The 144,179-nt window shown below is 29.9% G+C and overlaps 9 protein-coding genes across 10 annotated transcripts in view; 8 read left to right on the forward strand and 1 right to left on the reverse strand.

The window, feature by feature from the left end:
* LOC135129057 (uncharacterized) overlaps positions 1-63 on the forward strand; it is a 1,069-nt gene extending 1,006 nt beyond the window's left edge. Inside the window, exon 3 of the mRNA XM_064056138.1 lies at positions 1-63. This exon is cut by the window's left edge and continues 304 nt beyond it. The gene's annotated coding sequence lies outside the window, so the exon portion shown is untranslated.
* A 16,184-nt stretch (positions 64-16,247) lies between these two features.
* LOC135129198 (uncharacterized) lies at positions 16,248-17,683 on the forward strand. Its single transcript, XM_064056314.1, has 4 exons — positions 16,248-16,301; positions 16,760-16,970; positions 17,082-17,235; positions 17,322-17,683. The coding sequence occupies exons 1-4, from the start codon at positions 16,248-16,250 to the stop codon at positions 17,506-17,508; spliced, it is 606 nt and encodes a 201-aa protein (XP_063912384.1). The 3' UTR covers positions 17,509-17,683.
* A 12,849-nt stretch (positions 17,684-30,532) lies between these two features.
* On the forward strand, positions 30,533-37,296 carry LOC135128908 (uncharacterized). Its single transcript, XM_064055986.1, has 9 exons — positions 30,533-30,586; positions 30,650-30,860; positions 30,948-31,116; positions 31,175-31,294; positions 36,353-36,529; positions 36,582-36,715; positions 36,761-36,851; positions 36,904-37,096; positions 37,177-37,296. Exons 1-9 carry the CDS (start codon positions 30,533-30,535, stop codon positions 37,273-37,275), a joined length of 1,248 nt encoding a protein of 415 aa, XP_063912056.1. The 3' UTR covers positions 37,276-37,296.
* Positions 37,297-41,828: 4,532 nt separating this feature from the next.
* LOC135129058 (uncharacterized) lies at positions 41,829-42,845 on the forward strand. Its single transcript, XM_064056139.1, has 3 exons — positions 41,829-41,977; positions 42,031-42,395; positions 42,450-42,845. The coding sequence occupies exons 1-3, from the start codon at positions 41,927-41,929 to the stop codon at positions 42,634-42,636; spliced, it is 603 nt and encodes a 200-aa protein (XP_063912209.1). The 5' UTR covers positions 41,829-41,926; the 3' UTR covers positions 42,637-42,845.
* Positions 42,846-46,190: 3,345 nt separating this feature from the next.
* On the forward strand, positions 46,191-47,146 carry LOC135129059 (uncharacterized). Its single transcript, XM_064056141.1, has 3 exons — positions 46,191-46,425; positions 46,472-46,809; positions 46,879-47,146. The coding sequence occupies exons 1-3, from the start codon at positions 46,375-46,377 to the stop codon at positions 47,060-47,062; spliced, it is 573 nt and encodes a 190-aa protein (XP_063912211.1). The 5' UTR covers positions 46,191-46,374; the 3' UTR covers positions 47,063-47,146.
* Positions 47,147-65,701: 18,555 nt separating this feature from the next.
* On the forward strand, positions 65,702-66,461 carry LOC135129060 (uncharacterized). Its single transcript, XM_064056142.1, has 3 exons — positions 65,702-65,778; positions 65,825-66,195; positions 66,248-66,461. Exons 1-3 carry the CDS (start codon positions 65,728-65,730, stop codon positions 66,438-66,440), a joined length of 615 nt encoding a protein of 204 aa, XP_063912212.1. The 5' UTR covers positions 65,702-65,727; the 3' UTR covers positions 66,441-66,461.
* Positions 66,462-81,843: 15,382 nt separating this feature from the next.
* Positions 81,844-82,779, forward strand: LOC135129061 (uncharacterized). The gene is made up of 3 exons (XM_064056143.1): positions 81,844-81,955; positions 82,002-82,369; positions 82,517-82,779. The coding sequence occupies exons 1-3, from the start codon at positions 81,905-81,907 to the stop codon at positions 82,707-82,709; spliced, it is 612 nt and encodes a 203-aa protein (XP_063912213.1). The 5' UTR covers positions 81,844-81,904; the 3' UTR covers positions 82,710-82,779.
* Positions 82,780-97,558: 14,779 nt separating this feature from the next.
* On the forward strand, positions 97,559-98,375 carry LOC135128701 (uncharacterized). Its single transcript, XM_064055726.1, has 3 exons — positions 97,559-97,661; positions 97,711-98,060; positions 98,105-98,375. The coding sequence occupies exons 1-3, from the start codon at positions 97,611-97,613 to the stop codon at positions 98,280-98,282; spliced, it is 579 nt and encodes a 192-aa protein (XP_063911796.1). The 5' UTR covers positions 97,559-97,610; the 3' UTR covers positions 98,283-98,375.
* Positions 98,376-108,230: 9,855 nt separating this feature from the next.
* Positions 108,231-139,709, reverse strand: LOC135128700 (protein spaetzle-like). Of its 2 annotated transcripts, none has more exons than XM_064055724.1 (4): positions 139,482-139,709; positions 109,068-109,236; positions 108,709-109,015; positions 108,231-108,663 (listed from the first exon to the last, which is right to left on the reverse strand). In XM_064055724.1, the coding sequence occupies exons 1-4, from the start codon at positions 139,527-139,529 to the stop codon at positions 108,486-108,488; spliced, it is 702 nt and encodes a 233-aa protein (XP_063911794.1). In that variant the 5' UTR covers positions 139,530-139,709; the 3' UTR covers positions 108,231-108,485. The 2 variants fall into 2 exon arrangements, with proteins under 2 accessions (XP_063911794.1, XP_063911795.1); XM_064055725.1 differs by having other exon boundaries at positions 108,231-108,657; positions 139,482-139,706.
* Between the last annotated feature and the right edge of the window lie 4,470 nt (positions 139,710-144,179).

Consider the following 144,179-nt stretch of genomic DNA (forward strand, 5'->3'; position numbering starts at 1 on the left):
ATAGATTTTACGTTTTGTGTGCTTCAGACAAAAAACGTATCATTTTTACTAATTTATTGTAATCGTATGCTTTAAAATTTTAAGTGAAACTAATTAAGATTCTAACGTAATTTAATTTTTTTATGCTATTATTTTTTTGTCAATAAATTGCTTGAATTTGTTTTACATTGTTTCTTTCTCCTGTTAAACTTAGCTCGGTTTCGTCCGAAAAAAAAAAAAAATTCAAGAATTGCAATATAAAAAACAACGATGATCCAAAGATGAAAAATCGAAAACTCTAAAACTGAAAAATCGACTTTAAAAATTCGAATATCGAAAATTTGAAAATTGAACAGCCGAAAAATCGAAAAATTGAAAAACCGAGGAATCAAGAAATCGAAACATCAAAAGACCAAGAAATCAACAAACCGAAAACCTAAAATTAAAATACTGAAAATATTGAAAAATCCAGAAATGAAAATATTTCCGAAATTGAAGTGTTGAAAAGCTTTAAAAATCGAGAAATCCGAAAATTTTAAACATTGAAAATCGAGAAGTCGGGAAATGGATAAATCGAAAAATTGAAACAGTAAGAAATTCGTAAAATTGAAAAATCGAAAAATTGAAATACCAAAAAAAACCGAGAAATCGAAATAGCCCAAAATCGAAAATTAAAAAATTTGAAAATTGAAATTTCGAAAAATCGAACAATCCAAAAACCGAAATATAGAAAAAACGAAATATCCAAAGCCGAAATATGAAAAAATCGTAAACTCTAAAATCGCAAAATCGAAAATTCGAAATTTCGAAAACTGGAATGCCGAAAAATCGAAAAACCGAGAAATCAAGAAATTGAAACATCAGAAGACCAAGAAATCGACAAACCGAAAACCTAAAATGAAAATATAGAAAATATTTAAAAGTCCAGAAATAAAAATATTTCCGAAATTGAAGTGTTGAAAAACTTAAAAAATCTGGAAATCCAAAAATTTTAAATTTTGAATAACCCAGAAGTTGGGAGAAAAATCAAGAAATTGGAATATCCCAAAACTGAAATGTAGAAAAATTGGGAAATCGAAAGATTGAAAAATTGAAACATCAAAAAATTGGAAAATCGGAAAATCCAAAAACCGAGAACTCAAAAAATCGAAGCATCAAAAGATCGAGAAATCGAAAATCTGGAAGTCGAATAATTGAAATCTAAAAATGGAAAAATCGAAATAGCCTAAAATCGAAAAAATGAAAAACTTAAATAAAAAAAATAATAATAAAATATCGAAAAGTTAAATAACGAAGAAAAATTGAAGAACTGAAAATCTGAAAACCGAGGAATCGAGAAGTCTAAAAACCAAAACGTCGAAAAATCGGGAACTCGAGAAATGGAAAAATTAAAATATTGAAAAATCAAAAAATGTAATAGTCGAAAAGTCAGGAAGTAAAAAATTTCGAGTAATAGAAAAATCAAAAAATCAAAAAATCCAAAAATTGAATAGTTAGAAATGCCAAATTTATTCAAATACTGAAAAATCGAAAAATTTGAAAACCGTAAGATCGAAAAATTGAAAAATGAAAAAATCGAAGAATTGGAATATGGAAAATGCGAAACAATAATAAAATCTTCCAGAAGGTCAAAACATTGAAAATTGAAAAATCTAGAACCCGATAAACAAAAAAATCGGAAAGAAAAATAATTGGGAAATCGAAAAATCGAAGAATGGAAAAATTGAAAATCGAAAAATAAAAATTGAAAATTTGAATATCGAAAAGGGTAAAATTAAAAAATCTAAAACTAAAGAATGGAAAAACTGAGAGATAGAAAGAGAAACAAATTGAAAATTCCAATACCAAAAAACCGAAAATCGAAAAATCGAAAAATCGAAAAAAATCAAGAAATCTAAATATCAGAAAACCAAGAAATCGACAAACAGACCAACCTAAATGTAAAATGACGAAAATGTTGAAAAATCCAGAAATGGAAAAATTTTCAAAATTGAAGTAATAAAAAACGAGAAATTTTGAACATTGAAAAACCGAGAAATTTAAAAATTAAAATATCAAACAGCAAAAAATTCGTAAAATCGAAAAATCGAAAAAATAAGATTAAAAAAAAATGAAAAATCGAAAAACTGGAAAACCAAAAAAAGAGAAATCGGAAAATCGGAAATATCCCAAAACTGAAATGTAGAAAAATTGGGAAATCGGAAGATTGAAAAATCGAAACATCAAAAAATTGGAAAAAAGGAAAATCTAACATTTAAAAATCGAAGCATTAAAAGATCGGGAAATCGAAAGTCGAGAAATCGAAAAATTGAAAAAATGTAACAGTCGAAAAGTCAAAAAGTAGAAAAATCGAGGAAAAGAGAAGTCGAAAAAACAAAAAATCCAAAAATCGAATAGTTAGAAGTACTAGTGAAAAATCGAAAAATTTTAAAACCGAAAGATCGAAAAATATAAAAATTGAAAAATGAAAAAAATCCAAAAATTGGAATATCGAAAAATCGGAAAAATTGAAAAATCGAGAACTTGAGAAACCAAAAAATCTTAGGAGATCGAAAAATCGAAGAATGGAAAAATTGGAAATCGAAAAATAAAAAAATCGAAAATGGAAAAAATTTAAGAACCTAAAAAGTGAAGAATGGAAAAATTGAAAAAATCGAGAAATCGAAAGGGAAACAGATTGAAAATTCCAATACCAAAAAATCGAAAAATGGAAAAATGAACAATTTGAAAACTGAATTTTCAAAAAATCGAAATATCCAAAGTTGAAAAATCGAAAACTCTAAAATCGAAAAATTGAATTTAGAAAATTCGAATACTGAAAAATCGAAAATTCGAATTTCGAAAATTGAAAAGCCGAAAAGTCGAAAAACTGAGAAATCGAGAAATCGAAATATGAGAAGTCCAAGAAATCGACAAACCGACACCCTAAAATTAAAACGTCGAAAATATTGAAAAATCAAGAAGCCGTGAAAAGATAAATCGAAAAATTGAAATATCAAACAGTAAAAAAATTGGTAAAATTGAAAAATCGAAAAAATATTTAAAAAAGCGAAAAATTTAAAAATCGAAAAACTGAAAGACTAAAAAAAGAGAAACCGGGAAATCGAAAAATTTAAATTTAAAAAATCAAAAAATTGAAAAATCGAAACATCAAAATTTTGGAAAATCGGAAAATCGAAAAACTGAGACATCAAAAAATCGAAACATGCACCATTTGGAAATCGAAGCATCAAAACATCGAGAAGTCGAAGAAATCTGAAAATTTAAAAATTGAAGCGTTAGAAATGCCAAAAAGTTTCAAATATTGAAAAATCGAAAAATTTGAAAACTGTAAGATCGAAAAATTGAAAAATGAAAAAATCGAAGAATTGGAATATGAAAAATTCGAAACAATAATAAAATCTTTCGGAAAGTCAAAAAATCGAACATTGAAAAATCGAGAACCCCAGAAACCAAAAAATCGGAGAGAAAAATAACTGGGAAATCGAAAAATCGAAGAATGGAATAATTGAAAATCGAAAAATAAAAAAATTGAAAATTTGAATATGGAAAAATGGGAAATCGAAAAATAGAAAAATTTAAAATTTGAAAACTGAATTTTCGAAAAATCGAAATATCCAAAGTTCAAAAATTGTGAACTTTAGAATCGAAAAATTGAATTTAGAAAATTCGAAAATCGAAAAATCGAAAGTTCGAAATTTCGAAAACTAAAAAGCCGAAAAGTCCAAAAATCGACAAGCCGAGAAATCCAGAAATCGAAATATCAGAAGACCAAGAAATCGAAAAACCTACAGCCTAAAATTGAATATCGAAAATATTGGAAAATCCAGAAATGAAAAAATTTCCAAAAGGGTAGGAAAACTTAAATAAATCGAGAAAACGAAAAATTTTAACCATTGAAAAACCCAGAAGTCGGGAAATCTAAAAATGGAGAAATTGAATTAGCCCAAAATCGAAAAATCGAAGAATTAAAATTTGAATAAATGAAAAATTTAAATTGAAAAAAAATAAATAAAACAATCGAATAATTGAAAAATCGAGAACCCGAGAAACCAAAAAATCGGAAGAAAAGAATTGAAAATTTGAAAATCGAAAACCGAGAAATGGAGATGTCGAAAAATCGAACCATCGAAAAGTCGGAACCTCGATAAATGGGAAAATTAAAATTTCGAAAAACCAAAAAATGTAATAGTCGAAAAGTCAGGAAGTCAAAAAATTCGAGTAATAGAGAAATCGAAAAATCAAAAAGTCCAAAAATTGAATAGTTAGAAATGCCAAAAAAATTCAAATATTCAAAATTCGAAAAATTTGCAACCGTAAGATCGAAAAATTGAAAAATGAAAAAATCGAAGAATTGGAATATGGAAAATTCGAAACAATAAAATCTTTCGGAAAGTCAAAAAATCGAATATTGAAAAATTGAGAACCCGAGAAACCAAAAAATCGGAAAGAAAAATAATTGGGAAATCGAAAAATCGAAGAATGGAAAAATTGAAAATCGAAAAATAAATAAATTGAAAATTTGAATATCGAAATATCGAACAGGGAAAAAATTAAAAAATCTAAAACTGAAGCATGTAAAAACTGAAAGATTGAGAAATAGAAAAGGAAACAAATTGAAAATTCCGATACCAAAAAACCGAAAATCGAAAAATTGAAAATTCAAAAGCCGAAAGGTCCAAAAATCCAGAAACCGAAAAATCAAGAAATCGAAATATCGGAAGACCAAGAAATCGACACACAACCTAAAATTAAAATGTCGAAAATGTTGAAAAATCCGGAAATGAAACATTTTCAAAATTGAAGTGTCAAAAACTTAAACAGCGAAAAATTCGTAAAATCGAAAAATCGAAAAACCCTAAAAAAGTCGAATAATTGAAGAATAGAAAAACTGAAAAATCGAGAAATGAAATATCTCAAAACTGAAATGTAAAAAAAATTAAGAAAACCGAAGATTGAAAAATCAAAAAATCAAAAAATTGGAAAAAAAGAAAATCTAACATTTGAAAATCGAAGCATTAAAAGATCGGGAAATCGAAAGTCGAGAAATTGAAAAATTGAAAAATCTAGAAATCTAAAAATGGAGAAATCGAAATAACGAAAATCGAAAAATTAAAATTTGAAAAAATGAAAAATTTAAATTAAAAAATAATAGTAAAATAATCGAAAAATTGAAAAATCGAAGAAAAATTGAAGAACTGAAAATCTGAAAATCGAAAACCGAGAAATTGAGAAGTCCAAAAACTGAAACATCGAAAAATCTGCAACTCGAGAAATGAGAAAATTAAAATATTGAAAAAGCAACAAATATAATAGTCGAAAAGTCGGAAAGTCGAAAAATCGAGTAATAGAAAAGTCGAAAAAATCAAAAAATCCAAAAATCGAAAAGCTAGAAATGCCAAAAATTGATATATTAAAAATGAGAAAAATTTTAAAATCCGAGAGATGAAGAGTCGAAAAATTGAAAAATCAAAAAATCGAAACATCCCCCATTGAAAATCGGAGCATCAAAGATCGGAAAATCAAAATAGCCCAAAATCGAAAAATCAAAAATTAAAAAAAGAGAAATGGGAAAATTACGTTAATGTTATAAAACAAAAAATTTTTGAGGTTTGTGGAATTTAATTCTTTTAGTTTATTTGTGTAAAAGGTAGGTTTTAATATGGGAATTAATACTTTCTGTAATTGGGTGATAACACCTGTAGAAAATAAATATCATTATTATTATTGTTATTATTATTATTTCTGTGAATGCATTAGATCCTGCTCTGCAGCCTTATGAATATTATAATCAGTTGTACAATATTGCAATATTCTATTTAGTGTTTCTCCAACTTAGTGTTATAATCATTCGATATGAACGACACAGTACTTCTAACGTTAATCCTGTTGTTAGCGCCCGTGGTGAGAAAATTAATCCCTTATTGTATTCAACTTTAACTCACATTATATTATTCAGTAAAAACGTTCTTTCTTTATTCCAGCTAACTTCATCTAGTGGCCGGCCTAGAACCGTCAAAACACCGAAAATGGACTTGATAAACACCGAATGTTCCTTCGAATACAACATATGCAACAAAACACGACTTGACGCTAGTCAAGAGGGTTCAGTAAAAAAAATTCTTGATCTTTATCCAGATCTGCACTCTTTTTTTACGAATGAAATTGTCTACGAAGCACTGGTGAAACCGACTCATCAAATACGTATAGAACCACAGTCGTCTGATGGAAGAGAGCCACTTAGCTACCAAAATTTATGTTGGGCAGAAGAAGTGACCTTTGTTCCTACCGCAGTGTTAACTACCAACCATAAACGTAAACCCATTGTTAACGAAGATAAATATAAACAAGTCGTAAAGGGCATAATATGCAGGTGAGTGGTTACTGCAAATTTGTGTCATTGAAAAGTTAGTGATAAATGGTGAGATGAGTGCAGCTTGTATATCAAAATATTTTTTTAACAGAAAGTCGTATTTCAAGAACTACTGCACGAGCTTGTCAGGTTTTGGGACTTATCCACATGCCAAATGTGAACAAAGATGGAGTACTGTTACATTATTGGGACTAGATCAAGATACCAAAAAACCTGAGCACGTCCGTGTGAAAATACCAAGTGACTGTGTATGTACTGTCAAGCATACAGATTATTAAATTTTCGTTGACAGCTGTTGACAGTTTAAAAATTTACTGGAGTCTTTCTAATAACGCAGAAATTTAGCTCGAAACATAGTGCTGTCACGTGAAGTTTGTTGTAAAGAGAGGTGTTCATGGATTTTGAAAAAGTGTAATTTTTAGTTATTTATAGAAATTGTATGAGCTAATGTTTTAACGAAAACTAATTGAAATTGTAATGTAAGAGGATATTAATGTGGCAACAAGGAGATAAAAATTTATTGCTGCTGTATGTTAATGGATATATCTGTTTGTTACATGTTGCATTTTTAAATAAATTGCTTGTTTCTGTTTTATATTGCTTACTTCTTCTGTTAAACAAAGCTAGGTTTCATTCGTTGTTTTATGAATTACGTCAACATTCATTGTCATATTTTAAATTCGTCCAGTTCAAATAGGTTCAAGTCACTGAAATATTTGGCAATTATATCATATGCAGAAATAAAATTAGTCTTTAGAATGACAAGACTGGGGGTGGGCGGGGCTAGTACTTAATAAGATAAGACTGTTTTTAGCAGATGGCATATCTTCCAAGAAAATAAGGGCGGGTGGGCGGGGCTAGCATTTTATATGACTGATTTTGACATTTTCTACATTTTTCCAATCATTTTCGAAAATTACTTAGCCATTTTCTTATAGATTTACACATCCAGATATCATTTTCGGCTTCGTTTCTTCGAACATTTCTATCGTCCACTGATATAAAGCATTTTTATAGTTCCAGTAGCAAATAATAGTAAAACAAAAAATTTAGGATTAGCGCTTTTTTTACTTTTTGCACATCCTAGATTCTACTAGTTTCCACTCCCACTTCATAGAAAGACAAAAAGATTTCGATATTTCAACGGTCGATTCCGGAAAAACGTTTGCAGTTATCAAAGAAACGAGACCGGAAGTGAGTTCTAGAGCTCGAAATCTATAAGAAAATATATTTAGGTAAGTTTCGAAAATGTCAAAATTTGGTCGAAATTTGAAGCAGGGGGATCATTGAAAAAAATTTCATTTTTAAAAAAGTTGTCAAAAAATTCTGAAAAAATTCATGAACGTAGATCTCGACTTGCTGATTGCGAAAATATAGCGTTTTGATGGTCACGGAACAACATTTTCGAAAGAGTAGGTACGAAATAAAAATTTTTTAAAATTTCTAAAAATTTCGATATTTCAACGATCAGGGACATAGATCTGGACATGTCTGCAACAATTGGGAAGTATTATATAGTAAAAAGAGTTGGGCCTAAGATCGAGCCTTGCGGTACGCCGGATGTTATTGAGCCAATTTTGGATTTACCAGACGCGGTTACAACTTGTTGATGTTGATTATTAGACAGCGGATTTTTAAGCACAAAAAAAATTAAGAATAAGCGCTTAAATAAGCACAACATTTTCAATAAAAAAGTTTTATTTTAAGCAAAAAACTATTAGGGACTGGATTAAAGTGTTCTGTTCACATTTTAAAAATCCCCAAGCGTCCTTCCAGTATTCTGATGAATTTTCAAAATGTGAATAGATTTTACGTATTGTGTGCTTCAGACAAAAAACGTATCATTTTTACTAATTTATTGTAATTGTATGCTTTAAAATTTTAAATGTAACTAATTAAGATTGTAATGTAATGTAATTTTTTTTATGAGCTATTATTTTCTTTGTCAATAAACTGCTTGAATTTGTTTTACATTGTTTCTTTCTCCTGTTAAACTTAGCTCGGCTTCGGCCGAAAAATAAAAAAATAAAGACGAAAATGTTGTAATTGAAGAAAATGGAAAAACGAAAACCGCAAAATCGAAAAACTGGAACATCGAAATATCAAAAAAATATAAAAAATCTTCCGGAAAGCCAAAAAATCGAAAAACCAAAAATTCAAGAAATGAAATATAAAAAAAAAACGAGATATCCAAAGTTGAAAAATCGAAAACTCCAAAAAAACCGAAAATCGACTTTAAAAATTCGAATATCGAAAATTCGAAAACTGAAAAGCCGAAAAGTCGAAAAATCGAAAAACCGAGAGATCAAGAAATCGAAACACCAAAAGACCAAGAAATCAACAAACCGAAAACCTAAAATTAAAATATTGAAAATATTGAAAAATGCAGAAATGAAAAAATTTTCAAAATTGAAGTGTTGAAAAGCTTAAAAAATCGAGAAATCCAAAAATTTTAATTCGAGAAGTCGGGAAATGGACAAATCGAAAAATTGAAACATCAAACAGTAAGAAGTTCGTAAAATCGAAAAATCGAAAAATGTAACATTTAAAAAAATGAGAAATTGAAAAATCGAAAAATTGAAACACCAAAAAAACGAGAAGCCGGAAAACTGAAAAATTTAAATTTAAAAAATTGAAAATTTGAAAAATCGAAACATCAAAATATTGGAAAATCGGAAAATCGAGAAGTCGAAGAATTGCAAAATCGAAATATTTAAAAATGAAAAAGTCGAAATAGCCCAAAATCGAAAATTAAAAAATTTGAAAATTGGAATTTCGAAAAATCGAACAATCTAAAAATTGAAATAATAGAAAAAACGAAATATCCAAATTCAAAATATAAAAAAATCGAAAACTCTAAAATCGAACAATCTAATTAAAAAAATTTAAATATCGAAAAATCAAAAATTCGAAATTTCGAAAACTGAAAAACCAATTATCGAAAAACCGAGAAATCAAGAAATTGAAACATCAGAAGAGCAAGAAATCGACAAACCGAAAACCTAAAATGAAAATATAGAAAATATGTATTGAAAAATCCAGAAATGAAAATATTTCCAAAATTGAAGTGTTGAAAAATTTAAAAAATATAGAAATCGAAAAATTTTAAATATTGAAATACCCAGAAGTTGGGAAATGGAGAAATCGAAAAATTGAAATATCAAACAGTAAGAGATTAAAAAAAAAAGAAATCGGAAAATCGAAAAATTTAAATTTAAAAAATCGAAAAATCGAAGAATGGAAAAACTGAAAAATCAAGAAATTGAAATATCCCGAAACTGAAATGTAGAAAAATTGGGAAATCGAAAGATTGAAAAATTTAATCACCAAAAAATTGGAAAATCGGAAAATCGAAAAACCGAGAACTCAAAAGATCGAGAAATCGAAAACCTGGAAGTCGAATAATTGAAAACTCGAGAAATCTAAAAATAGAAAAATCGAAAAAATGAAAAACTTAAATAAAATATCGAAAAGTTTAATAATCGAAGGAAAACTGAAGAACTAAAATCTGAAAATTTAAAAATTGAAGCGTTAGAAATGCCAAAAAGTTTCAAATATTGAAAATTCGAAAAATTTGAAAACCGTAAGATCGAAAAATTGAAAAATGAAAAAATCGAAGAATTGGATTATGGAAAATTCGAAACAATGATACAATCTTTCGGAAACTCAAAAATTCGAAAATTGAAAAATCGAGAACCCGAGAAACCAAAAAATCGGAAGGAAAAATAATTGGAAAATCAAAAAATCGAAGAATGGAAAAATTGAAAATCCAAAAATAAATAAATTGAAAATTTGAATATCGAAATATCGAAAAGGGAAAAAATTAAAAAATCTAAAACTGAAGAATGGAAAAATTGAGAAATAGAAAAGGAAACAAATTGAAAATTCCGATACCAAAAAACCGAAAATCGAAAAATCGTAAATTGAAACACCGAAAAGTCGAAAAATCGAGAAACCGAAAAATCAAGAAATCGAAATATTAGAAGACCAAGAAATCGACAAACAGACATCCTAAAACTAAAATGACGAAAATGTTGAAAAGTCCAGAAATGGAAAAATTTTCAAAATTGAAGTGATGAAAAACCTAAAAAAAGAGAAAACGAAAAATTTTGAACATTGAAAAATCGAAAAATTTAAAAATTAAAATATCAAACAGCAAAAAATTCGTAAAATCGAAAAATCGAAAAAAATAAGATTTAAAAAAAAATGAAAAATCGAAAAACTGGAAAACCAAAAAAAGAGAAATCGGAAAATCAAAAAATTTAAATTTAAAAAATCGAAAAATTCAATAATAGAAAAATTGAAAAATCGAGAAATGAAATATCCCAAAACTGAAATGTAGAAAAATTGGGAAATCGGAAGATTGAAAAATCGAAACATCAAAAAATTGGAAAAAAGGAAAATCTAACATTTAAAAATCGAAGCATTATAAGATCGGGAAATCGAAAGTCGAGAAATTGAAAAATTGAAAAAATGTAACAGTCGAAAAATCAAGAAATAGAAAAATCGAGGAACAGAGAAGTCGAAAAAACAAAAATCCAAAAATCGAATAGTTAGAAGTACTAGTGAAAAATCGAAAAATTTTAAAACCGAAAGATCGAAAAATTGAAAAATTGAAAAATGAAAAAAATCGAAAAATTGGAATATCGAAAAATCGAAACAATTGAAAAATCGAGAACTTGAGAAACCAAAAAATCTTAGGAGATCGAAAAATCGAAGAATGGAAAAATTGGAAATCGAAAAATAAAAAAAATCAAAAAGGGAAAAAATCAAAGAACCTAAAAAGTGAAGAATGGAAAAACTGAAAAAATCGAGAAATCGAAAGGGAAACAGATTGAAAATTCCAATACCAAAAAATCGAAAATCTAAAAATGGAAAAATGAAAAATTTGAAAACTGAATTTTCGAAATATCGAAATATCCAAAGTTGAAAAATCGAAAACTCTAAAATCGAAAAATTCTATTTAGAAAATTCGAATATCGAAAAATCGAAAATTCGAATTTCGAAAATTGAAAAGTCGAAAAATTGAGAAATCAAGAAATCGAAATATGAGAAGTCCAAGAAATCGACGAATCGACACCCTAAAATTAAAACGTCGAAAATATTGAAAAATCAATAAGCCGTGAAAGGATAAATCGAAAAATTGAAATATCAAACAGTAAAAAAATAGGTAAAATTGAAAAATCAGAAAAATAATATTTCAAAAAACCAAAAATTCAAAAATCGAAAAACTGAAAAACTAAAAAATAGAGAAACCGGGAAATCGAAAAATTTAAATTTAAAAAATCGAAAAATTGAAAAATCGAAACATCAAAATTTTGGAAAATCGGAAAATCAAAAAACTGAGAAATCAAAAAATCGAAACATGCACCATTTGGAAATCGAAGCATCAAAACATCGAGAAGTCGAAGAAATGCAAAATCGAAAAATTTAAAAGTGGAAAAATCGAAATAGCCCAAAATGGAAAAATCAAAAATTAAAATTTGAAAAAATGAAAATTTAAATTAAAAAATAATAGTAAAATAATCGAAAAATTGAAAAATCGAAGAAAAATTGAGGAATTGAAAACCTGAATATCGAAAAACAAGAAATCCAGAAGTCGAAAACCCGAAACATCGAAAAATCGGGAACTCGAGAAATGAGAAAATTAAAATATTGAAAAACCAAAAAATATAATAGTCGAAAATTCGGAAAGTCGAAAAATCGAGTAATAGAAAAGTCTAAAAATCAAAAAATCCAAAAATCGAAAAGATAGAAATGTCAAAAATTGATATATTAAAAATTCGAAAAATTTTGAAACCGAAAGATGAAGAGTCCAAAAATTGAAAAATTGTAAAATTGAAATATTGGCAAATAGAAAAAGCGAAATTTTGAAAATTCAAGAAATTGAAGAATCAAAAAATTGAAAAATCCCAAAAATTATAAAAAATAGGAGAATCGAAGAAGTGAAGAATTAAAGACTTTAAAAATCAAAAAATGAAAAATCCCAAAACTGTAATATCGAAAAATTGAGAAATCTAGACATCGAAAAACGAGAAATCAAAAAATCGAAACATCCCCATTTGAAAATCGAAGCATCAAAATATCGAGAAATCGAAAGTCGAGAAATCGGGAAATCTAAAAATGGAGAAATTGAAATAGCCCAAAATCGAAAAATTAAAATTTGAATAAATGAAAAATTTAAATTGAAAAAAAAAAAAATAAAACAATCGAATAATTGAAAAATCGAGAACCCGAGAAACCAAAAAATCGGAAGAAAAGAATTGAAAATTTGAAAATCGAAAACCGAGAAATCGAGATGTCGAAAAATCGAACCATCGAAAAGTTGGAACCTCGATAAATGGGAAAATTAGAATTTCGAAAAACCAAAAAATGTAATAGTCGAAAAGTCAGGAAGTCAAAAAATTCGAGTAATAGAGAAATCGAAAAATCAAAAAGTTCAAAAATTGAATAGTTAGAAACGCCAAAAAAATTCAAATATTGAAAAATCGAAACATTTGAAAACCGTAAGATCGAAAAATTGAAAAATCAAAAAATCGAAGAATTGGAATATGAAAAATTCGAAACAATAATAAAATCTTTCGGAAAGTCAAAAAATCGAACATTGAAAAATCGAGAACCCCAGAAACCAAAAAATCGGAGAGAAAAATAACTGGGAAATCGAAAAATCGAAGAATGGAAAAGTTGAAAATCGAAGAATAAAAAAATTGAAAATTTGAATATGGAAAAATGGAAAATCGAAAAATAGAAAAATTTAAAATTTGAAAACTGAATTTTCGAAAAATCGAAATATCCAAAGTTCAAAAATTATAAACTTTAGAATCGAAAAGTTGAATTTAGAAAATTCTAAAATCGCAAAATCAAAATTTCGAAATTTCGAAAACTAAAAAGCCGAAATGTCCAAAAATCGACAAGCCGAAAAATCCAGAAATCGAAATATCAGAAAACCAAGAAATCGACAAACCGACAGCCTAAAATTAAATATCGAAAATATTGAAAAATCCAGAAATGAAAAAATTTCCAAAAGTATTGGAAAACCATTGAAAAACCGAGAAGCCAGGAAATGGAAAAATCGAAAAATTAAAATGTCAGACCGCAAAAAAATCTTAAATTCGAAAAATCGAAAAAAGTAATATTTAAAAAAAATGAAAAATTGAAAAATCGAAAAACTGAAAAACCAAACAAAGAGAAATCGGGAAATCGAAAAATTTAAATTTAAAAAATCGAAAAATTGAAAAATCGAGAAATGAAATCTTCCAAAACTGAAATGTAGAAAAAATTGGAAAATCGGAAAACTGAAAAATCGAAACATCAAAAATTGGAAAATGGGAAAATCGAAAAACCGAGAAATCAAACTCGAAAAATGGGAAAATTAAAACATTGAAAAACCAAAAACTGTAGTAGTGGAAAAGTCGAGACGTCAAAAAATCGAGTAATAGAGAAGTCGAAAAATCAAAAAATCCAAAAATCGAACAGTCAGAAATGCCAAAAATCGAAATACTGAAAAATCGAAAAATTTTAAAATCGAAAGATGAAGAATCGAAAAATAGAAAAATCGAAATTTTGAAAATTCGAGAAATTGAAGAATGCTAAAAATCATTAAAAAATTGGAGAATCGGGAAATGAAAAACCGAAAACTTTAAAAATCAAAAAACTGAAAAATCCCAAAACTGAACTATCGAAAAATTGAGAAATCGGAACATGCCTCATTTGAAAATCGAAGTATCAAAAGATCGAGAAATCGAATATCGAGAAGTTGAAAATTAAAATTAAAAAATAAAAATTTAAATTAAAAAAATAACACTAAAATAATCGAAACATTGAAAAATCGAAGAAAAATTGAAGAACTGAAAATCTGAAAATCGAAAACCGAGAAATCGAGAAGTCTAAAAACCGAAACATCGAAAAATCGTGAACTCAAAAATGAGAAAATTAAAATATTAAAAAACCAAAAAATGTCACAGTCGAAAAGTCGAGAACTCAAAAAATAGAGTAATAGAGGAGCTAAAAAATCAAAAAAATCAAAAATCGAAGAGTTAGAAATGCCAAAAATTGGAATATTGAAGAATCGAAAAATTTTAAAACCGAAAGATGAAGGAAGAATCGAAAAATTGAAAAATCGTAAAATTGAAATATCGGTCAATAAAGAAATCGGAAATTTTGAAAATTCGAGAAACTGAAGAATCGAAAAACTGAAAAAAATCCCTAAAACCACTAAAAATTGGAGAATCGAGGAATTGAAAAATCTGTAACTTTAAAAATCAAAAAACTGAAAGATCCCAAAACTGAACTATTGAAAAATTGAGAAATCGAAACTTGGAAAAATCGGAAAATTCAACCAAAAAATGTAATACTCAAAAAGTCGGGAAGTAAAAATATCGAGTAATAGAGAAGTCGAAAAATCAAAAAATCCAATCGAATAGTTAGAAATGCCAAAAATTAAAATATTGAAAAATCGAAATATGTATTTTAAAAACGAAGATGAAGACTCGAAAAACTGAAATATCGGCAAATAGAGAAATCGAAATTTTGAAAATTCGAGAAATTGAAAAATCCCAAAAATCATTAAAAAATTGGAGAATCAAGGAATTGAAAAATCGAAAACTTTAAAAATCGAAAAACTAATAAATTCCAAAACTGGCAATATCGAAAAACTGAGAAATTTAGAAACCGAAAAAACGAGAATCAAAAAATCGAAACATTCCCCATTTGAAAAACCAAGCATCAAAAGATCGAGAAATCGAAAGTCGAGACGTCGAAGAATTGAAAAATCGGAAAATCTAAAAACGGAGAAATCGAAATAGCCCAAAATCCAAAATCAAAAATTAAAAATTAGGAAAATTAAAAATTTGAATTTAAAAAATAATAAAACAATCGAAAAATTAAAGACCGGAAAAAAGAGAGAGTTGAAAATCTGAAAATCGAAAACCGACAAATTGCGAACTCGAAAAACCGAGTTTCCACTCCCACTTCAGAGAAAGACAAAAAAATTCGATATTTCAACGGTCGATTCCGGAAAAACGGTTGAAGTTATCAAAGAAACGAGACCAGAAGTGAGTTCTAGAGCTCGAAATCTATAAGAAAATGTATTTAGTTACGTTTCAAAAATGTCAAAATTTGGCCGAAATTTGAAGAAGGAAAATTTTCACTTTTAAAAAAGTTGTCTAAAAATTGTGAAAAAATTCAGGGACGTAGAGCTCGACATGCTGATTCCAAAAATGTAGCGTGTTGGTGGTCACGGAGCAACATTTTCGAAAGAATAGGTGCGAAATGGGAATTTTTGAAAATTTTTAAAGCTACTTATGATTTGAAACACTCCTCCTCAGTGGCCAATGAAAATTTAAAGTTGTTAATTGGTTCATATTTGATACCTTTTATGTTATTAGCAGCTTCAACACAGTTTTGGGGAGGAGTGAATACTGACAAAAAATATTCATTTATTTCATCAGCACTGAATGTAGATAGATCAAATCCTTTAACTTTTTTAGAGAAACCCATAGTCTTTTTTTATTTGAAGTATTCCTTTCATAATCTAAGTACTCTTTGTTCGGTTTCAGTGCAGCAACCGTAGAATTTCTTAGATGTTTAGAAAATAGCCAGTGCTGTGCAGATTTTGTTTGTTTATACAAACTTAATGCGCGACTTCTTTGTTTCAACAATTTCTTAATAGAAGGGGTTAAAACAATGCGTTAAAACATCTTAGAAAATATATGCAAACACTACGTCATTGAATCCCTACCGTTGTAAAAATTCTTATATAAGGTTAACTTTCCGATGCAAAATTTATGTTGCAGTTGCATCAGATCCTGCTCTGTAACCTTATAAACATTATAATCAGCTTTACAGTATTGCGTAAAATTCCGCTCAGAGCTTCTTCATTCTTGTTTTATTCGCCATGAACTACACAGTACTTCTGACTCTAATCCTGCAGTTGTTAGTGCCCATGGTGGTGAGACTAATCGCTTATTGTTTTTAGTTTTAATTCGAATGACATTCATTCCTTCCTTAATTTTAATAATAATGAAAAAACTTTCAGAGTTTAAAAAATATATTTGTAGTCACTGCTACACGTGTTTTCAAATTTATGTTAAGTAAGGGAGATTTATTAAATCTCCCTTACTTAACATAAATTTGAAAACACCATTGTTAAATCAGGTATAAATTCAGGAATAGCTATGTAAAACCCCAGTTTCTCTTCTGCCTGAAGACGGTACTGTGTACCGAAACACGTGTAGCAGTGACTACAAATATATTTTTTAAACTCTGAAAGTTTTTTCATTATTATTAAAATTAATATGGAGTTTAAACACGTATCAGCCTCATCAATACAAACATTCATTCCTTCCACTTACTTATTTTATTTTTAATTCCCATTATTAAAGTAAGCACTTTTCTTCTTTACTCCAGCTAACTTCATTCGGTAACTCTTCAACAAAAATGGGCTTGATGAATAACTGCTCCTTCGAACACAACTTATGCAACAAAACGGGACGCGATATTAGTCGAGAACAAAAACTGAAGAAAATTGTGGATCGCTATCCAGTTCTGCACTCCTTTTTCACCGATGGAACTGTCTTCGAAGCAGGAGAGCCACCTGGTGATTTCACAAGAGATGGAGGTATGTACGTCAGACCACTGGCAAAGTTTAAGTTCCTTCCGCTGTGCCAACTGTCAACTATAAACTTAAACCCAATGTAAATGTAGATTAATAAATAATATTCATGTTCAGTGATTAATCTTGTTCCGTACGAAGAGTACCGAAGTGTATGTTGGACAGAAGATGTGACCTATGTTCCTTCCGAGGTGAAAACTGTCGACTCTGTACGCAAAATTATTGTTAACGATGATACAAATAAACAGGTCGTAAAAGTTAAAATATGCAGGTGAGTGTAAATGTAATTGTTCTGCCAGCACATTCCACTACTTAAAATTTTTCATTGCGTATATTAATGTATTTTTTTTAATATAGAAAATCCAGATACAAAAACCACTGCACGAGTTTGACAGGTTTTGATTCTTATCGGGAGGCTAGATGTGAACAGAGATGGAGTACTATTATACTGTTAGCAATAGATGAAGAGACTGAAACTCTTGAGCACGTCCGTGTGAAAATACCAAGTGCCTGTGTATGTACCGTCAAGCATACAGAACATTAAATTTTCGTTGACAGCTGTTGACATTTTAAAAACTCACTGGAGTCGTCGAAACAGTACTGTCACGTGATATTTGGTGTAAAAAGAGGTGTTGATGGATTTTCAAAAAGTGTAATTTTTAGTTATTTGCAGAAATTGTATGAGCTAATGTTTTAAGGAGAACTAATTGAAATTGTAATGTAAGGGGATATTAATATGGTAACAAGGAGATAAAAATTTATTGCTGCTGTATGTTAATATTTCTGTTTGTTACATGTTGCATATTTAAATAAATTGCTTGTTTGTGTTTTATATGGCCTTTTTTTTCTGGTAAACTCAGCTAGGTTTCAATAGTTGTTTTATGAAGTAGGTACGTCAACATTCATTGTCATATTTTAAATTCTTCCAGTTCAAGTAGGTTCGCAACACTGAAATATTTGGCAGTTATATCATAAGCAGAAATAAAATTAATATTTAGAATGACAAGACTGGGGGTGGGCGGGGCTAGTACTTTATAAAACATGACTGATTTTGACATTCTCAATTTTTTTCAACTATTTTCGAAAATTAGCTTGCCATTTTCTTGTAGAATTACACATCCAGATATCATTTTCGGCTTCGTTTCTTGGAACATTTCTATCGTTCTTCCAAAATCGTCAACTGAAATATATCATTTTTTATAGTTCCAGTAGGATATAGTAATACAAAAAATTTAGGATTAGGGCTTTTTTTTAATTTTTGCACATCCTAGATTCTATTAGTTTCCATTCCCACTCCATACAAGGAAATAATTAGCCCCGCCCACCCACCCTGCGTTGATTTCATTGATTAATTTTATCCGGTGTGGATGTAATGAATGATCTTATTCTGAGCAGAAATAAAATTAGTCTGTAGAATGACTAGACTGGGGGTGGGCGGGGCTAGTATTTAATAAGATAAGACTGTTTTTGGCAGATGGCATATCTTCCAAGAAAATAAGGGCGGGTGGGTGGGGCTAGCATTTTATAAGAAATGACTGATTTTGACATTTTCACCCCTTTTCAACTATTTTCGAAAATTAGCTTGCCATTTTCTTGTAGAATTACACATCCAGATATCATTTTCGGCTTCGTTTCTTGGAACATTTCTATCGTTCTTCCAAAATCGTCAAATGAAATATATCATTTTTTATAGTTCCAGTAGCAAATAGTAAAACAAAAAATTCTATATTAGCGCTTTTTTTTTTGCACATCCTAGATTTTATTATTTTCCATTCCCACTCCATTAAAGGACATAATTAACCCCGCCCACCCACCCTGTCTTCATTTCAGTGATTAATTTTATCCGGTCTTTATGTAATGGATGATCTTATTCTGAGCAGGAATAAAATTAGACTTTAGAATGACAAGACTCGGGGTGCGCGGGACTAGTACTTAATATGATAAGACTGTTTTTGGCAGATGGCATATCTTCCAAGAAAATAAGGGCGGGTGGGCGGGGCTAGCATGTTATTGATATGACTGATTTTGACATTTTCAATCTTTATTCAACCATTTTCGAAAATTAGTTTGTCATTCTGTTGTAGATTTACACATCCAGATATCATTTTCGGCTTCGTTTCTTCGAACATTTCTATCATTCGTCCAAAATCGTCAACTGAAATATAGCATTTTTTACAGTTCCAGTGGCAAATAGTAAAACAAAAAATTTTGGATTAGCGCTCTTTTTTACATTTTGCACATCCTAGATTCTATTAGTTTCCATTCCCACTTCATAGAAGGACATAATTAGCCCCGCCCACCCACCTTGTCTTTATTTCAGTGATTAATTTCATCCGGTCTAAGTGTATGAATGATCTTACTCTGAGCAGAAATAAAATTAGTCTTTAGAATGACAAGACTGAAGGTGGGTGGGATTAGTACTTAATATGATAAGACTGGTTTTGGCAGATGGCATATGTTACTGTTAATGTCTAAATTTCTTGTTTATTGACGTAACTGTAAGTCATTTACATAACAATGTACATGATTTATTAAGTTGTAAATAAATATTATTATTATTATTATTATTATTATTATTATCTTCCAAGAAAATGAAGGCGGGTGGGCGGGGCTAGCATTTTGTAAGGAATGACTGATTTTGACATTTTCAACTTTTTTCAACTACTCTCAATGATTAGTTTGCCATTTCCTTGTAAATTTGCACATACACATATCATTTTCATCTTTGTTTCTTCGAACATTTCTATCGTTTTTCCAAAATCGTCAACTGAAATATAGCATTTTTTATAGTTCCAGTGGCAAACAGTAAAACAAAATATTTAGGCTTAGCACTTTTTTTACTTTTTGCACATCCTAGATTCTTTTAGTTTCCATTCCCACTCTATTGAAGGACATAATTAGCCCCGCCCACCCACCCTGCGTTCGTTTCAGTGATTAATTTTGTCCGCTCTGAATGTAATGAATGATCTTATTCTGAGCAGAAATAAAATCAGTCGTTAAAATCACAAGACTGGGGGTGGGCGGGGCTAGTAGTTAATACGATAGGACTGTTTTTGGCAAATGGCATATTTTCCAAGAAAATAAGGGCGGGTGGGCGGGGCTAGCATTTTATAAGAAATGACTGATTTTGACATTTTCGACTTGTTTTCAACCACTTTCGAAAATTAGCTTGCCATTTTCTTGTAGAATTACACATCCAGATATCATTTTCGGCTTCGTTTCTTGGAACATTTCTATCGTTCTTCCAAAATCGTCAACTGAAATATATTATTTTTTATAGTTCCAGTAGGAAATAGTAATACAAAAAATTTAGGATTGGGGCTTTTTTTTAATTTTTGCACATCCTAGATTCTATTAGTTTCCATTCCCACTCCATACAAGGAAATAATTAGCCCCGCCCACCCACCCTGCGTTGATTTCATTGATTAATTTTATCCGGTCTGGATGTAATGAATGATCTTATTCTGAGCAGAAATAAAATTAGTCTGTAGATGACTAGACTGGGGGTGGGCGGGGCTAGTATTTAATAAGATAAGACTGTTTCTGGCAGATGGCATATCTTCCAAGAAAATAAGGGCGGGTGGGTGGGGCTAGCATTTTATAAGAAATGACTGATTTTGACATTTTCACCCTTTTTCAACTATTTTCGAAAATTAGCTTGCCATTTTCTTGTAGAATTACACATCCAGATATCATTTTCGGCTTCGTTTCTTGGAACATTTCTATGGTTCTTCCAAAATCGTCAACTGAAATATATCATTTTTTATAGTTCCAGTAGCAAATAGTAAAACAAAAAATTCTATATTAGCGCTTTTTTTTTTGCACATCCTAGATTTTATTAGTTTCCATTCCCACTCCATTGAAGGACATAATTAACCCCGCCCACCCACCCTGTCTTCATTTCAGTGATTAATTTTATCCGGTCTGTATGTAATGGATGATCTTATTCTGAGCAGGAATAAAATTAGTCTTTAGAATGACAAGACTCGGGGTGGGCGGGACTAGTACTTAATATGATAAGACTGTTTTTGGCAGATGGCATATCTTCCAAGAAATAAGGGCGGGTGGGCGGGGCTAGCATGTTATTGATATGACTGATTTTGACATTTTCAATCTTTATTCAACCATTTTCGAAAATTAGTTTGCCAATTTCTTGTAGATTTACACATCCAGATATCATTTTCGGCTTCGTTTCTTCGAACATTTCTATCGTTCTTCCAAAATCATCAACTGAGATATAGTATTTTTTATATTTCCAGTAGCAAATAGTAAAACAAAAAATTTTGGATTAGCGCTCTTTTTTACATTTTGCACATCCTAGATTCTATTAGTTTCCATTCCCACTTCATAGAAGGACATAATTAGCCCCGCCCACCCACCTTGTCTTTATTTCAGTGATTAATTTCATCCGGTCTGAGTGTATGAATGATCTTACTCTGAGCAGAAATAAAATTAGTCTTTAGAATGACAAGACTGCGGGTGGGCGGGGCTAGTACTTAATATGATAAGACTGTTTTTGGCAGATGATATATATTCCAAAAAAATAAGGGCGGGTGGGCGGGGCTAGCATTTTATAAGATATGACTGATTTTGACATTTTCAACCTTTTTTCAACCATTTTCGAAAATTAGCTTGCCATTTTCTTGTAAATTTACACATCCAGATATCATTTTCATCTTTGTATCTTCGAACATTTCTATAGTATTTCCAAAATCGTCAACTGAAATATAGCATATTTTAGAGTTCCAGTGGCAAATAGTAAAACAAAAACTTTAGGATTAGCCTTTTTTTTAGTTTTTGCACATCCTAGATTCTATTAGTTTCCATTTCCACTCCATAGAAGGACATAATAAGGCCCGCCCACCCACCCTCCGTTTATTTCACTGATTAATTTTATCCGGACAGTATGTAATGAATGAACTTATCCTGAGCAGAAATAAAATTAGTCTTTAGAATTACAAGACTGGGGGTGGGCGGGGCTAGTATTTAATGAGATAGACTGGTTTTGGCAGATGGCATATCTTCCAAGAAAATAAGGGCGGGTGGGCGGGGCTAGCATTTTATAAGAAATGTCTGATTTTGACATTTTCAACTTTTTTTTCAAGAATTTTCGAAAATTAATTTCCCATTTTCTTGTAGATTTACACATCCAGATATCATTTTGGGCTTCGTTTCTTCAAACATTTCTATCGTTTTTCCAAAATCGTCAACTGAAATATAGCATTTTTTATAGTTCCAGTAGCAACTAGTAAAACAAAAAATTTTAGATTAGCGCTTTTTTTTTCTTTTTGCACATCCTAGATTTTATTAGTTTCCATTCCCACTCCAGAAAAGGAAATAATTAGCCCCGCCCACCCACCCTGCCTTCATTTCAGTGATTAATTTTATCCGCTCTGAATTTAATGAATGATCTTATTCTGAGCAGAAATAAAATTAGTCTTTAGAATGACAAGACTGGGGGTAGGCGGAGCTAGTACTTGACAAGATAAGACTGTTTTTGACAGATGGCATATCTTCCAAGAAAATAAGGGCGGGTGGGCGGGGCTAGCATTTAATAAAATATGACTGATTTTGACATTTTCAACATTTTCAACCACTTTCGAAAATTAGTTTGCCATTTTCTTGTAGATTTACACATCCAGATATCATTTTGGGCTTCGTTTCTTGGAACATATCTATCGTTCTTCCAAAATAGTCACCTGAAATGTAGCATTTTTTATAGTTCCAGTGGCAAATAGTTAAACAAAAAATTTAGGATTAGCGCTTTTTTTTTAGTTTTTGGACATTCTAGATTCTATTAGTTTCCATTACGATTCCATAGAAGGACATCATTAGCCCCACCCACCCACCATGCCTTCATTTCAGTGATTAATTTTATCCGGTCTGAATGTAACGAATGATCTTATTCTGAGCAGAAATAAAATTAGTCTTTAGAATGACAAGACTGGGGGTGGGCGGGGCTAGTACTTAATAAGATAAGACTGTTTTTGGCAGATGGCATATCTTCCAAGAAAATAAGGGCGGGTGGGCGGGGCTAGCATTTTATAAGAAATGACTGATTTTGACATTTACACCCTTTTTTCAACCACTTTCGAAAATTAGTTTGCCATTTTCTTGTAGATTTACACATCCAGATATCATTTTCGGCTTCGTTTCTTGGAACATTTCTATCGTTCTTCCAAAATCGTCAACTGAAATATATTATTTTTTATAGTTCCAGTAGGAAATAGTAATACAAAAAATTTAGGATTGGGGCTTTTTTTTAATTTTTGCACATCCTAGATTCTATTAGTTTCCATTCCCACTCCATACAAGGAAATAATTAGCCCCGCCCACCCACCCTGCGTTGATTTCATTGATTAATTTTATCCGGTCTGGATGTAATGAATGATCTTATTCTGAGCAGAAATAAAATTAGTCTGTAGATGACTAGACTGGGGGTGGGCGGGGCTAGTATTTAATAAGATAAGACTGTTTCTGGCAGATGGCATATCTTCCAAGAAAATAAGGGCGGGTGGGTGGGGCTAGCATTTTATAAGAAATGACTGATTTTGACATTTTCACCCTTTTTCAACTATTTTCGAAAATTAGCTTGCCATTTTCTTGTAGAATTACACATCCAGATATCATTTTCGGCTTCGTTTCTTGGAACATTTCTATGGTTCTTCCAAAATCGTCAACTGAAATATATCATTTTTTATAGTTCCAGTAGCAAATAGTAAAACAAAAAATTCTATATTAGCGCTTTTTTTTTTGCACATCCTAGATTTTATTAGTTTCCATTCCCACTCCATTGAAGGACATAATTAACCCCGCCCACCCACCCTGTCTTCATTTCAGTGATTAATTTTATCCGGTCTGTATGTAATGGATGATCTTATTCTGAGCAGGAATAAAATTAGTCTTTAGAATGACAAGACTCGGGGTGGGCGGGACTAGTACTTAATATGATAAGACTGTTTTTGGCAGATGGCATATCTTCCAAGAAATAAGGGCGGGTGGGCGGGGCTAGCATGTTATTGATATGACTGATTTTGACATTTTCAATCTTTATTCAACCATTTTCGAAAATTAGTTTGCCAATTTCTTGTAGATTTACACATCCAGATATCATTTTCGGCTTCGTTTCTTCGAACATTTCTATCGTTCTTCCAAAATCATCAACTGAGATATAGTATTTTTTATATTTCCAGTAGCAAATAGTAAAACAAAAAATTTTGGATTAGCGCTCTTTTTTACATTTTGCACATCCTAGATTCTATTAGTTTCCATTCCCACTTCATAGAAGGACATAATTAGCCCCGCCCACCCACCTTGTCTTTATTTCAGTGATTAATTTCATCCGGTCTGAGTGTATGAATGATCTTACTCTGAGCAGAAATAAAATTAGTCTTTAGAATGACAAGACTGCGGGTGGGCGGGGCTAGTACTTAATATGATAAGACTGTTTTTGGCAGATGATATATATTCCAAAAAAATAAGGGCGGGTGGGCGGGGCTAGCATTTTATAAGATATGACTGATTTTGACATTTTCAACCTTTTTTCAACCATTTTCGAAAATTAGCTTGCCATTTTCTTGTAAATTTACACATCCAGATATCATTTTCATCTTTGTATCTTCGAACATTTCTATAGTATTTCCAAAATCGTCAACTGAAATATAGCATATTTTAGAGTTCCAGTGGCAAATAGTAAAACAAAAACTTTAGGATTAGCCTTTTTTTTAGTTTTTGCACATCCTAGATTCTATTAGTTTCCATTTCCACTCCATAGAAGGACATAATAAGGCCCGCCCACCCACCCTCCGTTTATTTCACTGATTAATTTTATCCGGACAGTATGTAATGAATGAACTTATCCTGAGCAGAAATAAAATTAGTCTTTAGAATTACAAGACTGGGGGTGGGCGGGGCTAGTATTTAATGAGATAGACTGGTTTTGGCAGATGGCATATCTTCCAAGAAAATAAGGGCGGGTGGGCGGGGCTAGCATTTTATAAGAAATGTCTGATTTTGACATTTTCAACTTTTTTTTCAAGAATTTTCGAAAATTAATTTCCCATTTTCTTGTAGATTTACACATCCAGATATCATTTTGGGCTTCGTTTCTTCAAACATTTCTATCGTTTTTCCAAAATCGTCAACTGAAATATAGCATTTTTTATAGTTCCAGTAGCAACTAGTAAAACAAAAAATTTTAGATTAGCGCTTTTTTTTTCTTTTTGCACATCCTAGATTTTATTAGTTTCCATTCCCACTCCAGAAAAGGAAATAATTAGCCCCGCCCACCCACCCTGCCTTCATTTCAGTGATTAATTTTATCCGCTCTGAATTTAATGAATGATCTTATTCTGAGCAGAAATAAAATTAGTCTTTAGAATGACAAGACTGGGGGTGGGCGGAGCTAGTACTTGACAAGATAAGACTGTTTTTGACAGATGGCATATCTTCCAAGAAAATAAGGGCGGGTGGGCGGGGCTAGCATTTAATAAAATATGACTGATTTTGACATTTTCAACATTTTCAACCACTTTCGAAAATTAGTTTGCCATTTTCTTGTAGATTTACACATCCAGATATCATTTTGGGCTTCGTTTCTTGGAACATATCTATCGTTCTTCCAAAATAGTCACCTGAAATGTAGCATTTTTTATAGTTCCAGTGGCAAATAGTTAAACAAAAAATTTAGGATTAGCGCTTTTTTTTTAGTTTTTGGACATTCTAGATTCTATTAGTTTCCATTACGATTCCATAGAAGGACATCATTAGCCCCACCCACCCACCATGCCTTCATTTCAGTGATTAATTTTATCCGGTCTGAATGTAACGAATGATCTTATTCTGAGCAGAAATAAAATTAGTCTTTAGAATGACAAGACTGGGGGTGGGCGGGGCTAGTACTTAATAAGATAAGACTGTTTTTGGCAGATGGCATATCTTCCAAGAAAATAAGGGCGGGTGGGCGGGGCTAGCATTTTATAAGAAATGACTGATTTTGACATTTACACCCTTTTTTCAACCACTTTCGAAAATTAGTTTGCCATTTTCTTGTAGATTTACACATCCAGATATCATTTTCGGCTTCGTTTCTTCGAACATTTCTATCCTTTTAACAAAATCGTCAACTGAAATATAGAACTTTTTATAGTTCCAGTAGCAAATACTGAAACAAAAAATTTAGGACGAGCGGATTTTTTTTACTTTTTGCACTTCCTAGATTCTATTAGTTTCCATTCCAACTCCATTGAAGGATATAATTAGCCCCGCCCAGCCACCCTAGCTTCATTTCAGTGATAAATTTCATTCGGTTTGAATATAATAAATGATCTTATTCTGCGCAGAAATAAAATTAGTCTTTAGAATGACAAGACTGGGGATGGGCGGAACTAGTACTTAATAAGATAAGACTGTTTTTGGCAGATGGCATATCATCAAGAAAATAAGGGCGGGTGGCCGGGGCTAGGATTTATAAGATAACACTGATTTTGACATTTTCAAACTTTTTTCAACCATTTTCGAAAATTAGCTTGCCATTTTCTTGCTAGATTTACACATCAAAATTTTATTTCTGCTTATGATATAATTGAAAAATATTTCAGTGACCTGAACCCACTTGAACTAGAAGAATTTAAAATATGACAATGAATGTTGACGTAATTGATAAAACAACAAATGAAACCTAGCTAAGTTTACCAGAAGAAAAAGGCAATATAAAACACAAACAAGCAATTTATTTAAATATGCAACATGTAACAAACAGAAATATTAGCATACAGCAGCAATAAATTTTTATCTCCTTGTTACCACAATAATATTCTCTTACATTACAATTTTAATTAGTTCTCCTTAAAACATTAGCTCATACAATTTCTATAAATAACTAAAAATTACACTTTTTGAAAATCCATCAACACCTCTTTTTACACCAAATATCACGTGACAGCACTGTTTCGACGACTCCAGTGAATTTTTAAAATGTCAACAGCTGTCAACGAAAATTTAATAATCTGTATGCTTGACGGTACATAGGTGCCTCTCCTGCTTCGAAGACAGTTTCATCGGTGAAAAAGGAGTGCAGAACTGGATAACAATCAACAATGTTCTTCAGTTTTTGTTCTCGATTAATATCGCGTCCCGTTTTGTTGCATAAGTTGTATTCGGAGGAGCAGTCATTCATCAAGCTCATTTTTGTTGAAGAGTTACTGAATGAAGTTAGCTGGACTAAAGAAGAAAAGTGTTTACTTTAATAATGGGAATTAAAAATAAAATAAATAAGTGGAAGGAATGAATGTCTTTCGAATTAGAGCTAAAAACAATAAGCGATTAATCTGACCACCATGGGCACTAACAACTGCAGGATTAGAGTCAGAAGTACTGTGTAGTTCATGACGAATAAAACAAGAATGAAGAAGCTCTTAGCGGAATTTTACGCAATATTGTAAAGCTGATTATTATATTTATAAGGTTACAGAGCACAATCTAATGCAACTGCAACATAAATTTTGCATCGGAAAGTTAACCTTATGGAAGAATTTTTACAACGGTAGGGATTCAATGACGTAGTGCCTGCATATATTTTTTAAGATGTTTTAACCCCTTTTATTAAGAAATTGTTGGAACAAAGAAGTCGCGCATTAAGTTTGTATAAACAAACAAAATCTGCACAGCACTGGCTATTTTATAAACAGCTAACAAGTTCTACGGTTGCTACATTGAAACGGGAAAAAAGCGTCCTTACATTATGAAAGTAATAGTTCAAATAAAAAAAGACAATAAGTTGCTCTAAAAAGTTAAATATTCAAAAAAAAAAGTTAAAGGATGTGATCTATCTACATTCAGTGTTGATGAAATAAATGAATGCTATAGGTGTTGATGGTATCTCTGCTTACATGATTAAATTATATTGTCCTAATATAGTTCAGCCAATTACTCACATAGTTAATTGCTGTCTAGAGACTGGTTACTTTCGAGAATTATGGAAAGTGGCTTTAATTCATCTTATTCCCAAAACCGATGAGCTAAATTCTCCTGAAGACCTAAGGACCAAGTATTCTTCCAACGTTATCTAAAGTTTTAGAAAAATGTATCTATAATCAAATCTTTAAATTTACAGTAAAAGAAGAGATATTATCAGAAGATCAATCTGGTTTTCGCAAGGGATTTAGCACAACGACAGCTCTAGCTTCTGTTATCGATGATTGCCTGATTGAACTTGACAGAAACCATGCAAGTGTTGTAACTCTTTTGGATTATTCAAAAACTTTTGATACTTTGGACCACCATCTCCTCTGCGCCAAACTGGAAAATTATGGGTTCGATCAAATTTGTTTCGTTTTTTAAATCCTATTTACATAATCGAGTAACCGAGTCTGGTAAATCCAAAATTGGCTTAATAACATCAGGCGTACCCCAAAGCTCGGTCTTAGGCCCAATTCTTTTTCTATTAGAAACTTCTCAATTGTTGCAGATATCTTCAGTTTCCAAACAGAAATTTCATACAAGGGAAAGTATGTTAAACTCAAATCTCTCATTAAGAAATCTTGAAGAACTGTCATTGCCAAAGTATTATCTATCTTTCAGAGATCTTTGACGCATACTATTATCAAGGTTTACAATAAATTTTGATTAGAGTTTAATACGAGTTCATCTATCAATTATTTTAGGAAAAAAATTAAAATGTACTCGGTTAATACTCTTTTAGTCACTCGACTGCGTCTTGTGATTTATTCATGTCAATTCATCTTGAAAAAATCTCTTTAAGCAATGACATCTCGTACCAAAATGAAATTAGAAGATCAAGCGAAAAATTTTAATAAGGGATTCTGCTGAATTCAAGGGCCTTACAGACTTAAAAAAAAAATGTAAACTATTTAGGGGTAGTCCGAAAACTTGGGGTTTTTGCCCCGACAATTTTCAAGATTTTGTACCAATGGTTTCCAAATTGCTCTCTTTCGTTTTCAGAATAGTAAAGAATTTAAAAGCAACCACTTTCTTTTTCACTTTATCACACTTATATAAATGGCGAACACTGTTTTATAAAAGTTTGGTTGAAAAATGGTCGAAGATGTCGAAAATGGCAAAATCAGTCACATCCTATAAAATGCTAATTTTGTAGTTCTGTGGAGTGGGAAAGGAAACTAATAGAATCTAGGATGAGCAAAAATTAAAAAAAAGCGCAAATCCAAAATTTTTTGTTTTACTATTTGCCACTGGAACTATAAAAAATGCTATATTTCAGTTGACGATTTTGGAAGAACGATAGAAATATTCGAAGAAACGAAGAAGAAAATGATATCTGGATGTGTAAATCTACAAGAAAATGTCAAACTAATTTTCGAAAGTGGTTGAAAACAAGTCGAAAATGTCAAAATCAGTCATTTCTTATAAAATGTTAGCCCCGCCCACCCGCCCTTGTTTTCTTGGAAGATATGCCATTTGCCAAAAACAGCTTATCTTATTAAGTACTAGCCCCGCCCACCCCCAGTCTTGTCATTCTAAAGACTAATTTTATTTCTCCTCAGAATAAGGTCATTCATAGTCAGACCGGATGAAATTAATCACTGAAATAAAGACAGGGTGGGTGGGCGGGGCTAATTATGTCCTTCTATGGGGTGGGAATGGAAACTAATAGAATCTAGGATGAGCAAAAAGTAAAAAAAAGCGCTAATCCAAAATTTTTTGTTTTACTATTTGCCACTGGAACTATAAAAAATGCTATACTTCAGTTGACGATTTTGGAAGAACGATAGAAATATTCGAAGAAACGAAGAAGAAAATGGTATCTGGATGTGTAAATCTACAAGAAAATGGCAAACTAATTTTCGAAAGTGGTTGAAAACAAGTCGAAAATGTCAAAATCAGTCATTTCTTATAAAATGTTAGCCCCGCCCACCCGCCCTTGTTTTCTTGGAAGATATGGCCTTTGCCAAAAACAGCTTATCTTATTAAGTACTAGCCCCGCCCACCCCCAGTCTTGTCATTCTAAAGACTAATTTTATTTCTCCTTAGAATAAGGTCATTCATACAGTCAGACCGGATGAAATCAATCACTGAAGTAAAGACAGGGTGGGTGGGCGGGGCTAATTATGTCCATCTATGGAGTGAGAATGGAAACTAATTGAATCTAGGATGAGCAAAAAGTAAAAAAAAGCGCTAATCCAAAATTTTTTGTTATACTATTTGCCACTGTAACTATAAAAAATGCTATATTTCAGTTGACGATTTTGGAAGAACGATAGAATAATTAAATTAAATAAGATGTCACTGATTCGATAATTGAAGTATTGCTCCCATAATCTAACAAAGTTAATGCCCGATTTCTTTGTTTCAACAATTCTTTAATAGAAAGGATTAAAACAATGCGTTAAAAAATCTTAGAAAATATATGCAAGCACTACGTCAGTGAATCCCTACCATTGTAAAAATTCTTCCATAAATTGAACTTTCTTAGCGAAATTGATGTTTCAGTTGCATTAGATCCTGCTCTGTAACCTTATAAATATTATAGTCAACTTTACAATATTGCGTAAAATTCCCCTCAGAGTTTCTTCATTTTAGTGTTATTCGCCATGAACGACACAGTACTTCTGACTCTAATCCTGCACTTGTTAGTGCCCATGATGGTGAGATTAATCGCTTATTATTTTCAGCCTTAATTCGAATGATTTTCATTCCTACCGCTCCAGATAACTTCATTCAGTGACCCATCGACAAACATGGACTTGATGAAGTGCTTCTCGGAAAATGACATATGCAACAAAACGGAAATTGATGTCGATCAAGAAGGGAAGTTGAAGAACATTCTCGATCTTTATCCAGTTTTGCACTCGTTTTTTACCAATGGAACCGTCTACGAAACACTGGAGATAATTCCTGATGATGGTACTCCAAAAAATGGTAGGTACGTCAGACTAGTGGTAAAGTTTAAGTTGGACAGACGATGATACCCTTGAACCAATTGTTAACAAAGATAAATGTATTTAGGTTCACCGATTGATATTGTTCCTGGAGGTACGCCAGCTGAGTACCAAAGTTTATGTTGGACAGAAGATGTAACGTATGTTCCTTCCGCGGTAAGAACTGTCAACTATAGACATACACTTATTGTTAACGCAGATAAATATAAGCAAATCGTAAAGGGTAAAATATGCAGGTGAGTAGTCACTACAGACTTAGTAGTTATCAATCAATTTAATGTATTTTCTTAATAGAAAATCGGCAGGCAAAAACCACTGCACGAGCTTGTCAGGGACGTACCGACAAACCCAATGTGAACAAAGATATAGTACTATTACTCTGTTGGGAGTAGATGAAGAGACCGAAAAACCGGAGTACGTTAGGGTGAATGTACCAAGTGACTGTGTATGTACTGTAGCGAATATAGAACATTAAAGTTTCGTTGTCAATTGTTCACACTTTAAAGAAGGTGTTATTTTAGTTATTTACTATAATTGCATGCGTTAATGTTTTAAGAAGAACTAATTAAGATTGTAATGTAGGTGTATGCTAATGTCCCTCCTTGATAGTGGCAACAAGAAGATAAATATTATTGCTGCTTTATGCTAATTTTTGTGTTTGTTAAGAACATGTTGCACGTTTTAATAAATTGCACGTTTCTGTTTTATGTTGTATCTTTCTTAATTACTCATGTTTCATTAGGTGTTTTATAAAGTATGACAACATCGACTGTCATATTTCAGTTTCCCATATCTTTTCGCTTTAATTACTCTTTATATAGTAGGGTTGGCCATGAAAATCTAGTGAGTGTGTTGGTATTCGATACAGAAGAATAAAAATTCCCTGAGCTTTTTCGTTAAGGAACAAACACTCAAATTTCACTTAAATATTGTTTTTATATTAATGGGGGTTCTACATACGACTATTGTCGCATGCCACATTTAGCATCTCGTCTTTAATTCTCAGTTATCAGTTCGTTCTGCGCGCCCACTCTTCTTATAAATGGAAATTTCGACCTTTGTGAACAGCCTATTTCCATATCTTAGAACTTCTTTTTTCAATTTTTTTAAGATTACTAAAAGGTAAAAGACAACAACCTTGCTCTAGTGCTTTGATGGGTTTAGCTCTTCTGAAACATTTTTCCGGCCTTAAGGGGACTCGCTAGACGAGGTATAACATTTTTTTTTGTTTTTTTGTATGAAAAAATGATATTAATATAGATGTATCAAAATCCCAGAAAACAAAAATTTTAAATCGCAAAAATCAAGAATCGGAACATTGAAGAATCGAAAAACCGAAAAATCGAGAAATTAAAAAATACCAGAACTGAAATTACGAAAAATTGGAAAATTGAATAACTGAAAAAGCGAAAAATTGGAAAATCGAAAAGTGGAGAAGTCGAAAATTCGAAACATCGAAAAATTCAAAAACTCAAATATCAAGAAATCGAAACACGAAAAGATCGAAAAATCGAAAGCCGAAAAGTTGAAAATACGAAATATGCCAAAATCGAAAAATCGGATTAAAAATAGAAAAATTGATAAATTTAAAATTGAAAAATTTAAAACTGAAAAAAGAAATCGATAAATCGAAAGATCTATAAATTGAAAAATCAAAAAATCGAAATCTCGAAAAATTGAAAAACTTAAAAATCGAAAAATTTTAAAACTGAAAATTTGAAAAACCGAGAAACCGAAATACTAAAAAACTCAAAAATTTAAAATTAAAAAATTCCAAAACTGAAATTACGAAAAATTGGAAAATTGAATAACTGAAAAAGCGAAAAATTGGAAAATCGAAAAATCGAGAAGTCGAAAATTCGAAACATCGAAAAATTCAAAAACTCAAAACATCAAGAAATCGAAACACTAAAAGATCGAAAAATCGAAAGTCGAAAAGTTGAAAATACGAAATAGGCCAAAATCGAAAAATCGGATTAAAAACTGAAAAATTGATAAATTTAAAATCGAAAAAAGAAATCGATAAATCGAAAAATCTATAAATTGAAAAATCAAAAAATCGAAATCTCGGAAAATTGAAAAACTTAAAAATCGAAAAATTTTAAAACTGAAAAATTGAAAAACCGAGAAACCGAAATACCAAAAAACTCAAAAATTTAAAATTAAAAAATTCCAAAACTGAAATTACGAAAAATTGGAAAATTGAATAACTGAAAAAGCGAGAAATTGGAAAATCGAAAAATCGAGAAGTCGAAAATTCGAATCATCGAAAAATTCAAACACCCAAACATCAAGAAATTGAAACACTAAAAGATCGACAAATCGAAAGTCGAAAAGTTGAAAATACGAAATAGGCCACAATCGAAAAATTACAAGTTACAAAAAAAAGCGACCAAAAATAAGATTGTGGCTTTTTTGTCAACAGAAAAAAGTGACTTTTTGTCCAAAAAAGAAAACAAAAATAAGTCACAAAAATGCCACAGAAAAACAAGAAAGACGTCCACACAAAAAATATGTTATATTTATATTGCAAAAAGCCAGTAAAAAAGATTACAAAAAAATGCACCATAAAAAAAAGATCAAAAAGAAACAAAAATTGCGATTAAAAAAAGTTATAAAAAAGTAACAAAACAAAAATAAAAATGGATTATAAGAATTCCATAAAAGAGGGACCAAATTCTAAAAACAAAACTACAAAAAAGGGCTACAAAAAATGTATTATGAAAAAAGACGACAAAAAACTCACAAAATATGCGATAAAAAAAACCGACAAAAAAAAAGGTTGTAGCTTGCTTTGTCACAAAAAAAGATAACAAAAAGTCATAGAAAAAAATCGTAAAAAATGTATTAAAAAACGCCAAAAAACAAACTAACAAAAAAAGCGATAAAAAAGCGACAAAAGACGATTGAAAAATGTCAAAAAGAGGCGACAAAATAAGAATTTAAAAAAATACATAAAAAAAGTGACAAAAATGGTTAAAAATTGGACAGATGAGAAAAAGGCTTTTTTCCTCGCAAAAAAACGATTAAAATTACGTTAAAGGTGACAAAAAGACGCCAAATACAAAAAATGCGACAAAAAAGCGATAAAAAATGCCGCAAAAGCCGACAAAACAGAATAAAACACAGATTATAAATAAGTGCCACAAAGAGATGGTAAAAAATTTGAAAAAACACAACAAAAATATGAACATTTTTCGATTTTTCAGTATTAGATTTTTTAGTTTTTGGTTTTTTCAATTTTTGATTTTCAATTTTAATTTGTAATAATAATTTTAATTTTTACAATTTTTCACTTTTTCAATTTTACGATTTTAGAAAATTTCCATTCTTCAATGATTGCACTTTTAAACTTTTTCATTTGTTCGACTTTCAATTTTTGGTTCTTCAAATTTTCGATTTGCAGTTTTTCGTTTCGCTTTTTCAATGTTTTTATTTTATAATTATTCATTTTTTTTCAAAGTAAAACTTTCCAATTTTTGGATTTTTCATTTATTCATTTTCATTTATTTTATTTTTTAATTTTTCTGTTTATAATGTTTCGTTTCTCGGTATTTAATTTTTCAGTTTTTTATCTTTATCAATGGATCTCTCCATGTTACAATTTTTCGGTTTCACAATTTTTGACTTTTCCAATTTTTCGATTCATTCATTTTTCCTTCTGTCAATTTTTTTTAAGTTTCCCGACTTTTAGTTTTTCAATGTTTCAATTTTTCGTTTTTTGGGTTCTTAGACTTGCAATTTTTTAATTTTCCACTTTTTCAATTTTCAATTTTTCGAATTCGAATAAAAAAAGTAAAAATCAAAAAATTGGAAAAAACCGAAAATCGAAATCCGAAAAGATTGAGCAATCGAATCATCAAAAAATCGGGAAATCGCAAAATAATCCCAAATTGACATGTTGAAAAACTGAGAAATCGAAAACTTGAAAAAAATAAGACATTTTAAAAATCGACTAACCCAAAAATCAAAAATCAAAAACCTGAAAAATTAAAAATTTAAAAATTCGAAAAATGAGTAAATCGAAAAATCTAAAATTTAACAAATTGAAAAATTAAAATATCGGAAAATTGAAAAATCCAAAATCTAAAATTTAAAAATCGAAAAGCCGAGAGTCGGAAATTCGAAACATCGAAAAATTCCAGAACTGAAATTACGAAAAATCAGAAAATCGAATAACTGAAAAATCGAAAAATTGGAAAATCAAAAAGCCGAGAAGTCGAAAATTCGAAACATCGAAAAATTCAAAAACTGAAAAATCGGAAAATTTAAAAACGGAAAAACTGAAAAACCGAGAAGGCGAAAAATTGAAAGATCAAGAAACCGAAACTCCATAAAACTAAAAAATTTAAAAATCCAAAAATTGAAGTATCAAAGAAGTGAAAAATCGAAATATCGACAAATTGAAAAATCTAAAGCTTTAAAAATTGAAAAATTAAATACCAAAAAACTGAATAATCGAAATAATGAAATTTCCCAAAACTGAAACATCGAAAAATCTAAAATTTAAAACACTGAAAAATTGAAATATCGAAAAATCGAAAAGCCGAGACATCAAAAATCCAAAATCGCGAAAACTGAAAAATCAAGAAATTGAAAAATTCCAAAAGCGAAACTACGTAAAAATTGGAAAATCGAATGATTAAAAAAAATTGTAAAAAAGAAAAGCTAAAAAATCGGAAAATTACGCTACCAATTTTTCTAACCTCAAAACCACTTACGTAACCAATTATTTATTATTATATGGTGATTGTGTGAACTTGAACTTGTTTTTGTCATCTTTTTAGGTTATAAATACACCAAAAAATAGGTAAAGAGTCACAACAATAAAATATTAAACATACGTTTAAAGTCGGTTTTTTATTTACTTTATTTTTATTTTTTTTGCAATTCCATGAGTTTTCTACTTTTAATTTTTGAATTTTTTATTCTGCAATTTTTCGTTTCGGTTTTTCAATGTTTTCATTTTATAATTTTTCCGTTTTTTCGAAGTAAAAATTCCAATTTTTGGATTTTTCATTTAATTAATGTTTCGTTTCTCGATATTTAATTTTTCAGTTTTTCGATCTTTCCATGCTACAATTTTGACTATTCTATATGTACGTTTTCGATTTTACAATTTTTGGATTTTCCAGTTGTTCGATTCGTACATTTTTCCTTCTGGCATTTGTTAATTTTCCACTTTTTCAGTTTTTCAACTATACGAATAAAAAAATCAAAAAATTGCAGAATTGTAAAGTCGAAAAGTTAAAAATGAAAAATCGAAAAAGTAAGAACGAAAAATTGGAAATCAAGAACTTGAAAAATTGAAGAAAAGAACAATAAAAAAATCGAAAGATTAAAAACCAAGAAACTTAAAAATCTAAGAGTGAGATTTACCAAACAGAATCCTTTTTTTGAAGCTCTTTTTGTCACCTTTTTTGTTTATTAATTTTTTTAAAGTATTCATATTGTTTATTTATCTTCTCGTAGTCTTCTTGCAGAACCCCTCACCAGCGTCGTCCCAGAATCGGACCTATTTTTCCGCGACGAATTCGAACCCCTCGACTGCGAAATGAAAAAAATGACCCTGTTAATGGACTTCGACAAGCCTTCCACCAGACACAAAACGGCTTCTTTCGACAACTTACTAGAATACGACGACGTTCGGTAACAAAACCAAAAATTTTAACCAAAAATCGTAAAACAAACAAAATTCCAGTATTTCTTTAGCGTCCATGTCCTCCAGATACAGCGAAAACTCGCGATACTCCGCTAGAGTCCAGAGCACCGCCACCAACGAAAGCATCGAGTACGAACACTTGAAGCCCTGCCTCTTAACCATCGAAGCCCTTAGTACGTAAAAAAAACTAATTTTCATAATATGACAACGTTTTCTAGGACACTACAAGAAGCACCACAACAAGAACTTCTACCAATCCCAAGTCGAGGAAAAAATCTACGAGCCCGGCATCATCGCGTCCAGCGAGAGGTGAATCAAACCAAAATAAACCAACTCCGTCTAATATTATTATTCATTCAAGAGTTGTGCGAATGTTGGCAAAAATTCTGCATGTTGGAATGGACCCAGACAGGAGTAGTGCTTGCTATCAACCAACTATTTTTACGTGCTCGTCCAAAACCCCGTTCTTTTTCGAGCTCTTCTCGAGGACCATGTGGCTTCTTTCGAAAACGCGACGCGAAATGAAAGCTTCCACCATTCACGACTACGATAAAGTTTGTACAAGTTGATTCCGACCAGTTTGACCTGGCTTAACCCATCGTTGTTTGACGCACTAACATGCATACCCTTCCAGGTCGTCTACGTCTTATCAAAGCAAGTAAAGCTTGTCTTAGACGAGAAACCCATGGACTTGAAAAAATTAACGGAAAAGTTCGCGCAAATTAGCTATTAGACGGTCATGGAGATATGGCAGGTATTTCAGGCGCGACGCCACTGACTACATTGCTACTGTTTGTGTTAAATATGCAGTTAAGGGGACTCGCTAGACGAGGTATAACATTTTTTGGGGTTTTTGTATGAAAAAATGATATTAACATAGATGTATCATACATCAAACTGCAGCTTTTTCGTATTCTAGAGCGCAGAGACCAGTTCAATCAACTAAAAAAATATGGCTGAGAAATATCGTAAAAAAAGCACCATTGTATGTTTTCTTCTCAAGTTTTTTGGGTCATAACCATCATAGAATCGCTTGAAAATTCGCACATGGATAAAATATCACTTTTTACAGGGCGCAGAGTCATTAAATGTTTGTTAGTGGTACAATTTGTTTAAATAATAATGTGTTTATTAAAATCAAAATATACCACAAATTAATGCAAAATACGTCGAATAATTTTAACAGGAATATCAGAGGAAAATTAATGATCTATTGGTTAGCAGAGTTTTTAACAAAAACTAACAACAAAACATAATAGGCATGCAGTCGTCACGTTTCCGATAGCGAGGGAAGTACCTACTGTCTAAACTCCGATTTTTTTTATTTTCCCATTTCTCCATTTCTCAATTTTTCGATGTTTCAGTTTGGGATTTTTTCGCTGTTTCGATTCTTTGATTTTCCTTCCATTTTTAGGTTTTTCAATATTTCAGCTGTCAGATGGAACAGTAAAATATTTGCAATGTTGTTAAAAGAAGGTTCGAAATTGACCTCAAGTTGGTTTTCAGATTAGGCACAAACAAAATGCACGTATCATGTAGATGATAAACCGCTAGCCAAAATTTGATTGACCTTCCTCAGCAACAAAAAAAAATACGTAAATGTATTAAAATTTTACGAATTTTCGATTCCTCGTTTTTTTATGTTTCGATATCTCATTGTCCGACTTTTAGATTTTCCCATTTCTCAACTTTTCGATGTTTCGATTACTCGACGTCTCGATTCTTCAGTTTTCATTTCTTCATTTTGTTAATCCTTTATGTTTCTTCAATTCTTCAGTTTTCTATTTCTCGATCTTTTGATGTTTAGATTTCGCGATGTTTTGGTTTTCCGATTTCCAGGTTTTTCAAGTTTTTCATCTTTCGGCTTTTCGATTTAGGTACCGATATTCTAATTTATCGATGTTTGGATTTTTCAATTTTTCGATTTTAAAATTGTTCCATTTTTCGATTTCTGAATTATTCACTTTTCTCTTCTTTTTTTTGGACATATTAAGATTTTTTAATTTGTGATGATTCGAATTCTCGATCTTCGGACTTCTCGGTTTTACATTTTTCAGTTTTTGAATTATTCCATTCTCGATTTATCAAATTTTCGTTTTGATTTTTCAATTTTTCTATATCGATTTTTTGAATTTTAATTTTTCAATTTTTGGGTAATTTTTTCCATCTTTCGATTTTCCACTTCTCGGGTTTGAACTTTTCAATTTTTTAGTTTTTTCGATTATTCCATTTTCCAACTCTTTGATTCTTCAATTTTTTGATTTCTCGATTTTTCGATTTTTTAAATTTTTCCAGATTTTCAATTCTTAATTTTTCAATTTCTCGATCTTTTCATGATTCAATTTTTCGATTTTCCGAATTTTCTTTGGAATTTTCAATTTTAGATTTTTCGATTTCTTGATTTTTCAGTTCTTCTATTCATTATTTTTTCAAATTTATAAGTTTTATACTTTTCATTTTTTTAATGATTTTTCCGATCTTCCGATTTTTCGACTATTCAATTTCTCGATTATTCGATTTTTCAATTTTTTATTTATTCGTTTTTTAAATTTTCCAAATATTTCTAAGTTTAGATTTTCCGATTTTTCCACCTCTGGGATGATTTATCAATCTTCCATCTCGATGTTTCGACTTTTTCTAAATTTTCGCTTTTTCATTTTTTTGATTCTTTAATTCTTCGGTTTTTCAATTATTTGATTTTTCGACTTTTCGGTTTTAAACTTTTTAAAATGGTTCGATTTTTAGATTTCCCGAATTTTCAAGTTTTGGATTTCTGAGTTTTTTCCACTTCTCGGCTTTGGATTTTTCAGTTTTTCGATTTTTCAGTTTTTCAATCTCTTCGATGTTTCGACTTTTTCAAATTTCCCGCTTTTTCAGTTTTTCGATTCTTTAATGTTTCAATTGTTTGATATTTCCATTTTTCGGTTTTTCGCTTTTTCAAATAGTTCGATTTTTTGATTTCCCCATTTTTCAAGTTTTCAATTTCTTAGTTTTTTCGTTTTTAAAATTGTTCCATTTTTCAATTTGTCGATTTCTCAATTTTTCAACATTTCAACTTTCGGATTTTTTTAATTTCTGGATTTTTCAATTTTTCGATTACTCATTTCGTCAACATATTAATTTTTCGATTTCTTAAATTTTACATATTTCTATTTTTCTATTTTTCGAATTTGCAGTTCCATTTTTTATTTTTCAAATTGTCGATTTTTGATTTTTAATTTTTTTTATTTTTTTAGAGGAATAAGTCGTCTGCCAAAATCTATCTTATCTTAGAAAGTTCTAGCCCCGCCCACCCAACCTTATTTTCTTGGAGCATATGTGATTGTCCAAAATCAGTCTTATCTTGACATATACTAGCCCCGCCCACCCACCCCTATTATGTTTAAGAATATATCATTTGCAAAAATTGGTCTCATACTTGCTAAAATAAGATTATTTTTGGCAGATGACCTATTCTTCCAAGAAAATAAAGAGTGGGTGGGCGGATCTAGTACCTTGACGAGTATTAATTTTTGGTGATTCCATTTTTCGACTTCTCGGTTTTTCAAAATTTCGACTTTCCAATCTTTCAATTTCTGGATTGTTCAATTGCAGAATTTTTCGATTTTTCGCCTCTTCGATTTCTCGATCTTTCAATTACATCCTCTAATTTTTGTTCGATTTTTCAATTTTTCGATTCTTTAATTTTTCGATTTTTCAATTGTTTGATTTTTCAGTTTTTCGGTTTTTCGCTTTTTAAAATGATTCGATTTTATGATTTCCCTATTTTTCAAGTTTTCGATTTCTTAGTTTTTTCGTTTTTAAAATTGTTCCATTTTTCGATTTTCCGATTTCTAAGTTTTTCGGCTTTTCGACTTTAAGGTTTTTCGATTAATCAAATCAATCTTAGAATTTCGTGATGTTTGGAATTTTCTTTAGAATTTTCAATTTTTAATTTTTTGCATTCTTCAATTTTTCAGTTTTCGGTTTTTCAATTTTTTAATTTTTCAATATTTCAATTCTGGGATTTTTCAATTTCTGGATTTCATTTTTCGATCCTTCATTTTTTCGATTTTTTCAATTTTAGATTTTTCGATTTCTCGATTTTTCAGTTCCTCTATTTTTCATTTTCCGACTTTTCGGCTTATGGATATAATCTTGCAATATCTTGGTGTTTTGAATTTTCAATTTTTGGTTTTTCTATTTTTAGATTTCTCAATTTCTCAATTCTTTCAATTCAAATTTTTTCAAATTTATAAGTTTTACATTTTTAATTTTTTTATGATTTTTCCGATGTTCCGATTTTTCGAATATTCAATTTCTCGATTATTCGATTTTTCAATTTTTTATTTATTCGTTTTATAAATTTTCCAAGTTTTTCGAAGTTTAGTTTCTCCGATTGTTCCACCTCTGGGCTTTTGATTTATCAATCTTCCATCTCGATTTTTTTATTTCCCCATTTTCAAGTTTTCGATTTCTTAGTTTTTTCGTTTTTAAAATTGTTCCATTTTTCGATTTTTCGATTTCTAAGTTTTTCGAGTTTTCGACTTTCAGGCTTTTCGATTAATCAATCTTAGAATTTCGTGATGTTTGGAATTTTCTTTGGAATTTTCAATTTTTAATTTTTTGCATTCTCCAATTTTTCAGTTTTCGGTTTTTCAATTTTTTGATTTTTCAACATTTCAATTCTGGGATTTTTCAATTTCTGGATTTCATTTCTCGATCCTTCATTTTTTCGATTTTTTCAATTTTAGATGTCTCGATTTTTCAGTTCCTCTATTTTTCATTTTCCGACCCTTCGGCTTATCGATTTAATCTTGCAACCTCTTCATGTTTTGAATTTTCAATTTTTGGTTTTTCGATTTCTCGATTTCTCAATTCTGGGACCTTTTTCAATTTTAGATTTTTCGATTTCTTGGTTTTTCAGTTCTTCTATTCATCATTTTTTCAAATTTATAAATTTTACATTTTTCATTTTTTTAATGATTTGTTGTTGTTGATGAAATTTTCGCCACAGTTGGATATTCTCACCTATGAAAAAAGAAAATTAAAAAATATCAGATCACTATCAGACAAAAAACTAAATCATCAAATCAGTTTATCCAACTTAAAGAAAAAATATCAAAGCCTACTTTACTATACATATAAAGATCGCGAATGGATAAATACACAGAAATATTTTTTTTAGTTATGCGCTATTTACAAAATGATTAATTTTAATCATGGTTGGCTTTTCAGCTTCCGGCTTGTGGTATGGCGGTAGATTTCGATTTGACACTGCGGTACAACACCTTGGGAAATTTATAGATGCATTACGTCAGTGAATCGGGCTACCGTTTTTAAAATTCGTCCATTAGGTTCAGTTTCTGACGCGAATTTGATGTAGCTGCTACTTTGCGTTCGACATGAACCACACAATACTTCTGATGTTAATCCTGCAGTTGTTAGTACCCATGGTGAGACAATTAATCAACTTTATTTAGAATGAGTTTAATAAACCTCAATTCAGCTAACTTCGTCCCGTGGCCGGTATCAAAAGCGCAAATTGCCCCTGATAAACAACGGCTGCATCTACAAACACAACATATGCAACGAAACCCAACTTGATCGTGGTCAACAAGAGGATGTAAAGAAGATTCTTGATCGTCATCCAATTCTAGACTCGTTTTTTACGAATAAAACTGTCTACGAAACACTGGAAAAAGCTCCTGATGGTAGTGACAGAAGTGGAGGATCGCCGGATGAGTACCAAAGTGTATGTTGGACAGACGATGTGACCTTTGTTCCGTCTTCGGTGTTTACCGTCGACTCTAAATTTATGTACATTGTTAACCAAGATAACCGTAAACAGATCGTAAGGGGCAAAATATGCAGGTGAGTGTGGCAAAATTTTGAAATGTTGTATTTATCACCGTATTCTTTGAACAGAAAATCGAAACACAAGAGCTATTGCACGACTTTATCGGGTTTTGGGACTTACCGGCACGCCAAATGTGTACAGAGATGGAGTACTATTACAATGTTGGGAATAGATCAAGATACCGGAAAACCTGAGTACGTTCGGGTGAGTATACCAAGTGACTGTGTGTGCACTGTCAGAAATAAAGAAGATTAAATTTTCGTTCACGACTATTAGTATGTTAAGTATTATTAGTATCAATTTTTACAATTTTACTAAAGTTGTTAATGTGTAAGGTTGTATTAATTTCATCTGTAAAAATCGTGTTGAAGTTGACAGAAACAATTATATTGGTAGTGAGAAGAATAAGACCACAGTTATTTATGTGTGTTACACGGTTCAATAAATTGCTTGTTTCTGTTTTATATTGTTTTTCCTCCTCTTCCTAGTCTCCTCTTCCTAGTCTGTTAATTCTCTATCTTAGATTTGTCCCAACCCCGTTCCTACGAATCCCTAGAGTTTAAATATAAATTTTCTCTTAACCTGGGAAAATTGTGTCTAGTTGGGTGAAATCAATATTTAATATTACATAATACAAAAATGTTTCAGATTACGTTTACAAACAATTTTAAAAACTAATATCGAACACTTGTGTTGCTATTTAAAAATATTGATGACGTCATATTAGAGGTCACGCCCACTCAGATCAGTCAGACCATTCTTTTGCCCAAGTAGAAGCTAAGCTTTCATGTTTTCTCGACGTTTCATGGCCCCTAGAGTATGAAAAAATAGGTGACCCGTTTCCGTCTGAGTGTCGTCTAAATTAATTTGTCTATTCATCCCCTTCAATGATTAGATGACGTTCTCTCAAAATTTGTCATTTTTTTTTAATTTTATAAAATACTTATGTTCTTGTGGGTTATGACCCCGCCTTGATTTTTACCCAAGGGCACTCAGATTTTCGCAACACGATCTAAACTTCATAACATTTTACAATTTAAGTTAGAATAGACAATAATTTATAAATAGTCTTCCTCATTTTGCTTCCCGACTTCAAAAATATACACTAAGGAAGTATTTTTCTGGGCTCCATGCTTTAAATGGCCACTTTCATGTTTTCTAGACGGTTCATCACCCCAAAAATACGAAAAATTGCTTTCCGGTTTCCGTCTATCTCTATTATCTATGTCGATTTTTATTATAGATACCGGGTGTCCGGAAAATGGCCGATTAACTCTTCAGTACGTTATGCACGACGGTTTCGAGAGTCCCAAAATAATAATAGATTTTTTTTATGATGTAGATTAAGAACAAAACGTAGGCTCCTAATTTTTCCAAATTTTGATAATTTTTTGTAAAAGTTAGTCATGAGTATTTAGTTAAAACTGATTTTGGCAGATGACATACGTTCTAAGAAAAGAGAGGGTGGGTGGGCGGGGCTAGTACCTGCTATGATAAGGGTGATTTTGGCAAATGAGAGGCCCTGTAAGAAAGGAGAGGGCGGGTGGGCGGGGCTAGTACCTGCTAAAATATGATCGATTTTGGCAAATGGCACCCTCTAAAAAAAGGAAGTCATTTACCAAATTCAGCCTTATCTTAGCAGATACTAGCCACGCCCACCCACCCTTTCTTAAGACTAAGATTTTACAAATGACATATTATCTCTAAGAAAATAGAGGGCGGGCGGGTCAGCCTAGTACCTGCTAAGATAAGACCTGATTTTAGCAAATGATGTATCCTCTAAGAAATTTAATTAAGTTTAAGGGTGTTGGGAGAAAATAATGAATGTCACATTTAAAATTTTTTTTAGCTATTAATGATTTTACACAAATTCAATGAGTATTGTTTTTAAAGTTCTATAACCCCAGACGTTGGTAGTCCTTAATAATATTACAAATATCTTGTGTGCGATAAAACATTGAAGTGGCTCCACCCACCGACACGGTTTTCTTTTTGGTCACTCATTTTATTGGACGAAAAAGTAAAACTAACCCCACCCACCTCCGCTTTTGGATGTCATAGTTTTTTTTGATTAGATGAAGGCTGAAGTTTTCTATGCCAAATGACGAACTAGACTTACAAAAATGGACTTTTTTTTCTTCTTAATATACATAATCTTCACAACAAAAGACTGAAAACATGTTTAAAATGGTAAATTTTATTTCTCACACTTCTCTACAAACTTACCATTTTAAACAAATTTTGAGTTTCTTAGGCAAAATACAAACCCCGCCCACCCGCCCTCATCTCAGTTGTGATGAATTGTCTTATAGGTCGTGAGCCGAGGGGCGGAGCTTAATTGGAAAATGCTTATTTCTCATCAAGAAACTACCATGTCAAACATGTTTTTAAGTATGATGTTGAAAGAAAAGTATACATGTTAAAAAAAAAAGTTAAAAATAAGCCCCACCCACCCGCCCTAACATCAAATGTGACGAATTGTTCATTGGTTGTCCGACCAAGGGGCAAAGTTAGTAGTTGAAGTTACCCGGAATCAATATGAGGATGTCAATGGTGTAATTTCCAACGTAAAGTAAGTATTTCTTAAAGCTCATTTGAGGATTCACACCTTCCGGGAAGCCTTACCGTATTGTTCATTGCCTCCAGAACCTGTTCTGACAAGATGGAGTTCATGGATTGAAGCGGTAATATAATATTGCGATCATTTTGGTAATTTTTCATAGAACAATAAGGATTTTGCAATTAAGCTCCGCCTCCTTGCTGACAACGAATAAAGAAAAATCGTTAGAAATGGGACAGGGCGGGTGGGCGGGGTGTATTATTTAACTTTTTTTTTCTTCTTAATATACATAATCTTCACAACAAAAGACTGCAAACATGTTTAAAATGGTAAATTTTATCTCGTACACTTGTCTACAAAATTTACCATTTTAAACAAATTTTCAGTTTCTTGTCGTGAACAAAATACAAACCCCGCCCACCCGCCCTCGTCTCAATTGTGATGAATTTTCTTATTCGTCGTGAGCCGAGGGGCGGAGTTTAATTGCAAAATCGTATTTCTCCACAAGAAACTACCATATGAAACATGTTTTTAAGTATGATGTTGCAAGAAAAGTATTAATTGTCTAACTATGGGTGGATTCATAAACCACAAATACAGGAGTATGATATTTAATAAAATTTAAACACTACATATTTACTATGCAAAATTGAGAGGGGTCGCCACGTTGTAGTTTTTCTTAGTCATCATTATTGGAAAGATTAATGTTACTAAGTAAAATTTAATCGCGATTATTTACGACTTTACATTTTTAAAAATCACAAAAGTTTTACCGTGCTGATAATTATTTAACTAATTTATCGTTCATTGTTCTCGTGCTTGATCTTTAAATATAGATGTTCGGCAACCAGTTAAACTTATCCATAGAAATACATTACACTCATTTTTTTTTTTTCATATTTATTATCATATATTAATTTTGAAATAGTCTGATCACTAAATTTTACAAAAAAGTCAAAAATGTCTTTTTTTTTTGGTTTATGTAATCTAGATTATAGAGAATTTTTTATTATTTTTTAGGACCTCCGAAATTCCCGAACATACCGTACTGAAGATTTAATCCGCCATTTTTTAGACACCCCGTATTTATATTTGAAAATATATAATAATAATTTTTATACTAAAGTGAGATAAAGATGAGTAATCGTCTAGACTTGCATTGGATTGAATAGGTATAGTACAAAAACACAGAAAATGATTTGGATGACATCAGTGTTATTATAAACATATACTTAATAGTTGACTCCACGTTCACACTTCAGCTACGTTGCCACGTGTAGTACAGTTGTGAAACCATCCAATGTGTTGAAAATTAAAAGAAAAACACTTTGATACATATTTTGGATTATTTTTCTCAAAAAAAAAAATAATTTCAATTATTATCCTACTGTTATCAATTATTACATAATTTTGTTTTAAGAAATCTGTCAGCCATGGTGACTTTCACTCGGATCGGTTTCCTGCTCCTGCAGCTCTCCTACGTCGTAAGTACCCAGCGCACTTCCAATGCCTTTTTGACATTCCGACTAGTTCGCAGACTCTCAAACTCGCTACAACAAGGGTACACCGCACGATGTCGAAGACTGCATGTTTAACATCTGCGAACGCGTTGCCAATTACCCGGAGGCGGAGGTCTCGAACTTGATCCAGAAACACTCGGCGTTGCAGTCGTACTTCGGAGGGAGGATCATCCAGCCGTCGAGGGTGATGTCGCTAGGGAGTAGGTACTACGACGAAGGGCCGACGCCCTTCTGCGAAACCAAAGACGTGTCGGTCGTCCCCAGGCAGATGTCGGACATTGATGGGGCGACGAGGATCATCGCCAACGTCGAAGGGTTTTCCCAGGTGGTGACGTACCAGGTTTGCCGGTAAGACGCAGTCGCGGATTGAGCATGCTTTAGTCATTTTTTAGTGAAAAATAATTGGTTGTTTTTCAGGTATGAAAATGGAGGACACTGCGGTCTGGAGAGTATTGTTGGTTTTAAGGCGACCTGTTTGCAAAAATTCAACGATATTAAGCTGGTGACGGTGAATTATCCGGATGAGGGGTTGGAGTTCCGGACTTTTAGCATACCGAGTACCTGTGTCTGCACTTACACCAGGATTGACGTCTTTATTTAAATATTTACACAATATTTTATATTTCATTACCGCTTTGGATGTACCTAAATAATAATAATAAACAAAATTGGTCGAACAGTAAAATATTTGCAATGTTAATTTTAAACCTATAGTTTGGAAATCATCCTTTATTGCGTATGATGAGAGAGGCTAATCGGCTGGTAAATCACGATCAATTTCTATTGTTTAATACAACCAAAGGGAAATTTAAGAATAAAGTAAGAAACTTGTTAACCTCTTAGCTTGCGTCTAAACTTGTTAAGAATATATATTCTGTTCTGTATGTTAGAATATGTTTTGTTAAATTTTGTTAAATTTAGGTATATTTACTCAGGTTATTTTATATCTGTTTTTTTTTTTTTTGGAAAGTTAACTTTTATTTATTTTTGCGTTTATATTTAATTTTTATGTCCTTCTGGATCTTTTTGTTTTACTATTAATTGTATGTATCTTAAGGGGTATCCCGTTGAATAAATAAATAAATCTATATTAATAAAAATGAATCGCCGAAATGTATGGACGCTCATAACTTCAGAACGGCTGCACCGAATTGGACGATTCTTTTTTTACGTGTTCCTTATTGTCAGGACAAGGTTTATATGTAAGAAAATTTATAAAAAATAAGACGGGTAAAAGTTTAAAAAAAAATAAAACTTTTGCATGGGAATCGCCACTTCGAATGAATTTGAATAGTTGGCGTTTCTGACAGAGCTGTCGCCCAACCGTCGTGTCATACAAAACTACTTCTTCCGTGCGATTGTGAAAAGTATTATTGCATTTCAAGTCGTTGTTTGTTTTTTCGTAACAAGAAACGTCGTTTATTTTAAGAAAAGTGTTCGTTAAAGTGAATTTAGTTACGCATTGCGAAAGTTTCTTATTAATTTTGATCTGCCATTCTATTTACGTATAGTATTCACTTTGTTGGTTTCGACAAAACCTCAAACTTTACCGTTATTCGAGGATTTAATTTGAAATTTTCAATATTTTAAAATTCTCAAGACAAAATTTACAGATATGATTGACGGTGAAAATAATTCTATGTCGTTTTATGCTGAGAAGACGACAAGCTGACATACGTCCACGAAGTCAATCAAATGTGCGACGAACTACCTCAGGTGCAAATCGCAATGATTTATTTCATGGGTAATTCGGATACGGAAGTTGATCAGCGTTGTGCTCATAATCAACATAATAGTCAAACATTGAAGCGAGACATTGGGTGGTATGAATAAAACTGAATAGATACTCATATTCGAAGTATGAAGTACCTACTTGCACACATTGTATCTCCCCGGACACAAATTGAACATCTACGCGTTTTGTGAGCATTTAATCTAAAAATGAGCATCGGTGTGGCAAATGACTATTTGTCCTTATAAATAATAAATTAAATGTAATATATTTTTGTTTCCTTAAGAATACAAAGTTAACAAAGATAGTTGAGTTACAAAAGTCTCTTTTGCTCCACGTTGGCCACCAACGAACGATTTTCAAGATTTTTGTGAAACTTTGCTGGTTTTGAATTTGAATTTTCTGTCCTCGATAGTTGATGCTCAGCAAGAACCACGGGAAGGTCTGGAGCAGATCTCGCTAGGAAAGGAGAGGGCTAGGATTTGTTAATGAGGGATAGAACGTTATACAGTGCAATACAATGGAAATACAATACAGGTACCTACAATCTAACTACAATACAGAATACACTACAGATACAGATACAATTCAGATACAATACAAATGCAAAGTTAGTAGCCAATACACCACCGGAAGAAATTGCACCAAAAATTGAGAATGTTGCAAAATGAAAACCCAAGCAAGGACACCCATGGAACTCGGAACGAAATCTATTGGTCGCAGCGCTCACACGCCCAAGGGAGAACGCAGCCGCATAAATCCAAGGCCGACTGACCTCATCCTTATCGGATGATGCGACCCAGCGTCTAAGGGCCAACAATACCCCCCCAGGCCAAAGCGTCTGACGACATGGAGAATTCAGACTCTGAACCAAAGAATGCACTGTTGCAAAATTAAAACCCAAGCAAATGCACCATGAAAACAAAGCATTTGCACCACTGGAGCTAAATTGGCAAGACCCAAGTTAAGTTAGTAACACATACAATATACAGTACAAAATGCTTCAATTACAAAAGTTACAATATACAAATTTCTCCACGTTTGCCACCAAAGAGCGATGACTTTGCTCGCTCGTTGCTGTTGCCCAGCAAGAACCAAACAATACGAGGAGGTCTGGAGTGCGTCTTGCCATTAAAAGAGAGGACTAAGGTTTGATAGCATGGGTAAAGGACACCGTATTTTGTAAATTTGAACGCCGTACTTTAAAAATGATGAATACGGTATTTTGTGAATTATGAACGCAGTACTTTGTATATTCTAAAGGCGTACTTTATCAGTCCTGAATGCATGTTATTAACAACATATTTAAAATAAAATCGGGCATTTTTGGAAAAATATCCACTTTCCTTCACAGCACTTAACACAAAACATTTTCGCTAATATTTATTAACAATAAATTAGAAATTCGCGAACATGTGCTACTTTTAACCCAAAACGAAGCTCCAATGTTGGTGCTACCAGACCGGAATCAAAACTGAACAGAAAGGATCGAAAATGTGACCTTTTGTCTGGTAGCTCACGTGACAGTGACATCATCGTACGTCACGAACAAACTAATTTGTTTTTACTAACCTCGTGTTCTTAGGAAAACGGATTTCGGTTTAATTATCATATATTGATAGTTATCATATTTGAACATTATGAATTGTATTAATTATGTTTAAATTTTATTTAATTATATCGCGAAAATGTATAGCTTTGACCCACCAACTTCAATCGTTTCGAAAATTTATCCAAAATGTATACATTGTCGACGAAACGAATCACGGAATCCGATAAATTAAAACTGAAGTCGTACTTACCCTGTTTTAGGTCCTTTTCGGAAAAATATCCATTTTCGTTCGTGTTCACAGCACTAACACAACATATTTTCCGTAATATGTGTTAATAATAAACTAGAAATTCGCTAAAACGCTCCACTTTTACGCCGAAATGAAGCGACGATCTTGCCGCCATCAAACAGAAATTAAAACTGAACACAAAGGACCGAAACACGTGACCTTTATACAAGTAGCTCAGGTGACATTGACGTCATCGTACGTCACGATGAGATTGCAAAATTTATTTTTCATATTTTGGCCGGGAAAATGCACATTTTCGGGGATAATTTAACATTGTTTAAACAAATTGATTTGTTTTTAATAATTTCGGGCTTGTAGGACAACGGGTTTCGGTTTAATTATCATACATTGATGCTTATCATATTTAAACATTATAAATGATATTAATTATGTTTAAAATTTATTTATTTATGTCGTGAAAATGTATAGCTTTGATCAACCGATTTCAATCGTTTCGAAAATTTTCCCAAAATTTAAATATTGTCGAGTGAACGAATCACGGAATCCGATAAATTAAAACTGAACTCGAACTTACCCTGTTTTCGGTCCTTTTCGAAGAAATATCCATTTTCGTTCGTGTTCACAGTACTAATACAACACATTTTCACTAATATTTAAATATATAAATTAGAAATTCGTGAAAAGAGCCCTACTTTTAAGCCAAAACGGACTCTGATGTTGCTGCCACCAAACCGAAATCAAAACTAAACGCAGAGGACCGAAAAATGTGACCTTTTATCAGGTGGCTCACGTGACAGTGGCGTCATCGTACGTCACGATGAGATTGCAAAAATTATTTTTTATATTTTCGCTCAGAAATTGTACATGTTCGGGGTTAATTTAACAATGTTTAAACAAACTAATTTGTTTTTGCTAACCTCGTGTTCTTAGGAAAATGCTTTTCGGTTTAACTATCACATATTAATAGTTATCATATTTAAACATTATGAATTATATTAATTATGTCATTTCTGCAACTCTTGAGTTATTTTCTAAAATAAATTGACTGATCCATACATTTTTTTTTGTCACTGTAAAAGCAAATCTAAAAAATACGAATGCAATGATAAATTTACGAAAATATACTGATGATATTTTGCACATTTTAGATAGGATTTATTCGGCAAAATCTTGAGATGACGTCATCAAGTTTTTGGGCTTGATAAACAGATATAGTTTAATTAAAAACGTATCATGTCAAACAGTACCTTCAAAACGTCTGCAATAAATCTAAAAATTTAGTTTTGCAATTCTTGATTCAATCAGTAAAATAAACTGACTCAGTGGTTAATTTTTTTTGAGACACCCCCTATAAGCAAAACTAAAAAATATGAATGGAATGACAAGTCAAATCACAAGTATAGTCTCATCCTATTTTGGATATTTTAAAAAGGATTCATTTGGCAAAATTTTGGGCTGACGTCATTAATTTTTTGGAGGAAGTAAGTATTATTTTCAATACAAATTTATTATGCTTATCAGATGTTTAAAACATCTGCAAGATTTCAAAGCATTCGGTTTGCAGATTCAAAATTAAGTTGTAGGTGAAACGAAGTTCACGGGGTCAGCTAGTAAATAAATAAATAAATGAACTGTTTATTTCACTACCATCAGTCTATCGCATCTGTCGTAGTACAGTGTTATACGTGGTTCTCCCTTGTTACATGTTGAGTTCTTTTTGGTAATATTACTCATATTTTAAAAGAATGCCGAAAGTAAAATCGACGCCGGATGAGTGGATTAGGGATTTTCCAGAATTAAGTTTAGAAAACAACAAAATATTCTGCAGAGCTTGTGTGAAAACCGTAAGCCCACTATTTTTTTTTTATCTATTTTCCTTTGTTAATCCTGTATATGTACGTTGTTTTCGATTCAAAGTGATAAAAAATATAACGTGACGCAACGTGTCAGAACGACTCTTCATGTAGAAAGGAAGAAAATACTTGAAGTTTCTAAAATTAAACAGCAGACCATACATGAATCTGTTGCATCTACTTCCACAAAAGATGAGCAGTTTCAGTTTAATTTCGATTTATGTAAAATGATGATCCAGTCCTATATACCTTTAAAAAAATTGGAGAAAGGCGCTCTTCAAGAATTCCTTGAAAAACACTGCAATCGACATATTCCGGTTGAAAGTACTCTCCGAAAAGATTATGTTGTTTCAGCAAGTTTACAACGAAATTAAACATCGCATTGGAGATAATTATTTATGGTTCGCTGTCGATGAAACAACCGATAGTTGTGGAAGATACGTGGCAAGTTTAATTGTTGGAATCTTAAATGAAAATTTCCCTAGTCGAGAGTATGTAGTAAGTTTGAAAATGTTTGATAAAACAAATGGCAATACGATTACCAGATTTGTAAATGACAGTCTTACGTCACTATTTTTGCCAATAAAATTTTATTGATGATCTCGGATGCAGCTCGTTATATGTTGAAAACAGGGAATAATCTAAAAATATTGTACCCCAATTTAATTCACTCTACTTGCATTGGCCACGGTTTAAACAGAGTGGCTGAAGGAATACGTTTGCAGTTTCCTACTGTTAATAAATTAGTGACAAATGGTAAAAAGATTTTTGTTAAAGCCCCACTAAGAGTGCAACATTTTAAGGAAAAATTTCCAAACACACCATTGCCCCCAGAGACGATTATAACGAGGTGGGGAACATGGTTACAGGCCACATTTTATTATGACAAATATATCAAAGAATTTGAGGAAGTAGTTACGGAGTTTAGCGAAGATTCTTCTCAATCGATTAAAGATTGCATAAATATTTTGGAAAACAAAGACTTGCGACAAGATCTAGCTTTTCTAAGAAGCAATTATCAATTCGTATGTGAGGTAATAGAAAAGTTAGAAAAACCCAACATGTTGTTGGTAGATGCCATAAACTTAGTGAAAGATTTTAGACAACAAGCAAACGCAGTAAGGGGTGATATTGGTACTAGAGTATCTCAAAAAATTGACGAAGTGTTAAATAAAAATGCAGGTTTCGGTGTTCTTTCCGACGTTGCTCGTATTTTACAAGGCCAGAAGGTGGAAAATTTGGAGTTAGATTCAACATTAGTTGCAAATTTCAAATTTGCGCCAACGAGTGTGGATGTTGAACGCACATTCTCCAATTTTAAACACATTTCAAATGATAGGCGAAAAAATTTTACAGTGGACAACTTGGAACATATTACAATCATAAATAGTTTTAAAGAAAACTGAAATACGTGTGTAAAATATAAAGTCTAGGATTATTGTAATAATATTTTATCCAAAGTTCTAAGAAGTGTTCTTTGATTTGTAATATGATTATGTTTTTAATGCTTTTTTGCTTAAGATAAAACTTTTTTAATGAAAGTGTTGTGCTTATTTAAGCGCTTATTCTTAATTTTTTTGTGCTTATAAATCCGCTCTATAATAATAATAATTGTCTCTTTCGTTCCAAACATGTTTTCCCCCTTCCTTTCTTATTTCTCCTTAACTTTCATTCTGATAGATCCAACGAAGAAACCATCATTCAGGAGGTTAATGAAAGACATAAACGGGCTAAAAACATAATTATTTTTGGCAGTGCCGAAATGGCTGATGTGTCGATTGACGAGCAAATTGAACATGATCGCTTATTCATTCATCAGATCCTTGAACAACTAAATTTCCCAGTTCAACCTAATGAACTGAATGTCCATAGAATCGGTAGTCGCAATCTTGTAAATCTACGTCCAAGGCCTATCAGAATTACTCTTAAATCCGAATCCGACGCTCATATGATTGTCAGAAAATTTCAAAATCTACGCAATATAGATCTCTACAAAAATATTCCAGTGAATTATGACAAAACGCCTAAACAGATTGCGTATTATAAATCTGTGAAGCAAGAATTGACAGATAGAATTAGTCGTGGTGAAGCAAATTTAAAAATTAAATATATTAATGGCACACCAAAAACAGTGACTTTAAACTAGAGTTAGAGGTTTATGTTCTAAATGTGTTGAATTTTTTAATTCTGTATCATCCAATTATTTTGATTTTATAGCTGTTTCTGAAACTTGGTTAAAACCAGATATTTTTGACAATGAACTTTTCCCACATAATTTTGTTGTACATCGTAATGACCGTAATTTAGCCGAACTTGATTTGTCCAAAGGTGGTGGCGTACTTTTAGCAGTCAGTAATCAGTATAACTCTACGAAGTTCGATCTTTCGTCCATTACAAGCTTGGTTCCCATTGTAGATATTGTGGCTATTAAAATCAGCGGTAAATTTAGTCAAAAACTACTAATTTTTGTTTTATATATACCACCATCAATTACTCTAGCAAAATTTGAGTTATTTTTTGACACATTCATAAATCTAGATTTTATACAGAATGAAAAATTAATAATTCTGGTCGACTTTAATACGCCTGATTTTAGCCTTAATCTTAAAACTAATTCAAACTTAGTGTTAAATAATTTTAAAGAATTCTATAATATTTCACAGCACAATAATGTAAGTAATAGTATGGGTCGACTTCTAGACTTGGTTTTTTCTAACTTGCAGTGTAGTGTAAAATCTGAAGATCCGGTTGTAAAAGATCCTCTTCATCCAGCGCTTATTGTTGAATTCTCCTTAACTGATAAACTGTTTAAAGAATTTTGTATGAACTCACAGTCTAAATCTTTCAACTTCAAAAAAGGGACCTATCCATTAATGTATAATCTCCTCTCGAAAATTGATTGGTCTTTTCTTGATGATATATCTGATGTCAATACTGCTTGCGAATTACTTTATAAAACGATTTATGAAATTTTTGAGTGTACTATCCCCAAATATCATTTCAAAAGTTATCATCATAAATATTATCCTCCTTTGTTTAACACTGAAATCCTAAATTGTATTCGTAATAAATCTTTAGCTCATCGCAAGTACATAAAGCATAAATCTACACATTATTACAATATTTTTAAATACCATCGATCTCAACTAAAAAGAATGATTAAGAATGCATACAAAAATTATATATCAAATATCGAGGATAAACTGCATATAGATCCAAAAAAGTTTTGGGAGTATATTAACAACAAAAAAGGCCATTTGAGAATCCCCGGCTTAATGAAATATAATAATGAGGAACTCAACTCTCCGAATACAATTGAATTGCTAACTGCAGAAAGGGGACATGTCCCATTTTTTACCACAATAACATTCGTACATAATCGTGTTCTAGAGGTCTAAACACATCTTTACTGTAAAAACGGGCCATGTTTAATGATTTAGCTCGGGGCTACAAGCGGATGAAATTTACGGTTACAGCAGAAAAGGGATATGTCCAGGAGATATCGACTTTCTGCAGTAAACACCGTGGTCTCAACGTCTTGCGTTATTCTTATCCAACACGACACTCAAAAACATGTCTTACATGATAATTTCTTGTAGAGAAGTAAGAATTTTGCAATTAAGCTACGCCCTCTTGGCTCACGACGAATAAAAAAATCATCACAATTGAGATAGGGTGGGTGGGCGGGGCTTATATTTTGCCAATTTTTCTTAATCTCCGCAGCCATCTTTTCACAACAAAAATTTAAAACATGTTTGAAATGGTAAATTTTTGTAGGGAAATATAGATTTTTCAGTGACGCTTCACTCCTCGGCCTGGAAACGAATGAAAAATTCATCATTAAACTAAGCCCCACCCACACCTGCCGCGAACTCAATAGTGGTGAAATTTTCATTTGTTGCCAGACTGGGGGGCGGAGCAGAATTGCAAAATTCGTAGTTCCTACAAAAATTTACCGTTTTAAACATGTTTTAAATTTTTGTTGTGAGAAGATGACTACGTGTATTAAGTGCAAAATTAGTATAATAACTAGCCATCAGCCAGAAGAAAATGACGGATATAACAAACACTTTACGATTTATCCCAGACGCTTATAACGCATTTTGGCAGGAGATTGCTACTTGGCCAACTGTAGAACAGGAGCGCGATAATGATTAAGTTTTTTAGTCAGATATACATATAACATGTTTGTGTAAAATTATAACTGAAATAAAGCTGTTTTTTGTGTTTTGTTTACCTTTTTTTTCATTTTACTGCAAAAAGGGGATATGTCCAAGTGTCAAATTTGACAGCCAAATTGACCCAAAAAAGAAAACATGCATTTAACCAACACTCGTTGATAACTGAGAACATAGAGAACCGACAATTGAAAACGGGGATCGGAAACAAGTAGTTGTAAAAATCTGAGACGTTTTATTCATTTCCTCAACATTTTGAAAAATGTGATATATCCCCTTTCTGCAGTTAGCAATTCAATTGTTGAAGGTTTCGCAAATTATTTTAACGGAGTCTACAAAAATTCTAAATCCAATACAACTGCCAACAACTATGAAATCAATCCATCGCCACTAGTGAATATCAATAATATTTCACAAAAAGAAATTTTATCTACTTTAAAAAGTTGTAAAAATTCGCTTAGAATGGGACCTAATGGCATTCCAAGTTTTCTGTTACGAGACTGTGCGGATATTTTTGTAGATCCTTGCTTCCGGTTAAAATATTAAACTCTTCCACTTTACCAAATATCTAGAAAACAGCAACTATTTGTCCAGTATACAAAAAAGGAGATGTAGCGGAAATAAAGAATTATAGACCTATCTGTCTTCTTAGCAATTTTTCCAAAGTTTTTGAATCTATAATTTGTAAACATATCTATTCCTCAATTAAAATGTTTTTGTCGCCTCACCAACATGAATTTATGGAGAAACGTTCCACAATTTCAAACTTAGCTTGTTTTACACAATTTACGTCGAAAACAATTGATAATCGTCAGCAAGTAGATACTATTTATTTTGACTTTCAGAAAGCGTTTGATCAAATTGATCACTTTATACTACTCGACAAATTAAAAAGATTTGGTTTCTCAGAAGGTCTTTTAAAACTTTTTCAATCATACTTATTTAATCGTGAACAATATGTTAAATTACAAATCGAATATTATCAAGCCCTCCTCTGGTGTTCCGCAAGATTCTAACCTCGGCCCCCTGATTTTCCTACTTTTTATAGATGACTTTGGAGAGGTTATTTCATCTCAGAAATTATTTTTTGCAGACGACCTTAAATTGCATTTAAAAATTATCTCAACATTGGACTGACAACAATTACAATAAAATATATGCTCAGTACGCGACTGGGCTTCCAAAAATAGATTATCGTTAAACAAAGATAAATGCTTTGCTATGACCTACTCCAGAAATAAGGAGAACATCATTTTTCCCTATCGAATTGACAACAGTTTAATAAATAGAACTGAAAGGATTAAAGATCTAGGTATACTCTTTGATACTAAACTTCAGTTTATGGAGGACATTCATGAGATGGTATCTAAAAGTTTTAGAACGTACGGATTTATCTACAGAAATTGCCGAGATTTTACTTATACACGAACCTTGTGTTCTCTATTCTTTTCTCTGGTGCGATCACAACTTGAATACGGAGCTTTAATTTGGTTCCCAATATATCAGATTCACATTCAACATATTGAACACGTCGAACGTGTTTTTTTTTTAAATTTCTATACTTTCTACTTGATGGTACTTACCCAGGAAGAGGCTATGAACATTCTGCTTTACTCTCAAGATTTGACTTTTTACCTCTCCACTTAAGGAGAATTATAAAAATAATAAAATTTGTAATACATCTTATAAATAATAAAATAGGCTGTCCGTTACTTTTAGAACAACTCATTTTTTTAATTCCAAGGGTTAATACTAGACAGAGTAACATATTCTATTGTGAATCAAGCAGAACCAACGTATATATTAGAAAGATCGCCTATTGCATTAATGTGCGAATTATTCAATGATATTGCCGCCTATTGTTACATTTTTAGTGACTGTATTTAGTTCATTACAAATTGTATTAAAAACCATTTCTGTTAAATAGGTTTATTTTTAGTTTTTTATTTTTTATTTTCTCTTTTTTATGTTTTTTTGGTTTGTAATCAATATTATAATTATTTTGTTATCTTTATGTATTCACTCTCACTCTGTTAATCAATTATTATTTGTCAATATTTCCTATAAATGGGTGTAAATACCGTAGGAAATAAAGATTTATTATTAAGACCCACCACTGACCCGGAAATGACCGACATTCAGGCAAGACTTCTATCATTACGGGTACTAAGACCAAGTAATGATATGCATTGATTAGATTAACAGAACAAGATCGGCATACAAACTTGATTTTTTTAACCAAATTAATGACATCTTCTTGTTGACATGAGTTTCTTCAAGTCTTTGTAAAATTTTCCATGTAGTTGTTTTTGTTTTAGCCCACTTATTATTTTGTCTATTGTGTGGGGTGTGTGGATTTCTTCGGTGTTCGACAGATTTAAGGGTGTGTGGTTCAAATCTGCCTTTGTGATGGTGCGAAACATTTCATGTCTTTCTACTCGTTTCAAGAAATACTTCTTCAGATCTGAGATTTGTCTCCGATATAAGTTTTCTAGGTTCTGGAAACCCCTTCCTCCATTCTGTCTTGGTAAAGAGAATCTTTCAATCGACGATTTTGGATGATGACTTCTATACTGTGTGAAGATTTTCCTTGTTGCGATGTTTAAATTTTCAAGATCAGTTTTGGACCATTTAATCACTCCAAAAGAATATGTTAGCAGTGGAGCGCAGAATGTATTTACTGCTTTCATTAATTTTTTTCCATTTAACTGTGTCTTCAATATTAATTTTAATCTCGCTAGGTATTGATCTTTCAACTGTGCTTTCGTTTTGGTATGATTGATAATAATAATAATAATAATAATAATAATAGTTTATTTACGGAATATACCATTACAAATCATAACAATAGTTACACTTTACATATTTAAAGCATTCTTCAGCTCCCTCTTAAAAACATTAATTGACACACCACAAAAGTTCAGATCATTATACTCCATCGCCAGTTTAGCCATGCGGCATAACGGAGATTTTTGAGCATATAGTGTGCGATGGAAAGGCACTTGGAGCAAATGAGAACATCTTGTGGCGCGATTAGGTACATGTAAAGAAAACATATTAAGAATGTCGGAACAATTTACACGGTTATTTAACACATTAAAAACAAAGCACAAATCAAAGTAATGGCGACGACTTATTAAGAAACTAAGCCCGAAATATTTAACTATGAGTTCGTAATTATTCTTATCAAATATAACATTTAGTTTAAAACATAAAAATTTAATGAACTTTCTTTGAATTTTTTCAAGTCTAGATATATAGAGCTGATAGTAAGGTGACCAAATTATACAGCAGTACTCTAATAATGATCGAACATATGAATTATATAAAATGCAAAAGACACGAAGGCTAGTAAACTCCTGACATTGTCTTAGAACAAATCCCAAGGTTTTATTAATTTTATTGACAATTTTATCAACATGTAGAGTAAAGGCTAATTTTGGATCAAACATTACACCCAAGTCACAAAAATATGCTACTTGTTCTACAACTACATCCGAAATATTATAGTTGAATTCAGGTACTTTAACAATTTTTTTAGAGAATCTCATAGATTTACATTTGTGTATGTTAAGCTTAAGACTATTATCTGAACACCACATTTTAAACTTATCTAGGTCATTTTGAAGTAAAATACAATCAAAGGGAGAATTGATAGCTCGAAACAATTTCAAGTCATCAGCGTATAATAGAAAAAGACCGTTTTGAAATACATATTTTACATCGTTGACATATAATAAGAACAGAATAGGTCCCAAGTGGGAACCTTGCGGAACACCAGAACATGCATCAATTGATTTAGATAATATGCCATTAAATTCAACGTGCGACTTACGATTTGTTAAGTAGCATTCTATCCAGCCAAGCAAAGGATCAAATATCCCAAAATGTTTTAATTTATTCAGCAAATGTTTAATGTTGACTGAATCGAATGCTTTGCTAATATCAGTAAAAATACAATCAACTTCCGATCCCAGTTCATTCATATTAGTAACAAATTCCGTGAAAAGAAATAAATTGGTGGTAGTTGATCTCCCACTGAAAAAACCATGTTGCTCAGTAATAATAGTTTCTTTCACACTAGCAAATAAAATATCTGCAACAATTGCATCAAAGATCTTAGGAATAAATGGTAATTTAGAGACACCGCGATAATTACTAATAATATTTCTTGAGCCACTTTTAAATATTGGCAAGACAAAGGACTTTTTCCAAAAATCTGGAAATACAGATAAAGACAATGATTTATTGAACATTATTTGAAGTGGATTAATCAGAGAAAGCAGACATTTTTTAACAAAGATCGCAGGAACACCATCTGGTCCTGGGTGACTAGAGTTATTAAAAGATTGCACTTTTTTCAAGATATCATCGTAGGTGATATGAATAAAATTTAAATCTAAAGCAGTATCACAGTAATAAGTATCACAGAAATTAACATCGGGATCAGGATGACTAAATACAGATTGAAAATATGATGCAAACAAGTCAGCTATGTCAAATGAAGAATGAGCTTCCACGTCATTATAATACATTGTTTTAGGAAAGCCACTGTTTATTGTCTTTTACATAGTTCCAAAACATTTTTGAATTAGATATTATATTATTTTCCACCTTATCAGTATATAATTGTCTACAATTGTGAATAGCCTCTTTACATTCGTATCTTAATTGAGCAAATCTTACGTAATCATAATGTGAATTAGATTTTTTATAATCCTTATGAGCTATTTTCTTCTGTATAATTAAAGATTTAGTAGAATTATCTATCCAACTTATTATTATTTTGACATTTTTTTAACGGAATGAATGTTTCGATTACATAATTGATTATACTATAGAAAGCACTTACACATTGATTAATATCAAAGAAATTGTTTAAGAAATTCCAGTTTACATTTGATAGGTAATTATCAATTAGTTCATAGGGGGCATTTCCAAAATCACGATAAAAACACGGTTCCTTAGATTTCAAAATAAGAGTATTAATATCACAGATGTTTGCAATCACAGCTGGATGGTATTTATCACATTTCAAAAGAGGTAAGCATTCATTGACCAATGTGGTGTGGTTACAAAAAATTAAATCTAGAGTTACAAAGTTAACATTTTGTACGGAATTGTGTTGAGCCAAGCCGGCAAAAGCCATACCATCGCAGATGATACGTTCAGTGTCACAGCTAACATTCGATGGATACAGTCCTTCCGACATGTTTTCTGTAGATGCTGCATTCCACTTAATATCAGGCAAATTGTAATCACCTACTATGCATACAATGTGATTAGGAAAGCGTGACACAATACAATTAACCAATTCAATGTGATCACTATAAAGTTGACGAGCTGATCCTGGTGGAATGTAGCAAGCACCGAGAATTATATTAGTTTTACCAACTACTAGTTTTATCCAAATTTCTTCCCTATTTGATGTGTTAACATCAAGTTCACTGGAACTGTAATGGGACTGTATGGCAATGAGCACTCCACCCCCTCGAGTCTTGATGCTTGTTTGAGATGATCTGTCTTTCCTAAATACACAGTATCTTTTATCAATAAATTCACTATTAAAAATGCCATCACACAGCCACGTTTCAGAAATTACTATTATTGGGTAACACTCACTGAGGATTGAATGGCACAATTCGTTTAGCTTTGTTCTAAGTCCTCGGACATTTTGATAGTAAATCTGTAAACTATCAAGATTCAGTAAACTATCAAGATTTTTGCCCTCACCTGACATTAAGACGTGACCTAATTGTGTGCTTCTGAAGGCTTCCTTACATTTTGAGATGCCTCCCCTTCTTTTTTCTTTAAAAAATAAAATTTCTTAATTATAACACCTTCCGGCCATAACTCTTCTTTGAAAAAATCATTGTAAATACTTGGATCAATCGTTACCTTAAAGGAACACTTTTGGCATTAATTCTTCTAGGTAGTTTGTCCACTAGAAATTCAAAGTTTGGAAATTTAGATCTTAAAAATTCATTAACATCATTTTCCACTGTATTTGGTTGTAAATTGCCAACATAGACAGTACTGAGACGCTTCGCAGCCTTGAGTGACATATTTTGTAAAGTAGCATTCCCTCTAACAATTTTACGTTTATTCCTCCTAGACATTTTTGTTTGAAACCCATCCGCATCAACTAGAACGCTGTTGTTGTAAGATGTTGTGTTTTTGTTATAGATGCCCCCTTGACTCTGTGTTTTTGTCGTTGGCATAATTGGTTCGAGATTAAAATTCGGTGAACCATCATCATTACTAATAATTTTCGGAACTTGTAGATAGTTACTATTTGTTTTGAATTGTATTGAATTAGAATTTGACCGGACATCCGAAATCAAGTTGGTGTTTATAGTTCTTTCAGTCGTTGTTTTTTGGGTTTTAATCGGCTGAGTTCGATAACCTCCGTTGCGAAAAGTTTTACTATCACCGTCTAAAAAAAAGTCAGATAAAGCACCAACCTGATGTGGGAGGATTGACAGAAACCCAGATATTTGTATGTATCATTTCGTTCTTGGGCTTCGATTATTTCGTTATTCTGAGTTATATGTGGTACTTGGTGTTGGACGCTTTTTCTGATTGCTTGCTCAATACCAAAAGACATACCAATATCACCGGAAAATTGTTCAGTCAGATTTAATAGGTTTGTTAACTGATTTTGTGTACTTGCGTATATTTTTATGTCATCTATATACAGCAAGTGACTTATTCTGTTTTCTCTTTGTTTGTTCATTCTTATATTGAACCCATAAATGCAGCTGTTCAGGATATCGGAGAGGGGGTTTATTGGTCGGGCTAAGAGAATCGCCTTGAAAAATTCCTCTTCGGATCATTATTGGATCTGACTGAATTGTTTGTTCATTTAAGGTTATTTGGAGGGTGGTCTTCCAAAATTCCATGGAACATTTGAGAAAAGTGCAGATTTTAGTATCAATTTTGTATAACTCCAGAATTTTGCATAGCCAGGAATGAGGGACAGAATCGTAAGCTTTCTTATAATCAAGAAAAGCAGTATATATGTTTGGGTTTTCTTTTCTAGCTTGTTCACAGATGATGGAATCTATGATTAATTGCTCTTTGCAACCAAAGGATCCTTTAAAACATCCTTTCTGTTCTTCATTAATGATGTCAGAGTTAAAACAGTGTTGACAGATTTTTTGTGTAAAGCATAAGGTTAATATTTAATAGATTGTCGGTAAACATGTGATAGGTCTGTATTTTGATGGATTTTTTGTGTCGTTATCTTTAGGTTTTAGGTATGTTACACCATGATATAAGAATGTTGGAAAGGAGGATGGGTCAAGAAGGAACTGATTTAAGTGATGTAGTAAACGAATATGTACATAATTTAATTTTTTTATCCAAAAATTATGGATTTTGTCTGGTCCTGGTGATTTCCAGTTGTGTGTCTTATTGATGGTATTTATTAATTCGGCAAGTGTTATCTGATGATCATTCATTGATGTAACTGTGGATAGTTTATGGGATATATGAGGAATCCATTTGGCAGATTGGTTAAATTCAAATTCTTGAGACCAAAGTTTTGACCAAAATGTTGTTACATCCTGTGAAATTGGAAGTTGACCGGATAATTGAGTTTTGCTTGAATTAGTTAAACGTTGATAGAATAGTTTTTCGTTGTTTAAAAATTTAGTGTTATGAATTTTTCTGAGATGTGATTGTATCTTTTAAGTCTTTTGCTATATAAGGAAAGCTTTTGTAATAGGGTATCTTTAATTTGGGATAGTGTTGTGTTGTACTCATCGTAATCAGTTTGATGAAAATTATTGTTGGTCAGTATCGAATGCATACAGTATGTATATTTTAAGATGTTTGGTAGATATCCTGTCAGACACTGTGATCAAAGTAGTTTACTTGACATTGTTAGTGAAAATTCTCTACTTAGTAGGAGGAATATGTCATGTTTGATATTTTTACAAAAAATTGTAACGGGACAAATTTATAGTCAAACTCTTCTCAATGAAATTAAATTTAACGTACCCAGATTAGGCAGCCGCATCCAGATAAGTTTTTCATATAACATTCCAAACACACTTCACCACTTCAATAGTCCTCTAATAGCTTGTATTCGTTTGTATAATTATATTATTAGCAGAGATCAAAATATTGACATTTTCTTTAATAATTTTTGTAATGTTGGGATTAGGAATAAGATACTGAAAATTGTAGTTGCTGTGTTGTAATGTCGTTGTATCCACTAGAGACATAATTGTCTGCTGGAAATAAATTTACTTATTATTATTATTATTATTATTATTGAGATTTTTGAAAAATTGACAAAAATCGTCTAAAAAGTCCGGAAAATACATTTCTTAACTTGATTCAAAAAAGCCGAAATTTACAAGAAAATGTCTTTGGGTAATTTTTGAGAAATGCTCGAAAAACATTAAAAAGTCACATTGAAGAACTGATATTTTTTAAAAATTGCGAAAATATTGTCAAAAAATAATGGAAAATACATTTTGATAAGTCGACTTAAAATGGTCAGTTTTCATTTTACTACTTCAAAATCAAAAAAATCACATTGGAAAATTTAATTTTCTAAAAATCGTCAAAAAATTCGGGGAACAAATTTCGACAAGCTGATTCAGGAAACATTGTTGATAGTTCTGGATTAAGAGTAGAGATTAAGAATAGGATTATGATTAAAAGAGACTCTAAAGAGAATTATACACAGAGATCGACCCCCAGAAGCAATTTTCGGCTTCATTTCATTAAAAATTCCTACCGTTTTTTCTTGAAAAATTAGAACTTTTAGAATTAACAACTGAAATTTTCGAAAATATTGGCCAAAGAATACCAATAGGCCATGTTTTTCGAATGTTCAATTTTTCGATGCACAAATTTTTCACAAATTCTAGATTTTTGTTTAATTTGAATTTAAAAGCGACTATTTCGAAAAAAATGTTTTCAATTTTTCTTTTCTCTTTTTTCTTTTCGAACAACTCTGAAAATGACATCAACAGAATCTTTTTGATAATTTCGACGTCTAGAAGTTCATCAAAGATTCTATTTGTAGATTTTTGAGCAATTTTACCAAAAACTTAATTCTTCAATTTTCGACAAATTTGAAGATTTTGAAAAAAAAGTTGAATCTAAAAGTGGATTTCTTGAAAATATTGGATTCTACATTATAGATTTTTTTTATAGATTTTTGGGCAACTTTTTAAAAAAATTTGATCTATATGTATATTTTAGAGCAGTTTTGAAAATGACCTAAACAGATATTTTTGTAGATCTTGATCTTTGGCTTGATTTCTCAAAAATTCCAACCATTTTTTTTTAATTTCAAATAGCAAAAATCACGATGTTTGTAAAAATTAGAACTGAAACTTGAATTTTTCGAAAATATTGGATAGAGACCATCAAAATGTGATGTTTTGGAATCGAGATCTATACCATAGAATTTTTTGTGAATTTTTGGGAAAGTTACCGTTTTTTTTTATCGTCAATATAAAACAATAACAAAAAAACTGCCATGTTTTTGGAATTCTTGGCAACTTTTCAAAAACTAGATTGCTCAATTTTTGACCTCTTTCACGAACAACCCGAAAGGTTTTTACTAAATTTCGCCTTTCTGAAGTTATTTTCGGCTTTAATTCATCAAAAATTCCTTTAATTTTTGGGTAACTTTTCGAAAAGTCCATCATCCTAAATAATAACTCCACAAACCAGCCATGGTGAATTTCGCTCCGACCGCTTTCCTGCTCCTGCAACTCTCTTACGTCGTAAGTACCCGACGCACTTCAGGTGCCTTTTTGACATTCCGACTAGTTCGCAGGCTCTCAAGGCCGCTACAACCACCTGAGTCTCCGCTCCAGCCGGATAGACAGGAACAAGAAAATATTTTACGCCGAGGATTGCATGTTTAACATCTGCGAACACGTTCCGAGTTACCCGGAGGCGGAGGTCTCGAACTTGATCAAAACACACCCAGAACTGCATTCGTTTTTCAGAGGGAGGATCATCCAGCCGACGAAGGTGATGACGCTAGGGACTAGGTACAACCATGAAGGGCCGACGCCCTTTTGCTCTACCAAAGACGAGTCGGTCGTTCCCAGGCAGATGACGGACGTCGATGGGGTGACGAGGCTCATCGCCAACGTCGAAGAGTTCTCCCAGGTGGTGTCGTACCAGGTTTGCCGGTAAGTTTTTTAGTGAAAACATTTCGGAGAAAAATAGTTGGTTGCTTTTCAGATATAACAATGACGAACAGTGCTACCTGATGAATACTCTTGGATTTAAGACAAGCTGCCTGCAGAAATTCAACGATATTAAGCTGGTGACGGTGAAGAATCCGGGCCGTCCGGACCATGAGTTGGAGTTCCGGGTTTTTAGCGTTCCGAGTACCTGCGTCTGCACTTACACCATGACTGAAGAATTTAAGTAATATTTAAACAATATTATATATTGCTATCGCTTTGTATATATATCAATAAAAATAAAAAAACATACAGAGTGTTCATTTTATCTGTTCACGCCTGAATATTTCTGCATAGGCAACCCATTTTACCAGTGTTTTTAGCTCAATATTTTAAAGATACAAACTTTAAGTTAGTTAAAAAGTCAAAATTTTCCACTTTAAATTTCTGTAAGCGTAGATTCGACCACTTGATAAAAAAATTCAGTCCTCATCTAATCCAATAAACCAACAAGATGGAAAGCGCAGGTGTATACAGGGTGTTTCTTTTATTTGATACAACCCCTGTAACTTTTTTATTCTTAAACATAAACCTGTAGTTCTTTGAGCAAATGTATCATTTTAAAAGATCTTTGTGATGGCAACCTCACATTTACATTATCACTTCCGGTAGAACCGGAAATGACATCAACTTTATTTTTTTTTATGGAACCCTAGGTATATTTTTTCATAAATGGAAAGACTGATTTTTTCTAAAAATCACAGGCAACCAATATTTCTAAAATCAATACTTAAAAAGTTATTAAATAAAATACACGAAAAATTCATATTAATTGATGACAATCTAGTAGCTTGAAAAATTGACACTCATGTCATTTATTCACATAGGTGATCTTTTAAAATGATACAAATTTGGTCAAAGAACTACATATATGTTTATTTTTTTAAATAAGAAAATTTCGGGGGTTGTATCAAATAAAAGAAACACGTGGTATAAGTATGAAATTCACTTTACGTCCAATAAAATCTAATCTAATAAACCAATGAAATGCAGATGCGGACATGGGTGGGGTTAATTTTGCTTGTCTATTTTTCTATTGTTTGTCAGTATAAAATCCTTTTTTGGTCTCAGCCAATAAAGTAAGTGACTAATTTCATAGGCTTTTAATTACAGACGAATCACATCTCGGCAAATAGTGAAATTCTTCTATTTGATTTGTGATTTCGAGATGGTAAATTTCAGTGCTAATCACGTCTAAAATTATTTAGATAGAACATCCCTCCCCTCTGAAGTACATGAGAACAAATGCAGATTTTTCGAAATAATTATAAGAAACTGAAAAAGAACAAAACCAAAACATTGAAGAGTAGAAATTTAAAAAATCGGAAAATTTAAAACGTGAAAAATTGGAAAATTGAAAATCTAAAAATCGAGAAATTTAAATATCGAAAAATTGAAAAACTCAAAAATCGAATATATAAATCGAAAAGTTTAAAATTTAAAAACCAACAAATTAAAAAGTCGAAAAATTCAAAAACGGCAAATGCAGATGAGAAAACGAGAAAAATCGGGAAATTCAAAAGTGAAAATCCAAAAAAATTGGAATATCGAAAAGAACAAAATTTAAAAATCGGGAATTTCAAAAATCAAAAATTGAAAAATAGACAAATTGAGGAATCGAAAAACTGAAAGGTCCAGAAACTGAAAAACGAAAAATTGAAAAGACAAAATTCCAGAAATTGAAAAATCGAAAAAGTGTAAAATTCTGAAACTGAAAATCCCAAAATCAAAAATCAAAAATGTAGGAAGATTAAAATATCGAATAATTGAAAAAATCAGATATCAAAAAATTAATAAATCGAATATGCAAATTAAAAAATGGAAAAACTTTATATGTAATGAAAAATTATGAAATCGAAAAATTTTAAATCAGGAAAATGAGAAATCGAAAAAAGCAAAATCACAACACTGAAAAACAGAAAATTGAAAAGTCGAAAAACAAAAAAGTCAAAAAAACGAAAAACGAAATATAGAAAAAATCGAGAGATCGAAAAATTCGAAAATCTGGAAATTCAAAAATTAAAAACTGAAAAAACCAAAAATTTGAAGATTGTAGAAACGAATTAATTCGAAAAAATGTAAATCAGAAAAATTGTACAAATTAAATTTGTAAAATCGAAAAACTGAAAAATCGGAAAATGGGAAATCGAGAAAGAGCAAAATTGTAAACTTGAAAAATTTAGAGATCGGGAAATTCGAAAAACAAAAATTTAAAAACTGAAAAATTGAAAGATTGAAATATCGAAAATTTGAAAAATTGAAATATCGAAAAATTGATAATTCGAATATTAATTTAAAAAAATTAAAATTAAAAAACTATTAAATTAAAATGTTCACAAATCGAAAAATCGACGGATTTAAAAAAGAACAAATTTGCAAAATCAAATAATTGAAAAACTGAAAATTGAAAATTTGAAAAATGACATGATTAAACAATTTTAAAGTTCTAGAATTGAGAAAAAATAAAAAAATGGAAGAATGAAAAATGAAAATGATAACATGGAACAATTTAAGATCAGAAATTGAGTAATCGAAAAATGAGAAAGCGAAAAGGTGCAAAATCACAACATTGAAAAATCGAAAAACAAAAAAGTCGAAAAATGGAAAAAACCAAATGTTGAAAAATTAAAAATAGACAAATTCACAAATCGAAATTGAGAAATTGAAAAAGCGCAAAATTGAAAAATCCGAAATCGGAAAATTCAAAAATCAAAAATTTTATAAATCAAAAAATTTGAAGATTAAAGGAACGAGATAATTCGAGATATTGTAAAACAGAAAAATTGTACAATTTAAATTTGTAAAATAGAAAAATTGAAAAATTTATAATCCAGACCTTGAGAAATCGAAAAAGTGGAAAAATAGAAAAACTGAGAAATCGGAAAACTGAAAGTCGAAAAATGTGGAATTCAAAAAGTGTCAAGTTGTAAAACTGAAAAATCTAAAATCGGGAATTTCAAAAAATCGAAAAATTGAAAGACGGAAAAAACGAAAAAACGAAAACTTGACATACAATTAAAAATTGAAAAATTTGTAAAACCAGAAGTTAAAATTTGTAAAATTAAGAAACTGAAAAATTGAAAAATGCAAAATTTAAAAACGAAAAGAAATTCAAAAATCGAAAAAGTGCAAAATTATGAAATTGAAAAATCCCAAGATCGGGAAAGTCAAAAATCATTAAATATAAAAATCGAAAAGTTGGAAAATGGAAATATCGAAAAATTGATAAATTGAAAATGTAATTAAAAAGTTTTATATACTATAAATATTTTATATATTATAAAGGAGCTAAGGGATCGTGTAAAAACGCAAAGTGAGATGATAGACATTTTGATAAAAAGTTTGAACAACTTGGGAGGCTCCACTGATTGTAGTTTATCATCAATGGACGCTTTTTCGAGTAAGTTAATGAATAAAAACGTGAGTGGTGTGGAAGTAAGAAAAGTGGTAAACAAAAGTGAACCTGAAATACGGAACACTATTATAAATCCTAATACGAATTTATGTAATGAAGTTGATCTAAAAAATTCTTCAGACAATGGTAAAAATCCTTCTGAGAAGGTGGAAACAGGTGATACTTTAAAATGTCGGCCGAAAGTAAGTAAGTTAATTATTGGCTCAGCAGATATAGCTTCTAGTTCAGGTTCGTCAGATTTGTCATCGAGTGATCATGATTTCATAGCTGTTACCAGAAAAAAAACAGTCACATACATATTACAAGAGTAAACCCTAATGTTGATGTAAACAAGATCACTGATTATATCAAATTTAAGTTAAAATCCCATGAAGAAGTGCTGAAAAGTGAACGTCTTCCTGACTTTAAGCTTATTAAATTGGACTCTAAATTTCCTGAGTTATATAGTTCTTTCAAACTTACTATCGATTTTGTATATCAAAATGATATTCTGGCTGCATCTTTTTGGCCCAAGGGTGTAGCGGTAAGGAAGTTTTTTCAAGCGAAATCCATACATTTTCGGCAAAATCAGGTAACATTAGAAAACACTTAGACATATTCTATCAAAATACACGTGGTCTTAGGACAAAAATTAGTGAATTTAACTCTAGTGTATTGCAGTGATCATGAAGTAATCGCTCTAACTGAAACGTGGTTGGTTGACAATATTTTTAATAATGAACTTTTTGATGATAGATATGTGGTTTACCGGAAAGATCGATCTCCGATAGTCACTGCCAAATCAAGAGGTGGTGGTGTTTTGTTGGCTGTAAACAAAGATATCCCCTCTCGTGAACTTATTATTGATGTAGAAAATCGTGAAGAACTCTGGGTTTTATTAAGCTTAGCTAATTTAAATCTTATGTTATGTGTTGTGTATTTTCCACCTGGTTCAACATACGAAGATTATATAAGTCATGTTGACACTGTAGTATCTCTCTCCTCTGCTTATTTTGATCATTGCATTTGTATAATTGGTGATTTTAATCTTCCAAATTTAAGTTGGTCATATGACTCAAACCATGACTATCTGGTACCGACAAATGCAATATCGTCAACTGATATATATATTTGTGATAATTTTGCGGAAATGAATGTCCAACAGTATAATTCCATATCTAACTCTTATAACTCCTTATTGGATTTATGTTTTTGTAATACTAGATTAGATATAAAAAAATGTAATTCTCTTGTTTCTGAAGATTCTTATCATCCAGCGTTGGTTATCCGACTCCTTGATTTGTTTATTGATTATTTAAAAAATGATGTTTCTCCTAGATTTTTCTATGAATTTGGAAATGCTCCATATGAGCTAATAAATACCCATTTAAGTCTTATAGATTGGTCACAAATGAACGCGATGGAAAAGTTATCGGATGCTATATATTTTTTTTACTCTAAAATAAATTCATTAATTCTTGAGTATGTTCCTTATAAAGTACAATCATGTTCCAATGGGGGAAACTTTCCTTTGTGGATAGATAAACAAACAAAATGATTGATTTTTGAAAAAAAGAATGCTCATAAGAGGTATAAAAAGAGTAACCTTTATTCGGACTATTTAAAATTTTGTAATTTAAGAACCATATGCAAAAAAGCACTTACTTCTTGCCGAAAGAGATATATACTTAATATAGAAAAAAATATTTGCTCAAATAGCAAGTATTTTTGGAATTTTATAAATTCAAATCGTTTAAATCATAATGGTTTTCCCAGTACAATGTATTATAATAATAAAAATGAAACTTCCATTCAGGGTATTGTAAATCTTTTTGCTGAATTCTTTCAAGAAGTGTATGTTTCTAGTTCAAATCACAAAAAATCTGTTAACATCATGAAATCTGTTTTGGATCTAAATGATATATTTATTTCAGATGAAATTATTTTAGACAAATTATTAAAATTGAAATCTTCAAATGCATCTAGTCCGGATGGGATTCCTGCTAGTTTTGTTAAAAATTATGCTCAAAATCTTTGCTTTCCGCTAAATATATTATTTACAAAATGTATCTATGAAGGTGAGGTTCCCGACATTTGGAAATTATCATTTCTTAAGCCTATTTTTAAAAAAGGATGTAAGAGTGATGTATCAAATTATAGAGGTGTTTCTATTGCGTCACCTATAGCTAAAATATTAGATAACATAGTAACAGATTCTTTCTCTTATCATGTTAAGCAATTTATAGTAAACGAGCAGCATGGGTTCCTAAAAGGCCGTTCCACTGAAACAAATTTATTTGTGTTTACTGATTTTATTGTAAATAATTTAGAGTTAGGTAAGGAAGTTGATTGTATTTTTACTGACATGAAAAAGGCATTTGATCGGGTGGATATAACATTGCTTCTGGTAAAACTGTCTGAGCTCGGTATTGGAAATCCTTTATTAAATTGGTTAAGTTCATTCTTGAATGACAGAAAACAAGTAGTCGTTATAAAAGAAGTAAAATCTTGTAATATAAACGTAACGTCTGGTGTTCCCCAAGGATCACATTTGGGTCCAGTTTTGTTTTCTTTATTTATAAATGATGTAATAAATGTTGTTAAACACAGCAATATTTTACTTTTTGCCGATGACATAAAAATATTTCGATTGATTTCTAGTACGGGTGATTGCAGTTATCTTCAATCTGATTTGGATAGATTCTATAATTGGTGTATAAATAATAAGATAGAATTAAGCATTTCAAAATGTAACAGTATTAGATTTAGCAAGAAAATAGAGACAAATTTATTTGATTATTTTATTTCGAATTACAAGTTAAATCATGTTTGCCAGATTCGTGATTTAGGTGTGATTCTTGACTCAAGACTACTCTACTCTGTTCATATTAATGAAATTATTTTAAAAGCTAATAAATTATTAGGTTTCATTATACGTAGTTGCAAAGAATTCAATGATGTTCGCCCGTTGTTAATCTTATTTAATTCATTAGTTCGCCCTATTGTCGAATATTGCTGTGTCATATGGTGTCCTTTTTATCAAGTGTTTATTAATAGATTAGAAAATATTCAAAAAAAGTTTGTGAGATTTTTGTGCTTCAAATTTAATGTGTTATATTCTAGAGTAAATTACTTAAATATTCTTATTTATTTTGGTCTATGGCCATTAGAATTACGTAGGTTAATGTTTGATGTGTCTTTTTGTTTTAAAATTTTAAATTCTTTGATTACGTGTCCACCTTTGTTGGAATTATTCTCATTGTATTTTCCACAACGAAATGTAAGATCTACTCATCTGCTGAGCATTCCATTCCATCGCACTTTGTATGGTAGGGAATCAGCTCGTAGCAGGATCAGTAAAAGTACCTTAACACTAAGAGATATTGATATTGTGGGTGTCCCTTTTGTATCGTTTAAACGTAATTTGAAAAATGTTCTGTTAGATAAAGTACATATGTAATTTCTCCATTTATAATTGTTAGTTTATTGACATTTGTAAAAGGTACAACAATACCGTTAATAAAGTACATACATAAAGTACATACATACATACATATATATTTAATAATAACAATATAAGAAAAATTGAAAGATTTATAAAATTAAATTGCAAAATCAAAAAACTGAACAACTGAAAATTGATGAATCGAAAATTTGCAAAATCACAAGATTGAAAAATGAAAAATGATAAAATCGAAACAGTAAAAAATCAAATCATTGAAAAATTGAAAAACTGGTAAGTCGAAAAATTGAAAAACAAAATAATGAAAAATTAAAAGTCGAGAAATTGAGAAATCGAAAAAGTGCAAAAGTGAACAACAAAATAATTTGAGAAATTGCAAATCAGAAAAATTGTACAAATTAACTTTGTATAATCGAAAATTAACAAATGGAAAATCTGAAAAACGGAAAAGTGCAAAATCAAAACATTGAACAATTAAAAATTGGAAAATTGATGATTGAAAAATTTGTAAAACCGGAAGATTGAATAATTTTAAAGTTGAAAAATTGAGAAACTGAAAAATTGAAAAATGTAATATTTAAAAACGAAAATAAATTGAGATAAAAATTTTTCAAATTTTCAACGTTTTCATTTTGCCATTTTTTATTTTTCGTCTTTTACAATTTCTCAATTTCTTTCGTTTTTAAATTTTTCATTTTTCAATTGTTCAGTTTCTCAATTTTTCGACTTTGAAATTTTTCTATCTTCCGGTATTATAAATTTTTGAGACATCAATTTTCCAATTTTTAATTGTTCAATTTTTTGAATTTGCAATTTATCGAATTTTTGTTTTTTTAAATTCCGCATTTTTAAGCTTTTTAAATTTACAATTTTGGTAGATTGAAGAAACGAAATAATTCGAGCAATTATTACAAAACAGAAAAATTGTACAAATTATATTTGTAAAACTGAAAAAGTGAAAAACTTTAAATTTGAAAAATCGAAAAACTGAAAAATGAAAGATTGAAAAATAGAAAATCTAGAAAATGAGAAATCTAAAAAGTGCAAAATCAAAACATTGAAATAGAAAAATTGAGGAGCCGAAAAAGTGAAAAGTCGAAAAAGCGAAAAACGAAATATTGAAAAATTTAAAATTGAGAAATTAAGACATCTCTAAAAAGGACAAAATCAAAGCTATGAAAAATTGGAAAATTGGAAAGTCGAAAAACCTAAGAAAATTAAAAATTGAGAAACTAGAACTCGAAAAGTGCAACATTGAAAATTTGAAAAATTTCAAAATCTGGAAAGTAAAACGTCACAAATTGAAAAAAAGTTTAAATATTAATTTTCTCTTAACCTGTGAAAATTGTGTCTAGTTGAATGAAACCAGGCAACTCGTATAAACATTTGACTTTGTAATTTAGAAACAGCTTGGTTTTAAATATTAATATTAGGCAACCAATTAAACTTAGTCATTGCTGTGTAAGTTGTGCGTTATACTCATAATTTTTTTTTCGTATTTTTTATCATACATTAATTTTCAAACAATCAGTTAATCTCTTGATAGTGATTCTGGGTGGAGCTTAAACTTTATAATTCAACTTTTTGTCGTCTCCACTTACCATAAATAAAAATCTCGGCAGTTACGAGGTCTTGAACTTGCTTGAATACACTTTCTTCCAACATTAAATAAAATTTTACTCATGAAAAAGTTATCAAAAAATTCCTAAAAAATTCTGGGATATGTGCAAGATTTAAAAATATTCGGTTTGAAAAGTAGTAATTACATATTGTTATTATTAGTTTCTCAGAACAAACTTAAGAACTTAATTTATAACTATAAACTACTTTCTACGTGCTAGTTGCAATTAATTGCAAAATATTTGTTATTTAATAGAAAAATGTTAACATTGAACTATATAGTACTAGACAGACGTCAATAATGCGTCACAGCGGCCATAATTGCGTCACAGAAGAAATAATTAGCATATTAGTTGTGCTATCATAACTTTTGTCCCCGAAAAACGGAAACCTGAGGCTTTGTGATTAAATGCGCATAATTAGGAATTGCTCTGAAGTTGCGAATTATTGCGAAAGATAATAAATACAATAATATAAGGAATTTATAAAATGTTGTGAATATTGATTCACTACACCAAAATTTGAACAACTGAAGCGTAGCTGCTGAAATGCGTTTGACCACGCAGTAAGAAATATTTGAATCTAAGAAAAAAAGAGCTAAAAAATATTGAAACAATGCTGAAAGCACAAAATTGGAGGAATAAAATACAAGAGCCAACAGAATAGAGGAGAAAACTTGCGAAATTAAAATTGCTACATTAAAGTTTTTTGGAAATTGCCAAGAAGGCGAAAACTACTGAAGTATACCTACTAAATAAGGCTAGAAGTAAATTCTTGCAAATAAGTTTGAGATGTACAGGGTTTCCCAGTGGTTTATCTGGAGGGAAATGATAATGCATTTCCTCTGAAATCGCTAAAGAATTTCCTCGAAGCAGTCTGATTTTTTTCTCGTTTAGAGGAAAAATGTTATCAACAATAAAGTGAGAAATCGGGAAATTGAAAAACCGAAAAGTCGAAAATTCGAATGGTTGAGTAATCGAAACATCAAAAAATCGAAAAATTTAAAAAACAAAAAAATAAGTCTAGAAACTGAAACGTCGAAAAATGGAAAAATCGAGACATAAAAAAATTGGAAAATCTCGATAAATCGAGACATCCGAAAATTTACAACCAGAAAAATTGAAAAATCGAAAAATCATACATCGAAAAATTGGGAAAACCTAAAAACTGACAAATCGAAAGATCGAGGAAATGAAGTATCAAAAAACTGATAAATCTAAAACTGAAAAATTCGAAAAATAGAAAAATCGAGGAAAAATTGAAAAATTTCAAAACTGAAATAACGAAACATTGAAAAATTGAAAATTTAAAAAAATCGAAAAATCGAAACACCCAAGACATGAAAAATTTAAAAATTGAAAATTGAAGAATTGAAAAACTGAAAAACCGAAAATTCGGGAAATCAAGAAGTCGCTAATTCGAAACTTTAAAAAGTCGAAAAAACGAGAAATTGAAAAATCGAACATCAGAAAAATGAAAAACCGAAACATCAAGAAATCGGAATATGAAAAATTGAAAACATCGAAAAGTCAAAAATTTTACAAATCGAAAATTCCAAAACTGAAAAATTTAGAAATCGAAAGATCAAGAGTGAAACATTAAAAAATTCACAACTTTAAAATTTTAAAAATAGAAAAATCGAAGAACAGAAAAACTGGAAAATCGAGAAATTGAAAGACGCTAAAATTGAAATCGAAAAACCAACAAATTATTTAATTTCTCTGTTAAATAAATAAAATAAATTAGAAATGCAAAGAAAAATTGTAAAATCCCAAAAACTTAAACATCGAAAAATTGAAAAATCGAAAAACTGGGCGATCGAAATTTCCAAAAACTAAAAATTCGGAGAAAAATTGAAGAATTCGGAAACTCAAACATCGAAAAATTGAAAAAACGAAAAACTGGAAAATCGAGAAATCGAAAAATTGAAAAACCAAAAACATGAATGAAAACTTGAGAAATGAAAAATTGAAGAATTGAAAAAATGGAAAATCAAATAAACGGAAAATTGAATTTTTACAAACGCCAAAAATAAAAAAATAAATAATTCGAAAAATTGATTAATCGAGAAACTGAAAAATCGAAAACTGAAACATCGAAAAATTGAAATAAATATAAAAAAATTGAGAAACCGAAAATTTGAAAAATCAAGAAATGACGAATCAAACAAACGAGAAATCGAATCGAACATCGAAAAATCGAAAATTGAAAAAGTGAAAAATCGAAAAATCAAGAAATTGAAAAATGAAAATATCGAGAAAACGAAAAATTGAAAAATCGCAAAAAATCGAAAAATGGAAACACCAAAAACCTGAAAAATTGAAAAATAGAAAATTTATGAATTGAGAAACTAAAAAATCGAAAAATCGGGCAATCAAGAAGTCGCTAAATCGAATTAGTAAAAAGTCGAGAAATAATATAAAAATTGAGAAATCGAAGTCGAAAAATAGAAAAATCGAAAATTAAAACATTGAAAATTCGAAAAATTAAAAACGAAAAGATCCAAAAATTAAAAGTTCGAAGAAAAACTGAAAAACCCAAAACTGAAACATCAAAAAATAGAAAAATCGTGAAACTGGGAAATCGAGAAATCGAAAAATCGAAAATTTAAAATATCGAAAAATTAAAACACCAAAACCCCGAAAAATTGAAAAATAGAAAACGAATCATTAAAAAGTGCAGAAATTGAGAAATAGACAAATCAAATAATCGAAAAATTGGAAAGTTGAAAAACTGAGAACTAGAAAAGTCGAAAAATAGAAAAGTCGAAAATTTAGAAACGCTGAAATTGGTGAATCGAAAAACTGAAAAAATGGAAAACTCAAACATCGGAAAATTGAAATTGAAATATAAAAATTTGAGAAACCTGAAAATTTGGAAAACCAAGGAATTGACGAATCGAAATAACGAGAAAATGAAAAATCAAAAAATTGAAACATCAAGAAATCGAAACTTGAAAGTATCGAGAAAACGAAAAGTTAAAAAATTGGTAAAATGAACAATCGAATAATCAAATTGTCGAAATCTCTATGAATCAAGAAAACGAAAAAATGAACAATCGAAAAATCGGAAAACTGAAAAATCGAAAAATCGGGAAATCAAAACATTAAAGTCGATAAATTGAAAAAAATGAGAAAATCAAACAGTCGGAAAAGAGACTGAAACATCAAAAAATAAACCTAAAGTTTAAAAATTGAAAAAATCAAAAAATCAAAAATTTTACAAATCGCAAGATCAAGAGATTGAAACATTAAAAAATTAATAATTCTTAACTTTAAAAGTTCGAAGTAAAATTGAAAAATCCCAAAACTGAAACATCGAAAAATTGAAAAATTGAAAAACTGGGAAATCGAAAAATCGAAAATATAAAAAAAGCTGAGAAATGGAAAAATAGAAAATTGATGAACTGAGAAACTAAAAAATCAAAAAATTGGGAAATCAAAAACTCGCGAAAGTGAATCAAATAAAAAGTAGAAAAATTGAGAACTCGAAAAGTCAAAAAATAGAAAAATCGAAAATTTAGAAACTTGGCGAATGGTAAAACTGAAAAATTGGAAAATTCAAACATCGGAAAATTGAAATTGAAACAAAAATTTGAGAAACCCGAAAATTTAAAAAAACCGAGGAATTGACGAATCGAAAAACGAAAAATGGAAAAATCGAAAAATTGAAACATCAAGAAATCGAAACTTGAAAATATCGAGAAAACGAAAAATTGAAAAATTAAAATGAACAATCGAATAATCGAATCGTCGAAATCTCTATGAACCAAGAAAACGAAAAATCGAAAATGCCGAAATTGGTGAATCGAAAAACTGAAAATTGAAAAACTCAAACATCGGAAAATTGAAAAATCGTAAAACTGGAAAATCGAGAAATCGAAAAATCGAAAATTTAAAATATCGAAAAATTGAAACATCAAAACCATTAAAAAATGAAATATAGAAAACTGAAAAATTGAAAAACTAAAAATCGAAAAATCGGGAAATCAAGAAGTCGAAAAGTCGAATCATTAAAAAGTTGAGAAATAGAGAAATCAAATAATCGAAAAATTGGAAAGTCGAAAAACTGAGAACTGGAAAAGTCGAAAAATAGAAAAATCGAAAATGCCGAAATTGGTGAATTGAAAAACTGAAAATTGAAAAACACGAACATCGAAAAATTGAAAAATCGTAAAACTGGGAAATCGAGAAATCGAAAAATCGAAAATTTAAAATATCGATAAATTGAAACATCAAAACCATTAAAAAATGAAAAATAGAAAACTGAAAAATTGAAAAACTAAAAATCGAAAAATCGCGAAATCAACAAGTCGAAAAGTCGAATCATTAAAAAGTCTAGAAATTGAGAAATCAAATAATCGAAAAATTGGAAAGTCGAAAAACTGAGAACTGGAAAAGTCGAAAAATAGAAAAATCGAAAATGCCGAAATTGGTGAATCGAAAAACTGCAAAATTGAAAAACTCAAACATCGGAAAATTGAAAAATCGTAAAACTGGGAAATCGAGAAATCGAAAAATCGAAAATTTAAAATATCGAAAAATTGAAACATCAAAACCATTAAAAAATGAAAAACAGAAAACTGAAAAATTGAAAAACTAAAAATCGAAAAATCGCGAAATCAACAAGTCGAAAAGTCGAATCATTAAAAAGTCTAGAAATTGAGAAATCAAATAATCGAAAAATTGGAAAGTCGAAAAACTGAGAACTGGAAAAGTCGAAAAATAGAAAAATCGAAAATGCCGAAATTGGTGAATCGAAAAACTGCAAAATTGAAAAACTCAAACATCGGAAAATTGAAAAATCGTAAAACTGGGAAATCGAGAAATCGAAAAATCGAAAATTTAAAATATCGAAAAATTGAAACATCAAAACCATTAAAAAATGAAAAATAGAAAACTGAAAAATTGAAAAACTAAAAGTCGAAAAATCGGGAAATCAACAAGTCGAAAAATCGAATCATTAAAAAGTTGAGAGATTGAGAAATCAAATATTCGAAAAATTGGAAAGTCGAGAAACTGTGAACTCGAAAGGTCGAAAAATAGAAAAATCGAAAATTTAGAAACGCCGAAATTGGTGAATCGAAAAACTGAAAAATTGGAAAACTCAAACATCGTAAAATTAAATTAAAATATAAAAATATGAGAAACCCGAAAATTTTAAATATCAAGAAATCGAAACTTGAAAGTATCGAGAAAACGAAAAATTGAAAAATTGGTAAAATGAACAATCGAATAATCAAATTGTCGAAATCTCTATGAATCAAGAAAACGAAAAATTGAACAATCGAAAAATCGAAAAACTGAAAAATCCAAAAATCCAAAACTGAAAAATCTAAAAATCGAAGAAACAACAGACTGAAATTGATAAATCGAAATATCTAAAAATTAAAAATTCGAAGAAAAATTGAAGAATTCAAAAACTGAAATACCTATAGAAAAATTGAAAAATCAAAAAACTGGAAAACAGTAAATTGCGAAACCGAAACATTAAAGTCGAAAAATTGAAATGGGAAAATCAAACAATCGGAAAATTGGAAACTCAAAAAATTGAGAAATCGAAAAGTCGAAATATCGAGAAATCGAAAAGTCCAAAATTTGAAAAATAAGAAAGTTAGAAACGCCAAAAATAAAATTCAACGGAAAATATAACAAAATTTAAAACATCATGAAGCTGATGATTCGAACAAACGAGAAAAATTGAACATCGAAAAATTGAAAAATCAAAACATCAAAAGAACGAAAAAAAAATGAAAAATCGACAAACTGAACAATCGAACGATCGAAAAATTGAACAATCGAAAAACCAAAAATTTAAAAAAAGAGAAATTGAAACTGGAAAACTAGAAACAAAAATTAAAAATTCTAAAAATTAATTAATAAAAAATACAATATCAAAAAATTGAAAAATGGAGATATCGAAAAATCTAAAATTTAAAACATCGAATAATTGACAAATTGAAAAAACAAAAAATCTAAAATTTGAAAAATCGAAAAACTGAAAAATTCGAAAAATTGAGAAACCCAAAAATTGAGCATTTTGGTTTCCTTCCAACAATCTCCACGTCTAGGATAATATTAAATAACATTTACTATTGTAAAAATTGGAGATGACGTCATTCCACTATTGATGGGGACGATCAGACAAATTTTACTATCTGATATAATGTGTTTAATAAAAATTCGGACAGACAGCAGACAGGAAGACAGACGAAAACGGGAAACTTATTTTTCGTATTCTACGTCGAGAAAACATAAAAGTAGCCACTCGATTCGATATTTCTTTAGCATACGTTTAACGTTTGTTTCAGTTTTTAAACGTCATTTTGAAAAATTATTGATTTATAAATTTTTATATTAGAGCGTTCCAAAGATGTTTTTTTTTTAATAAACCACAATGAATGAGTAATCTTCGACGGTTGGAGTAGGTATAATACACAAAACACGAAAAATCAGTTGGATGACATCAGTGCTATAAACGTATCGTTCACACTTTTAGCGACGTTGCCACGTTGTAGCACAGTTGTGAAACCATCTTAATGTGTTGGACGCAAAATTAATTACTTAGAATTAAAAAAAAGAGAAGAAAATAGTTTTTCGAATTACTTAATTTTGGATTTTTTCCCCTTCACTAAATCAACAATATGTTGCAATCTGCGGAAAGTTTGTTCCGCATTTTTGCTCTTTTAAAAATAATTTAGTCATAAAAATGTCATCAAAACAATTAATCACTGTCTAAACAAAATAAAACAATAGCGGTGTTACGCCAAGTAGCCGAATCCGCCCGTACTTTCCACATCATACCCAAGCTATTAGATAAAAGATCGACTGGAATATCCGGTATTCTCGAGAAAAGCAGAAAATTTAAATCCACTATCTTCGTCACTCCGGATTTCCAATTACGTTGCAGCTTCCAGTGAACAGCATACAAGTACACGCGAAACTGAATCTAATTAGCAGACTGCCCCGACTTAACGGCCCTCTGACCTCGCCCTCGTCCCTCCCGGCATTTCCAGCGCCTAAAAATCCGTACTTAATCAGCTCCCGTACTCCGCCTCACCCGCAATTTATCTTTAGCTGAGGAAGTTCGGTGAGAAATCAAAACCGCAGTGTCTATAGAAAACTATAAAAGACGAGTCCGTCCATCATCCCGAACAATAGCTCCACAGCCCAGCCATGGTGACTTTCGCTCCGCTCGCTTTCCTGCTCCTGCAGCTGTCTTACGTCGTAAGTACCCAACGCACTTCCAATGCCTTTTTGACATTCCGACTAGTTCGCAGGCTCTCAAGGTCGCTACAACCACGTGAGTCTACGCTCCAACCTGGTGGAAAGGAACAAGAGAATGCACGCCGTGGATTGCTCGTTTAACATCTGCGAACACGTTCCGAATTACCCGGAGGCGGAGGTGTCGAAGTTGATCAAGAGACACTCGGCGCTGCACTCGTACTTCGGAGGGAAGATCATCCAGCCGTCGAAGGTGATGTCGCTAGGGACTAGGGACAACGACGAAGGGCCGACGCCCTTCTGCGAAACCAAAGACGTGTCGGTCGTGCCCAGGCAGATGTTGGACATTGATGGGGCGACGAGGTTCATCGCCAACGTCGAAGGGTTCTCCCAGGTGGTGTCGTACCAGGTCTGCCGGTAAGTTCTAAGACGCAGTACTTCATTGAGCACGATTTAGTCACAAACAACAACAACAACAAGTGCGTAGCAACACAACAGTGACGATTTTTTATTTAGTGAAAATTTTGTGTGTAGCACGCAGAAAAATAATTGATTGCGTTGCAGAAACGACAATGGTGAACAGTGCTACCTGGGGAATACTCTTGGATTTAAGACGAGCTGCTTGCAAAAATTCAACGATATTAAGCTGGTGACGGTGAAGAATCCGGACCATGAGGACAATGAGTTGGAGTTCCGGACTTTTAGCGTTCCGAGTACCTGTGTCTGCACTTACACCAAGACTGAAAGCTTCAAGTAGTGTTTAAATACTTAATAATTATTTATGTTTTGTTACCGCTTTGTAAATAAATAAAATTGAAAAAAAAATAGGTGAAGGTTAATCTTATTTTAGCTTGTAACGGTTCGGGGTTTTAATGCATAATAAAAAATTTCAAAAAAAGATAAATCACGGTGTTGTGAAACCATAAAATCGTGTTTTTTTAGAACAATATTTCAAAGATTATCTTTCTAATAAATTTTCTCGAGAAAAACAAACTTTGAATTAACCACTTGAAACCAATGATGTAGTTGGCGTCGAGTGAGACTTTTTCAGATGAAAAATTAATTTCCTGTACCATCATGTCCGAGAGCTCTCGACTTATAAGCGAAAGTAAATATATTTCCTCGTGGGCTGAAAACTAACTAAAAAAATAATAAAGAAAATTTAGGGTTCTTGAAGTGCTCTTAAATTTATTGCCTAAATATTTTTAGGTCTATAAACTTCGAAGTAAATAAAAAGACGAAATAATTCGCGTTACGGTAAAATCTAGCATTAGAAAACACGAGCGGTTAATTTATTCTATTTGAAAAAAACTGAAATATTGATATTTGAAAATTGTATTAGAAAAAAATTATAAACATTCTGTGTATTAAGCTTTAAAAATAATCCTGCTAAAAATTTCAAGAAAATTGGAAAATCGAGACAGCGAGCAGAAAAATTTAAAATAGAAAAATGAGAAATTGTAAAATTGAGAAATCGAAAATTATAAAAAAGGAAGTTTTTAAAAATTAAATTGAAAAATCCAAATCTTAGAAATCGAAAAAGTACACAATTATAAAATACAAAGATCTAAAAATAGTGAAATTAAAAAATCAAAAATTGAAAAATCGAAAAATTGAAAAATCGAAAAATTGAAAAATCGAAAAATGTAAATATTTATTGTAAAAACGAAATCTCTATAAACCGAAAAAAATTTCAAGATCGAAAATGTATAAAATTGAAAAATGAAAAATAGTAAATTCGAAACAGTGAAAAATCAAAAGCTTGAAAAATACAAGAATTGAACAATCTAGAAAAAGGAAAGAAACGAAAATGAAAAAGTAAAATCAAGACAGAGAAAAATAAAAAAAATTAAAATAGAAAAACCGAAAAACAAAATATTGGAAAATTAAAAATCGGGAAATTGAAAAATCGAACGTTTGAGAAATCGAAAAATTGTAAACAAATCGGAACACAGTCGAAATAAAACATTGAAAAATTAAAAAATGAAAAAGAGTAAAATCGAGACAGTGAGAAATCAAAACAATGAAAAACATAAAATTATAAATTAGAGAAAAAAATTGAAAAATTATAAATCGATAATGTGCAGAATTACAAAATAGAAAACTTTAAACATCGTGAAATTCAAAAATCAAAAATTGAAAAATCAAAAAACTGAAATATTGTAAAAAGGAAATCTCTAAGAACCGAAATCAAACATTATAAAAAATTTAAATTTTCAAAAATTAAATTGAAAAAATTACAGAATTCTAAAAAAGAAAGATCTAAAAATCGTGATATTAAAAATCAAAAATTTAAAAATCCAAAAATTGAAATATTGTAAAAAGGAAATTCGAATCAGTAAAAAATAAAAAAATTTAAATAGAAAAACCAAAAAACAAAATATTGAAAAATTAAAAATCTGGAAATTGAAAAATCGAACGTGTGAGAAATTGAAAAAGTGGAAAATTGTTAAAGAATCGAAACAATGAAAAATTAATCATCGAAAAACAAATTGGAAAATTTAAAAGCTTAAAAATCAAAAACTGTAAAAACGAAATATTGAGAAACAGAACCATTTTAAAACTGAAAAATTGAGCAACTGAAGAAACGAAAAATTGAAAAAATTTAAATTGAAAATTCGAAACAATTTAAACTAGACAACTGAAGAAACCAAAAATTGAAAAATCGAAAAATCAAAAGTCCATTAACTGAAAACTCAAAAAATTGAAAAACTGAAAAATCCAAAACTGCATAATTTAAAATAAAAAACTAAAAAAATTAGTAATCGGAACACCGTTGAAACGAAATGGAAAAATTATAAATCGAAAAACTAAAAAATGGAAAAACTGAAAAACGAAAAAGAGTAAAATCCAGTCGACGAAAAATAAAAACATTGATAAATAGAAAAACTGAGAACTCGAAAAACTGAAAAGTAGAAAAATTAAAAAATTTTAAATGTGGCAACATTGTAAAATTGAGAAATCAAAGAATTACAAGGATTATAAAATAGGAACATCTAAAAACCATTTAATTCAAAAATCAGAAATTCAATAATCAAAAAATTAAAAAAATTAAAAACATAATTTGTAAAAATTGAAAAATTAAAAAATATAAAAAGCCAAAACCCACAAAGTTTAAAACGAAAAACTCAAAAAATTGCTAATCGGAACATTAAAAATGAAAGTTGAAATATCGGAAACTTAAAATTGAAAAAGGAAAAAGAGTAAAATCGAGACAGTGACAAATAAAAACGAAAAATAAAAAAATTTAAAATGGAAAATCTGAGAAATTTTAAAATTAAGAAATCAAAAAATTATAAAAAGTCGAAAAACGAAATTTTGAAAAATTAAATTGAAAAATTGAAAAATCAGAAATCGATAATGTGCAGAATTACAAAATAGAAAACTCTAAAAATCGTAAAATTCAAAAATCAAAAATTGAAAAATTGAGAAAGGAAATCTCTAGAAACCTAAAAAATCAAGATCGAAAATTTGTAAAATGGAAAAATTGAAAAATCAAAAACAGTGAATTCGAAACAGTGGAAAATAAAAAAATTAATATAGGAAAACCGAAAAGCAAAATACTGGAAAATTAAGAATCGGAAAATTGAAAAATCGAACGTTTGAGAAATTGAAAAAGTGCAAAATTGTATGAACTCGGAAGACAATCGAAATGAAACATTGAAAAATCAAAAATCGAAAAACAAACTGAAAAATTTAAAAACTTAAAATTCGAGAATTTTAAAAACTGAAAAATGATAAACTGTAAAAACGAAACAGTGAACAATCAAAATATTGAGAAACAGAACAATTTTAAAACTGAAAAATTGAGAAATTGCGGAAACAATAAAGTGAAAAATTTATATTGAAAACTCGAAACATTTTAAATTGAAAAGCTGAAGAAACCAAAAATTGAAAAATCGAAAAATCAAAAGTCCATAAACTGAAAACTCAAAAAATTCAAAAACTGAAAAATCCAAAACTGCATAATTTAAAATAAAAAACTAAAAAAGTTAGTAATCGGAACACCGTTGAAACGAATTGGAAAAATTATAAATCGAAAAACTAAAAAATGGAAAAACTGAAAAATGAAAAAGAGTAAAATCCAGTCGACGAAAAATAAAAACATTGATAAATAGAAAAATTTAAAATAGAAAAATTGAGAACTCGAAAAACTGAAAAGTAGAAAAATTGAAAAATTTTAAATGTGGAGACATTGTAAAATTCAGAAATCAAAAAATTACAAGGATTAGAAAATAGAAACATCTAAAAACCATGAAATTCAAAAATCAGAAATTCAAAAATATAAAAATTAAAAAAACTAAAAACTTAAAATTTGTGAAAATTGAAAAATTGAAAAATTGAAAAAGCCAAAACCCACAAAGTTTAAAACGAAAAACTGAAAAAATTGCTAATCGGAAAATTAAAAATTAAAGTTGAAATATCGGAAACTTAAAATTGAAAAAGGAAAAAGAGTAAAATCGAGACAGTGAAAAAATAAAAACATTGAAAAGCAGAAAATTTTAAAATAGAAAAATTGGAAAATCGATAAACTGAAACGCAGAAAAATTGAAATACGAAAAATTAAAAAATTTAAAGTGGAAAATCTGAGAAATTTTAAAATTAAGAAATCAAAAAATTATAAAAAGTCGAAAAACGAAATTTTGAAAAATTAAATTGAAAAATTGGAAATCGATAATGTGCAGAATTACAAAATAGAAAACTATAAAAATCGTAAAATTCAAAAATCAAAAATTGAAAAATCGAGAAAGGAAATCTCTAGAAACCTAAAAAATCAAGATCGAAAATTTGTAAAATGGAAAAACTGAAAAATCAAAAACAATCAATTCGAAACAGTGGAAAATAAAAAATTTTAAATAGGAAAACCGAAAAACATAATACTGAAAAATTAAAAATCAAAAAACAAACTGAAAAATGTAAAAGCTTAAAATTAGAGAATTTTAAAAATTGAAAAATGATAAACTGTAAAAACGAAACAGAATAATTTTAAAACTGAAATCTGAACTAGGTATTGAAGAAATGAAAAAGTGAAAAAATTAAAATTGAGAACTCGAAACATTTTAAACTGAATAGCTGAAGAAACCAAAAATTGAAAAATCGAAAAATTAAAAATCCCTAAACAAAAAAATCAAAAAATCCAAACCTGCATAATTTAAAATTGAAAACTCAAAAAATTACTAATCGGAACACCGGTGAAACGAAATCAAAAAATTATAAATCGAAAAACTAAAAAATCGAAATTTAAAAATGAAAGTTGAAACGTCGAGAAACTTAAAAATTTAAAAATTTAAAAATGAAAAACTGTAAAATCGAGACGGCGGAAAATAAAAAGATAAATAGAAAAATTTTAAATGAAAAAATCGAGACATTGTAAAATTGAGAAATCAAAAAATTACAAAAAAGTCGAAAAATCGAGAAACGAAATTTTGAGAAATTAAATTGAAAAATCGAAAAATTGAAAAATGAAAAATTAAAATTTCTAAAAATTGAAAAGTTCAAAAATTGAAAAAGCCAAAACCTACTTAATTTGAAACTTAAAATTCAAAAATTAGGTACTAATTGGAAACTTAAAAATTGAAAAAGGAAAAAGAGTAAAATCGAGGCAGTAAAAATAAAAACATCGAAAAGCAGAAAATTCTAAAATAGAAAAACTGGGAAATCGATAAACTGAAAAATCGAAAAATTGAAATATGATCAATTGAAAAATTTAAGATGGAAAAATTGAGAAATTTGAAAAAAAGCCGAAAAATCGGAAAACGAAATTTTGAAAAATTAAATTGAAAAACTGAAATATTAGAAATAGAAAATGTGCAGAATTGCAAAATATTAGGACACTCTAAAAGTAGTGAAATTCCAAGATCAAAAATCGGAAAATTGAAACACCAAAAATTAAAAAATTCAGAAATTAAAATATTCAAAACCTGCATAATTTAAAATTGAAAACTCAAAAAATTGCTAATCTAAACACCTTTGAAATTAAAAAACTAAAAAATTGGAAAAATAAAAATTAGAAAAATTGAAATACCAAAAATTGAAAAATTTAAAATGGAAAAATGGAGAAACTGTAAATTGAGAAATTAAAAAAAAATTTTAAAATAGTCGAAAAATCGAAAAACGAAATTTTGAAAAATTAAATTGAAAAATTGAAAAATCAGAAATCGAAAAAGTGCAAAATTATAAATCAGAAATTCAAAAATCACAAACTGAAACATTAAAAATTGAAATATTGGAAGGAGAAAATCTCTAGAAACCGAAAAAATTGGAAATTTGTAAAATCGAAAAATTGAAAAATAGAAAAATTGACAAGGAAAAATAAAAAAAAAGTGCAAATTAAAACTTTTGGAAAATAAAAAACTGAGAAATCGGAAATTTAAAATATTAAAAATCCGGAAATTGAAAAATCGAGCATTTGCGAATTTGAGATAGCGCAAAATTGTTAAAGTGAAAAATCTAAATATCGAGAAATTCAAAAATCAAAAAATCGAAGAATTGAAAAGTTTAAAAATGAAAAATCAGAATGATTAGAAAATGAAGAATCAAAAGAAGAAAAAATCGAGAAACGGAAAAATTGAAAACACAAAAAAAAATGTAAACACTGGAAAATTCAAAAAGTAAAAAATCGAAAACCTGCAAAATTCCAAACTGACATTTAAAAAAATTGGAAATTGTAACACTGTTAAAACAAACCATGGAAAAATTAAAAATCAAAAACCTGAAAAATCGAAAACTTTTAAAATTTGAAAAATCGAGAAACTTAAAAATTGAAAAATGAAGATGTAAAAACGAAACAGAGAAAAATCAGAACATTGAAAAACAGAAAAATTGTAAGGCCGAAAAACTGAGCAATTGAAAAATCAAAAGTTTTGAAAAAATTAAAAACTCGAAACATTTTAAATCGAAAAAGTGAAGAACCCAAAAATTGAAAAAGCAAAAGTTCTAAATGAAAAATTACAAAAGGAAAAATTGAATAAATGAAAAACTGAAATATTACTATAAATTGAAAAACTGAGAAGTGGAAAACTGCATCAACAAAAACCTGCAGAATTAAAAATTGATAACTTAAAAAATTGCAAATCGGAACACTGTTGAAACGATAAATCGAAAAATTTAAATAAAACTGTAAAAATCAAGGAACTCAAAAATTGAAAAATTGAAAAATGAAAAATTGTACAAATCAAACAGTGAAAAATCAAAACACTGAAAAACAGAAAACTGCGAATTGGGAAACTGCACCTTGACAAATTGAAAAATTAAAATTGGAATCTCGAAAAATCGGAAATTTAAAACTTGAAACCAAAAACTGAAAAATCCAGAAATTAAAAATCGAAAAACTGAGATTTAGCCACTCCGTAACAGAAATGTGGTTTCCGTGTTTGGTGCAAATTTTGGACACAGTTTGGACGTTTCGCCCACTTTCAATATTCATCTGCAATATCGACTTTATTTCGTAAGCTTTTAATTCTCCTTTTCCTTAAATTCCTGAATATTAGGTCGATTTTTTTTCAAAATTGGAACCATCCAACTTTTTCTTAATTTTTTTTTTTATAAAATATAGATGTTTGAAATTTTGAAAAATTAATTAATATATAAAAAAAATTAAATAATTGTATCGTTCGCATAAGGTTTTTGTACAAATGACACCAACTTTTTTTTCAAATGGTCAGTTCATACTATTTAAGTGTTGCATTTTTTATCAGTGATTTGTGAAATATTATATCTCTAAAAATAAAAAAACACACTTATTCGTAGATTAGTTTGTGTAACTTAACCCAGCTTCAAAACAGACCAAGTAAACTTGGACACTCAGTATATCAAAGAATTATTGCGACTTTTTTCTGACTTTTTTTTCAGTTTTATGAACTGAATTTTTAAAATCCAATTGACAAATTTTGGAACTAACGACGAAACTGTTTTTTGTTAGGAATAAAAAAAAATGTCTTCTCTCATTAGTACTTAAAATTTAAAGCAAGAAGATTTTGTCTTAATTCATCGCAACCACCACTTTCGCCGGAAGACAACTGCCTTTTTTCTAATGAGACTATCTTTTTACAGTTTTTTCAAAAGTTCTTCACACACGATTTCATGTACAGTGCGCACATAAAGAAATGCTCTTTACATCTTACATCACATCATCCATTTTTTTTTTAATGAAAACCCAATTTTTTAATTAAATGTTTCAAAAAAGATTCAACCTAAAAGGAGCAAATATTTTTTGCCTTCGGTGATTTATGGTTTTGTGAAAAATATGAAAATAACAGAATCAGTAATTCAATTTTTCAAATTTTTATAGAAACATTTGAAAAAAATGATTTTCCACCTTTTTACAAAAATATCAATTTGTTTATACTTTTAATTATTTTTTTATTTTTTCTTGACCTACTGACCCGACAAACATATGTAAAAAAATCTGGGGCGTTCGTGTCAAATGTCGCTCTTGAATATTTACGGAATTGAGTTCAGACTTTAGGTACACACCATAATTATATTATTTTATATAAACGATCTCAATGCGGAAAGGTTAGCTAGGTGAATATTCCGTACACGAAAATGCATTAATACAACAATAGAATTCTAAAACTGTACGTACTTTATAGTTACGAATTTCCCCGAAAACAATTGTACATTCCAAAGCGAAATATTGTGCAAAATTCGACAATCTCACTCAAGAAAAACCCCGCGAAAAAAATTAATACCGCCTTCAACAACACCTGCTTTCTTGCAGTGAAAGGCAACGTGTTGCAACACCGTCTACGTACGTCAACATTCAATAAAACACGCCTCTCAAATTTATTTACCATTATCACATTTGGCACTCCGACAACGAAAAATCCAGGTAATTATGAGGATTTTACGCGGACGAGCGTGCTGCAAAAAATATGTAAACCGGCATAAAATACCTACATTAAATTTATTTGCATACGAAATGAGCGGGGATATCCGATGTTAAACATTCAGAAAGGAAACAGATTTGAACTGGGTAATCTTCGACGTCATGAAGCGTTTCCAGTTACGTTCAACTCGTAGTTACATCACGTGTTAAAAATGCCGCCCACACGATTTTCAAGATTCGCAGTGTTGGAGGAACAAAATCGGTTTTTATGGCCCATTTTCGGTCAACAGTCTTAGTTTTATCAATGTGGCTTTATCGTGTGGGTTATTTTCGCGCGGATGTTCGTCGGAAAGTCGCAACCGCAGCGCAGGACCGGACTGGAGCGAGCGGGCACCAAATTATACACGAGAAACACTTTTTGTAATAATGATAAAAGATTCCGCTTGTTTGGAAATTTATTAAAATTGTTTGAGATTTTCGTTTCGGTTTTTTAGTCTCTTTATTTTTTCAGTTATTCGATTTTTGTTTTGATTTTATGGTTTTAATTTTTCAGTTTTTCGTTTCTTCGTTTTGCGATGTTTCAAATTTATTTTTTTTTTGTTTCTTCAGTTTCTAGAGATTTGCGATTTTTCGATTCCTTCATTTTTCATTTCTTCAAAAATCAATCATTTAAAAGCCTAAAAGTTGAAATAGTGAAAAAAGGAAATCTGTAGAAACCGAAAAAATTGAAATATCGAAAATTTGTAAAATAAAAAAATTGAAAAATGAGAAATAGTAAAATAGTGAAGAATCAAAAAACTGTGAAATCGAAAAGTGCAAAATCGAAATTTTGGAAAATGGAAAATTTCAGAAGTCGGAAAACTGAAGTATTGAAAAACCGAAAAACAAATTATTGAAAAATTAAAAATCGGGAAACTGAAAAATCAAAAGCTTGCGAAATCGAAAAAGTGCAAAATTGTTAAACTGAAAAGTCTAAAAATTGGGAAATTAAAAAATTACTAAATGAAAAAATTGCAAAATAAAAATGGCCAGACACTGAAAAATCAAAAAACTGAAACATCGGCAAATGGATAAGCAGGAAATTTAATAATTACAAAAGTAGAGAAATTGAAAAATCGGATAATTAAAAAAATTAAAATTTATAAACCGTCAAATTGGAAAATGGACAATTAAAGCTGAAAACTCGACACATTTTAAACCTGAAGAAAATAAAAATGGAAAAGTCAAAAAATTAAACGGAAAAACCTAAAAAAAGGCACTGGAAAATTCATAAAGTGAAAACTCGAAAACCTGCAAAATTTGAAACTGAAATTTAAAAAAATTGCAAATCAAAAATGTTGAAACGAAAGATGGAAAAATTAAAAATCAAAAAATCGAGCAATTGAAAAATCCAAAATTTTGAAAAAATTAAAATTGATAATTCGGAAGATTTTAAATCGAAAAAGTGAAGAAGCCAAAAATTGGAAAACGGATAAATTCAGTTTCCACAAACTGGAAAATTTGTTTCTCCAATTTCTAGATTATTGCGATTTTTCGATTCTTTAATTTTTCATTTCTTCAAATTTCTCCTTTTTTCAGTTTTTCAATTTTTCAATTTTACGATATGCGAACTCTTGGAATTTTCATTTTTAAATTTATCGGCTTTTCTATTTTCCAAATTTTTGTTGTTTCAATTTTTAGATCTTCAATTTTTCGATTTGCAGTTTCACTAGTTTTGAATTTTTCAATTTTTCGATTCTTTAATTTTTTATTTCTTCAAATTTTGAATTTGCAATTTTTCATTTCGGTTTTATATTTGCAATTTTTCAATTTGAGTTTCTCGGATTTTCAATTTTGAATTTTTCGATTTAGAATTTTTGGTTTCGGTATTTTTTTATTTTCTTTATTTTTTCACTTATTTTGATTCTACAATTTTCTATTTTTTAAATTTCAATTTTTCAATTTTTTCGTTTCTTCGATTTGAGGTTTTTATATTTTCCATTTTTTCTTCTCTTTCTAGATTTTTGCAATTTTTCGATTTAAACTTTTATAAGAGTTTTTAATTTTTCAATTTTGCAATTCTTTAATTCAGTTCTTCAAATTTTCGATATGCAATTTTTCGTTTTTTCGATGTTCCGATTTTATAACTTTCTGTTTTTTCATTTTTCCAGTTTTTCGATTTTCCAAATTTCAGATTTCAATTTTTCGTTTCGCTATCTCATTTTCTTTATAAATTTTTGAATATTTCTATTTTATAATTTTTTGTTTTTAAATTTCATTTTTTTCAGTTTTTCGTTTCCACAATTTTTCCCTTTGCGATTTTTCAATTTTTCATTTTTTTGTTTTTTTAGATTTTCCAATGTTTAAACTTAAAATTTCAATTTTTAATTTTTCAGTTTTTCGATTTTTCAATTTTTTCCGATCTTTAGTTTTTCGATTTTTCAGTTTTTCGGTTCAAAAAAATTTTAAAATTCCAAACTGTAAAACTGAAAAAATCTGTGACCTGGAAAAAATTTGAAAAACTGAAGAAACCAAAAATTCAAAAATTAAAAGATTAAAATTGAGAAGTTGAAAGGTGCAAAACCAAATTATTGAAAAATAGAAAAATTTTAAAATAGAAAAATGGAAAAATTGAGAAACCAAAAGGTCGAAAAACCGAGAAACCAAGCATTGAAAAATGAAAAATTGAGAAATTGAAAAATAAAAACATCGAGAAATCGAAAAAGTGTAAAATTCTAGACAAAATAAAAAACTGACAAATCTAAAAATTGAAAAAAAACGAAAAATAAAAATATGTAGAAAACGAAAAATCCAAAAATTGACTGAAAATTAAAAATTTAAAAATCAGTAAAGAAAAACGGCAAAATTAAAAAATGGAAAACCAAAATGTCCACAAATCGAAAATTGGAAAAAAAAACGAAAATAAAAAATCGGAAACTGGTAAAATCGAAAATTGGCGCAATTAAAACTGAAAAATTGAAGAATTAAAAATTGAAAAATTGACATTCAAAAATTTATAAAACTGCAAAACTGAAAATTTCATTCGAAACACTGAAAATTAAAAAATGAAAAATGGTAAAATCGAAATGGCGAAAAATCAAAACATTGAAAAATAGAAAAATGAAAAACAGAAAAATTGAAAATAAAAAAAGATAAGATCAGGGGCAGTGAAAAGTAAAAACAAACAAAAATAGACAAGTTTAAAATAGAAAATTTTGAAATAGAAAAACTGTGAAACCAAAAAACTAAAAAGTCGAAAAATTAAAAAATTTAAAATCGAGGAATTTAGAAATCGAAAAAGTGCAAAATTGTAAATTGTCAAAATCGAAGAATCGCGATATTCAAAAATCAAAAATTGAAAAATGACAAAGTAAAAAAGAAGAAAGAACGAAAAATCAAAATATGTAGAAAACGAAAAATTAAAAAATTGAAGAATTAAAAATTGAAAATTTGATGATTCAAAAATTTATAAAACTGAAAAATTGAAAATTTTAATAGTTGAAAAATCGAGAAACTGAAAAATGAAAAATAAGAAAATTGAAATATAGAAAATGGTAAAATCGAAACAGTGAATAATCAAAAAGTTGAAAAATCGGGAAATTGAAATATAAAAAGGGTAAAATCAGGGACAGTGAAAAGTAAAAACACTGAGCAATAGAAAATTTTAAAATAGAACATTTTGAAATAGAAAAGCAAAAAACCAAAAACTAAAAATTCTAAAAAGCGGAAAACGAAAAATTGAAAAATTTAAAATCGAGAAATTGAGAAATCGAAAATGTGCAAAATAGTAAATTGTAAAATCAAAGAATCGGGATATTCAAAAATCAAAAATTGATAAATAATGGAAAATTAAAAAATAAAAAAAATCAAAAAATTAATAATTCGTATAATTGATTGAAAATTTAAAATTTAAAAACCAACAATTTGAAAATTGAGGAAATTAAAAAAAAATGTATGCTTCAAAAATTTATAAAACTGAAAAATTGAAAATTTTATTAGTTGAAGAATCGAGAAACTGAAAAATGAAAAATAGGAAAATTGAAAAATGGAAAATGGTAAAATCGAAACAGTGAAAAATTAAAACAGTGAAAAATAGAAAAAATTAAAAACAGGGAAATTGAAAAACGAAAAACTGAAAAATTGATAAATGAAGGAGAGTAATATTGAATTGATAAATCGTATAATTAATTGAAAATTTAAAATTTAAAAAGCAACAAAGAAAAATATAAAAATTGAAGAATAAAATATTGAAAAATTGAGATTAAAAAAATGGTAAAGTCGAAACAGTGAAAAATTCAAACATTGAAAGATAGAAAAATAGAAAAATCGGGAAATTGAAAAATGAAAAACCGAAAAATTGAACATAAAAGAGGGTAAAATCAGGGGCAGTGAAAAATAAAAACGCTTAACAATAGAAAAGTTTAAATTAGAAAATTTGAAATAGAAAAACTGAGAAACCAAAAAACAAAAAAGTCGAAAGCTGAAAAACGAAAAATTGAAAAATTTAAAATCGAGAAATTGAAAAACTAAAAATTGAGAAGTTTATAAATCGAAGAATCGGAATATTCAAAAATCAAAAATTGGAAAATGGAAAATTAAAAAAATACAAAAATTGATAAATGGTATAATTAACTGAAAATTTAAAATTTAAAAACCAACAATTTAAAAAATGGAAAACTAAAAAACGGAAAATTAAAATGTCGACAAATCGAAAATTGAAAAAACGTAAAAATCGACAAGTGGGAACATCTAAAAATTGAACAATAATAATCAATTGAAAAATTGAAGAATTAAATTAATTGACGATTCAGAAATGTGTAAAATTGAAAAATTGAAAAGATTATTAGCTGAAAAAGCGAGACACTAAAAAATGAAAAAATCAAAACATTGAAAAAATTGAAAAATTGAAAAATTAATAACAGAGAAATTGAAAATAAAAAAGGATAAAATTAGGGACAGTGAAAAGTAAAAATAATAGACAATTTTTAAATAGAAAATTTTGAAATAGAGAAACTGAGAAACCAAAAAACTAAAAAGTCGAAAAACTGATGGAAAATTGAAAAATTTAAAATAGAGAACTTGAGAAATTTAGAAATCGAAAAAGTGCAAAATCGTAAATTACAAAATCGAAGAATCAAGATATTCAAAAATCGAAGTTTGAAAAATGGAAAAAAACGAAAAATAAAAATATATACATAATTAAAAATCGAAAAATTGATGAATAAATATTGAAAAATGGAAAATAGTAAAATCAAAACAGACAAAAATCAAAATATTGGAAAATATAAAAATTTAAAAATAGGGAAATTGAAGAACGAAAAACTGAAAAATTCATAAATAAAAGAGATTAAAATCAGGAACAGTGAAAAGTAAAAATAATAGACAATTTTAAAATAGAAAATTTTGAAATAGAAAAATAGAGAAACCAAAAAACTAAAAAATCGAAAAACCGCAAAATTGTAAACTGCAAAATCGAAGAATCGGGATATTCAAAATGGAAATGGAAAAAAAAACGAAAAATCAAAATATGTAGACGACGAAAAATCAAAAAATTGATAAATCTTATATTTAGTTGAAAATTAAAAATTTAAAAACCAACAAACTGAAAAATGCAGAAGTTAAAAAACGCAGAATTGTAATGTCTACAAATCGGAAAATTGAATTAAAATTTGAAAATTGTTGATTCAAAAATTTATAAATACTGAAAAATTGAAAACTTTAATCTAAAATCGAAATAGTGAAAAGTAGACAAATTGAAAAATATAGAAAATTTTTAAATTAGGAAGTTAGAAAAACTGCTAAATCAAAATACTGACAAGGAAAAATCAAAAATTTCAAAAATCGAATAATTGTGAAAATCGAAAAGTCAAAAAATTGAAGCAATGAAAAATTGATAAATTGAAAAATTGAGTAATTTACAAAAGTAGACAATTCGAAAAATTTTAAATTTACAGACCTACTAGTTGAAAAATGGAAAATCTTAAATAGCGAAAAATCGCAATATCTGCAAATGAAAAAATTGAAGAACACCAACAAATCAAGAAATGGAGAAATCGAAAAACTGAACAATTAAAAATTGAAAAGTTGCAGATGCGAAAATTTGTAAAATCGAAAAATTGCAAATTGAGAAATCGTAAAATTAAAACTGAAAACCTTAAAAATCGAAAAAGCATCGAAAAATTGTGTGCTACGCGTGGTTGAAGTAAGTTTTTCCATTACAAAATTTTGTGGTGACATCCACATTTTTGCAACGACACCTATATCAATTTGGAAAGATGTATAACGAATTCTAGGAACTATGAGTGCATTGATAACCACAAGTATAAATTACGATAACCTTAAAACGTTTGCAAGAGTTCGGAGATTACTTGTTTAATAAAAATCGACACAGAGGCTAGACAGACAGACAGGCGGAAACGGGAGACCAGTTTTTTCGTAATGTAGAAGTCATAAAACGTTGAAAAGCCTTAGCTTACGCTCAGGAAGTAATAGCAGAAGTCGCTTATCGATACCAAGAGTGAAAATAATCTTATGCCGGACCCTTGATGAGCTCAAATTTTGCGAGCGCTTTCGGTTTAACCACATACAACAATTTTTTCATGTAATTGAACCCATTGACCTATGCATATTTCGACTAACCACTAATAATAATTCTCGCTCAACAACAAAACCTTTATTCATCTTTATTAAAAAATTCCAAGCCATGCATTTTAATGCACTTGTCTCGGTTTTGATTATCGGTTTTCATTTGTTCCACGGAAGTTTGGTAAGCAGAAACCGCAATCACCTCAGCTGTGTAAAACACATATATAACTAGTAACATTTTCGTACTAAATACACTTCACCACCATGTCGACCAAACTGGTTCTTTTCCTCCTCGCGACCTTCCTATCCAGCGCGGTAAGAAAATCGACACCTTCCGTCCATAAATTACAGCCGGCATTTCCAGAAACTCCAGTTTCCCGAACGCCACCGCCGCCGTTTTTCCCGCTTATCGAGTGCGAAAGCCACCGGAGACTGCGTCTTCGGGCTCTGCGAACACGCCCCCAACTATCCCGAGAACGTTATCAGGAGGATCATCCGGAAGAACTCCGATTTGCACACCTACTTCGGGAACATCATCGAACCCGCCAATCCGGTGTCGGTCTCGGACAGATTTTCAGGGGCGGACTACGAGCCCTTTTGCAAAACTGTGGATCTGACGGTGCTCCCGAAGTTCATGAAGGACGTGGACAACCAGGAACGGGCCATAGCCAACGTCGATGGGTATCGTCAAGTCGTGAAGTTTCAAACCTGCGAGTAAGTTGGGGTTTTGGGTGGTTTCTGGTAATGATTGGGTTTAGTTTCAGCCAAGGGGAGCGGTGTTTCGCTGGAAGCGCGCTGGATCATGAAACGAAATGTGTGCAGAAGTTTCACGTTATTAAACTTTTGACGGTGAATACGGGGAATGATACTCTGGAGTATCGGGATTTTAAAGTGCCGACTACTTGTGTCTGCACGTATGTTCAGGATGACGAGTAATTTTTTATTTCTGCGAGGACTTCCAAGTTTTAAATATTGTGTTAATCTTGTAGAATAGTTAGCATAAATGAAATAAAAAATTGTGTTTCTGTACTTATTGGTTTTATTAAAATCAAATGAAAATACTACATGATAAAATAAGAAAAATGATATCTTGAACAAAAATTAATTTCAGTTATTGCACCACTTATATATTTTTAAATGATGTATTAATTGAGACAAGAATATTCTCGCTGACGTAGAATATTGTGGTTTCTGTGGTAATATTAAACAAAAGTCATAGAAAAGTTATGCAGAGAAAATAATAAAGATTTTACATAAATTAAGATTAAATTAAATTAAAATAAAATATTTCCTAACAAAAAACTGATTTAAATTAGTTACTCAACTCATTAATAATTTTATTATTAATAATCATGATGGTGGTGATGATTGTGCGTTTCTTTTTTTTAGTAAATTCTGGATCTATTTATTTACTAGATACAGAGAGCGGATTTATAAGCACAACAAAATTAAGAATAAGCGCTTAAATAAGCACAACATTTTCAACAAAAAAGTTTTATTTTAAGCAAAAAAGCATTAAAAACATAATCATATTACAAATCAAAGAACACTTCTTAGAACTTTGGATAAAATATTATTACAATAATCCTAGACTTTATATTTTACACACGTATTTAAGTTTTCTTTAAAGCAATTTATGATTGTAATATGTTCCAAGTTGTTCACTGTAAATTTTTTTCGCCGATCATTTAAAATGTGTTTCAAATTGGAGAATGTGCGTTCAACATCCACACTCGTTGTTGGCGCAAATTTGAATTTTGCAACTAATGTTGAATCTAACTCCAAATTTTCCACCTTCTGGCCTTGTAAAACACGAGCAACGTCGGAAAGAACACCGAAACCTGCATTTTTATTTAACACTTCGTCAAGTTTTTGAGATACTCTAGTACCAATATCACCCCTTACTGCGTTTGCTTGTTGTTTAAATTCTTTCACTAAGTTTATGGCATCTACCAACAACATGTTGGGTTTTTCTAACTTTTCTATTACCTCACATACGAATTGATAATTGCTTCTTTGAAAAGCTAGATCTTGTCGCAAATCTTTGTTTTCCGAAATATTTATGCAATCTTTAATCGATTGAGAAGAATCTTCGCTAAACTTCGTAACTACTTCCTCAAATTCTTTGATATATTCGTCATAATAAAATGTGACCTGTAACCATGTTCCCCACCTCGTTATAATCGGCTCTGGAGGCAATGGTATGTTTGGAAATTTTTCCTTAAAATGTTGCACTCTTAGTGGGGCTTTAACAAAAATCTTTTTACCATTTGCCACTAATTTATTAACAGTAAGAAACTGCAAACGTATTCCTTCAGCCACTCTGTTTAAACCGTGGGCAATGCAAGTAGAGTGAATTAAATTGGGGTACAATATTTTTAGATTATTCTCTGCTTTCAACATATAACGAGCTACATCCGAGATCATCAATAAAATTTTATTGGCAAAAATAGTGACGTAAGACTGTCATTTACAAATCTGGTAATCGTATTGCCATTTGTTTTATCTAACATTTTCAAACTTACTACATACCCTCAACTAGGGAAATTTTCATTTAAGATTCCAACAATTAAACTTACCACGTATCTTCCACAACTATCGGTTGTTTCATCGACAACGAACCATAAATAATTACCTCCAATGCGATGTTTAATTTCGTTGTAAACTTGCTGAAACACTGGGCCTACATAATTTTTTCGGAGAGTACTTTCAACCGAAATATGTCGATTGCAGTGTTTTTCAAGGAATTCTTGAAGAGGGCCTTTCTCCAATTTTTTTAAAGGTATATTGGACTGGATCATCATTTTACATAAATCGAAATTAAACTGAAACTGCTCATCTTTTGTGGAAGTAGATGCAACAGATTCATGTATGGTCTGCTGTTTAATTTTAGAAACTTCAAACATTTTTTTCCTTTCTACATGAAGAGTCGTTCTGACATGTTGCGTCACGTTATATTTTTTATCACTTTGAATCTAAAACAACGTACATATACGGGATTAACAAAGGAAAATAGATAAAAAAAAATTAGTGGGCTTACGGTTTTCACACAAGCTCTGCAGAATATTTTGTTGTTTTCTAATTTTAATTTTGGAAAATTCCTTATCCACTCATCCGGCGTCGATTTTACTTTCGGCATTCTTTTAAAATATTAGTAATATTACCAAAAAGAACTCAACATGTAACAAGGGAGAACCACGTATAACACTGTACTACGACAGATGCGATAGACTGATGGTTGTGAAATAAACGGTTCATTTACTTAAAAGTTTCCATTAGAAAAATTTTAAGATAGGTAGTTGGGTACAATAATCCTTTTTTCTAGAAAATCTTCAACGGTCTTGCCGCAAAATGCCGAAAAAGAACATCTGGTTAATAGCTTTAATTCATTATCAACGGAAGTAAGGATTTAAAGTCATAAAATCTATGGAGTATTTTTCCAATCCTATAATAAAATTTTATTACCCACACGACCGGAACCTACTCACAGAAAGTGTCTTGAGTAAGTGTACTTCAATGGTCAAGTCCAGGTAAAATGCATACGATACGATACGGCTAACTAGCAAGTATTTGTCATCCCGACAAGGCCGGCATTTGAACAAAATATGCATTAAAACTCATATTCGTCGAAAAAAGTATTAAATAAGCATATCAGTTTTAATATGCATAAAATTGAAAAAAGCAAATAAGCATAAAAAAAATGTTTCAAATGACTCCAAATTGTATCATAGTTACAGATATACAAAAGTTTTGAAGTGCTTACATTTTTCACAAAAAGCATTAAACTTCGAAAAAATTTTCTAAAAGTAGCAAACATTTGACAATTGGAGCTCTTGGCAAAGATGTCTAAAAATCCATGAAAAATTCTACACAAAAATAATAATTCATTAAAAAATAAATGGAAATATTACACTAAGTATTAATGTTCGAAAATATTTAGTACAACAATGAATTAAAAAAATCTCTGCAGGAATTAAAAAAAAGTAATACGACAGCTACGAATCAGGGCTTTTTTCCAAATACACGGTATATATGATAAATAAGTTAACTTCATTATTATAATTATCAAGTCTAAATATAAATTCTAATTAGCGATTTACTATATTTACGATAACCAATAGTAGTTTGAAAAATAAATTGTAAATTGTTGTACTAAGTATTTTATTTTCCAAAGACCTGTGTACGTAATGTTAAAAAAAAACTACATCAGTTCCTATAAAAATGAATCATTGTATATATTTACCAGGAAGAAAAATGAAATGAGTAATAGCCGGCAAATAAACAAATTCTAATTCGTGTTATTTAAATAAATATGTACTGTACACAGTGTACGAGTAGTTGGCGCTAGGCTAATAAATAAAATGTGATACATTATTTCATATACCCGGAGATTATTTGAATGGTAAAAACCCAGTAATTCACGCAATGTTCATATGGGGATTATGAGTACTTGGGTAGTAAAACCCCGGAATATGCACTGGCTACTTGACCCCTTCAATCACTTCTTGCTAAGCTTATATAAGGTTAGATTATCTTAATCAGATTTATAGGAATCTCCAATTTACCAGAACTTTAATTTCATAACTACCCGATTAGTCGAAAATTTTAATAATCATTTTCGGTCGATTGAATCAATTTGAACCACTTTATTGGAAAATTTTTGGAAAATTTTAATTCACTTTTCGTCTTTATTGGACGAGATATCGTGATGGCGATTTCAGAATCGTAACTAGCGGAAGATTATCTACAATTTGACACTAATTTTCGGTCGATTGAACAAATTTTAACCTGTTTTTTGGAAAATTTTTGGAAATTTTGGTTTCTCTTTTCGTCTTTATTGGACGAGATATCGTGGCGGCGATTTCAGATTAGTAACTAGCGCAAGATTATCTACAATTTGACACCAATTTTAACCCCTTTTTTTGGAAAATTTTTGGAAATTTTGAAATCACTTTTCGTCGTTATTGGACGAGATATTGTGGAGGCGATTTCAGAATCTTAACTAGCGGAAGATTATCTACAATTTGACACCAATTTTCCGAGGATTGACCCAATTTTAACTACTTTTTTGGAAAATTTTTGGAAATTTTGAATTCTTTTTTTGTCGTTATTAGACGAGATATCGTGGCGGCGATTTCAGAATCGTAACTAGGGGAAGATTATCTAAAATTTGACACCAATTTTCGGTCGATTGAATCAATTTGAACCACTTTTTTGAAACATTTTTGGAAATTTTGAATTCACTTTCCGTCTTTATTGGTCGAGATATTGTGACGCCGATTTCAGAATCGTAACTAGCGGAAATTTATCTACAAAATGACACCAAGTTTCGGTCGATTGAACCAATTTTAACCACTTTTTTGGAAAAATTTTGGAAATTTTGAGTTCACTTTTCGTCCTTATTCCACGAGATATCGTGGCGGCGATTTCAGAATCGTAACTAGCGGAACATTATCTACAAAATGACACCAAGTTTCGGTCGATTGGACCAATTTTAACCACTTTTTTGGAAAATTTTTGGAAACTTTGAATTCACTTTTCGTCTTTATTGGAAGAGCTATCGTGGCGGCGATCTCAGAATAGTAACTAGCGGAAGTTTATCTACAATTTGACACTAATTTTCGGTCGATTGAACCAATTTTAACCACTTTTTTGGAAAATTTTTGGAAAATTTGGATTCACTTTTCGTCGTTAGTGGATGAAATATCGTGGAGGCGATTTCAGAATTTTAACTAGGAGAAAATTATCTACAATTTCACTCTAATTTTCGGTCGATTGAACCAATTTTAACCACTTTTTTGGAAAATTTTTGGAAATTTTGGATTCACTTTTCGTCTTTATTGAAGGAGATATCGTGGCAGCGATTTCAGAATTTTAGCTAGCGGAAGATTATCTACAATTTGACACCAATTTTCGGTCGATTGAACCAATTTTAACCACTTTTTTGGAAAATTTTTGGAAATTTTGAATTCACTTTTCACCATTATTGGACGAGATACCGTGGCGGCGATTTCAAAATCGTAACTATCGAAAAATTAGCTACAATTTGACACCAATTTTCGGTCGATTGAACCAATTTTAAGCATTTTTTTGGAAAATTTTTGGAAATTTTGAATTCACTTTTCGTCTTTATTAGATCAGATATCGTCACGGCGATTACAGAATCGTAACTAACGGAAAATTATCTACAATTTGACACCAATTTTCGGTCAATTGAACCAATTTTAACCATTTTTTTGGAAAATTTTTGGAAATTTTGAATTCTCTTTTCGCCATTATTCGACGAGATACCGTGGCGGCGATTTAAAAATCGTAACTATCGTAAGATTATCTACAATTTGACACCAATTTTCGGTCGATTGAACCATGTTAGCCAATTTTTGGAAATTTTTTGGAAATTTTGAGTTTACATTTCGTCTTTATTGGACGAGTTATCATGGCGGCGATTTCAGAATCGTAACTAGCGGAAGATTATCTACAATTTGACACCAATTTTCGGTCAATTGAACCAAGTTTAACCACTTTTTTGCAAAATTTTTGGAAATTTTGAATTTACTTTTCGTCTTTATTGGACGAGATATCGTGGCGGTGATTTCAGGATCGTAACTAGGGCAAGATTATCTACAATTTGACACCAAGTTTCGGTCGATTGAATCAAGTTTAACCAGTTTTTTGGAAAATTTTTGGAAATTTTGAGTTCATTTTTCGTCGTTATTGGACGAGATATCGTGGCGGCGATTTCGGAATCGTAACTAACGGACGATTATCTACAATTTGACACCAATTTTCGGTCGATTGAACCAATTTTAACCACTTTTTTGGAAATTTTGAATTCACTTTTCGTGGTTACTGGACGAGATATCGTGGCGGCAATTTCAGAATCGTAACTAGCGGAAGATTATCTACAATTTGACACCAAATTTCGGTCGATTGAACCAATTTTAACAAGTTTTTTGGAAAATTTTTGGAAATTTTGATTTCACATTTCGTGGTTATTGGAGCAGATATCGAGACTGCGATTTCAGAATCTTAACTAGGGGAAGATTATCTACAATTGGACACCAATTTTCGGACGATTCAACCAATTTTAAACTCTTTTTTGGAAAATTTTTGGAAATTTTGAATTCACTTTTCGTCGTTATTGGAAGAGATATCGTGGCGGCAATTTCAGAATCGTAACTAGCGGAAGATTATCTCCAATTTGACACCAAATTTCGGTCGATTGAACCAATTTTTACCCCTGTTTTGGAAAATTTTTGGAAATTTTTAATTCTTTTTTCGTCTTTATTGGAGCAGATATCGTGACGGCGATTTCAGAATCGTAACTAGCGGAAGATTATCCACAATTTGACACCAATTTTCGGTCGATTGAACCAATTTTAACCACTTTTTTGGAAAATTTTTGGAAATTTTGAGTTCACTTTTCGTGGCTATTGGACGAGAAATCGTGGCGGCGATTTCAGAATCGTAACTAGCGGAAGATTATCTACAGTTTGACACCAATTTTCGGTCGATTGAACCAATTTTAACCACTTTTTTGGAAAAGTTTTTGAAATTTTGAATTCACTTTTCGTCGTTATTGGACGAGATATCGTGGCGGCGATTTCAGAATCTTAACTAGCAGAAGATCATCTACAATTTGACACCAAATTTCGGTCGATTGAAATTTTAACTACGTTTTTGGAATATTTTTGGAAATTTTGAATTTACTTTCCGTCGTTATTGGACGAGATGTCGTGGTGGCGATTTCAGGATCGTAACCAGCGGAATATTATCTACAATTTGACACCAATTTTCGGTCGATTGAACCAATTTTCACCACTTTTTTGGAAAATTTTTGAAAATTTTGAGTTTACTTTTCGTCGTTATTGGACGAGATATTGTGGCGGCGATTTCAGAATCGTAATTAGCGGAAGATTATTTACAATTTGACACCAATTTTCGGTCGATTCAATCAATTTTAACCACTTTTTTGGAAATTTTTTTAAAATTTTGAGTTCACTTTTCGTCGTTATTGGATGAGATATCGTGGCGGCGTTTTCAGAATCTTAACTAAGGGAAGATTATCTACAATTTGACTCCAATCTTCGGTGGATTGAACCAATTTGAACCACTTTTTTGGAAAATTTTTAGAAATTTTGAATTTACTTTTCGTGTTTATTAAACGAGATATTGTGGCGGCGATTTGTGAATCGTAACTAGCGGAAAATTATCTACCATTTGACACTAATTTTCTGTCGATTGAACCAATTTTAACCACTTTTTTGGAAAATTTTTGGAAATTTTGAATTTTCTTTTCGTCTTTATTAAACGAGATATTGTGGCGGCGATTTGTGAATCGTAACTAGCGGAAAATTATCTACAATTTGACACCAATTTTCTGTCGATTGAACCAATTTTAACCACTTTTTTGGAAAATTTTTGGAAATTTTGAATTTACTTTTCGTCTTTATTGGACGAGATATTGTGGCGGCGATTTTTGAATCGTAACTAGCGGAAAATTATCTACAATTTGACATTAATTTTCGGTTGACTGAACTAATTTTAACCATCTTTTTGGAAAATTTTTGGAAATTCGGAATTCAATTTTCGTCATTATTCGACGAGATATCGTGGCGGCGATTTCAGAATCTTAACTAACGGAAGATTATCTACAATTTGACACCAAATTTCGGTCGATTGAACCAATTTTAACCATTTTTTTGGAAAATTTTTGGAAATTTTGGATTCACTTTTCGTCTTTATCGGACGAGATACCGTGGCGGTGATGTCAGAATCTTAACCAGCGGATGATTATCTACAATTTGACATCAATTTTCGGTCGATTGAACCAATTTTGACCACTTTTTTGGAAAATTTTTGGAAAATTTGAGTTCACTTTTCGTCGCTATTGGACGAGATATCGTGGCGGCGATTTCAGAATCGTAACTAGCGGAAGATTATCTACAATTTGGCACCAAATTTCGGTCGATTGAACCAATTTTAAACACTTTTTTGAAAATTTTTGGAAATTTTGAATACACTTTTCGTCGTTATTGGACGAGATATCGTGACGGCGATTTCAGAATCTTAACTAGGGGAAGATTATCTACAATTTGACACCAATTTTTGGACGATTGAACCAATTTTAACCACTTTTTTGTAAAATTTTTGGAAATTTTGAATTCACTTTTCGTCGTTATTGGACGATAAATCGTGGCGGCGATTTCAGAATCGTAACTTGCGGAAGATTATCTACAATTTGACACTAATTTTCGGTCGATTGAACCAATTTTAACCACTTTTTTGGAAAATTTTTGGAAACTTTGAATTCACTTTTCGCCTTTATTGGACAAATATCGTGGCGGCGATTTCAAAAACGTAACTAGCGGGAGATTATCTACAATTTGACACCAAATTTCGGTCGATTGAACCAATATTAACCAATTTTTTGGAACATTTTTGGAAATTGTGAATTCACATTTCGTCTTTATTGGACGCGATATCGTGGTGGCGTTTTCAGAATCTTAACTAGGGGAAGATTATCTACAATTTGGCAGAAATTTTCGGTCGATTGAACCGAATTTAACAACTTTTTTGGAAAATTTTTGGAAATTTTGGATTCGCTTTTCGTCATTATTCGACGAGATATCGTGGCGACGATTACAGAATATTAACTAGCGGAAAATTATCTACAATTTGACACCAATTTTCGGTCGATTGAACCAATTTTAACCACTTTTTGGAAAATTTTTGAATATTTTGAGTTTACTTTTCGTCGTTATTGGACGAGATATCGTGGCGGCGATTTCAGAATCTTAACTGGCGGAAGATTATCTACAATTTGACACTAATTTTCGGTCGATTGAAGCAAAATAACCACTTTTTGGAAAATTTTTGAAAATTTTGAGTTCACTTTTCGTCGCCATTGGACGAGATATCGTGGCGGCGATTTCAGAATCCTAACTAGCGGAAGATTATTTACAATTTGACACCAAATTTCGGTCGATTGAACCAATTTTAACCACTTTTTTGGAAATTTTGAATTCACTTTTCGTCGTTATTGAACTACATATCGTTGCGGCGATTTCAGAATCGTAACTAGCGGAAGCTTATTTACAACTTGACACAAATTTTGGGTCGATTGAACCAATTTTAACCACTTTTTTGGGAAATTTTTGGAAATTTTGAATTCAGTTTTCGTCGTAATTGGACGACATTTCGTGGCGGCGATTTCGAAATCGTAACTAGCGGAAGATTATTTAAAATTTGACACCAAATTTCGGTCGATTGAACCGAAATAACCACTTTTTTGGAAAATTTTTGGAAATTTTGAGTTCACTTTTCGCCTTTATTGGACAGGATATCGTGACTGCGAATTCAGAAACGTAACTATAGGAAGGTAACATACAATTTAACACCAATTTTCGGTCGATTGAACCAATTTTAACCACATTTTTGGAAATAGTTTGGAAATTTTAAATTCGCTTTTCGTCTTATTGTGGCGGCGATTTCAGAATCGTAACTAGCGAAAGATTGTCTACAATTTGACACCAATTTTCGGTCGATTAAACCAATTTTAACCACTTTTTTGGAAAATTTTTGGAAATTTTTAATTTTCTTTTGTCTATAAATATTCTAATTTTAGAAAAAAAATGAGGGACGGGTGGGAGGGCGGAACTAAGTTTAACTTAGCAAGCAATTGTCAACGCTGTGAAAAAGAAATGACAATTCAGGGAAGTGTAGTGTGTATTACTGGTTGCATACCTCCATAATTTTAATAACTAATTCCAACATTTTAAGATACTTTATAAAAATAATACGGATACAGAAGAAGTAGTATATTGTGGGATAGGAAAGTAGAAAGACGGACGACATTTGGTCCCCAAATTGAAACCTTCTCAGTTTATTTTAGACGTTTATTTTTTACTTGTGTGATAAATACTGCATATAAATCAATATCATTTCACAAAGTTATGATTCATTTATTAAACTTCCATGCATAATCCGCGGCACAAAAGTCACTCTAATTAAAAATAATAATAATCATGCAGTTGAAAATCAAGCGTGCAAGTGAAACGTATCTCTAGCATTACATAAATATCCCTAAATATAATACAATGTGACAAAACACTCTGTACACTACAAAACAGGCAGTCTTCAGTCACTTCTGCTCACGGTACACACGCAACACGACGGCACTTCGAACGAGTCGAACACAAACTTGTCGTTATCCCCCAGCACCATCAACCTCTTGTGGATGTACTTCTGCTTACAATACGACGTGTACCCCGTCGGGAAATTGCTGCTGAACTTACACTTCCCGTTATCCCTGAAACTAAATTCGGAAACACTTCCAACTTGAAACTACTCCACTACTTACACGCAAGTCTCGAACACGATCCCCTGCTTGTGCCCCTCGACGTTCACGATGACCCTCTCGATCTTCTGCGTGTTGTTGGCCTTCTCGGGGTAGATGGTGTGCACCTTGGTCTCGCACAGCGACATCTCGTCGGTGTTGAACCTGTTGTCGATGATGACGGGTTCTTCGCTGACTTCGAAGTAGCTGTTCATGAACTGAGATCGACTGAGTATTCTTTGGATTTGCTCTTTTGGGTAGCCGGCGACGTTGAAACAGAGGCCGTAGGCGCAGCTGGGGGTGTCGGGGTAGACGATGGTGCCGTCGTCGACTGGAGAGGGTTTGAGTAGAGTTAGTCGGTGAAGGTGGGGTTGGGGACTTACCGTGGGCTCGTTGCTTGCTGCTTGTACTTCTGGTGTCCATATGGGCGTGGGTTGGGTTTAAGCTTCCTGAGTATTGGTTGCGGGGTGATGCATCGCTGGTGTAGGGGCGGGAGAATGATCTTGAAGTGGGTCTGTAATGGTAGTCTGTGTGGGCAATGATGGGAAGCGTCTGGAAGCAGAAGAAAATTAACATACATTATAAAGTGTAGAGGAGTTTCTAGTTGGTAAGCCCAACCCCGACCATATCGGGATGGGACTCCAACACTACTTGAGACAACTACTTAGGTGCCAGGAAGGTTTTTCTCTTTACCAGAAGGAAAAGAAACTTCAGGATGATTTTGAGAATTATTTATGGAGGTCCAAATACAAAAAAAGTCTCTTTAGTTTTAAATTCTGCTATAAATCTCAACACGCGTTTTCCAGAACAAGATTTTAGAAATATTCTACATTTTTTTTTTCCAAGAGTTCTTCAAATTTCCCCATATTCCATTGAACGATTTTAGAAATTTTATTGAAGATACGAAGCTGAAACTAGGTCTAAATCTATAAATAAAACTGTTTAGAAAATAATTTCCAAAAATGGTCAAAAAACATCAAAATTTTTGTACTCTCCACATACTGTTTCGAAAAATTCTCGAAATATTCGGTTTGAAATTCAATTTTTTTATTTAATTCTAAAAAGTATCTTGGTTCTTTGGGAAATTTTGTAAAAATGGTAGAAATTGTCGAAGAAATGAAAAAAAAGTGGTGAAAAAAATACACAAAAAATCGTTGATTTAGTTTTCGGTGCACCGATTCGAAACAGCAATTTCATATTCTCGGAGCAAAATTTTAGAAACATTTGATTTGAAATTAAATTTTTGGTTTATTATTCAAAGATTTTGGAAAAAAATTGAAGATGTGAAGCTGAAAATTGGTCTAAATCTACCAATAAATCTGTTAAATAATTTTCTAAGATGGTCAAAAAGCGTCAAAATTTTCATACGGGGGAGTACTGATGTTTGAGCTTTTGGAAAAATTATCTCAAAATTTTAGGATGAACTCGTAGATCTCGAGGTACTGTTTCGAAAAATTTTCGAAATATTTGGTTTGAAATTCAATTTCAAGGTTAAATCTTAAAAATTGCCTTGGTTTTTTGGGCAATTCTGAAGAAATGGTAGGAATTTTCAAAGAAATTAAGCAAAAAATAAATTCTGATGCTCGAAATCTATAGAAAAATCTCGTGAGATAATTTTCGAACACGGTCCAAGTAATGAAAAATTGAACTTTTGAAAAAGTTGATTAAAAATCCACAAAAAAATTTGGGATTTAGATATCGATTTTCTGGTTTGAAATTTATTTATTTTTTTTTAAATACTAAAAGTTGTCATATTTATTTAATTGGGTGATTCTTGAAAAATCGTGAGAGATTTTGACAAAATAAGGCCGGACTTGTTTTCTGGGTGTCAAAATTTACAACAAAAAAATTTAGGTGATTCTCGAAGTCAAAAAAGTCGAAATAAATTTTCATAAGGTGAAAGATTGAGCAGCTTCTAAAACTTCTATAAAAATATGAAAAAAAATCTGGGTTGCAGATATTGACGCACTGAATCGAAAAAATTTGGGTGGTGTGAAAAGATTTTACATATTCGGTTTGAAATTATTTATTTTTAAAAGAAAGGTCGAAATTTTCATCAATGGTGAATACTGCAACATTGAACTTTTGAAAAAATTTGCAAAACAAATCCTATGATTCTAGTCTCGACACATTGATTTGAAACATACAACATATTCATGTTCCTGGAGCAACTGAATTGAAAAAATTAGCGTGTTTGTGGCGGCGGAAAAGATTTTAATAAAGAAATGAAGCCGAAAATAAATTTTTGAACTCGTAGTCTACAGAGAAATCTCTTTATAAAGTTTTCGATTGTGGTCAAAAAAAAGGTCGAGGTAAATATCGAAACTTTTGAAAAATTTGTGTAAAAATCCACAAAAAAATCTACGATATAGTTCTCGACGCACTGATATGAAACACATGTTCATGTTCTAGAAGCAAAATTTTAAAAATAATATTCGATTTGAAATTATTTTTTCTTTTTTAATTTTAAAATTGGCATATTTCATTCGGTCATTTTGGAAAAATGGTAGCAGTTTTCGAGGAAATAAGTCCAAAAGCAACTTTTGGAGGTCGAAATCTACTTAAAAATCTCTTTAGATAACTTTCGAAACCAGTTAAAAACAGAAGAAATTTTCGTATGTAAGTCGAGAGTGTTGAAAATTGAGATTTTGAAAAAGTTTTCTAAAAATCACAAAAATTCTAGGAATTTTTAAATCTCAACCTTCTAGTGTATATGGTCTCGGAGCAACTTCAGAAATGTTAGGTTTGAAATTCGCTTAAAAAAATACATAAAATTAGCATATTTTATTCAGCGATTCTGGAAAAATGGTAGTTGTTTTTTTAGAAATAATGCGGAAAGTAATTTCTGAAGGTAAAAATCTTCATGAGGGAGAGGGTATTGAAAAATTCAGCTTTTCAAAAGATTATCTAAAAATCCAATAAAATTCTGGTATATATATCTCGACAAACGAAAAAATCTCGAAAATTACAGCGTTTTTAGGGTTCGGGAGCAAGATTTTAAAATTTATTCGGTTTGAAATTTTAATATTTTTAATTCCTAAAATAGTTTCCATATTTAATTGAGTGATTTTGGAAAAATCGTGGTGGTTTTTGAGAAAATAAGCCCGAAAGTGTCTTCTGAAGGTCGAAATCTACTAAAAAATCTCTTTAGGTAATTTCAGAAATTGGTCAAAAAACATAGAAATAAATTTTCATAAATGCAAATTGTTGAAAAATCGAGCTTTTGGAAAAGTTGTCTAAAAATTCAGAAGTATTGAACTCGACGTACTGAATCGAAAAAAATACTGTGTTCATTCATGGTGGCAGGAAAAGATTTTAGAAATATTCGGTTTGATTTTTTTTTTCAATTCCAAAAATCTCCTTAGTACACTCGGCGATTCTTGAAAAATAGCAGGAATTTTCAAAGAAAAGAAGCCGAAAATAAATTTTGGAGCTCAAAGTCTGGAGAAAAATTTCTTCAGATAATTTTCGATGTTGGTCAAAGAAACGCTCGAAATTTTCATAAATGGTGAGTACTTATTGAAAAATGGAATTTTTGAAAATTTTGTTTAAAAAAACACAAGAAAATATATGATATAGTTCTTGACGTTCTGACTTGAAACATGTAGCAGAAAAACGTTTTAGAAATATTCGGTTTAAAATGATTTTTTTTTTAAATCCTAACAATTGTGATATTTCTTTAGACGACCCTGGAAAAATGACGTGAATTTTCGAAGAAATAAAATTTTGAAGTTCTGGAGGGCGAAATAGAAGTAGGAAAAAATCTCTTTAGGTAATTTTCGAAAATATTCAAAAAATTTTGGGATTTACATCTCAAACATATCCGGTTTGATTAAAAAAAAAAAAACGTAAAATATCGTATTTTATTGACCTATTCTGGAAATTCAGCTTTTTAGAAGGTTATCTATGTAGAAATCCTAAAAAATGTGGGATATAGATCTCGACATACTCTTTCAAAAAATGCAACACGTTTATGGTCCCGGAGCAAGATTTAAGAAATAGCTTAACCTGTTTGACTTTTTTTTTTTAATTCCAAATGTTGCCATATTTATTTAATTGGGCAAAAAGTTGAGGGTTTTTGCGTAAATAAGGCCGGAAGTATTTTTTGAAAATTTTTCGAGTAAAAAAATCTCTTTAGGTAATTTTCCAAATTGTCAAAAAACGTAAAATTGAATTTTCATACACCTGGAATAGATCGAACTTTTGGAAAAGTTGTCTGAAAATCCACAAAAAATTCTGTGTTTATGGCAGCGGAAAAATATTTGAGAAATATTCGGCTCGAATTTTTTTTTCAATCACAAAAATTGTCTTAGTTCATTGGGCCACTTTTAAAAATGTTAGGAATTTTCAAAGAGCTCGTAGTCTACAGAGAAATCTTTACATAGTTTTCGATGTGGTCAAAAACAAGGTGGAAATTTTCAAGAGTATCGAAAAATTGAACTTTGTTTAAACATACACAAAAAAAATCTATAATAGAGTTCTCGACGTACTGATTTGAAACAAATAGCAAGTTCATGTTCTCGGAGCAAGATTTTAGAAATATTCGATTTGAAATTTTTTGTTCACAACTTAAAATTGGCATATTTCTTTGGGTCATTTTGGAAAAATGTGTGGAAGTTATCGAAGAAATAAGTCCAAAATCAACTTCTGGACGTCCAAAAATATACTTAAAAATTTCTGTAGACAATTTTCGAATATAGTAAAAAAAAAGAAATTTTCGTAAGTTTTGAAAAAAAGTTCTAATAGCTCTAATTCATAATGTTGTATTGACAAATTCAGATTTTTACAACGTTATCTAAAAATCCAGAAAAAAATCTGGGATATAATATATCTTGACTTACAACGAAAAAATTTCTAAAAATACAGCGTTTTCAGGGTACCGAAGCAAGATTTTAAAATTATTCTAAAAGTTGTCATATTTAATTGGGCAATTCTCGAAAAATCTCAGGGGTTTTTAGGAAAATAAGCTCGGAAGTGTCTTCTAGGTGTAGCAATCTGCAAAAAATCTCTTGAAATTAGTCAAAAAACTTAGAAATAAATTTTCATAGGTGTTGAAAGATCATATTTTTGGAGAAGTTGTCTAAAAATTTTGACGTACTGGAAAAATTGGGCGATTCTTGAAAAATGGTACCGAAAATAAAAAGAAAGGTGGAAATTTTCATAAATGCTCAGTATTGAAAAATTGAACTTTTGAAAAGTTTGTTTAAAATTTCACAAGAAAATCTATGGTACGAGTATTGTTCTTGACGTTATGAATTGAAAAATATAGCATATTCATGTTTACAGAGCAACATTTTAGAAATATTCAAAGTTTTTTTTTTAAATCCTAAAAAATACTATATTTCTTTGGGCGATTCTGGAAAAATGGTGTGAACTTTCGAGGAAATAAGATTAACTGAAAGTAACTTCTGGAGTACCAAATTTAGTAAAAATCTCTTTAGGTAATTTTCAAAAGGAATAAAAAAATAGTTGAAAAATTGGGCATTTCAAAAAGTTGGGCAAAAATGCTTCAAAAATTCTGGGTTTACATCTCAAATTTCTGATTTAGACATATTCGGTTCGAAATTCAATTAAAACAAAAAAACATAGAATCAGGGTATTAATTAGGCGATTTTTTAAAAGGTTATCTAAAAATCAAAAAAAAAATTTGCACTAGCCAAAGTAAGACTGATTTTGGCAAATGACCTACTCTCTAAGAAAATAAACAGTAAAAGGTATATCATTTGGCAAAATCAGTCTTATATCGGCAAGTATTTGCCCCACCCACCCACCCTTTATTTTCTTCGATATACCACTTGGCAATATCAGTTTTCTCTTAGCAAGCACTAAATTGATTTCAGAATCGTAATTTATCAAAAAATTGTCCATAAGATTGTCTCTTTCTCTGTCGAATAGGGTCCATATTGGCACTTTTTTATATTGTTTCAAATGATTTTCGAAAATTTGGCTAATATGCTCATTATTTATAATTTTTGAGTACTTTTGCAAATGGTTGTTCGTTTTCAACTTTTTACGAATTTTGAGTCGCTATTTTAATATTATATTAACTTTGAAAATCATATTTTCTTGAGAAGAGATTGTAAAAATTCAACTAGATAAACAAAATTGTTCGAGATTTTATTTATCAACACACGGTAATCATCAGATGGAGAATGCGACTTGTTTTTAAATAGAAATTATTAAACAATACTTTTATATTTTGAATTAAAAAAATACAATAAAATAAAAACGACACGTCATCATCACGAAGTCTATTTTAATACATAATAATATATGTACATATATATTCCTAAAACAGTTGTAGACCCTGAAACAAATTAGAGCGTATTTTCACAATTTTTGGAAAATGTTTTTCCATCTTTTCTCCGTTATTTGACGAATCGAAGTGAAAACAGAACTTCGTAAGCTACAAAAAAATCCTTTATAACTTTGCTTTGTCTTCCAAAAAAACATACCCACTTTTAATAATTTTTTGGAAAATTTTTGAGAAATGGTTTCCCATTTTCTTCGTTTGATAATTTTTTTTTTTTGAAAATATTCCGGAAACGTTTTTTATTTTTTTAGTTATTTGAAGATTTACAGCAAAATTCAGTTCAGATTCGTAACTTACCAAATTGTCCATATGATTCTCTTTTTCTATAGAATAGGGTCCATGTCGACAATTTTTTTAATATTGTTGTATATTATTTTCGAAAATTGAGCTACTTTGCACATGATTGCTTGTTTTGGAATTTTTACGAATTTTGAGTCTGCATTTTATTGTTTTTTAATTGATTTTGATAATTATACTTCCTCAAAAATAGATTCTAGGATTTGTATTCCGAATTAAAAAAAAAAAAATAAATAAATACGACACATCATCATGAAGTTTATTTTATTAAATTAAATGAGAAACATATTCCTAAAATAATTGTAGATCATGAAACCAAATTAGGACTTATTTTCCCAATTTTTGGAAAATGTTTTACGATATTTTTCTGCGTGATTGGCGATTTTTACCAAAAACCACTTAAAAAATATCCTTCACAAGTTCTGTTTCATATAATTAGTCCTTCGCATGTTTTTTTGAAACTTTTTGGAATAATTTTCCCAATGTAAAGTAATTTTTAATGAACATTTTATCAAATTAAAAAAAAATAAAAAAAAATTCTCACCACCTTTATTATTAAATAACGTGACGATTCCGGTCCATTATTTGGTGGGAAAATGTGAATTTGCGGCCAGTTTACAAAATAATTATTAAAAAAAGGTTGTAGGTCTAGTGCCTGTTCGTGCGTGTCTGGAGTTGTTGTTTTTTTTTTAATAAAAACAAAAGTAAATAATGACATCCATAAATGAATAAATTAGCAACTCAAACAAAACATATTTAGAGTTAAAATAAACTGCATAAAATATATCAGTTAATCCGACAACACGAACAAAAAAATGTCGCGACTGAAATGAAAGAAAAGAAAAACAATTAACAGGTACTCTAAAAACAAGAAAACTAGCCACAACATTCTACTTGCGAAAAAATGGGCGAGACGTCGAGCACTAAAATAAACCCCCACAATCCCGTCCAAACACCCTACTCCCCAGTTACAAAACAACGGAAATCAGAAAACAGTCCAGACACCGCAAAATCCAAACGCAATTACGAAATTCATCGGTCACAATTATTCGAAAAACCGCTACGTCTGCCGCCCATGAATCACAACGGTAACATTCCTCGTGTTGCCCAACCTTTCCCTGTTAAACGAAACAAAAGCTGTGTCAGTTATCCGTTATTTTAGCGAGGCTTAACTCACTTCATTAATGGATTTCGTTTATCCCGAAATTAACAAGTAAAGCCTCGTTGTTTACGCCATTCATCTGCCGTAATTTAAAATTATTTACAGTCGAAAAAAGCTCCCAACCAGCAATCAATGACAAGTGATACGGACAATATCCGCGCTGGATTCCCCATTTTTTTGGGTGGTGAAGTTAATGTTGCGAATTAAGATGTCGTTGGCGCGTTATGGTCCATTAGGAACAAAACCTTTAAGCAAAAATGTCTGTTTACGTAAAAACGGGCCTCTACATAGTTGGTTGCGCATTTTTTAAGCAATTGACGTCAACGTGCTCTTTTTTGAATAAATAGTGGTTGTAAAATATCTGGGACCGGTTGTCGAACATGTGTTTGCTGGAACTTTAATATAAATGTAAATTATTGAGATAAACTTGAGACGAAGTAAGTAAATGAATAATTATAAATACTGTGGTTAGAAATTCGGGGCGATTAAGTCGAGGTTGACACGCGAAACGCGAAATTTTAATTTTTTTTCACATCAATGTTTATAAATATTTTTATTCAGCTTTCAGGAAGGTACTGAAAATAAAATCTGAAGTCTGGATTAAAATTCCTACGCGTACAAGAAGCAATTTTTGGAGTAGAAATCTAATCTGGCTGGTGTTTTCTCAGGTCGGTGATACTTACCGTTAATCTCTTTTTTTTAATTGTAAGAAGGTGGAAATCCCAGCCTTCCGGCGTATTTGAATGAAGGATTTTTTGCGAGTTCAATTTAAATGTATTTATTTCGAAAACGCGATCTAATCTCCACTCACATTTGCATAAAGTAAACATTACAAAGGAGACAAAAAGTGGATAAATAAAAACGGGTGTCAAAACCAAGACAGCAGATGCAGGAGTCAATAACGTCTCAGTCAAATCCAGGGTTATTTGTTTAACAAAGCGTAAAACGCTTCTTATTATTGGCTTTATTATTAAACAAATTTCCTCAATTATTATTATCAATTAAAAAATTTGGGTGTGCTGTTTAATAGTAAATCAGTTTGGTGTAATTTATTCATTTATGGACAAGTGATTAGTATTACGTTTTGTTTTTATTCAAAAAGCAATGACCTTTGATTTTGTTTTTAATTGGACTACGCGATCTACGCACGAAGAGCACTAGGCCTCCAATTAACTTCAATTAAAATTATACATCGGGAAAACTGGAATTTAATTTTTAAAGTTGTTGATTTTAAAAGGTTAAGATTTATGATGATTTTCCATTGTTCACATTGAAACCATTGCTTTTGTTATTTGCATTTTCGTTCCCACCAAAAATTGAATGACGTCGTTCCAAAATTTTGGTAAGTAAATGCTAGTTGAATATTTGTGTCTATTCATTTCTCATATTTTTTAGCGCGAAAACTGAACGCGTTGAAATCTAGTAAACGCTTTAACATTTTTTAAAATTTCGCTGAAATTTTTGCATCACGTATTTTTAAAAATCAATATCTCTATTTTTTATGGGAATTTCGGGACGCGGTTTCCGCCACTGTTTTCTTGAAAAATCAAAAAATTTAAAATAGAGAACTCCAACAACTGAAAATCGAAATATTGACGAATCGAGAAATCAGAAAGACTTGAAAAATTTCAAAATCAAAATTTAAAAATTTGCAAGTCGGCTGTAGAAATTTGAAATAATTTTTAAATTTGGTAATGCAAAAATTAAAATCTGAAAGATCGAAAAATTAAAAAAATTTGAATTTCTAAAAATCCAAAAATAGAAAATTGGAAGATCTGAAAATGGAAAAATTGGATAAATTAAAATTGAAAATTCAAAAAATCAGAAATCAAAAACTGAAGAAACCAAAAACTGAAAAATTAAAAATCGAGAGTGTGAAAGTAGAAAAATCTAAAAAATGAAAACTGAAATATTGAAAAAGAAAAATTTTACTCTACTCTGTAATTTCTCTGTAAAATAAAATAAAACGATAAAAAATCAAAACGTTGAAAAACAAAATTTTAAACAAAAAATTTGAGCAATTGAAAAACTGAAAAACTGAAAAACTTAAAATGAAGAGCTCGAAAAATTTTAAATCGAAATACTGAATAAAGCAGAAATTGAAAAATTGAAAAACTAAAAATCGAGAAATCAAGATGTCGTCAAAGTGAAAAAAACAAAAAAGTTCTACAAGTTGAAAAATTGCAAATCGAAAAATTGAAAAATCGAAAAATCAAAAATCAAAATTTGAATAACGGAAAAATTTGTAAATCGAAAAATTGAAAAATGGGATAATTGGAAAATTTAAAATTTAAAAAACGACAAATTGAAAAATGGAAGAAATTAAAAAGGCGGAAAATGGAAAAATTGATTCGAAAATCTGTAAAATCGAAAAATTGAAAAATTTGAAAACTGAGAAATTAGAAAGTTGAAAAATCAAGAAACTGAAAACGTTGAAAAATTGAAAAACGAACAGTGGTAAAATCGAAGAAATGAAAATCAAAATATTGAAAAAGCGAGAAACTGAAACTAGAAAATGGAAAATCGAGAAATTGAAAACTCAAAAAAACGCAAAATTGTAAAACTGAAGAATCAAAAAATCGGGAAATTCAAAAATCGAAAATTAAAAATCAAATTGAGAAGTTGAGTAATCGGAAAATTGAATTAAAGATCGAATTATTTGATGATTCGAAATTTTATAAAATCGAAAAATTGCAAAAATTTAACAAAATGAAAATTTTGGAAACTGAAAAATCTAGAAAGTGAAAAATCAAAATACTGAAAAATACAAAATTTTAAAGCTCAAAAATTGAGCAACTGAAATACTGAAAAATCGAAAAAACTCAAGAAATTAAAAATTGAACAACTGAAAAAAAATGCAAAATCCAAAAATTGAACAACTAAAAATAGAAAAATCCAAACTGAAACACTGATGCTTCGAAAATTTTTAAAATCGAAAAACTGAAAAATCTAAAAATTGAAAAATTGAAAATCGGGAAGTTGAGAAAACAAAAAATGGAAAAATTCAAAAATTGAAGAACTGAAAAAGTTGCAAAATTGAAAAGTGGTGAAATCGAAGCAATGAAAATCAAAATACTGAGAAACAGAAAACTGAAAAGCGAGAAATTGAAACTGGAAAATGGAAAATCGATAAATTGAAAAATCAAAAAACGGCAAAATTGTAAAATGGAAAAATCTAAAAATCGGGAAATTCAAAAATCAAAAATTAAAAATCGAACAACTGAAAAATACAAAATCGAAGAATTGAAAAATGGAAAAATTAATTAAACAATACTTGGCCATAAATGGGAATATAAAAAATGGAAAAAACGAAAAATTGAGAAATTGAGTAATCGGAAATTTGAATTAAAGGACGAATTAACTGATTTTTTATAAAATCGAAAAATTGCAAAAATTTAAAAAAATGAAAAATTTGGAAACTGAAAAATCTGGAAAATGAAAATTGAAAAATTGGGAAAGAAAACCAGTAAAACCCAGACCGTAAAAAATCAAAATATTGAAAAATACAAAATTTTAAAGCTGAAAAATTGAGCAACTGAAAAACTGAAAAATCGAAAAAATTAAAATTGAAAGCGAAAAAACAAAAAATGGAAAAATTAAAAAATTGAACAACTGAAAAATTGATGGTTCGAAAATTTGTGAAATCAAAGAATTGAAAAATTTGAAAATTGATAAATTACAAAGTTGAAAAATCAAGAAATTGAAAAAATTGAAAAATTAAAAAGTGGTGAAATCGAAGCAATGAAAATCGAAATACTGAAAAACAGAAAACTGAAAAAACCAGAAATTGAAACTGAAATATGAAAAATCGATAAATTGAAAAATCAAAAAACCGCAAAATTGTAAAATTGAAGGATCTAAAAATCAAGAAATTCAAAAATCAAAAATTAAAAATCAAACAACTGAAAAATAAAAACAACGAGGAATCAGAATACAATTCGAAAAATTGAAAAAAGAAAAAAAAAGATAATAATAATAATTGATTTATTAACGGATTCACCATTACACAACATGTACGTAGTTACATTTTTAGTGCTATACGCACTGAGCGTTTAAATACAAAACTAGACACATTAAAAAGGCTAATGTCACGGCGGTATTTATTTGCTAAGTTCGACAGTCTAGGAACGACAGAGTTTGATGAATAATTTGTGCGATGAAATGGCACATCAAATAGAATCGGGTTTCTGACGTTCCGAGCTGGAACATGAAAATTAAACAAAGAACAAAGATTGGTACAATTACACATATTATTTAAAATCTTGAACATAAAATAGAGGTCGAAATAAGTTCTACGAGATTCTAAAAGAGCCAAACCAAAGAATTGTAGGAGATTGACGTAGTTGTTTGATTTAAAGTCAACATTAAATTTAAAACATAAAAATTTTATAAAACGACTCTGTATCTTCTCAAGTCTTTGGATCTTAACTAAATGATAAGGAGACCAAATTACTGTGCAATATTCTAACACGGAGCGCACAAGAGAGCAATACAAAATTATAAAGGTCCTAAGATTATAAAAGATAGTGCCCTGTCGAATAAGAAAACCGAGCAATTTATTTGCTTTATTGGCAATATTGTCAATATGGATATTGAAGTCCAATTTGGAGGAAAACGTTACGCCTAAGTCATTTACTGAAAGGGTAGTTTCTAGTTTCCGATCTTTTATAAAATATGTTGGAGGATCTAATAATTTTTTCGACGAAAATCTAATGGCTTTACATTTCTCAATATTTAATTCCAATTTATTAGAATCACACCATTCTACAAATTTCCCAAGGTCCTCTTGAAGTAATATAACATCAGTTGAGTTACGAATACGACAAAAAAGTTTCAAGTCATCTGCGAAAAGTAAAAATCTACAATGTTTAAAAGCCGAGTTTACGTCATTAATAAAAACCAAAAATAGTAGCGGACCGATATGTGATCCTTGTGGCACTCCAGAAGTTACTTCAATAAAACATGATCTATTATTGGATATTTTTACTCTTTGCAAGCGACCTGTCAGATACGAGTTTATCCAAGATAATATGGGGTTACGTATACCTAAGTTATTTAATTTATTGACTAATAGCTGAATATTGACCCTATCAAAAGCTTTTTTTATATCTGTATAAATACAGTCAACTGCGTAACCATTTTCAACATTTTTGAACAAGTAATCCGTAAAGATTGTGAGGTTAGTATTAGTGGATTTACCAGCCATGAAACCATGTTGTTCCTTTATTATTGTACCTTTAATACAAGAGTATAACCTATCGGTAACGATAGAATCAAATAATTTAGATAAGGCAGGCAATATACTAATACCTCTATAATTGTTCACTTGACTTTTACTTCCGCTTTTGTGAATTGGTACTACATCGGAGATTTTCCAGGCTTCAGGAAAAATACCTAAATGTAACGACTTATTGAAGATAATTTTTAGGGGAAAAGATAGCGAGGACGCGCACATCTTCACAAATGCGGGAGGAATGCCATCGGAACCAGGACTCCAATTTAGGTCAAGATTTGATATACCTTTGGTAATCTCCTCAACAGATATCTCTAGTTCATTAATTTGTGCATCAATGGATGGACAGGCTTTTGTATTACCAGATGGGAAATTTATTAGGTTGTCAGAATGACTGTATACAGATTTAAAATATTCAGCAAAAAGATTACAAATGTCAGAAAGGTTGTCAGCCTTTTTATCAGCATGAAATAAAACTTTGGGCAAACTACTACTTTTGCCTCTCTTAGTGTTTACAAAGGACCAGAACGATTTTACATCATTCTGAATATTTTGCTCCACGTTGTCGATGTGGGACCTTTTGCATTTAGTTATGGCTCCCTTACACTCCCGTCTTAGATTACAAAAATTTAAATAGTCATTTATGCACCCAGTTTGTTTGTATTTCTTATGAGCTAATTTTTTATCTTTAATAAGGAGTTTTGTTTTCTGGTCAAACCACGAAGGATAAGTATTGAAATAAGGCCTATATTTAGGTATAAACAACTCAACTGCAGTAGACATTATATCGTAGAAAGCATTAAGACACACATCAATGCACTGAAAGTCACAAAGAAATACCCAATTTATACTATTAAAAAAAGAGTTAATATCACCATAGTCAGCTTTACGAAAATTTAGCGAATCAGTTGGACTATTACAGCAATTAGGTGAGGACTCTAAGTTCAAAATACTAATCCCTAATGCAGGATGATATACATCACAGGGTAACAAAGGATCGGTAGTATTCACAGTTACTGTATCGAAATTGCAAAAAACTAAGTCTAAAATAGATCCGATAGAATTTGGACATGAATTAAATTGGTTAAAACCACATAACATGTAATGGTCACTAACCATTTGTTCACGAAGGTCATTGCTGCAAACAGGAGATAGGCCAACACAGTCCTCGTTCGGTACCCATGAAATGTTTGGCAGATTGAAATCCCCTATTACACAAATACGCGTATCAGCATATTCTTGAGAGATGGATTCAAGGAATGAACAATGTTCATTATATACTTCCGGCGATGAGTTAGGGGGCAGATATATTGCACAGAGGATTAGATTTTCATCATTACAACTAATATTCACCCAGAGTTCTTCGCGCCTTCCGGTATCAATATCCAGTTGGACTGAGTCAAAATTTTTGAGGACTGCAATGAGTACCCCACCTCCACGAGATTTGGAGCTTGTCGCCGAGCATCTGTCACATCTGTAAACCGTGTAACGTTTGTCAATAAATTCCGCATTGAAGATACCATCCATCAACCAGGTTTCGGTCAACACAATAACTGGATAGTCCTCGTTTAGGATACTTTCGTGTAATTTGTCTAGCTTCGTACGAAGACCTCTTATATTTTGATAAAAAATAGGCAGGGGACTTACGATACGGTGGGTGCTTCGTTTTTTGAGTTTTTTGAAGACGATAGGTTACCCGCTGAGTACGAGGGTTTGGTAAAATATTTTCTCACAGCTACTCCTTTAGGCCAAAATTTAGGATCAAGGAGGTTTTTAAAGTACACCGAATCCAGCGTAATTTTATAAGAACTATAATTCTCAGGATGGCGAGATTGTAGTTTGGTCAATTTTATTTTCGGTGATATATTTTCCTTTATGATTGCTTGGGATGTCATGGTATTTTCAATATATTTCAAAACATCATCTTCTGTTTTTATTGGATTCACACGAGTTAAGTGAATGGATGAGTGCCTTATTATTCTAGAGATAGCAAAGCTATCCCCTTCTTCATTAGTACTATCTGCATGCGATCCGTTTCCAATGATGAGAAGACTGCGTTTTTTAGGGGGAGTCTTAACGGATTCACTTTTGTTTACATTTCCGTTCTGAACGGTGTTGTCAGTAGTTTTTCCTCCTTTGGGAACCGGCTTAATATCGATATTTTGAGGTTGTATGTTATCAAATTCGTCTCTTTTTGTTATGATTTCTTCTTGAGATGAGACTGACGTTTCTTTAATTGGTTGTTTTAACAGTGCGATGTGGTCATTAAGTAATTTTACTTGATCTCGCAATTCGGCGATTACATGGTCTTTCTGCTTAAGGATATATGTAAAGATGGATAAATCTACCTTCTTTTCAGGGCCACTTAATTGTTCCACGGCGTCAAAAAATGCTGCGTCGTCGTCGACTATTGGAATTCTTTCACAACAGATTAACTTTGCACTATCCAAAAGTTTTATATTGTTAATCAATTTAGCACAACTTTGGTGATATGCACTGTCACAATTCACACATTTTACCGCTGTTACGACCTTATTTTTGCACTTTCTGCAGAACAAACTCGTCGCAGATATACTCTCACCGCCCGCCATTTTGTATTGATAATGAAAAATCGGAAAATTGAATAAACCACTGAAAAATTGACGACTCGAAATTCTATAAAAACTGGAAAAAAAGTCGGCAAATCCAAACATTGAAAAATCAAAATATTGAAAAATTCAAAATTTTAAAATCCAAAAGTTTAGCAATTGAAAAACGGAAAAATTGAATAAATTAAGCTTGAAAACTCAAAAAATTAGAAATCGAAAGACTGAAGAAACCAAAAATTGGAATATTAAAAAAAGAAAAATTTACTCCAAACGATAAAAAATAAAAACATTTAAAAATACAAATTTTAAACAGAAAATCTGAGTAATTGAAAAACTGAAAAATTGAAAAAATTGAGATAGAGAACTCGAAAAATTTGAAATCGAAACTGAAGAAGGCAAAAGTTGAAAAATTGAAAAATTAAAAATCGAGAAATCAAAATATCGTCAAAGTGAAAAAAACAAAAAAGTAAAATTTCTGCTAGTTGAAAAATTGCAAATCGAAAAACTGAAAAATCGAAAAATTGAAAAATTGAAAAATTGGTAAAATCGAAGCAATGAAAATCAAAATGTTGAAAAACATAAAACTGAAAAAGCGAGAAACTGAAACTAGAAAATGGAAAATCGAGAAATTGAAAAATCAAAAAAAACGCAAAATTGTAAAATTGAAGAATCTAATAATCGGGAAATTCAAAACTCGAAAATTAAGAATCGAACAACTGAAAAATACAAAAACGAAAAATTGAAAAATGAAAAAATTAACTAAACAATAGATGGCCATAAATGGGAATATAAAAAATTGAAAAAACGAAACAATTGAGAAACTGAGTAATCGGAAAATTGAATTAAAGATCGAATTATTTGATGATTCCAAATTTTATAAAATCGAAAAATTGCAAAAATTTAAAAAGTGAAACTTTTGGAAACTGAAAAATCTAGAAAATGAAAATTGAAAAATTGAGAAAGAAAAACAGTAAAATCCAGAACGTGAAAAATCAAAATATTGGAAAATACAAAATTTTAAAGCTCAAAAATTGAGCAACTGAAAAACTGAAAAAACGAAAAAATTAAAATTGAAAGCGAAAAACTGAAGAAATTAAAATTTGAACAACTGATAAAAATTGCAAAATCGAAAAATTGAACAACTAAAAATAGAAAAATCCAAACTGAAACATTGATGTTTAACTTACCAAAATTTATAAAATCGAGAAACTGAAAAATTTTAAAATGAAAAATTGAAAAACGAGAAGTTGAGAAAACAAAAAATGGAAAAATTCAAAAATTAAGGACCTGAAAAATTGATGATTAGAAAAATTGTGAAATCGAAGAATTGAAAATTTTGAAAACTGAGAAATTAGAAAGTTGAAAAATCAAGAAACTGAAGAAGTTGAAAAATTGAAAAGTGGTGAAATCGAAGGAATGAAAATCAAAATACCGAAAAAAGAAAACTAAAAAAGCGAGAAATTGAAACTGGAAAATGGAAAATCGATAAATTGAAAAATCAAAAAACAGCAAAATTGTAAAATTGAAAAATCTAAAAATCGGGAAATTCAAAAATCAAAAATTAAAAATCGAACAACTGAAAAATAAAAAAACGAAAAATCAGAATACAAATCGAAAAATTGAAAAATGAAAAAAAAAGATAATGAAAAATCGGAAAAATGAATAAACAACTGAAAAATTGACGCCTCGAAATTCTATAAAAACTGGAAAAAAAGTCGGCAAACCCAAACATTGAGAAATCAAAGCATTGAAAAATTCAAAATTTTAAAACCCAAAAGTTGAGCAATTGAAAAACGGAGAAATTGAATAAATTAAACTTGAAAACTCAAAAAATTAGAAATCGAAAGACTGAAGAAACCAAAAATTGAAATATTCAAAAAGAAAAATTTAATATGAAGAAAAATTTGAAATCCAAACTGAAGAAAGCAAAAGTTGAAAAATTGAAAAATTAAAAATCGAGAAATCGAAATATCGTCAAAGTGGACAAAAAACAAAAAAATAAAATTTCTACAAGCTGAAAAATTGCAAATCGAAAAACTGAAAAATCTGAAAATTGACAAATTGAAAATCGGGAAGTTGAGAAAACAAAAAAATGGAAAAATTCAAAAACTGAAGAACTGAAAAATTGATGATTCGAAAATCTGGAAAATCGAAAAATTGAAAAATTTGAAAACTGAAAAATTAGAAAGTTGAAAATTGAAAAATAAACAGTGGTAAAATCGAAGCAATGAAAATCAAAATATTGAAAAAGCGAGAAACTGAAACTAGAAAATGGAAAATCAAGAAATTGAAAAATCAAAAAACCGCAAAATTGTAAAATTGAAGAATCTAAAAATCGGGAAATTCAAAAATCAAAAATTAAAAATGGAATAACTGAAAAATACAAAATTGAAAAATTGCAAAAAAGGAAACATTAATTAAACAATAGATGGCCATAAATGGGAATATAAAACATTGAAAAAACGAAACAATTGAGAAATTGAGTAATCGGAAAATTGAATTAAAGATCGAAAAATCAAAAATCGATTGAATGAAATATCTAAAAAGCAGAATCAATTCTTATAATTTGTGGCGAGGGAGATTCTATATATTTTCAAAACAATTTTTAAATAGGGTATGCATACAACATTTTCTTTTCGTGTGGTGATTTTCAGTGAAAGTTACAGTATTTTACATCTATGTGGCAACTCACAATGGAGTTTTCCTGGAAGAATTGGATGCCTGCGCGTACACCAAAAATAATTAGGGCAAAGTTTTTCCTAAACTAGAAAAAATTAAATCCAGAAACTCAGTGTGGACAATCTGGAAAATCGATGTCGTCATATCAAACAATATTTTTCCGAATCTATTTATGACTTACGTAAAAATAAAAACAACATTTTACTAAATATATTTTTTTAACCAAATTGTGCAATCGTTCCGTCTTAGAATCCTCCCCCAGAAGGTAATTCATCTCCGAGTGGCATCTAAATTTAGAGCACCGTTCTCCGGTAAGGAAAAACGAGGTGGCGGGTTACGATAAAAATAAAATAAAAAGTACACCACTATTCGCACTTTCGCTTTTATGCCTAACGTAACCACCAACCTAGCCATAAAAAACAAAAGACGAAACAGCAACACGTTACTCCCGCACTTCCCGCCGAATCCGCACAATTTGTGTAATTTTATTCAAACCCCTTTTAATTAAACCGAATTTATTAGATTTTCTTTCCATCGCAAGAACAATTATTTTTCCAAATTCGCTTTCGAGTTGAATCTAGTTATTAAAAAGCTCCATAATTAAATTGGCGCTTATTAAAACTCGCCTCGCCCAAAAAAATCCACCGCACACAAAAACGACCGCTTTTCGGAGTGGACAGCGACGTCGCATAGTTGCGATTTTCATCATTTCTCGATTAATTCCAGGGATTTATTGTGCGAACTTCCGGACAAAATTAGCGTTTTTGTCGCTTAATGACACCGTTCTGCATGGCTGTGCTTATGCGTATGAGTCGTGCTGGATAAATTATTCGAGTGGCCTTGAAATTTTGAGTAATAATTTATTATAAGAAAGTTACTTGCAGTGAAACCTGTTCTCGGTTGATCTTTGTTTGTTTAGGTCAGTTTTCAGCTGCATTAAGAAAGGCTTCGGAGTTATTACGGATTGTTGAGTGGAAGCACACTGCTAATGACTACTTGAAGACCGGCTTAAATGTCAATTGCTTTCGACGATGTCTTATTGTGGGTAACGAGTTCGAATGGCTGTTTAAGTGACATTAAGTAGAAACTAAAGTTCGGTTTTATAACCAGGAAGAGGATGAAGTGCATTATATGCAAATGATTTTTTAATAATCGTAGGAATTATACCAGTAGTTAACATTTTTAATGTTTATTATAATTAAAATTGGAACATTAAACATAGTAACCTTAAAACTTGTCAAAAGTTTTTCAGGTTTTCGGTTTTCCGAGTTTTCAATTTTTCAAATTTTTAAAATTTAAAATTTTTGTATTTTAAATTTTTTGACTTTTCCGATCTTTCTATTCTTAGGTGGTTGATTACTGTAACAATTTACCTTTTTAGATGTGTTTTAAGTTTCTTGTTGTCGAAATAAGTCTACACATAATAAGAAAAAAAGGCAAAATGTAGCCCCGCCCACCCGCCCTATCGCAATTGTGACAATTTTTTTTATTCGTCGTGAACCAACTTAACTGCAAAATACTTCTTTTTTTAACAAGAAATTAAAAATGAGTATCGTGTTTTTCAAAGAATACCATGTATATTAAGAAAAAACAAAGCCGAAGATTAAGCGCCACCCATATCTGCTCTGATCTAAATAGTAATGGACATTCGTTGGTTTAATATTTCCATTTTTCAATTTTTCAGTTTTGAATTTTTCGAGTTTTCATTTCCTCAATTTTTTGAGTTTCATTTTCCTAGTTTTTTAACTTTTCAATTTTTGAAAATCTAATTTCTTGTGTTTTATTTTTCGACATTTCAGGTTCTGGTTTTTTCATTTTTCAGTTCGTTTCTTCAGTGTTCCGATTTTCACTTTTTGAGTTTTCAGTTTCAAATTTTGCAGCTTTTCGATTATTCAACTTCTGAACTTTTCCATTATTAGAAATGTTGATTTTTGTGTTTTAAATTTTTAGATATTCAGTTTATTGATGTTTGATTTTTCGATTTTTCAATTTTTTTTAGTTGTTAACTTTTAATTTCTTCAGTTTTTCGCTTTCAATTTTAATTTTTTCGATTTTTCAGTTTTTCACGGTCTGGATTTTACTGTTTTTCTCTCTCAATTTTTCAATTTTCACTTTCTAGATTTTTCAGTTTCCAAAATTTTAGATTTTTTTATTTTTCCATTTTTCAATTCTTCGATTTTGTATTTTTCAGTTGTCCGATTTTAATTTTTGATTTTTGTATTTCCCGATTTTTAGATTCTTCAATTTTACAATTTTTCGGTTTTTTGATTTTTCAATTTCTCGATTTTCCATTTTATAGTTTCAGTTTCTCGCTTTTTCAGTATTTTGATTTTCATTGCTTCGATTTTACCACTGTTCATTTTTCAATTTTTCAACTTCTTCAGTTTCTTAATTTTTCAACTTTCTAGTTCTCAGTTTTCAAATTTTTCAATTCTTCAATTTCACAAATTTTCGAATCATCAATTTTTCAGTTTTTCCATTTTAAAAATTTTCGAAACATCAATGTTTCTGTTTGGATTTTTCTACTTTTAAGTTGTTCAATTTTTCGATTTTTCAAATTTTTTCAGTTGTTCAATTTTTAATTTCTTCAGTTTTTCGCTTTCAATTTTTCCAGCTTTCAATTTTAATTTTTTCGATTTTTCCGTTTTTAAGTTGCTCAATTTTTGAGTTTTAAAATTTTGTATTTCTCAATATTTTGATTTTTCACGGTCTGGATTTCACTGTTTTTCTTTCTCAATTTTTCAATTTTCAGTTTCTAGATTTATCAGTTTCCAAAATTTTAAATTTTTAAAATTTTTGCAATTTTTCCATTTTATCATTTAATCAATTAATCGATCTTTAATTCAATTTTCCGATTATTTAAATGCTCGATTGTTTCGTTTTTTCAATTTTATATATTCCCATTTACAGATACATATTTCCATCTATTGTTTAATTAATGTTTTCATTTTTCAATTTTTCGATTTTCCAATTTCCAGTTTCAATTTATCGCTTTTTCAGTTTTCTCTTTTTCAGTATTTTGATTTTCATTGCTTCGATTTCACCGCTTTTCAAATTTTCAATTTTTTCAGTTTCTTGATTTTTCAAATTTCTAATTTCACAGTTTTCAAATTTTTCAATTTTTTGATTTTACAGATTTTCGAATCATTAATTTTTCAGTTGTTCAATTTTTAATTTTTCCATTTTTTGTTTTTTCGCTTTCAATTTTAATTTTTTCGATGTTTCAGTTTTTCAGTTGCTTTGTATTTTGATGTAATGATTTTGTATTTTTCAGTTGTTCGATTTTTAATTTTTGATTTTTGAATTTCCCGATTTTTAGATTCTTCAATTTTACAATTTTGCGGTTTTTTGATTATTCAATTTCTCGATTTTCCATTTTGTAGTTTCAGTTTCTCGCTTTTTCTGTTTTTCACTATTTTGATTTTCATTGCTTCGATTTTACCACTGTTCATTTTTCAATTTCTCAACATTTTCAGTTTCTTGATTTTTCAACTTTCTAATTTCTCAGTTTTCCAATTTTTCAATTTTTCAATTTTACAGATTTTCGAATCATCAATTTTTCAGTTCTTCAATTTTTGAATTTTTCCATTTTTTGTTTTCTCAATTTCCCGATTTTCAATTTGTCAATTTTTGGATTTTTCAGTTTTCCTATTTGCAATTTTTGAACTTGCAGAAGTTTCACTTTCTTGTTTTTTTCACTTTGACGATATTTTGATTTCTCGATTTTTAATTTTTCAATTTTTCAATTTCTGTTTTATTCAGTATTTCGATTTCAAATTTTTCGAGTTCTCTTTTCAATATTTCGGTTTTCATTTTCTAGATTTTTCTACTTTCAGTTTCTCGATTTTTAAATTTTCAATTTTTTGACTTTTTCGATCTTTTTATTCTTAGGTAGTTGTTTACTGTAACAATTTTCCATTTTAGATATGTTTTAAGATTCTTGTTATCGAAATAAGTCTACACATAATAAGAAAAAAAAGGCAAACTGTTTTTCAGTTTTTAATTAGTAGTCAAATTTTTGGTTTAAAATTTCGTAATTTTCAATGTTTTGATTTCTTACGGTTTGGAGTTAAAATTTGTATCCTTATTTTTTCAATTTCTTCGGTTTTTCGACCTACAACACGCAAGAGCTAACCTTCGTTTGTAAATTGATTTATATCAGTATGCAACCAACACTACACATGCATAATCGGAAAAGTATCAGAAAACATAAGTAAGAACCATTTATAATTATAGATTAAATATTTATGCAACTATATATTTACAACTTAAAACTGCGTAACACGGTGTTTTAGAATTAACAATAAATTCGTGAGATATTCAGGTTTTTATTTAAATTGCTGTTTTTCTCTAATGTTATCGATTGGTTTTCTTGGAATAAGCGAGCTGAACATTAATTATCGTCAAGCTATTTATAAATTTCTAAAAATCACAGTGTAACAATGATTACTTAACAAACTTTTTTGGAGTTTTGACGCTCATTTCCGACGAGAGATTTTTAACAAAATCGATTCCTTCGTTGTCTCAGAAGGTCGAAATATCGTTGAATAAATGTTTGTCTAAAAATACGCTCCAAGATGTGAATCCTTGAGCTTTAGTAACAGGTTCTTATTTTTTCGAGTTGTTAAAAAATTTATTTTAGCAGATTTTATTTTCGTGTTTTTTTAATTCTGTTTTCGAAATTCACTGACGGAATTGTTCGATTTTGAGACATAAAGATGTAATTTTGGACTAAATTCAGTTAACCAGAAATGAAACCTCGTAAAGATGTAAGCACGTAATTAAAAAGCAGTAAAATCAACTCACTAAAACCAGAACTTTCCAATCTGCAAAAATTAATTGAGTTTTATATTTATCATTGGACAAGATAATTACGGTTCGAATATTCGAATAACCAGTAAAATCCATTAAATTTACCTTGTTATCCTTGCCTCTTGTACTTTGAAATGGTTGTGTACAATACCCGCTTTCAAATTATTGAAATTTTTGGCTTTATTCGTTCGTATTTTCAAAAATCTAAAATGAAAAAGTGATGATTCTTATATTTTTATAATCGAAAAATTGCAAATCGAAAAACTGAAAAATACAAAAATTGAAAAAATAAAAAATCAGGACGTTAAGAAAACAAAAAATAAAAAAATTCAAAATTGGAGAACTGAAAAACTTATGATTCGAAAATTTGTAAAATCGATAAAGAATTGAAAAATTTAAAAACTGAGAAATTAGAAAGTTGAAAAATTAAGAAACTAAGAAATGAAAAATTCGAAAATTGAAAAATGAATAATGGTGAAATCGAAGCAGTAAAAATTAAAATATTGATAAATAGAAAACTGAAAAATTGAGAAACTGAAACTGGAAAATTGAAAATCGAGAAAGTGAAAAATCTAAAAAGCACAAAATTGTAAAATTGAAAAATATAAACAACGGGAAATTCAAAATTCAAAAATTAAAAAATGTAACAACTGAAAAATTAAAAAACTAAAAATTAGAATATTGATCGAAAATTTGAAAAATGGAACAATTAATAAAACAAAAGATGATGTATCTCTAAATGGAAATATGAAAAATTGGAAAAACGAAACAATCGAGCAATGGAATAATCGAAAAATTGAAACATTGCAAAAATTTAAACAATGAAAATTCTGGAAACTGAAAAATCTAGAAAGTGAAAATTGAAAAATTGAGAAGAAAAAATAAAAAATCCAGACCGTGAAAAATCAAAATATTAAGAATACAAAATTTTAAATCTTAAAAATTGAGCAACTGAAAAACTGAAAAATTGATGATTCGAAAATTTTTATAATCGAAAAATTGCAAATTGAAAAACTGAAAAATCTAAAAACTGAAGAATTGAAAATTCGGGAAGTTGGGACAACTAAAAAGAGAAAAATCAAAAATTGAAGATTTGAAAAATTGATGATTCGAAAAATTGTATATCGAAAAATTGAAAAATTGAAAAATTGAAAAATTGAAAAATTGAAAAATTGAAAAATGAATAATGGTGAAATCGAAGCAGTGAAAATTAAAATATTGAAAAACAGGAAACTGAAAAAGGGAGGAATTGAAACTGGAAAAGGGAATAGGGACAAATTGAAACATCTAAAAAGCGCAAAATTTTAAATTTGAAAAATTGAAAAATCGGGAAATTCAAAAATCAAAAATTAAAAAATCGAACAACTGAAAAAAATACAAAAAATCAGAATACAAATCGAAAAATTGAAAAATGGAAAAATTAATAAAACAAACGATGGAAATATGTATCTATAAATGGGACTGTAAAAAATTGAAAAAACGAAACAATTGAGTAATTTAATTATAGATCGATTAATTGATAAACAGTAAAATCCCGACCGCGAAAAATCAAAATATTGAAAAATACAAAATTTTAAATCTCAAAAATTGAGCAACCAAAAAATTGAAAACCTGAAAAAATTAAATTTTAAAACTGGAAAAACTGAAAGCGAAAAACTGAAGAAACTAAAAATTAAACGATTCAAAAATTAAAAGTCGAAAAACTGAAAAATTGAAAAATTGATAAAAACCAAAAATTAAAACTTCTACAAATTGAAAATCCACAAGTCGAGGTATTTAATAAAAGAAAAATTGAAAAATCGAAAAATCAAACATCAACAAACTGAAATATCTAAAACATCAAAAAACAAAAAAATAACATTACCAAAAATTAAATAATTCGAAGGTTGAAAAATCGAAAAGCTCCAAAATTTAAAAATAAAACGTTAAAAAATGAAAATCGGAACACTGAAGAAACGACAAACTGAAAAATGAAAAGACTAGAAATTGAAATGTTGAAAAATAAAACAAACAAGAAATTAGATTTCCAAAAATTGAAAAATTCAGAAATTAAAAAACTAGAAAAATGAAACTCAAAAAATTGTAAATCGGGACATTAAAGAAATGAAAAATCTAAAAATTAATAATCCAGAAATTGAAAAATCGGAAAACGAAGACATGTAGTAGTGGAAAGATCAGAAAAAAAAATTTTAAATTGAAAACTCGAAAAATTCAAAACTAAAAAATTGAACGAACCGAAAACTGAACAACGAAAATATTAAATATCGCAAAAAGCAAAATGACAAATTTGAAAAATCGGATAAATAAAGAATTAAATTAAAATGCAAATCGGAAGACTGAAGAAACGAAAAAACGAAAAATTAAAAATCGAGAAACAAAAAAATCGAAAAACTAAAATAAGTACATAAGAATAAAAAGATCGGAAAAGTGAAAAAAAATAAGGTGAAAATTCGAAAATTTGGAAATCTAATAATTGAAAATACAAAAAATTTAAATTTAAAAAAATTGGAAAATTAAAAAATCAAAAAACAGAAAACCTGAAAAATTTGAAATAGAGCACTCAAAAATTGCAAATCGGGACATTTAAAAACGAGAAAAAAAACAACAAATTCCAAATCGAGAAACTGAAAAACCAAAAAATTGAAGAATTGAAGAATTGAAACATTAAAAAACCGAAAAATCCATAAAGCGAAAAATCAAAAATTCGAAGAGATGAAGAGTCGAAAAATTGATGAACTGAAAATCGATAAAACGATAAATCGATAAATTAATCAACCGATAAATCGATGAATCGATGAATGGATAAATAGATCAATAGATGAATGGATAAATCGACAAATTGATAAATTGCAAAAATGAAGAATTGAAAAATTTAAATTCAAAAATCGATAAAGCGAAAAATCAAAAAGTGGAAGAGTTGAAGAGTCGAAAAGATGTTGAATTGAAAATCGATAAATCGGTCAATTGATAAATCGATAAAACCATACATCCAAAAATCGATAAAACCATAAATCGAATAATGGAAAAATGAAAAAATCGAAGAATCGAAATTCGATAAACCGATGAATTGATGAATTGATTGATCTATAAATGATGAATCGCTTAATCGATAAATCGATGAATGTTGAAAAATGGCAAATAGATTAATCGATAAATTAATAAACTGGTAAATCGATAAATCGATGAATCGATGGATGGATAAATCGATAAATCGATAAACTGGAGAAATGAAAAATCAAAAAGTTGATAAACTGAAAATCGATAAAACGATAAATTAATCAACCGATAAATTGATAAACCGATGAATCGATGAATCGATGAACGGATAAATCGATAAATTGCAAAAATGAAACATTGAAAAATTTACATTCAAAAATCGATAAAGCAAAAAATCAAAAAGTCGAAGAGTCGAAAAGTTGATAAAATGAAGATCTATAAATCGATAAAATTATAAATCGACAAGCTGAAAAATCGAAAAATAGAAAAATCGAAGGATCAAAAAATCCAAGAATCGAAAAATCGATAAATCGTTAAACCGATAAATCGATGAAATGATGAATAGATTAATTGATGAATCGACGAATGTTGATAAATTGAAAATCGATTAGCGATAGAACGATAAATCGATAAACCGATAAACTAATAAACATCAGTTTTTTTTTCAAAACCGATAAATCGATGAATCGATGAATGGATAAATCGATAAATCGATAAATTGCACAAATAAAAAACTTAAAAATCGACAAACGAAAAATCAAAAAGTCGAAGGGTTGAAGAGTTGAAGAACTGATAAATTGAAAATCGATAAATCGGTCAATTGATAAAAGATAAAATTATAAATCGATAAATTGAAAACTCGGAAAATAAAAAAATCGAAGCATCAAAAAATCTAAGAACATTAGTTTTTTATCGAAATTGATAAATCGAAGAATCCCCGAATGGATACATTTATAAATCGATAAATTGCAAAAGCAAAAAATTGAAAAATAAAAAAATTTAAAAATCGACAAACGAAGAGTTGAAAAATTGATAAATTGAAAATCGATAAATCGGTCAATTGATAAATCGATAAAATTATAAAATCGATAAATTGAAAAATCGGAAAATAAAAAAATCGAAGGATCAAAAAATCTAAGAACATTAATTTTTTATCGAAATAGATAAATCGATGAATCCCCGAATGGATAAATTGATAAATCGATAAATTGCAAAAGCAAAAAATTGAAAAATAAAAGAATTTAAAAATCGACAAACGAAGAGTTGAAAAATGGATAAATTGAAAATCGATAAATCGGTCAATTGATAAATCGATAAAATTATAAATCGATAAATTGAAAAATCGGAAAATAGAAAAATCGAAGGATCAAATAATCCAAGAATCGAAAAATCGAAAAATCGAAAAATCGAAAAATCGAAAAATCGATAAATCGTTAAACCGATGAATTGATGAATCAACGAATGTTGATAAATTGAAAATCGATTATCCGATAAAACGATAAATCAATCAATCGATAAATTAATAAACATCAGTTTTTTATCAAAACCGATAAATCGATGAATCCATGAAAGGATAAATTCATAAATCGATAAATTTGCAAAAGTAAAAAATTGAAAAATCGACAAACGAAAAATGAAAAAGTCGAAGATTTGAAGAGTTGAAGAATTGATAAATAGAAAATCGATAAATCGGTCAATTGATAAATCGATAAAATTATAAATCGATAAATTAAAAAATCGGAAAATAAAAAATCGAAGGATAAAAAAATCCAAGAATCAAAAGATCGAAAATCAAAAAATCGATAAATCGTTAAACCGATAAACCGATGAATTGATGAATTGATAAATTGAAAATCGATTATCCGATAAAACGATAAATCGATTAATCGATAAATTAATAAACATCAGTTTTTTATCAAAATTGATAAATCGATGAATTCATGAATGGATAAATTCATAAATCGATAAATTGCAGAAGTAAAAAATTGAAAAATAAGAAATTTAAGTATCGACAAACGAAAAATGAAAAAGTCGAAGAGTTGAAGAGTCGAAGAATTGATAAATTGAAAATCAATAAATAGGTTGATAAATCGATAAAATTAGAGATCGATAAAATAAAAAATCGGAAAATAGAAAAATCGACGGATCAAAAAATCTAAGAATCAAAAAATCGAAAATCGAAAAATCGATAAACCGTTAAACCGATAAACCGATAAATCGATGAATTGATGAATTGATTAAATGATGAATCGACGAATGTTGATAAATTGAAAATCGATTAGCGATAAAACGATAAATCCATAAACCGACAAACTGATAAACATCAATTTTTTTTTCAAAACCGATAAATCGATGAATCGATGAATGGATAAATCGATAAATCGATAAATTGCAGAAGTAAAAAATTGAAAAATAAGAAATTTAAGTATCGATAAACGAAAAATGAAAAAGTCGAAGAGTTGAAGAGTCGAAGAATTGATAAATTGAAAATCAATAAATAGGTTGATAAATCGATAAAATTATAAATCGACAAATTGAAAAATCGAAAAATAGAAAAATCGAAGGATCAAAAAATCCAAGAATCGAAAAATTGAAAATCGAAAAATCGATAAATCGTTAAAGCGATAGACCGATAAATTGATGAATTGATTAATTGATGAATCGACGAATGTTGATAAATTGAAAAACGATTAGCCATAAAACGATAAATCGATAAACCGACAAACTGATAAACATCAAATTTTTTTTCAAAACCGATAAATCGATGAATCGATGAATGGATAAATCGGTAAATTGCAAAACTAAAAAAATTGAAAAATAAAAAATTTAAAAATCTACAAACGAAAAATCAGGAAGTCGAAGAGTTGAAGAGTCGAAGAATTGATAAATTGAAAATCAATAAATCGGTCAATTGATAAATCAATAGAATCGAGGGATCAAAAAATCCAAAAATCGAAAAATCGAAAATCGAAAAATTGATAAATCGTCGAACCGATAAACCGATGAATTGAATCGATTAATTGATGAATCGACGATTGCAGATAAATTGCAGAAATGAAAAATTAAAAATTTCAAAATCAATAAAACGAAAAATCAAGAAGTCGAAGAGTTGAAGAATTGGTAATAGTCGAAAAATAGAAAAATCGAAAAATCGATAAACCGATAAATTTAAAAATTGAAAAATTATAAATTGATAAACTGGATGATGAAAAATCAAAAATTTAAATATCAACAAACTTAAAAATAGAAAAATCAAAATATCTACAAAAACAAAAAAAAAATGGGAACTTCAAAAATCGAAAAATTTGTAATATTGAAAACTTACACAAATCTGGAAATGGTATACCGAAAAATTGAAAAGTCAAAAATTTATAAAATTGAAAAGTTGAAAAATCGAGAAAATGAAAAATTAAAAAATGAAAAAGCAAAAAAAAACAAAATTATTATAAATTATAAAATCGAACCAGTGGAAAATCAAAACATTGAAAAATACAAAAATTGAGAAATTGAAAAATTGCAAATCGTGAACTGGGAAAAAAGAAAAATTTTAAATTCAAAACTCAAAAAATAGAAAAGTCGTAAAATGGCCAAAATAGAAAATTACAATTAAAATACAGTGTAGTCAGTGAGACACCAAAGAGGCTAAGTTTAATAACATGTTGCCCAACCAATTTTAAGTGTCACATGCTTGTCGCTTTGGCATAACAGAGCATGGCACATACTCTATATTGCTATATTAAAATTAATTAAAATTTTTCTGTAAAACGTACATTTGTTCATAATTCCGTGTCTGTACGTCCAAGTAAAGTCACACACCACCCAGAAATTTTTTGTGCGTCTACACAGTCGCTAATTCCATCTAACATTTAAACCCAGCCTTCTCCAGAATAATTACACATTCCTCGCCGTTTTGCTTTTGTCATTTACGGTGCAACGACGCCTTAATTCCCTCGTTCTTGTCACTACAATCCAGCGATTGAATTTTAAATTAACATAGTTCATGCTAATGCGTGGGTAGCGGCTTGTCGCGATTTCCCAAGAGGCCCGAACTGCATTTTCTATGCAGCCCGTTATTAAAAATTGACGGCGAAATTTAAAACATTTTTCTTTAGCTATAATATCATTAATCAACGTTAAGAATAAATTGAGCTCCAGGCTTGAACCCTGAGATACTCGGTGACATTTTCGAGGAAATTGCGGCGCTTTAAGTGTGCATTCTTTTGGTAACTTTCACCTATTAAGTATGTGTGAGTGCAGTAGTCAGACCTTGTAGTTTCCTGGTCTGTCTTTTTTAAAATAGTAGATATCTGATTTCAGTAGTTAGTAGGCTGTTGATATTAGAATGAAATGAGTATTTTTAGGCACCTTTACCCTAGCGGCGCTTTAATCTCTTGTTCTTGCCAGTCTAGCGTAATCACTGAATTTTAATTAAGATGCTTCGTTATAGCTACATTATAAATTGTTTAGATTTAGAAGATTAAAAACATAGAAGATCACACCAAAACTACATCAACAAGTTAGTAACTACAAATTGTTAAAAATGTTATAGTTTGAACGAAGAGATAAACCATGCACTCTATTAATAAATCACACACACACGAATTGATAAAAATATAACCTTTAAAGAAAACATTTCCCACTTAGCGCGACAGCCAGACATTCAAATTATTTAATAAACGAGCGAAATTATGAGGAAATAAATTAATGATTGCTCACCAAGGACAATAAAACCAGTGTTATCGCCGGGATCCCATTCACTGCCATTATCACCGATCACAACAGGACCTCACCAGTCAGCAATTACCACCCCAGGACATCATCGGAAGATTCAACATGAGATTGAGGGAACGTTGAGCGTCTGACCGACCACAACGTTACCGCTGTACTACAAACACAACAACATTGAAATTTGTTGTACATCGACAAGGACACCGAGCTGAGAATGAGACAGCTGTTCACATCGCTGCACTTTTCCGTCAGTTGAATTTCCTCGTTAGGCGGAATCCTGGAAAAGCGGGAAAAATCTACCCGGACTGGAGTCGCTGGAGGTTTTCCAACGAGGCGATGAGAGCGGAAGTGAAGCATGGTACTTTCCCGGGCGGAAATGGTGAAAGTAGGGGGAGGTGGGGCATGGCAGAGGATTGGAACAGGTTTAGATGGTGCTAGAAAAAATAACGTAAAATTAAAATTTATCTACCGATTTCTGAAGAAGTTGATACAATAAATGATTCAAAAATTAAAGGTATCGGTGACGCTACTGATCTAAAAATTTACGGAATAAAGAATATGACGACCCAGAAATGAAAAAATATTTATAAACAAAAAAATAATGTAAACTAGTTAGTCAACTCATTAATAATAATAATGATGATGATGATTCTCATTTATGCCTCTAGTGAATCCTAGATTTATTTTTGTTAGTAATAATAAGTTCAAAAATTAAAGTGAAAATTCGAAAGATTGAAAAATCAAGAAATTCAAAAAACGAAAAATTAAAAATCGAGAAAGAATAAACCCAAAAAATGAAAAATTGGGAAATTGAAAAATCGAAACATTTAAAAATCCAGTTGGAAAATCGAAAATTTTAAAACCGAGAAAATAAAACCCGAAAATTAAAAATTGAGAAACTGAATAATCGAGAAATTGAAAAATTGAAAAGTTGAAAAATGGAAAATTTGTAAAAATAGAAAAATTTAAATATTCAAAAATTTAAACATTTCAAATCGAAAAATTGAAAAAAGAGAAAAATTGCAATCGAAAAACCGAATACATACATGAAATCAAAAAAAAATAAACAATTTAAGAATTGAAAACTTATTGCAAATCGAAAAACGAGTAAATGTAAAGTAGAAAAATAAAAAAAAATGGAAAAACTAAAAATAAGAAATTTAAAATTGAGCATTCGAGAAATTACGACTCGAGACACTGAAAAAGCAAAAAACTAAAAATCTAGAAAATGAAAAAACGAAGAAAACTGAGAAATTGCAAAAACGAAAAATTAACATATTCAAAAATTGAAAATCCCAGAAATTGAAGAAACCAAAACTTGAATTTTTTTGAAGTATGGAAAACCTGAGTAATAAAAAATTTCGAAAACAGAAAAATCAAATATTGAAAAACGAAAAACTTTAGAAACTGAAAAAAAGAACCGAAAATTGGAAAAATTGGACAAACAAAAAAATTAAATATGTAGAATTTGAAGAAATGAAGAATTGAAAAATCGAAAAAATTCAAAACCATCAAGTTGAGAAAGAAATCGAAAAATTTTAAACCGAGAAACCGAAAACACGGAAATTAAAAATTGAAAAACTTGAAAATCGAAAAATTGAAAAGTGGAAATTAAAAATCGAAAAATTGAAACAGAAAATTTACAAAATCGAAAAAGGAGAAGTGAAAAATCTAAAATAAGAAACTCTGTAATTGAAAAATTGAAAAACCTAAAACTGAAAAATCTAAAAATTAAAAATCGAGTCACTGAAAAATCGGGAAACACAAAAATAGAACAAGTGGAAAAACGAAAAACTGTAAAATGGAAAATTTAAAAATCGAAAAAGCGAGAAAATGAAAAATAAAAATACCAGAAAATTCGGAAAAATGTGGGATTTGAAGCTCAAACAATTGTAAAATTTAAAAATAGCAAACGAAAAATTGGAAAAGCGAAAAATTAAAAATAAGAAACTCTATAATTGACCGAAAAAACGAAACATTAAATAATCGAAAAATTGCACTCGAAAAATTTAAAAAGTGAAAACTTAATTAAACACTCGGAAAATTGCAGATGGAAAAACAAGAAAATGAAAAGTAGAAGAATAGAAAAATTTGGAAAACGAAAAATTATAATGTGTTTAGAAATTAAAGAAATGAAAAACCAAAAAATGAAAATCTAAAAACCGAAGAAATAAAAAATTGCAAACAAATACCAAGAAACATTGGATAATTCAAAGTTTACAACTAAAATAAAAAAAATTATAATTTCAAAGTTGAAAGTTAGAAAAATTGCAAACGAAAAAGCGAAAAATCGAGAAATTGGAAAAACCGAAAAATTAAAATATTCAGAAATCAAAAAATCCAAAAATTGGATTTTTTTTAATATTTAAAATCTGTATAACCAAAAATTTTGAAAATAGAAAAACTAAAAAACAAAAAGATCCAACAATTGATAAAACGGGGAAAACTGAAAAATTTTTTTTTTTATTCAAAAGTTGAAAACCCCAGAAATTGAAGAAACCAAAACCTTTTTTTTATATGGAAATCCTGAATAATGAAAAATTTTTAAAAAAGAAAAATCAAAAATTGAAAAACGAAAAACTTTAAGATTCAAAATTGATAAACTGAAAATTCGAAAAATTGAAAATCAAGTTCGGAATAAATCCGAAAATTAAAAAAACAGAAAATTGAAAAACCGAAAGATTCAAAATTGAAGAACCGAAAATTGGAAAAATTGGAGAAACAAAAAATTATAATATCTAGAAATTGAAGAAATGAAAAATTGAAAAATTGAAAAATTCAAAATCGTAAAGTTAAAAATCGAAAAATTGAAAAATGGAAAAATTGAAAAACTCAAAACAGTGAAACTGAAAAATTGAAATTGAAAAATCGAAAAATTGAAAAAAGAACTTTTAAAAAGTCGAAAAATATTTGAAATCGAGAAATTCGAAAAGCGAAAGATTGCTGTCAAAGAAATGTAAAAATTAAATTAAACACTCGGAAATTTGCTATTTGAAAAACGAGAAAAGTAGAAATATTGGGAAAATGAAAATTCTAAAGCCCCAAAATTGTAAATATTCAAAAATTGTTAAAAACCTAAAAACTGACGAAACCAAAAATTGATTTTTTTTTGAAATATCGAATACCTGAATAATAAAAATTTTGAAAAAGAAAATTCAAAAATTGAAAAACGAAAAACTCCAAAAATTGGAAAACGTGGGTAATTGAAAAATTTTAAAGTTTCAAAATTGATAGACAGAAAATTCGAAAAATTGGAAAAACGAAAAATTAAAAGTCAAGTTCCGAATAAATTCAAAAACTGAAGAAACGGAAAATTGAAAAATCGAAAGCTACAAAATTGAAGAACCAAAAATTCGAGAAACTGAAGAAATAAAAACTTTAAATATCTACAAATTCAAGACATGAAAAATTGAAAAATCGAAACATTCAAAACCCGAAAGTTGAAAAATCGAAACATTTTAAAGCGACAAACTGAAAACCTGAAAATTAAAAATTAAGAAACCAAAAAAATCGAAGAAATTGAGAAATCGAAAAGTTGAGAATTTCAAAATTTGAAAAATTTAAAATGGTAATTGAAAAAGAAAAAATTTAAATAATCAAAAAATCGAAAAATTCAAAAGGAGAAACATCTGAAAACTGAAACATTCAATATCGAACATTTGAAAAATTGCTAATCGAAAAATTGGAAAATCGAAAAGTTGAAAATGAGAAACTAATTGAAAAATTTAAGAAATGAAAAATTAAAAAATTTAAAATCAAACACTACGAAAAATAGTAAAAACAAAAAATAGAATATGAAACTAGTAATTAAAAAAACGAAAAAGCAGAAAATCATAAATTGCAAAAGTCTAAAATATTACAAAAATTAAAAATTTTAAATTTGAAGAGTCGAAAAATTTAAATTCGGAAAAAAATTGGGAGAGCAAAAATCGGAAAAACGAAAAATTAAAATATTCAAAAATAAAGAAAAATTCAAACATGAAAAATCGAATAACCAGAAATTTGACAAATCAACATATTCGAAGGACGAAAAATCAAACATCGAGAAAGGAAAATATCCAAAAAGTGAATTGAAAAAACGAAAAATTAAATTATCTAGAAACCGAAGAAATGAAAAATTGAAAAATCGAAACATGCAAAAACCTAAATGTGAAAAATCCAAAAATTTAAAACCCAGAAACTGACAACCCGAAAAATTAAAAATTAAGAAACCGAAAAATAGAGAAATTGAAAAATCGAAATATTGAAAAATGGAAAAATTGAAAAAATTAAAACAGAGTAACTGAAAAATTAAAAATCGAGGAAATGAAAAACTGAAAACTTTAAAATTAAAAGACGAGAAAATGAAAAATAGAAAAGTAGAATAATAGAAAAATTGGAAAAACGAAAAATTAGAATATATAGGGGTTGAAAAATCGAAAGATTTTAAAATCGAAAAATGAATGAAGCCAAAAATTTAATACTCGAAAATTAAATCAAGGAACAGAAAACTCGAAATTATAGAATCGAAAAATTTAAGAAAAAATTCTAATTGTGTATTTAAAAATTAAAAACTTAAAAACTGGGAAACCGAGGAACTGAAAAATCTAACACTAATATTTTGAAAAATTGAATAAACAAAAATTATAAAATTGAAAGAAACGTTGAAAAATAAGGCAAAATAAGGAAAAAACAAAAACTGTGAAT

Source organism: Zophobas morio, unplaced genomic scaffold (assembly GCF_036711695.1).
Source record: "Zophobas morio isolate AGI-343-1 ecotype UQ-CSIRO unplaced genomic scaffold, CSIRO_AGI_Zmor_V1 ptg000014l, whole genome shotgun sequence".
In the NCBI taxonomy this organism is placed as follows: domain Eukaryota; kingdom Metazoa; phylum Arthropoda; class Insecta; order Coleoptera; family Tenebrionidae; genus Zophobas; species Zophobas morio.

Bases quoted from the DNA above. Each gene is read 5' to 3' on its own strand.
- LOC135129198 (XM_064056314.1), top strand. From the start codon at position 16,248: ATGAACTACACAGTACTTCTGACTCTAATCCTGCAGTTGTTAGTGCCC. The intron at 16,302-16,759 runs GTGAGACTAATC...TCTTTACTCCAG, and splicing joins AGTTGTTAGTGCCCATGGTG to CTAACTTCATTCGGTAACTC. The intron at 16,971-17,081 runs GTATGTACGTCA...ATTCATGTTCAG, and splicing joins TGATTTCACAAGAGATGGAG to TGATTAATCTTGTTCCGTAC.
- LOC135128908 (XM_064055986.1), top strand. From the start codon at position 30,533: ATGAACGACACAGTACTTCTGACTCTAATCCTGCACTTGTTAGTGCCC. The intron at 36,852-36,903 runs GTGAATCAAACC...TATTCATTCAAG, and splicing joins ATCATCGCGTCCAGCGAGAG to AGTTGTGCGAATGTTGGCAA. The intron at 37,097-37,176 runs GTTTGTACAAGT...ATACCCTTCCAG, and splicing joins CCATTCACGACTACGATAAA to GTCGTCTACGTCTTATCAAA.
- LOC135129058 (XM_064056139.1), top strand. From the start codon at position 41,927: ATGAACCACACAATACTTCTGATGTTAATCCTGCAGTTGTTAGTACCC. The intron at 41,978-42,030 runs GTGAGACAATTA...ACCTCAATTCAG, and splicing joins TGCAGTTGTTAGTACCCATG to CTAACTTCGTCCCGTGGCCG. The intron at 42,396-42,449 runs GTGAGTGTGGCA...TTCTTTGAACAG, and splicing joins GTAAGGGGCAAAATATGCAG to AAAATCGAAACACAAGAGCT.
- LOC135129059 (XM_064056141.1), top strand. From the start codon at position 46,375: ATGGTGACTTTCACTCGGATCGGTTTCCTGCTCCTGCAGCTCTCCTAC. The intron at 46,426-46,471 runs GTAAGTACCCAG...CATTCCGACTAG, and splicing joins TCCTGCAGCTCTCCTACGTC to TTCGCAGACTCTCAAACTCG. The intron at 46,810-46,878 runs GTAAGACGCAGT...GTTGTTTTTCAG, and splicing joins GTGACGTACCAGGTTTGCCG to GTATGAAAATGGAGGACACT.
- LOC135129060 (XM_064056142.1), top strand. From the start codon at position 65,728: ATGGTGAATTTCGCTCCGACCGCTTTCCTGCTCCTGCAACTCTCTTAC. The intron at 65,779-65,824 runs GTAAGTACCCGA...CATTCCGACTAG, and splicing joins TCCTGCAACTCTCTTACGTC to TTCGCAGGCTCTCAAGGCCG. The intron at 66,196-66,247 runs GTAAGTTTTTTA...GTTGCTTTTCAG, and splicing joins GTGTCGTACCAGGTTTGCCG to ATATAACAATGACGAACAGT.
- LOC135129061 (XM_064056143.1), top strand. From the start codon at position 81,905: ATGGTGACTTTCGCTCCGCTCGCTTTCCTGCTCCTGCAGCTGTCTTAC. The intron at 81,956-82,001 runs GTAAGTACCCAA...CATTCCGACTAG, and splicing joins TCCTGCAGCTGTCTTACGTC to TTCGCAGGCTCTCAAGGTCG. The intron at 82,370-82,516 runs GTAAGTTCTAAG...ATTGCGTTGCAG, and splicing joins GTGTCGTACCAGGTCTGCCG to AAACGACAATGGTGAACAGT.
- LOC135128701 (XM_064055726.1), top strand. From the start codon at position 97,611: ATGTCGACCAAACTGGTTCTTTTCCTCCTCGCGACCTTCCTATCCAGC. The intron at 97,662-97,710 runs GTAAGAAAATCG...CGGCATTTCCAG, and splicing joins CGACCTTCCTATCCAGCGCG to AAACTCCAGTTTCCCGAACG. The intron at 98,061-98,104 runs GTAAGTTGGGGT...GATTGGGTTTAG, and splicing joins GTGAAGTTTCAAACCTGCGA to TTTCAGCCAAGGGGAGCGGT.
- LOC135128700 (XM_064055724.1), bottom strand. From the start codon at position 139,529: ATGGCAGTGAATGGGATCCCGGCGATAACACTGGTTTTATTGTCCTTG. The intron at 109,016-109,067 runs GTAAGTCCCCAA...AACCCTCTCCAG, and splicing joins CAGCAAGCAACGAGCCCACG to TCGACGACGGCACCATCGTC. The intron at 108,664-108,708 runs GTAAGTAGTGGA...TTCCGAATTTAG, and splicing joins ATCGTGTTCGAGACTTGCGT to TTTCAGGGATAACGGGAAGT.